The following is a 144,179-nucleotide window of genomic DNA, read 5'->3' as shown; positions in this document are numbered from 1 at the left end:
AACTATTAATCTTCATTTTGTTGGGTGCAGAAGCTTAATAGGATAAGTAGGAATGTGCATGAAATGTATGTTTTACAACTTAGGGAATTCGATTTTCAATCAAGGAATTAAACTTGGGTAATAGATTCTATGATTTGGGTTAGCATATTTAGGTGAATTCAACACCCTAGCATTTGTTTTAGAATTGTTTAATTAGTTAAGTTGTTGGGTTTTGCATTTGTATTTAGTTTGTTAATCTTCCATCAATCCAATTATGTTGCTTCAATTAGGACTTAAACTAGAAAAATCGGTAATTAGTAACACTATCCTCGTGGGAACGATACTCACTCATCACTTTATTACTTTTTGCGACTAGTATACTTGCTATTTTTGCATGTTGTAGTAAACATCCATCAAGTTTTTGGCGCCATTGCCGGGATAGTTGATTATTATATGATAGTATCTAGTGTAGTGCTAAATTGAAGCTTTTATTTCATTTTTGTAGTTAATTGTAAATATTGTATAGTTAAGTATGAGAATTGACATTACCTCTTTCGTGCAAGGCAACGATAATCACATATGAAGCTTGGGAGAGGTACACGGAGTTGTTAAGGAATTGTCCACGTAATGGTCTACCGTTTTGGAGACAAGTCCAAACATTTTACAAGGGTTCTACCAAATATTCAAATGATGGTAGATGTGCAGCAGGCGGAGCCTTAAATAACAAGACCCCAGAAGATGCTTATGAATTGCTTGAGTTGATGGCCAACAATAACTACCAAAGACCTAATGAGAGAGCAATGCCGAAACAAGGGGTCTACATGAAGTCGTGAGTTTGCCACATTATCTGCACAAGTTACATCACTTCAAAGCCAGTTGGGCGTATGAATGTAAATTCAATTCACTCACCTTTTATAACTTGTGAATTTTGTGCAGGAAACCATGAGAGTGTGGAAGCCAATATGGAAACCAGTTATTCTCTCAACAACCGAGCAATTGAATTACATGGTTAGTTCACAAAGGCTGCAAAGTGACTCCTTCTCCAATGCTTACAATCTTGGTTGGGGAATCACCTAAATTTGTCCTGGAGCGATCAAAGCAGTTCAATCAAATCAAATGACAAGCAAACCATCAACCAGTGGTGAATCATCAACCATGTGAGCAAAGATGTCGAAATTGGAGGATATATTTGGGGAATTCATGCAAGAAACCACAATTTTATGAATGAGACACACTCAACTTCATAAATCAAGGATGTCCATTCAAAATTTGGAGGTTCAAATGGGCAATTGGTTGAACAACTGACAGAGAGATCAAGGTTCTTTGCCAAGCACAATGGTCACAAATCCTGAAGAACAATTGAATGTCGTAACATTGAGGAGAGGTATAGTGTTGGAGCAACCTCACAATGAAGAAAAGTTGGAAGAACTTGAAGACAAGACCAATGAAGAGGAAATCTTCAAAGCGGAAAGGTGTGCAAAATACTTAGGGGAATTTCAACCAAGCAACTCACCTCACAAGAAACAATCTGAGGAATTTGGTTGTAATGCACACAAGTCAAAATTGGTGTTGGAAGAGACTCCAAACATTGGACTCAACCAATCACCATCTCATCTCAAGTATGCATAGACATATTTGAAGTTTCGAAAAGATGCTTATGAGAATGTCCGAAATCCAAAGGAAAGATCAAGAGGTGGCAATGGGAAGTGAAGCACCCCACAAGGATCCGATTGACGAAGGACCATGGGAAAGTCGAGCTTTCGACTATAAACAAGCGTTCTTGGGAGGCAACCCAAGTCTTTTCATTGTTTTTCATTTCATTGCTGTTGAATTTGTTTTAGTTTTCTTATGATTTTGAATTAGTTTTAATTTGTGTGTTTTTGGGTGTTTCAGGTGAAGTTTGAAGCTAAGGAAAAGGAAAGAAAATGCTCCAGACTTCGCCGCGGCGAAGTTTGTTCTTTGCCGGGCGAAGTACCCTAAAAATGTTGCAGCCCTATAATGTTTCGCCCGGCGAAGAATTTTTCGTCGCCGCGGCGAAGAATTTTTCGTCGCCCGCGCGACTGGGTTTGAATTTAGGGTTTTATCATGAAGAACTCCCCGCGGCGAAGTCTATTCCTCGCCGCGGCGAAGTCTGTTTCCTTTAATAGTCGCGTACCTTTCTTTTTGCGAAAATTTTCCTGAAGCACTTTTCTTTTTAGTTTTGTTTTTATTTCTTTATGTTTTGTAAGTAGGAATGATGTTGATTTCCTGGTTTTTGGCTCTTTATTTGTTTTTGTTTAGATTTTAGGTTTAATTCAATAAGGTTGAGATTAGGATGAATTCCTTCATATTAATTGGTGAGGGTATCTAACACATTTGGCACCAAAGACTTTCATTTGTTTGACAGATGATGAGTATGAGGAAGCCAAGGAATTGATGCTAGGATGTTGCACAAAAATCGGCCTTTACGGATTATTCGGGAGTATCTCGTAACCTTTACTTTGTTTTTCTATTCCTTGGATGTGCATGATGTGACATTGGGGACAATGTCATTTTAGTTTGGGGGTAGGAAATAGACATAAAGCTTGGTTTAAGGGTATACCCTAGAAACCAGAACCCGCCTTAAAAACTGCCTAGCAGTACTTGGCAACCTCTGGTATAACAACGCCACGTACACCTTAAAGAAAAAAAAAAAAAAAAAAAGAAGCCTTAGTTATTTTATTTAGTTTGATTGTTTTTGCCGATGATGAATTGCATATCTATGATGAAACTTGAATTGTTGGGATATTATTCTTGGAAAATGTTAAGCATTGCTTCAAGTTTAGGTTTATTGACTGAATTTTGATTGAAGTTTGTTGAGTGGTTCAACCACCATTTTCATTTTTTCGCATGTTTAGAAACATTTTATGTGGTTAAGTGAAGTTTGATAATGTTGGTGGACTCTAGAACCTAGTAGAGAAGTGCTTGAGGCGAAATTCTAGGATTAGACATTGTTGAGGAATGATTTAGGCATTTTTTGGAACGTTTGAGCCTTTCCAGCCGACCCATGAATGAATCTTTCCCTAGTCACCCATTTGAGCTTATGAGATTATCATTTCCTTATTTTCCTTGCAAACCAAAAATTGTCCAATCCCTATACCCTAAACACTTTATCATACCCTTTAGGAGAATTATGGACCTAATGTATGACACAAAAGAGCTTTGAGAGTGTGGTGAATAAGTGATGGACCAAAATTTTAAGTTTGGGGTTGCAAAAAGGGCACGAAGAAGGGGCAATAGACCTCAATGGTGTTGCAATAATTGTTATTGTAAAATATATATTGATAAAAAAAAAAAAAAGAAAGAAAGAAAGAAAGAGAAGAAGAAGAAGAAGAAGAAACCAGAAAAAAAAAAAAAAAAAAGAATTGCTTTAGTTCAATTCAAAATCAAAAATAAGAAATGCATAAGTTTGAGGGTTGTAAAATGGTTGACACTTTGATTGGTGGTTGAGAAAGAAAGTGGAGATTGATGTAGCTCTTAGTGTTGCATGAGGAAAACCGAGTTCTCTTACTTTTTTATCCTATCATTTTCCTGGAGCCCACCACTCGAGCCTAACGTTACAAGCTTGCAAAGACCTTTTGATCCTTAGCGATGTCTAGTCCACATTAGTGGAGAGTAGTTCGATACTTAGCTTAGGAGTCTGCCACCATTTGATAAACTTTACATTTTTGCATAAAATAATCCGGAAGTCGGAATGTTGACTAAAGTGGGGATCACCTACTCGGGGGATCAATAGAGAAAGATAGTCGATGCAACTTATAACTTCTTGAGTGTTGAACATTTTCTACATAATTTTTCAACAACCTTAGAGACTTGTATAATTCTAGGCAATTCTTGTGTTGAGTTTGAGCCTAATTTTTGTTTGCTCATTTTTAGTTTTGTTGTTTTGTTGTTTTGTGTTTTTGTTGTTTGTTGCTTTTCTTCCTTTGAGTTTTATTCCTTTTTGCTCGATGACGAGCAAATCTTAAGTTTGGGGGTAGTTGATAAGCGTATTTTACACTATGATTTTGCATTGAATTTTGATAGGATTTAGGATACTTTTCATACAATTTGGGCCATAATTGCTACCTAATTCTATTAATTGTCTTGTAGGCCTAAACGATGATTTTTAGCATAATGACAGTTTTGAGCGTAAATTTGATAACTGAGCTTGAAAACTCGGAATGACCTGAATTTAGAATCTTTGGAAAGCTAAGAAGAAGAGCTACAACGTTCATGTTTTGGGTTTTTCCTAATTCTGACTGGACAAAGGTGAAAACTTGGCTTGAAGTCGTGAAAAGGACGCTGGGAACTGAAGAAAAACGTCTTTGGACGTGCTTCAGTATTTCTGCCAAACTTTAGCTGAGACCTCGATTGTGCTGATTCTTAAACTACCAGAAACTAATTGAAGTGCTACAATTCATATGTTTAACACTTTTCCAGATTCGAACTCTATCATGCTCAAATTGGGCCTGTAATTCTTCGCCGCGGCGAGGAAAAATCTTCGCCGCGGCGACAACTGCAGCAGCTGTAAAAATAAAACGACACGTTTTGGCTTGCTAGGGCTTCGTCCTTAAGTGAGAGAGGTATAAATTAGAGCGAAAAGGAAAGAAAAGGGGGCTTGGTTCGTGATTTGGGAGGCAGCTCATGGAAGGAGAAGATTTTGAAGATTTGGGCTTCAAATTAGAGAAGATTTCTCCATCTTTTGCTTGCTTTTCAATGATGAATCTTGATTCAGTTGTTTTTGTTGTTTTATTTCGTTTTTGAGTATGAACTGAGTTGTTTAGCTAGGGTTTGATGTAATCTTGATACAATGATTCAAATTTATATGGATTGAATTACTTTGATTTAATTTCATGATTGAGTGTTTATCTCTTTGCTTAATGTCTTTTGGTGCTTGATCACCATTCAAATGGTGTTGTGTCACAATGAGACTGAGAAGTGATTTGTGATTGTGCCTTTTGGGATAAATGCCATAGATTAGCAAACGCTAGAGATAGGTTTAGCGATCTATGAAATCTAGATAGAATTTCACAAATCTTAAAATCCTTTGAACTATTAATCTTCATTTGTTGGGTGCAGAAGCTTAAAGGATAAGTAGGGAAATGTAGCATGAGAATGTATGTTTTACAACTTAGGGAATTCGATTTTCAATCAAGGAATTAGAACTTGGGTAATAGATTCTATGATTTGGGTTAGCGTATTTAGGTGAATTCAACACCCTAGCATTTGTTTTAGAATTGTTTAATTAGTTAAGTTGTTGGGTTTTGCATTGTATTTAGTTTGTTAATCTTCCATCAATCCAATTTATTGTTGCTTCAATTAGGACTTACTAAAAAAAATCGGTAATTAGTAACACTATCCGGTGGGAACGATACTCACTCCATCACTTTATTACCTTTTGCGACTAGTATACTTGCTATTTTTGCATGTTTAGTAAACATCCATCAAGTTTTTGGCGCCGTTGCCGGGATAGTTGATATTAATATTGATAGTATCTAGTGTAGTGCTAAATTGAAGCTTTTATTTCATTTTGTAGTTAATTGTAAATATTGTATAGTCTTAAGTATGAGAATTGACATTACCTCTTTCGTGCAAGGCAACGATGAATCACCTATATGAAGCTTGGGAGAGGTACACGGAGTTGTTAGGAATTGTCCACATAATGGTCTACCGTTTTGGAGACAAGTCCAAACATTTTACAATGGGTTGCTACCAAATATTCAAAGATGGTAGATGTGGCAGCAGGCGGAGCCTTAAATAACAAGACCCCAGAAAGAGCTTATGAATTGCTTGAGTTGATGGCCAACCAATATCCTCGTGGGAACGATACTCACTCATTACTTTATTACTTTTTGCGACTAGTATACTTGCTATTTTTGCATGTTGTAGTTTCAACGCATCAGTTGGGGAGGCGAAAGAAATCCCTTAAGGGAGGGGGGAGGAGATATTCCTTAGGGTCACAAAGAGTAGGATGAGTTCCCGGCCATGCCTCTGGTAAGATGGGGCTGTGACAAGGGAGGCCTCGGAATTAATAAAACTGTGAGATCTAATCTATTTTTCTTTAGTGTTCAATTTATGTTTTGAGTATTGGATGTTCTTCTATGCCTATTTTCATGATTGTTTCGTTTAAGTACGAGAAGGCCTACTAGTGTATTATTCATTGCAATCTACAGCTAAGTTAGATATCAAATCCGTAATTGTTTGATCCCTCTAACTTGTGAAGTAATTAAGGTTTAAGAATTTGATGCGTCAAGAATCATTAAATCTTAAGAAGAACATTCAACTAAATTAAATACAACCGCTTGTGCTTGTGTTGTTCAGCTTAATCGATTTCTCTAGCCCTTAAGGCTGCTACTAGATTAAACCTTTAGCGTTTGTCTAGGGTTGTTTAGTAGTAAGATTAATTAGATCGCTTGTTTCCTAATTAATTACAACTAAGGACAGATAGGAAAATAGTTCCAAAAGTGAATAATCAAAGTAAGAAATAATTTATATTTGCATCAATGATCAGTTGTAAGATTCCGATGGTGGATGTTGACTTAGACTAACGTTCGTTATTTTGATTGATTGCGATGGTTTAATTTGAATTGTTTTTTCTTGGAATTGTTTCTGTTTTATTCAAACCCCCCCCAGCCTTGTTCACATAACATGAAATTCAGTTAGACACTCTCCGTGGGAATAATCCTTAATCACACTACTACATGTGTTTTTAGGTTTTAATCTTGGTTGCCTACAACAGCACACCACATGTATAGTACAAGAATTCCTTAAGAGGCCTGTACATCAAAAGCCCAAATACATGGCCCCAAAGTTTTGAATGAGCATGTTACCTTAAAACGACCATAACATTTGTTCCAGGAGGAGTTATGGGGCCCTAAGTTGCCAACGGAAAGCTCGTTTCAAGCAAAAAAAGATGGTATGTCGAGCAGAAAAATTCCTAGAGAGAGCTACGCTGTAGAACCCAAAACGCAAGGACTGAAAGTCCTAAATGGGCATGTCAACTTAACACGACCATAACTTTTGATCCAAGTGGAGTTACGAGATCCGTAAGATATCAACGGAAAGCTCGTTTTGAGCCCAACAATGTGGCATGTCTATGATAAGAATTCCTTCAAAGGCCAATGGATTAGAAGCCTAGACGCATGGCCCAAAAGTTTTAAATTGGCATGTCACTTAAAACGGCCACAACATTTGATCTGAGAGGAGTTACAGGGCTTGTAAGAAGTCAATGGAAAGCTCATTTCAAGTCCAACAACATGACACATCTAGGAAAAGAATTTCGGAGAGTGCAGCATGTCAAAAGAACTAACAAAAGGCCCAAAAGTCTTAAATGGGCACATCAACTTAAAACGACCATAAGTTTTGATCTGGGAGGAGTTACGAGGCCCATAAAGGTATGTACGGAAAGCTCCTATTGAGCCCAATGCAGAACATCTAGCACATGAATTCTTAGAGAGCGCCACATGTCAAAAGCTAAAACGCAAGGCCTAGAAGTCTTAAATGTGCATGTCAACTTAAAACAACCATAACTTATGATCCGAGAGGAGTTACAAGGCCCATAAGATACCAACAGAAATCTCGATTCTAGCCCAACAATGAGGCATGTCTAGAACAAGAATTCCTAGAGAGAGATGCATGTTAGACCTCAAAATGCAAGGCTCAAAAGTCCTAAATAGGCATGTCAAATTAAAACATCCATAACTTTGAGGCCCGTAAGCTATCAACGGAAAGCTTGTTTTGAGTCTAACGTAGAACATCTAGTACAAGAATTCCTGGAGAGGGCTACATGTTAGAAGCCTAAACGTATGGCCCAAAAGTCCTCAAGGGGTATGTCAACTTAAAATGGCCATAACTTTTGATCCAAAAGGAGTTATGGAGCCCATAAGATATCAAAAGAAAGCTCGTTTTGAGCCCAAAAATGTGTTACATCTAGAACAAGAATTACCAGAGAAAGCGTGACTGCAAGGCCAAAAATTCTTAATGGGTATATCAACTAAAAGCAACCATAATGTAGGAGGTGTTACAGGGCCAGCAAGATATCAACGAAGATCTCGTTTCGAGCCCACAACATGGCACATCTAGTATAATAGTTCCTGTGAAAGGATGTGTGTCAGAAGCCCAAATGCAATGCCTAAAAGTCCTAAATGGGCATGTCAAATTAAAACGGCCATAACTTTTGATCCAAGAGAAGTTACGAGGCCAAAAAGATATCAATGGAAAGCTCATTTTGAGCTTGATGTAGAACGTCTAGCACAAGAATTCTTGGAGAGGGTTACATGTTAGATGCCCAAACACAAGGCCCAAAAGTCCTAAATGGGCATGTCAACTTAAAACGACCATAATTTTTTTCTGGAAAGAGTTATAGAGCCAATAGGATATCAATGGAAAGCTCCTTTTTAGCCCAACAACATGGCACATCTAGCACAAGAATTCTTGGAGAGTTTTACGTGTTAGAAGCCCAAATGCAAGGCCCAAAATTCCTAATTGGGTGTGTCAAATTTAAACGACCATAACTTTTGATCCAAGAAGAGTTACGGGGCTCGTAAGATATCAATGGAACACTCATTTTGAGGACAACAACATGGCACATCTAGCACAAGAATTTCTCAAGACAACTACGTGTTAGAAGCCCAAATGCAAGGGTTAAAAGTCTTAAACGGGCATGTCAACTTAAAACAGTCATAACTTTTTATCCAAGAGGAGTTACGGGGGTCATAAGGTATTAACGGAAAGCTCATTTTGAGGCCGACATACAAAATCTAGCATAAGATATCTTGGAGAGTGTTGCATGTCAGAAGCCCAAACACAAGGCCCAAAAGCCCTAAATGGGTATATCAACTTAAAATAGCCATAACTTTTGATTTGGGAGGAGTTACGGTGCCCTTAAGATATCAAAATAAAGCTTGTTTTTAGCAAAAAATGGTATGTTTGACACAAGAATTCCTTGAGAGGGCTATGCATCAGAAGCCCAAATGCAAGGCCCAAAAGTCCTAAATGGGAATGTAAACTTAAAACGACCGTAACTTTTAAACCAAGAGGAGGTACGAGACCGTTAGAATCAAGGGAAAGATCATTTCAAGACCAAACACGTGGTACCTCTAGTAGAGGAATTATTTGAGAGGGATGGATGTCAGAAGCCCAAATGGAAGGCCAAAATTCCTGAATGGGCATGTCAACTTAAAATAGCCATAATATCCAATCCAAGAATAGTTGTAGGGCCCGTAAGATGTCAATGGAAAGCTTTTTTTTTTTTAGCCCAACAATGTGGTATGTCTAGCACAAGAATTCCTTGAGAGGTCTATGCCTCAGAAGCCCAAACACATGGCCCAAAAGTCATAAATAGGAGTGCCAAATTAAAACAGACATAACATTTGATCCGAGGGGAGTTATTGGGGCTTGTAAGATATCAACGGATACTTGTTTTAAGACTAAAAATATGGTACATCTAGAGCAAGAATTCCTAGAGAGGTTTGCAAGTCGAAGCCCAAACGCAAGGCCTAAAAGTGCAAATGGGCAAGCCAACTTGAAACGGCAATACTTTTGATCAATGAGGAGTTATAGAGCCTGTGAGATATCAACAGAAAGCTCACTTTAAGCCAAAAAATGTGGCACATCTAGAAAAATAATTCCTATAGAGGGCTGCATGTTGGAAGCCCAAACGCAAGGCCAAAAAGTACTAAATGGGCATGTCAAATTAACATGACAATAACTTTTGATCCGGGAGGAGTTACAGGGCCCGTAAGATATCAAAAGAAAGATAATTTTCATCCCAAAAACATGGTACATCTATCAAAATAATTCTTGGAGAGGGCTGTGCATTATATTCCTGAACGTAAGGCCTAAAAGTGCAAATGGGCAAGTCAATTTAAAACGACCATAACCTTTTATCTATGAGGAGTTAAGCGGTCCATGAGATATCAAGGGAAAGTTAATTTTGAGCCAAGCAATGTTTCATGTCTAGTAAAATAATTTTTGGAGAGGGCTGCGTGTCAGAAGCCCAAACACGAGGCTTGAAAGTCCTAAATAAGCATGTCTAATTAACACGGCCATAACTTTTGATCTGGAGGAGTTACGGGGTGCATAAGATATCAATGAAACGTTTATTTTGAGCCCAAAAATGTGGTATGTCAGCACAAGAATTCCTAGAGAGGGCTGTGAGTCAGAAGCCCAAATAAAATGCCCAAAAGTCCAAAATGGGCATGTCAACTTAACACAACCATAACTTTTGATTCGAGAAAAGCTACGGGGTTTGTGAGATGTCAACATAAAGCTCATTTCAAGCCCAATAATTTGGATCTTCTAGCACAAGAATTACTTGAGAAATCTGTGCATCAATGGCCCAAACGCAAGGCCCAAAAATCCTAAATGGCTATGTCAACTTAGAACTGCCTTTACATTTCATCCGGGAGGAGTTATGGGGATCGTAAGATATCAACAAAAAGCTTGTTTCAAGTCCTACACTGTGGTATGTCTAGCACAAGAATTCCTGGAGAGAGCTATGTGTTAAAAGCCTAAACACAAGGCCCAAAAGTGTAAATGGGCAACTCAACTTAAAATAGCCATATCTTTTGATCTATGAAGAGTTATGGGGCTCATGAGATATCAACGAAAAGCTCATTTCCAGCCAAACAACATCGCATGCTGGGAAAAGAATTCCTAGATAGAGCTACACATTAAAAGCCTAAACACAAGGCCCAAAAGTGTAAATGGGAAACTCAAATTAAAACAGTTATATCTTTTGATCCAAGAGGAGTTATGGGCTCATGAGATATCAACTGAAAGCTTGTTTTGAGCCAAAAAAATGTGGCATGTCTAGCAAAAGAATGCCTAGAGAGGGTTATATTAGTCATTGGTGGGGTTTACGCATCGGAAAGTAAAAATAAATCCCTACACAACAACATAGATGCCAAAGAACTTATACCGGATTTACATTATTTGTAAAAGAAGTAAAAATCTGGAATTATAGCTACATTTTAGGCTCCTTCTTGCTATACAGATCGCTCCCACTCAAAGCCAAGAGTGCATTCTGGTATCCACACGAAGACAAGAGGGGTGATCACCTTGATGTCTCAAGTGTTAGCAAGAACATAAGAGAGAGAGAGGGGTGGTTATTGAGTGTTGGAAAAATGGATTTATTTAGTGATTTGGGGGTGAAACTATAATGAATTTAAGGTTTAATGCATGATTTATGAAGTGATTTCTTGCTTGTTTTGTTATCTCCCAGAATCATGGGTTTTGTTGTGTTTTCAGGTATTCAGGTGCAAAAAGATGGATTATTTGTGCATGTGTTAGTGTTCAGACATCCTAGACCCATCGAGTGCGGATAAATCAAGGCGAGTGGAAAAAAAGTGAAATTCAACATATGAGCCATGGTGCATTTTTCTGAGACACGACGAGAAGATGAAAAAACAAAAATTGAGCTGCAGCATATTTTTTAGCGCCATGGCGAAATCCAAATTAGCCGCAGCACAATTAATCAAGCCACGATGCAATTGCCTCATCAGACTTGACAATGGCATAAACGTGCAATTGGGCTGTGGTGCAATTTATCTGAGCCACGACACAATTTAATTAAGTCGTAGTGCAAAACTTTGAGCCACGACACAAATCACGTAGAATGTAAAAATGTCACATTTCCAACCCCAATTTCAACGACTAGTATTTACAAGCTTGCCATTTTGTCTAAACACTATATAAAGGCAACTTTATTCCATTTTTAGGGAGTTTTAGGTTTTACATACACATTTTAGGGAGAAAATACATTTGGGGCTTCTTGGAAAGGTGGAGCTTAGGGAGGAGAGGAGGTTATCTTTCTCTCCTCCTCATTTGTTCTTCATGATTATGGTTCCAGGTGTTGTTGTTTCTTTTCCTTTATGTCGTATTTTGTTTTCTAGGGATTTGATGTAATCTAATTGAAGGCTTGTGTTTTATTGTTAATCTATTTGTTTGATCCATTCTATTATGTTCTAGATTCATTCATTATGTTTAATTCAATCTTTAGTTGATGTTAAGGCCTGGTCAACCTTGATGTTAGTTGATTGATTGTTTAAGACAAGATTAGGTGTGGAATGATTGATTTGTAGCCTTGCTCGAGTATAGATTGGTTATTGTCTTTAAGATCGTCTTGTGCTTAATGGGTTTTCGTTACTAGCCTAGGCTACATGCCACTAGCTAGTTTAGTTGATGGAAACACTAGGTTATTTCGGATGGTCGTGGTAATACCTTAGAAATGAGAGACGCCATGCCTATCTTGACTAGCTCTATAAATGGATGATTTGTGTCCATGCGAATTGGTTCCTTTGTTGTTTAGACTAGGCTACACGCCACTAGCTAGTTTGAATGATGAAAGTACTAGGTTGAACCCGATGATGTACAAACCCTAGAATGGAGTGGAGAGAATAGTAGCTTGATGATGATCACGTGGCCCGATAATTATGATGGAGTTGGAGCCCTAGGATTCTTTTTAGATAGTTACATTTAGATTTACTTTAAAGTCGATTTTATGATTTCTTTAATTCAATTCTTGTTGCTTTCTTCAAAGCATAGTTTCTAGGATCACGAGAACACTTCCAGTCTCTATGGGATCGACCCGTACTCGTGCACTATGTTGCAATTGCGACTCATGCACTTGCGAAGGATTAAACTTTGTATATCTTGTCAAGTTTTTGGCACCATTGTCGAGGACTGTTAAGTTGGTTTGTGATTTCCAGTGACCTTGCCTTGACTTATGATGCTTTTCTGTGTTTAATTTTTGATGTTTTTGCTTGTTTAATTTTTGTTTTATGCATGTTGATGTTTGGCTTCTTTTCAGTGTGTTTTGCTTCATTTTTAGTATTTTATTTTGTGTGTTGTTTTATTTGCTTTTATTTTGTTTTTAGTTTGCCTAAACTTTATTTACTTTTATGTTGATTTCATTTTTTCTTATTTGTGTGTTTATTTTTATTTCTGCAAACTTTTTGATGACTAACTGACAACATTGATTCTATTCCAAGACACCATCTGTTCTTTCTTTTGTGTAGGTAGATTTCATGTTGACTACGAGATGCACATTCAATGGAGTTACTTCCAGTGCTTTACGATCTTTTAATCAAGGGGGGTAACTCGTTTCTTTCCCTTTTCACCTCTATTTTGTGTTGATAGCTACATTGGAGACAATGTAGGAATTTGGTTGGGGATGTGAAAGTACAAAATTTATGTTTATGAATTCATGTTTATGCATGCTTGTAAATTTTTTGTGAGTTTGTGGAATCTTTGTGTTTCCTGGATGATGTCAAATGTCTATGAGATAACATGATTGCATGACATGTAGTGAATAGGACAGGTTAATCTTTACCCTAGTCGAAGAACTGTTCTAGATGTTGGTTTTCTTGTAGTTTGAAACTCTCGGGAATGTGGTATGTTTGGTTGGTTGGTTCTAGCATTTAGAGATGTTTTGTGTGTAAACTTCCTATGATCTTTATGAGATCCCTAAAATTCTAGAACCTATTTGATGATCACTTGAGGCAAAATCCTAGACGACGCATGATTAAAGAAATGACTTAGGCCATCTTTGGACTGTTTGTGCCTTTCAAGCCAACCTTATATGTTATTATCCTTAGTCACCCCGTTCAGCTTTATTGCATATATTTAGCCTTGATTTCCTTTCTTTTAATCCACAATAACCTACTCACTTTAACCCTTAAACACATTTCCTACCTTTGATATTCTTTTAAGAGGATTTAATCTGAATTGATGAAAGTGAAAATGTGTGTGGTTTTGAACTTTGTTATAAAATCTTTTGAAGATGTGCGAAAGAATTGGTTGGGGGTTGTTGTCTGGGAAAAAGGGGAAATTTTTTGATATCATTGCTTCCTAAGTTATGTGTTTGAAAAGAAATAATTGAAAAAAAAAAAGAGAAATAAAAAAAGAAATAAAAAGAAAAGCAATATGGAAGCATGAAAAGGGTACATAGTCAATTGTGGTTGGGAGAGTGACGCACTTAAAAGAAAAAAAAAAAAGGGTTTTGAGTTTGAGCGAATAAGTTGTTTTGAGCGATTGTATTCTTTGAATTGTAAGATTATTCCTCTTAATTACTTGAATCCCTTATGTTCTTTCATAACCCATTACCTTAGCCTAACATTATAAGTTTAACGAAGTCCTAAGGATATGAAGTTTTGCGTTTGTTTTACATTAGTGAAGGGTGATCTAAAAAGTAGGCCTATGGAGTTGTGTTTTCAAAGTTTTCATATTTATGGGATCGAAATTTGTTTTCTCTTTGGAAGTTGCATATGAAACCTTCTCTAGGGCTAGATTGACGGTTTATGTATGACTATGTGGTTGAGAGTGGAGAATGAAGACGAATTGATGTTTAGGGTGTTCCTAGATGGGGATAATGATTGCTTATTCTTTTTGTTATATATGTATGTTTTGCATGAGACACATTTATTGATTAATCTAGGAAATCTTTGTTTTGTTTTTCTTTTTAAATATGTGTAAGGACTTGTAGGGTGTTTGTGGGTAACATCGCTGAAAACCCTCACAAGACTATAACTCGTCCACTAGAGGGACCTAAGTGTTTAAAGGCTTACGGCATATGCTAAATGCAATCGTGTCAACCTACGGAAGTGGTTTAGTTAGAATAGTTTACTTAGGTTAGATTTTATTTTTATATCTCTTTCATTGCTAGGAACTAGCGATAGGCTGGTCGGGGGTTGTGTTGAGTGTTGGAAAAGCATATTTATTTAGTGATTTGTGGGTGAAACTGTGAGGAATTTAAGATTTAATGCATGATTTATTGTAACGCCCACATTAAAGTACATAGCTTAGTTATGCCTTAATGCCCTTAGTTTTGTTTATTTCAAGGTGAAAGATTGAGAAATTATAAATTTCAAACTTCGCCGCAGCAAAGTATTTTTGCCGTCGCGGCATTGTCTAAATCAAGTTTTTGGAATTGCAGTCTTCGCCGCAGTAAGGAAAGAAGTTTGTCGGGCAATGTATGCTCTAGAATGTCTAGCCGAGGCAAAGAAAAAGCTTCGCCAAGGCAAAGAACTTGTTGACATATTTGAGAAAATTCTAGAAAACTTCCTTAAGGGCAAAATGGTCATTCCATCCATAATTAGTTGAAAATGTGGGGAGTGAAAAGTAGTGGAATTTCATGGAGAATCCAATGGAGATGATGGTAGTTTTGTAATTGACTAAAGGGCAAAGATGGAATTTTAGAGAAAGTACAAGGGCAAAATGGGAAAGTATAAATATTGGGTTCAAGAATGAAAACCCTACCATTCTCTACCCTTCACACATCACCTTCATCCCCAATTCTCTCAATTCTCTTCACCAATTTTCCAAGGAAATTTAGAGGATTTTGGTTAGATTTTGTTAGACTTTCAATCATAAGCATCCAAAGGTAAGAATTCTAGCAATAAGATGTGAGATTAATTTTTAAAGTGTTGAAGTCTTATAGTATATGCTTAGGGTATAAGAAAAAGAGGAAGTCTACCAGAGAGAGAGGTTCTAGTGTGGAACTACCCAAGATCAAGGTAAGTAAATCCAACCCTAGCCCTTGATTTGAGCCATACTTGAGTAGAGAATTTTCTTATTTGTATTTATATGCTTGAGTATTGAGAATTGTTGATGGAATTGATAATGATTCATAGTTAGAATTCCACCATGAGAAGTGATGATTGTGTTTATAGAAATTGATGGAAGTTTGTATGAGCTAAGAAAGAATTTGAGTAGAGTTATGGAGTGTATTTTTCTGGCCAGGTTTTGAAGTTGTTACTAGGGAGCTTTGCTCCAAAATTTTGGTGGTTAGAGATTGTTAAGGGAGTGTAATCACCTTAGAACTTTATTTATGCATATAAGGTGTTTGATAAAATTTCATAGAGAAGTGCATGTATGAGTATGTTGATTTATTATTTTGATATGAGTTTGTGGATGGTAAAGCAAATAGCGAATGACATGTTTACATGTCATATTACATCCTTGCATTAAATCATTTGAATTGAGAAAGAACAATAAGAAAAAGTTCATCTACATGCATACATGCGTATAAGCACACTAAAGAACAAAGAGGAAGAAAGAAAATAGAATATTAAAGAAAAGAAATTGAATACCAATTTCTAAAAGAAAGATAAGAGAAAAGAAGGTTGTTGCGAAAGGGAACCCGTGAGTGACAAGAAGAAGAATATCCTCACATGCATGCCGCCTTCAGTGAGCGGCCTAAGAATAAGAAGAAGAAGTTGTACAATCCACAAGAGCGCATCTGGATAAGGGCTGTACCCAGAAGAATATACCTACATGCACGTCGCCTTCCGTGAGCGGCCTAAGAATAAGAAGAAGAATTTGTACAGTTCGTAAGAGTGCATGTAGATGAGGACTATACTCACTCACATGGCCAAGGTTCCGAATCCATGCCTCAACCAAGTCCGATTAGCAAAGAATAAGAAAGAATAAGGAAGAAAAGAAGAGAGCAAGAAAAGAAAAGAAACGAATAGAAAGAAAAGAATAAAAAGAAAGAAGAGAAACATAGAAAAAGAGACAGACAAACAAAGAAGAGAAACATAGAAAAAGAGACAGACAAACAGAATAAGAAATAGAAAAGTAGAAAGAAGAATGCAGGTCCTATGCATTTGTGCATTTGCATCATTCCTATGCATGATACCATGATTACTATCATGAGTAGTGAGAAAGTAGAATAAAGAAAGAACAGGGAGAATTAGAAAGAAAGAGCAAAGAGAACTAGAAATAGAGAAAGAATAAAGAAAGAACAAAGAAAGAACCGAGAAGAAGAGAAAAGTGTGATGTAAGGAAAGAATTCAGAATATGAACAACGGAGATAGAAGAATAGCGTAGTGGATTTACTTATTGAGCAACTAGTGCTCACCCGTTGTTTTCAAATGTTTTTGCAGGAAATATGTGAGAAGCGATCGGATGGAACGTCAAGAACGGAGGAGAATGGCACCACTGTCCACCGTATTTTGAGATTATGGATATGATACTTTTGTTAATGTAAAGAAATTTTTGGGCCCACTATTTTGTACTTAAATACATACATATATTTTCTATGATATATTTAGTGGTTTTATATTATATTTCCCCAAATATACTTGCTAGAAAGAGTTACTACATTTATGATGTGTGATTTCTTGCTTGTTTATTATCTCCCAGAATCACGGGTTTTGTTGTGTTTTTAAGTATTCAGGTGCAAAAAGATGGATTATTCATGCTTGTGTTGGTGTTCGGACATCCTAAACCTATTGAGCGCGGATAAATCAAGGCGAGTGGAAAAAGAGTGAAATTCAGCATCTGAGCCGCGGCGTGAAGACGACGAAACAGAAATTGAGCCGCAGCACCTATTTCTACGCCATGGCATAAAGTCAACGAGATCCAAATTGAGTCGTGGCGCAATTAATCAGGCCACAACGCAATTGCGTCGTCAGACTTGACGATGGCACAAACGCGTAATTGGGCCACAGTGTAATTTATCTGAGCCACAATGCAATTTAATTGAGCTGTAACGCAAAACATTGAGCCATGACACAAATCTTGCAAAATGTAAAAATGCGCATTTCCAACCCTAATTTCGGCGACCAGTATTTACAAGTTTTCCATTTTGTCTAAACACTATATAAAGGCAACTTTAGTCCATTTTTAGGGAGTTTTAGGTTTTACATACACATTTTAGAGAAAGAATACATTTGGGGCTTCTTGGAAAGGTGGAGCTTGGAGAGGAGAAGAGGTTCTCTTCCTCTCCTTCTCCTTTATTCTTCATGATTATGGTTACAAATGTTGTTGTTTCTTTTCCTTTTTGTTGTATTTTGTTTTCTAGGGATTTGATGTAATCTAATTGCAGGCTTGTGTTTTATTGTTAATCTATTTGTTTGATCCATTCTATTATGTTCTAGATTCATTCATTGTGTTTAATTCAATTTTTAGTTGATGTTAAGGCCTGATCAACCATGATGTTAGTTGATTGATTGTATGAGACAAGATTAGGTATGGAATGACTAATTTGTAGCCTTGCCTGGGTATAGATTGTTTATTGTCTTTATGATCGTCTTGTACTTATTGGGTTTTCGTTACTAGACTCGGCTACATGCCACTAGCTAGTTTAGTTGATGGAAGCACTAGGTTATTCTGAATGGCCATGGTAATACCTTAGAAACGAGAGATGTCGTGCCTCTCTTGATTAGCTTTGTGAATGGATAATTTGTGTCTATGTGAATTTGTTCCTTTGTTGTTTAGACTAGGCTATACGCCACTAGCTAGTTTGAATGATGAAAGTACTAGGTTGAACCCGATGATGTACGAATCCTAGAATGGAGTGGAGAAAATAGTAGTTTGATGATGAACACGTAGCCCGATAATTATGATGGAGTTGGAGCCCTAGGATTCTTTGTAGATAGTTAGATTTAGATTTACTTTAATGTCGTTTATATGTTTTCTTTATTTCAATTCTTGTTGTTTTCATCAAGGCATAGTTTTTAGGATCACGAGAGCACTTCCAGTCTTTGTGGGATCAACCTTTACTCATGCACTATGCTGCAATTGCGACTCGTGCACTTGTGAAGGATTAAACTTTGCATGTCTGTCAGTGGCTAGGGTTTCTTTTATTTTCCAAAAGGTTATCTCATTTAATTCTTAGTTGCACTTAAATAGTGCACACTAAAAAACCTTATCTAATAAGGAATAGCAATCTATTTATTCCATATTAAGATTAGGAATATTCTAATACCAAACAAAGCATTTCAATTCAAATTTAAAAATTAAATTTGAATTCCATATTATCAAAACTAATATTAATAAATATTAATATTAAATTATATGCATTATGTTGAAATATATAAATATATACATTAATAAATATATATTTTTAAACTAAATATTTAAATATAGAATCTCACTAATTTAATTTCCATATGAAATTAAATATAGGCAACAACCTTAACAAATTTAATTGCACTGTGAGATTACCTAAATGCCCTTTCATCTTAAAGTCGAAAATACCCTTTCATCATAAATAACTAAAACACCCCTCTCACTTAGCCATCCTTAATTTGTCTTCTATGTGTGGGACCCAAAGGCTCCTCATCATATCGACAATGAGTAGTCTCGCGATTGACACCAATCAATTGTCTCACTAAACACAGACCCAAGATTGGCCTCTAGCAAGGCATCATGGCTACCCAATAGATTCAAATTCAGTGAAACAACTTACCTATCAATGATATGGTCACCATGCAATTAAATCATTTCATCATCCATTATCTCATCAAAGGCCGAGGCACATAAGTAGTGTCAACCTCGAATATCCTTAATATCTCGGTATTCAGTTAATGGTCCAACGATCGGAATAGATTAGATTGAGCTACAACTCAATCCCACTATAGCCACAGATTTAATGTCGTTGACATCTACCAAATTACTCAACGAGATAATTTCACCCATACTGGGAGTAATGAATCCTCTGTTAATCTACCATAGTCTTGATACACTTTTCGGTGTAGCCAATCACTATCGTTCTAATAGCTCTAGATAGAACTACGTTGCGCTAGTATCAAACTACACCAATTGGTGCACAAGGCGCTCCGGTGATCTCAAGTCTAAGGATCACATGCACCACTATTCGTTAAAGGATTTATTCAACATACATTGGGATTTATTCCACAAACACTAATGCTTGATACAAGTTGATCCTAAGCACTTAAAGGTGAGAATCCTTACTATAGATGTGAATTTTATTGTTGAAAGTGTAAGATCCTTATTGAGTTTGTGTTGAAGGTTTAAGAGAAAGTATCAAGCCATCAAGAGTAGAGAGCTTAAGTGGATTCTACTTGAGCCTAAGGTAAGTAAATCCACCTAAGTTGTGATTTGCATGATTGAATGAGGTGTACAGATTTATATATGATTAATGCTTGAATTTCTATATTTGAAATGAGTTGATGAATTCATGAATGATTTCAATGTTGTTTTATGAAGGAATTTCCACCATGAGAAGGGTGGATTGTGTTGATAAATTTTGGTAGAAGTAGGGATAGAATTAGAAGAATTTGAGAGGAATATTTGAAGTGTGTTTTCTTTGCAGGATGTGTGATGATTTAAAGGAGTTGAACTCCAATTTTGGATGATTAAGAAAGAAGTATAATTAAAGTTAGAATAGAGTTTATGTATGCACACATATTGTTTGATGAAATACCTAAAAGAAGCATGAGTAGAAGTAGATAACCTTACTTTATGCAACATGGCATATTTGCATTTCATGAATGTATATAAGAAAGATTTTAGGCATGAGCCATCCATATGCATATGTTTAATTGAGTAATCACATGAGAAAGAAATATGAGAAATGAGAAAGAAACACTCTAAGAATAGAGATAAAGAAAAGAACAAATTCTCTTAGAATAAAGAGAAAGAAAGAATTAGCACTAGAGAATAAAATGAATATTAAGTGCTACAGAAAAGAAAAGAAAATAGGTTGTGTGATGGGGAACCCGTGAGTGTAGAGTTATCCGCATGTAAACCGCCATGAGAGAGAGCGGTCTCCACCATGAGAGAGCGGGATGAGAATGAGAAAAAGAATTTGTATAGCCATGAGAATACATGCGGATGAGAGCTATACACGAGAGAGAGTACACTCACATGGTCAAGGGTTTCGAATCCATGCATCGACCAAGACCGACAAAGAATAAGAATAAGAAAAGAATAGAAAGAACAGAAAAGAAAGAAAATGCATTGTTATGCTTTAGTGTCTCGTCCATGCATGGTTATGATATTCTCCATGGATGATGAGAATAGAAAGAAAGAAAAGAATAGTGAGAATTAGAATTAGAGAAAGTGACAAGAGTACGAAAAGAATGGATGAGTAATGCACGGGGATTATAGAGTAGAAGATTTACTTACTGAACATCTTTGTGCTCACTTCGTTGTTTTCTATGTTGTACAGGACATAGGTGAGGACCTGGTCGGATAGACGTCGGCAAACAGGGAGACTTGGCTGCACTGTCCACTGTTTTTGAGAGTCTTTTTGTACAAATGATGTTATACTATGTAAAGAAAATTTTTGGGCCCAATCTTTTTTATAAATATACTTGTCTTTTTATTAATATATTTTACGAATATTATAGTAGAAAGAAGTTGTTACAATATATTATTATATAGTAATTGATTTTAATTATAATAATAATTAATTAATTAAAATACCATAAAGGGTGTGTTTGGTTGCAAGGGTAAACTAGGGTTGGAGCCCATGGCTATTCCTAAGTGGAATAAGGTTTTAATTGTTGTACTATAGAAGTGCAACTTAAAATTAAAACAAAGATAATTATTCATTCAATTAAAACCCTAGCCACCCAAAAGGTTCTCTCTCTCTCACGTTTTCTTCTTCAAGTGAAGAAGAAAATTTTTCAATTTTGACTGTTCTTGATTCGTGATGTTGGCAATTGTTCTAGCAAAACAATTGTCGGTTCTTCGCATTGTCTTCGTGTAGACTTCCATGAGTGCGATCCTACATTGGATCGATTAGCGAAGAATAACATGAACAGTAGGCTGGTGAACAGTAATCGATGAATAGTAACTAGTGAACTGTGTTTGTGTCCGAAATCAGAGATATTCGAAAGAGCCTCCAAACGTACGTAAGTATTCTAATCCTTGAATGGATTTATTTTATACAGATTTTGTTTATAAACATGTAAACGGTATAATCTATACTCGGATCTTGGCAAAAAGGTAATTGATTTACCGATTGAATTTTTGTTTTCTGCTACATTTGGTAGATCAATTACTTACATCTAGGGTACCTACTCTAACATGTTGTGCATCAGAAGCCCAAACGCAAGACCCAAAAGTCCTAAATGGGCATGTCAAATTAAAATGGCCATACTTTTGATCAGGGAAGAGTTACGAGGCTTGTAAGATATCAATGGAAAGCTCGTTTTGAGCCTAACATGGAATGTCTAGCACAATAATTCCTTGGGAAGGTTGCACATCAAAAGCCTAAACGCAAGGCCCAAAAGTCGTAAATGGGCATGTCAACTTAAAACGGCATAACCTTTGATCCGGGAGGAGTTACGGGGCCCGTAAGATATCAACGGAAAGCTATTTTTGAGACTACAACGTGGCACGTCTAACACAAGAATTCCTTGAGAGGATTGTGTGTTAGAACCCTAAACTCAAGGCCCAAAAGTACTAAATGGGTGCGTCAAATTAAAACGGCCATAATTTTTTATTCGGGAGAAGTTACAAGGCTCGTAAAATATCAACGAAAGCACGTTTAGAGCCCAACAATGTGGCATGTCTAGCACAAGAATTCTTGGAAAGGGAGGTTCATTAGAAGCCCAAACGCAAGGCCCAAAAGTCTTAAAAGCAAGTCAACTTAAAAAGCCATAACTTTTGATCAGGGAGGAGTTACGACGCCCATAAGATATCAACTAAAAGCTTGCTTCAAGCCCAACAACATGCCACTTTTAGCACAAGAATTCTTGGTGAGGGCTACGCGTTAGAGGACCAAATACAAGGCACAAAAGTCCTAAAATGGGCATGTCAACTTTAAAAAGCCACAACTTTTGATCTGGATGAGTTATGGACCCGTAAGATATCAATGGAAAGGTTGTTTTGAGCACAAAAACATTGCATGTCTAGCACAAGAATTTCTAGAGAAGCTGAGCATCAGAAGCCCAAACACAAGGCCCAAACCTCCAAAAAGTACAGGTCAACGTAAAATGGCCATAACTTTGGATTCGGGAGGAGTTACGGAGCCCATAAGATATCAACGGAAAGCTCGTTTTGTGCCAAACGTAGAAAGTCCAGCACATGAATTCCTAGAGAGGGTTGTATGTCAGAATCCCAAACGCAAGGCCAAAAGGTCCAAGATGGGCATTTCAACTTAAAACGGCCATAACATTTGATCTGGGAGCACTTAGGGGCCCGTAAGATATCAATTGAAAGATCATTTAGAGCTCAACAATGTGGCATGTCTAGCAAAGGAATTCCTTGAGAAGGCTACGCGTCATAAGCCCAAAGGAAAGGTCCAAAAGTACTAAATGGTCATGCAAACTTAAAATGGTCATAACTTTTGATCTAAGAGGAGTTATGGGCCCATAAGATATCAACAGAAAGTTTTTTTTGAGCCCAACGATGTAGCACATCTAGCATAAGAGTTCCTAGAGAGGGCTATTAGTCATAAGCCCAAACGGAAGGTCTGAAAGTCGTAAATAGGCATGTCAACTTAAAATGGCCATAACTTTTGATCCGAGAGGAGATAGGGGGCCGATAAGATATCAATAGAAAGCTTGTTTCCAGTTCAACAATGTGTTAAATTTAGAACATGATTTCCAGGAGAAGGTTGCATGTCAAAAGCCTAACTGTAAGGCCCAAAAGTCCTAAATGGGCATGTTAGCTTAAAACGGCCATAACGTTTCATTCGGGATGAGTTACGGGGCCCGTAAGACATCAATGAAAAGTTCATTTTGAGCCCAAAAACATGGTATGTCTAGTACAAGAATTCCTAGAGAAGGTTGCTCGCAAAAGCCCAAACGCAAGGCTCAAAAGTCATAAATGGGCTTGTCAACTTAAAATAGCCATAACTTTTGATTCTGGAGGAGTTCTGGGGCCCGTAAGATGTCAACGGAAACCTCATTTTCAACCTAACAATGTGGCATGTCTAGGACAAGAATTCAAAAAAGGGCTACGCGTTAGAAGCCCAACTGTATGGCCCAAAAGTCCTAAATGGGCATGTCAAATTAAAACAACCATAACTTTTGATCCAGGAGGAATTACGGGTCCCGTAAGATATCAACGGAAAGCTTGTTTTGAGCCTGTTATAGAAAGTTGTGCACAAGAATTCCTATATTTTGGTAATCTCACAATGCAATTAAATTTGCTGAGGTTGTTGCCTGTATTTAATTTTAATATTAAAATTAAATTAGTAAGATTATATTTAAATATATCTATGCATAAATTTAAATGAATTATTATTATTAATTGAATGTTAATATATTATTATATATTAATTGATTTTAATTATAATAATAATTAATTAATTAAAATACCATAAAGGGTGTGTTTGGTTGTAAGGGTGAACTAGGGTTGGAGCTCATGGCTATTCCTAAGTGGAATAGGGTTTTAATTGTTACACTATATAAGTACAACTTAAAATTAAAAGAGCAAGAGAATTTTTTATTCAATTAAAAACCCTAGCCACCCTATCTCTCTCTCTCTCTCAAGAAGAAAACTTTTCTTGTTCTTCTTTCTTGATTCTTGAAGCCCTTGATTGTTCAAGCAAAATAATCAAAGGTTCTTCGGATTATCTTCGTGTGGACTTCCGTGAGTGCGATCCTACTTTGGATCAATTGGCAAAAAATTACGTGAACAGAAGACAGTGAATAGTAACCTTGAACAGTACATGAACAATGTTCCTGTCCAAAATCAGAGATATTCGAAGAAGCCTCCAAACGTACGTAAGTATTCTAATCCTTGAATGGATTTATTTTATACAGATTTTTGTTTATGAACATGTAAACGGTATAACCTATACTCGGATCTAGGCAAAGAAAGGTAATTGATTTATCGATTGAATTTTTGTTTTTCCGCTGCGTATGGTAGATCAACTACTTACAATGTCAACTTAAAATGGCCATAAGTTATCAAAGGAAAGCTAGTTTCGAGCCCAACAATATGGACATCTAGAACAAGAATTCCTTGAGAGGGCTTCGCATTAGAAGCTCAAACAAAAGCCCCAAAAGTCTTAAATGGGCATGTTAACTTAAAATGACTGTAACTTTTGATCTGGAAGCAATTATGAGGCCCGTAAGATATCAATGGAAAGCTCCTTTCATGCCCAACAATGTTACATGTCTAGCGTGAGAATTCCTAGTGAACATTGTACGTCAAAAACCCAAATGCAAGGCCCAACAGTCGTAAATTAGAGTTCATATTTGAAACGGCCATAACTGTTGATCCGGAAGGATTTACAAGTCCTGTAAGACATCAATTGAAAGTTCATTTCAAGCCCAACGTAGAAAGTCTAGCACAAGAATTCCTGGATAGGGCTGTGCATCAGAAGCCCAGATGTAACGCTTGAAAGTCTTGAGTGGGCATGTACACTTAAAACAGCCATAACTTTTGATTCGGGACGAGATGCGAGCCCCGTAAGATATTAACTAAAAGCTCGTAATGATCCCAACAAATTTACATGTCTAGTACAAAAATTTCATGAGCAGGTTGTGCATCAGAAGTCCAAACAAAAGGCCAAAAAGTCCTAAATAGGCATGCCAACTTAAAACGGTCATAACTGTTGATCTCGGAGGATTTACGAGGCCCATAAGATATCAACAGAAAGCTCGTTTCAAGCCCAACAATGTGAAACATCTTCCACAAGAATTCCTAGAGACTGGAATGTGTCAGATGTCCAAACACAAGGCATAAAAGTCCTAACGGGCATGTTAACTTAAAACGACCATAACTTATAATCTGAAAGGAGTTACGGAGCCCGTAAGATATAAACAAAAAGCTCATTTTGAGCATGACATAGAACATTTAGGTTTTGAGCCCAACAACATGGCATGTGTAGCACAAGAATTCCTTAATAGGGTTGCACATCAAAAACCCAAACGCAAGGCCCAAAAGTCCTAAATGGGCATGTCAACTTAAAACGACCATAACATTTTATCCAAAAGAGTTTATGGGGCTCGTAAGATATCAACGGAAAGCTCATCTTAAGCTCCACATAAAACATCAACACAAGAATTTCTGGGGAGGGCTGCACGTCAGAAGCTTAAACGCAAGGCCCAAAACTCCTAAATGGGCATGTCAATTTAAAATTGCCATAACTTTTAATCCGGTAGGAGTTACGGGGCCTGTAAGATATCAACGGAAAGCTTGTTTCAAGCCAAATATTTTCTCACATCTAGCACAAGTATTTCTAGAGAGAGTTGTGCATTAGAGGCCCAAACACAGGGCCAAAAATACCTAAATGGGCATGTCAACTTAAAACGATCATAACTTTTGATCTAAGAGGAGTTACGAGGCCCGTAAGATATCACGGAAAACTCATTTCAAGCAAAAAAATATGGCACATCAAGCCCAAGAATTCCTAGCTCGGGCTGCACATCAAAGGCCTAAATGAAAGGCCCAACAATCTTAAATACACGTGCATACTTAAAACGACAATAACTTTTGATCCGAAAAGAGTTATAGAGCCTCTAAGATTTCAACAAAAAGCTCGTTTTAAGCTGATGTAGAATGTCTAGCACAATAATTTCTAGTCTGGGCTATGCGTAACAAGCCCAAATGCAAGGCCCAAAAGTCCTTAAGTCAACTTAAATGGCTGTTACCTTTGATCCATGATGAGTTATAAGGCCGTAAGATATCAACGAAAAGCTCATTTTGAGCCCAACAATGTGGCACATCTCGTACAAGAGTTCCTGGAGAGGGCTATGCCTCTGAAGCCTAAAGGGAAGGTCCAAAAGTCCTAAATGGGCATGTCAAGTTAAAATGACCATAACTTTTGATTCGAGAGGAGTTATGGGGCCTATAAGATATCAACAGAAAGCTCTTGTCATGCCCAACAATGTGACATGTCTTGCACGAGAATTCCTTGTGAGCACTACACGTTAGAAATCCAAACAGAAGGTCTAATAGTGGTAAATGAGAGTGCATATTTAAAACGGCCATAAATTCGGAAGGAGTTACGGGTCTCGTGACACATCAACGGAAAGTTCATTTTGAGCCCAATGTAGAAAGTCTAGCACAAGAATTTCGGGACATAGCTGTGCTTCAGAAGCCCAAACGTAAGACCTGAAAGTCCTAAATGGACATGTCAATTTAAAATGGCCATAACTTTTGACTCGGGACGAGTTACGGGGCTCGTAAGATATTAGCGGAAAGCTTGTATCGATCCCATTAAATTGACACATCTAGCACAAGAATTCCATGAAAAAGTTCTGAATGAGCATGCCAAATTTAAACGATCATAACTTTTGATCTAGGAGGATTTACTGGGCCCATAAGATATCAACGGAAAACTCGTTCCAAGCCCAACAAAAATCTTGGGGAGGGGAACATGTTAGAAGCCCAAACACTAGACACAAAAGTCCCAAATGGGCATGTTAACTTAAAACGACCATAACTTTTGATCCGAGAGGAGTTATAGGAACCGTAAGAGATCAACAAAATGCTCATTTTGACCCTGATGTAGAACATTTAGATTTCAAGCACAACAATGTGGCATGTCTAGTACAACAATTCCATGAGAGGGTTACGCATCAGAAGCCCAAATAGAAGGCCCAAAATACTTAAAACGGTCATTACCTTTGATCCAGGAAGAGTTATGGGGCCGTAAGATATCAACGAAAAGCTCGTCTTTAGCCTAAAAATGTGGTGCATATAGTATAAGAGTTCGTGGAGAGGGCTATGCGTCAAAAGCCCAAAGGGAAGGTCCAAAAGTCCTAAATGGGCATGTCAACTTAAAATGGCCATAACTTTTGATCCCGAAGTAGTTACGGGGCCTGTAAGATATCAAAGGAAACCTTGTTTTGAGCCTAACAATGTGGCATGTCTAGCACATGAATTCCAAAAAAGGCTGCGCGTCAGAAGCCCAAATGCAAGCCCCAAAAGTCCTAATTGGGCATGTCAACTTAAAATGACAATAACTTTTGATTTGGGAAGAATTACAAGTCCTGTAAGATATCAATGGAATGCTCGTTTCGAGCTTGTCATAGAAAGTCTAGCACATGAACTAGTGAGGGCTGTACATCAGAATCCAAACGCAAGGCCAAAAGGTCCCAAATGGGCATTTCAACTTAAAATGGCCATTTCAACTTAAAATGGCCATTACGTTTGATTTGGGAGGAGTTACGAGGCTCACTAGATATCAACAGAAAGCTTATTTTAAGCCCAATAATGTGACACACGTAGCATAAGAATTCTTGGAGAGGGCTATTGTAGTGACTCTTTCTCTATTATGATAAAAAAAACACTTATGCATATAAGTGAAAAATAATGAGCCCGAAAATTTTCTTTTCTTTATTTATTAAATTCTTTACATAACAAAAGTATCATATACATTAACGTAAAAACAGTGGACAATAATGCCATTTCTCTCCACTTCCCGACATCCATCCAATCGCTTCTCACCTATTTCTTGCAAAAACATTTAGAAACAACGGGGTGAGCACTAGTTGCTTAGTAAGTAAATCCGCTACTCTATTCTTCTATCTCCGTTGCTCATATTATGCATTTCTTTCCTTACATCACACTTTTTCTTCTTCTCGGTTCTCTCTATGTTCTTTCTCGATTCTTTCACTATTTCTAATTCTCACTGTTCTTCCTTTCTAGTTCTCTCTGTTCTTTCTTTATTCTAATTTCTCACTTCCCATGATAGTAATCATGGTATCATGCATCAGTATGATGCAAATGCACAAATGCATAGGAATGCATTTTCTTTCTATTTTTCTATTTCTTATTCTGTTTTCTTTCTCTTCTCTATGTTTCTTTCTTTCTATTTCTCTTCTTTCTTTCTGTTCTCTTCTTTCTTTTCTTTCTTCTTCTCTTCTTTTCTTTTCTTTCTTTTCTTATTCTTTCTTATTCTTTCTTACTCTTTCTTATTATTTGCCAATCGGACTCGATTGATGCATGGATTCAGAATCATGCCCGTGTGAGTGCGTACAGTCCTCATCTACATGCACTCTTACAGACTGTATGAATTCTTTTTCTTCTTAAGCCACTCATTAAAGACGGCGTGCATGTAGGTATATTCTTTTGGGTACAGCCCTCATCCACATGCACTCTTACGAGCTGTACAAATTCTTCTTCTTATTCTTAGGCCGCTCACTAAAGGTGGCGTGCATGTGGGGATATTCTTCTTCTTGTCACCCATGGGTTCCCCATCGCAACAACCTTTCTTTTCTTTTCTTTTCTTTTCTTTAGCACTTTTCTTTCTTTCTCTTTAGTGCTTTTCTTTCTTTCTTTTTGTTCTTTAGTGTGCTTATATGCATGTATGCATGTAGATGGATTCTTCTTATTATTCTTTCTCAATTCTTAATTAAATGCAAAGATGCAATATGACATGTAAACATGTCATTTTCTACTTTCTCTACCATCTACAAACTCATTTCAAACTATTATACTATCATAACCATACATGCACTTCACTTTGGAATTTCATCAAACAAGCGGTATACACAAATTAGACCCTTTCCTTTAATATTCTTTTCATTTGACTCTTCTTCTTGTTGTTCTCTTCAATACCCACAAACCCATTTTTGTTATACAAGAGTTTATGGAGCGACTACTACACCTGATACCCAAAATTGTAGAGCTAGCTTGATCAAGGCTTTAACTACTGGTTTAATCTTTGTTTGTTTATATAATTTATGGGTTTGTTTTTGTCTTTGTGAAATGGGTTCTTTTTTAATTTTAGTTTGGTAGGTTGTTTCTTGCATATGTTGAGACTTGAGAAGTTTTACTAGTAGTGGGATCCTGATGCATAAATGAACATAAACCCTTTTGTTTATATATTCTTTCTCTTTCTCTCAGTCTATCTCCTTTTAGTATTACACAAACAAATCTCAACCCAAAATTGTCTCCTACTTTCTGTTTCCCATCTTTTCTCTTCCGGGTTACTTTCAAAATTGTGTTTTTATAACCCAATTTTGTCAATTCAAACCCCCAAACAAAAACCCAAATTAAGGGACCCTTTCTTTTCATTTGACTTTTCTTCTTCTTGTTCTCTTCAATACCCGCATACCCATTTTTGTTACACGAGTGTTTATGGAGGGAATACCGCACCCAATACCCAAAATTATAGAGTAAGTCTTCGGCGACTTCAAGGGCAGACGAACTGGCTTGATCAAGGCCTTAACTACTGGTTTAATCTTTGTTTGTTTATATAATTTATGGGTTTGTTTATATAATTTATGGGTTTGTTTTTGTCTTTGTGAAATGGGTTCTTTTTTAATTTTAATTTTCTTGCAGGTGTTGAGAAGTTTTACCAACAGTGGGATCCTGGTGCACAAATAAACACGCACATTTATTTATATATTCTTTCTCTTTCTGTCAATCTCCTTTTAGTTTTACATAAACAAATCTCAACCCAAAATTGTGTCACACTTTCTCTTTACCATCTTTTCTCTTCCGGGTTCCTTTCAAAATTGTGTTTTTTTAACCCAATTTTGTCAATTCAAACCCCTTAACAGAAATCCTAATTCCCAAATTAAGCGTTTTTTAGACCTTTTCTTTTAAAATTCCTTTCAATCGGATCAGGTAGGCAAATTCAAACTCAACTTAATTTTAATCTACAATCCTCAACTCTCTGAACATGACAATACAATGCACATGTTGCACGAGAGGAAATAGCAAGATTCATAGTTACTACGGACTCTCCCATTTGTTTATCTGAACATCCTTATTTTATTCATATGATTAAAACTGCATTTTATCTAGCATATACCCCTGTTAGTAGAAGTACAAGTAGAAGAGATATACTAAAAACTTTATAACAAAATAAATAATAAACTTAAAAACGAATTTAAAAATTTTAGGAATATATGTATTGCACTTACAACAGACATATAGGTTTGTAGATCAAAAACAGATTTTTTAACTATCACAATACATTTCTTAGAACATAGTTGGGGTTTACAACAAAAATTGATGGGTTTTAAATCATTATATGAAAAACATTGTGCTAACACTATTTATTTTACAATTCTTGAAGTTTTGCAAGAATATCTATTAACTGATAGAGTTGTATCGCTAATGCTTGATAATGTAGCTACTAACACCGCGACAATCTCTTTATTTGAAAAGAGATTGGATTTGCGTGGTGAAGACAAATTTTTTTCACCAGAGATGTGCTTGCCACATCATCAATTTGATTGTTAAAGTAGGTTTAGATGCTATACATTTGAAGATGGAGAGGGTGCGAGCGGCTATCGAATTTATCGTCGACGGTAGCAACAAAAGATGGCAAGAGTACGTCAAATATTATAGGCAAGAGGGCCCACTGGTTCGACCTTTGAAGTTATGTATGGACATGCCTATCCGTTGGAACTCCACCTACTTGATGTTGGAAAAAGCTTTGCCAACCGCAAAACAAATTATAGATTTTGTCAACCAAAAGAACCATCTAAAGGACGTTGTCAGCTATGATGATTGGACTATTTGTTAACTTTTTTATTCATTTCTTAAATTTTTTTATGATTCCACTAATACATTAAGTGGTATTTATTATCCAACTACTAATTTAGTGTTAGATATTTTACTTCAAATTTCTAAAACTTTTGCTAAATATAGATATGATGACGTTTTCATGGAAATTGTTTTAAAGATAGAAGAAAAATATGAGAAATATTGGTTAGATATTCCATTCTTATATAGATTAGGCCTTGTTGTAGATCCTAGATTTAAATTATACGTAGTTAAATGTATAATTACTCTTATTTGACTGACTTTAAGCAAAAATTGGAAAACTTTTTTTTCTTTATAGCAAAACAGGTAGAATGGAAGTGGAAGTGGAACGTCCTGGAGAGATGATCAGAACCCTGATGAAGACCTCTATCAAGGATCGAGCATGTGGACGTATATGGAACATAGCGGAAGTAGGAGCTCTAGCTCGTACATATATGGACCAAATGAGTTGAATCGCTACCTACAAATGGACATGTCCTACATGACGAAGAAGGAGAAACGTGAGATGGATGTGCTTCAATGGTGGAACCAACATTAAAGTCGATTCCCCATTATAACTCAAATGACACGTGACATTTTATCTGTGTTGGTTTCTACAATTGCATTTGAGTAAGCATTTTCAACGAGTGGCCAAATTGTTGAAGACAGAAGATGTTCTTTAACCGATAAGATGATTGAAGTGATAATGTGTTTACGAGATTGGACTCATGCAGAGAGAAGACTACAATAGCACCCCGAAGATCTTGAACTACTTGAACTCTTTAGGAACACAGATTTTTAATTATTTAAATATTGTTGACGATGAAGATGAATAATTTAATAAAAAATTATTTAATTGCTTATTTGTGAAGCGTGAATGCGTGAATATTACATTTATGTTAAAATTAACCATTAATTTATTTATTATTTTTTAAAATTAATTAATCTTTTAAAAACTTACAAATCTACCCCTGAAAATTAATAAACCCCTTTACAGAATTTCATTTCGCTCTTAAAATATATATAAAAAAAAAGATAGGGGGAAAATGAAATTTTGTAAGCCCATAGGACGATCCTAAGACCGGTCCAGGTCCTAAAATTGCTTATGGGCTTAAGATCGATGATCCTAAAACCGATCCAGATCCTAAAATTGCTCATGGCCAGTCCCAAACAAATTGTTCTCTTCGGGTTTCTTTCAAAATGGTGTGTTTTTTAACCCGATTTTGTCAACTCAAACCCCCAAACAAAAACCCCAATGGGACCCTTTCCTTTAATATTCTTTTCATTTGACTCTTCTTTTTGTTGTAGTTCTCTTCAATACCGGCAAACCCATTTTTGTTATACAAGTGTTTATGGAGGGAATACCGCACCCGATACCCAGAACTGTAGAGCTAGCTTGATACTGGTTTAATCTTTGTTTGTTTATATAATTTATGGGTTTGTTTTTGTCTTTGTGAAATGGGTTCTTTTTTAATTTTAGTTCGGTGGGTTGTTTCTTGCAGAAGTTTTACCAGCAGTGGGATCCTGGTGCACAAATAAACATAAACCCTTTTGTTTATATATTCTTTCTCTTTCTCTCAGTCTATCTCCTTTTAGTTTTACACAAACAAATCTCAACCCAAAATTGTCTCCTACTTTCTCTTTCCCATCTTTTCTCTTCCGGGTTCCTTTCAAAATTGTGTTTTTATAACCCAATTTTGTCAATTCAAAATCCCAAACAAAAACCCATATTAAGAGACCCTTTCTTTTCATTTGACTTTTCTTCTTCTTGTTCTCTTCAATCCCGCAAACCCATTTTTGTTACACAAGTGTTTACGGAGGGAATATCGCACCCAATGCCCAGAACTGTAGAGGAAGTCTTCAAGGGCAGACGAACTGGCTTGATCAAGGCCTTAACTACTGGTTTAATCTTTGTTTGTTTATATAATTTATGGGTTCTTTTTTAATTTTAATTTTCTTGCAGAGGTTCGAGAAGTTTTACCAGCAGTGGGATCCTGGTGCACATTTATTTATATATTCTTTCTCTCAACCTATCTCTTTTTAGTTTTACACAAACAAATCTCAACCCAAAATTGTGTCATACTTTCTCTTTACCATCTTTTCTCTTCCGGGTTCCTTTCAAAATTGTGTTTTTTAACCCAATTTTGTCAATTCAAACAGAAATCCTAATTCCCAACTTAAGAGACCCTTTCTTTTAAAATTCTTTTCATTTGACTCTTCTTCTTCTTCTTCTTCTTGTTTTCTTCAATACCCGTAAACCCATTTTTGTTATACAAGTTTTTATGGAGGGAATATCGCACCCAATACCCAAAACTGTAGAGGAAGTCTTCGGCGACTTCAAGGGCATACGAGCTGGCTTGATCAAGGCTTTAACTACTGGTCTAATCTTTGTTTGTTTATATAATTTATGGGTTTGTTTTTGTCTTTGTGAAATGGGTTCTTTTTTAATTTTAATTCGGTGGGTTGTTTCTTGCAGATGTTGAGAAGTTTTACCAGCAGTCTGCGATCCTTGTGGGTTTATTTTTGTTTTTAATTTAATCTTTTTTCTTGTTCTTGTAATTTAGGGTGTTATGTTGATTAAAAAATTAATTGTTATGATGTTTTGTTTGTGTTGAGTTGACTCTTTTGTTGTTTGGATTATATCAGGTTTGTGTAAATAATTAGCTTATTAACGTGTTATGAATTGTTAAGTTCAAGGTTTGGTGGGTTTCTTTTAGCGTTTTTGATGATTTTATATATATATATATTTTTATTTTTTTGCAGTTCATGGTTTTTTGTTAAATGCAAGGAATGAATTCTTGTTTTGAAGACAGTTCTTTGTATGTTTTCTCAGAGTTTCTTCGTTTCTTACTTACATGCTCATTTTGTGATACAATTCTTGGGACAAACAAACAGCAATGTGATTTCTCTTCTTGTGAAAACTAGGCCGTTTATATAAACACAAAGAGCTACTTCTCTTTGTTGCACTCACAGAATTTTAATAACAATACTGCTTTATTTTGCTGTAGAAATTGGATGAGGCTGCTGTGCAGAAGGTATTCCTGAAGTCGCTTGATTGTATTTCTGATTTTCAGTAACATTAAATGGTATAGCTACTTGAATATTCAACCTTTTTGGAGCTGGTATGTATTTGTTAATGCTCTCCGTTTCTTTTTATGCTGTGCAGTAAGCTTTTTATTGTTAACGGCATATAAAAATTGTGGAGAAGCTTTTGGTTTCTTTGTTAGTCCTTTTTGTATCAACTGGTTTTGCCTTGTTTATGTTGCTATTAGAATTTCCTAATTAAACTTAATGCACAAATGGCAAGGGAAATGGATGAAATTTTAAGGTAGCCAGTTTTAGTTCGAGGAAGGTGTTTGTTTCCTTGGTCGAGTTATCACTCATCGGTTTAATGTCTCACTTTTTGATAAAAGCATTTTTCTCGCTTTTTTGACTTCTTTATTAGACTTAGGTTTAATGTCTTTTTTTGGTTTTTGGACTCTTTTTTGTTTGTTGATTCTGTAGACATTCTGGTTATGAAGTCTTTTGTATCTTTGAGCTGTAATCGAAGGCCATTTCATAAGTCTATTTGCTAGTTGATTTCATGATTTTTAATCAGTTCTTGAAATTACTGTATGTTTGTTGAAGGATGCTTCCAATGTCCTCCTTCATACGTTTGAGTGAAAAGTATTTGTTTATGATGGTCCAACCTTGAATCAAACATTTATCTTGTAAATGTACATATATCATTCTTGCCATTGTAATATGGTACAAGAATAGGATGTCTTCCAAGTTCTTCTTTGTTTTTTTCTGAAAAAATATCACCTTAGTCGATCCTGTTATTTTCTTTGCTGCTGTGTATATTTGCTATGGATTGTCATGCAATATTTCTATCTCATCCTTTTGTCATCTTTCGTTTTAATACCCAAAGTGGGAGCTTGCCTTGGACTTGAGCATGTGTAGAAAGGTGGGACTTTTATTGAGATGCTTGGTTCAAGCATTAGTAATGTTTAAGTTTTGGGACAGTGTAACTCTTGAGTTTAGTTTTAATTTATGAACCTATGAATTGTTTTTGTTAGGATTTAGTTTATATGATTATCAAGTTAGAGATCTGGATATCAAGGTTGCTAGTGGTTAAGTTGGAGTAGGTTCGATATAGGTGTGGAGAGTTGCAAATTTTTGGTGATGAGAAGTCAATTTACTCATGTGTTGTGTGAAAGATCGGTTTACTAGTTTACATTCACAAAAAATGAATTGGTAGTGGGTAGATCAGCTGGGGGGAATTAAACTGTCAAAGGCAGTGGCGGGTTAAGGAAATTGGACCAATGGATTCCTCTATGCTGGAATTTTCGGTGAGCTAATTAACTTTTTCCTTTATTTATCATTAACATTCTTTAACTCATCCTATTGAACAATACACCGAAGCATCCATTTATGATTGGTCGAAATCGAGAATTTCATCATCATATGTTAAACTGTCAAAGGCTGTGGCGTGTTAAGGAAATTGGGACCTGGAATTTTCGGTGAACTAAAGAACTTTTTCCTTTATTCATTCTAACATTCTTTTAACTCATTCATATGTAACATAATCGAAGCATCCATTTATGATTTCTCAGAATTGAAAATTTATCCATTATCACGTTAATTGCACAACTATACATAGACAAAGAGTGATGAAATAGCATCTTTTTTTCATTGATGTATCGTTTGCTTTGTTTGTCCAGATTTCTTCTGTTCTAACTCTAGAAAATCATTATTAGGAGTCCTTTGCGATTTTATGGTTGTGTGGTGATGATGATCTGGGCAATTGATTTTTTCTATAATTGAACAGAATAAATCAGTGAGGACTTCTTTTAATTCGGAAACTTAAAAGGTTTACAATGTGAATGCAATTATTATAGACTAGGGTGGATACATAGTGAATAAGATGAGAAAAGAAAAATAGTTTGTAAATTTATTTTGCCAGATGGTTTTTTGTTTAAAAACATGGGTTGGTGTAACTTTTTCAATTCAACAGGGTTTACCAATTTTAGCAAATTTCTTGGAGAATTTGGCCTTAGTGTGTTCTCATCATGTTATCCTAAATGGTTGTTTAACATAGTTTTACTCTCATCTAGTTAATGGACACATCGAAGTTTTGTTTTGAATTGGTATCTTCTGGGCAGCCTTTCAAATAGTATCAGGGACTGCAGTAACTGTTGAATGTGCAGCCAGTGGTCAAAAAGGAAACGCATGGTGACCATGTCTCTTTTTGAAAATGACCATATATCAGGGTGCAAGGGAGGGTCGATACTACTCTTTGACTGACAGATTTTAGAAAACGTTGAGATATCAAATAGGTATGCTATACCCATCAGTCTTTATCCACTAATTTTTTCTCCTCATATGATAATACAAAACTTTAGCTTCGAATTGAAAATTCAAATGTTTTCGTTTATAGATGTGAGTAACTGAGCAGAGCGTTTACCACCTCTACCGAAGGGTGCTATTCTTGTGGTTTACATTTTTCTATATCCCTCCTATAGTATGCATCCTCAAAGGGAGCCTAGTCTAGATAGCTTACAGTTGAAATCAAATACCTTTCATAACAACCTTGATGGGGAAGGTTAGGGCATGATCCATGGTTAAAAGAATATATGCTAGTGTATATACATGTCTGAGTCCTTGTACATTCCTAATCTTTAAATATACTGAAGCATTCTATGTCTTTTTTTATTTTTATTTTTGTTTTTGGTAGTGGATGGGAGCTCTACATTGTGGGAAAGAACTCCAATGGACAGGCTGGTCTTGGAAAAAGTAACAACTGAACCTCAACGTAATGTTATATGTCTGTCTTCTGTCTTATGTATTTATTCTTTGAGAATGTTTACTTATGTAGCATGTTTTTAACAGTGAAGAAATGACGTTCTAACTTATCTCAACTGATACTATATGGTACTGATACGATATGCAGAAGCGGCAAAAGTGTTCCTGCTCTGACAAAAATAGAGTGCTTGAGTGGAATCTGCAAAAACTTGTAAACTGCAGCCTGGGTTCGAGCACTCAGTTGCTGTTACAGGTTGGAAATGAAAAGAAATTCTATGTTGATGCTTGTTTGCTGCTTTTTAATTAAAAATGGGTGTAAACTTTGTTTGGGGCCTTTGATGTTTATTTTGACCAGATGGGAGGTTAGTGTGGGAGGGAGGAGGTCCGGAACGGGCCCTACGGTGCATGCGCGCGAAAGTAGACAAGCACATTGTTCGGTGTTCCTTACGCCGCTCCCGTTCATGCCTTATTCACGTTGTTACAAGTGCCGGACGACCATTCTCGTTTATTTATTTCCCCACCATCCATTCATCCTTCCCATTCCCCCTCTTGCCCTCTCTATGTTTTCCCTTCCCGTACCCACCACTCTCCCTTTCCGTGCTACTTTTCCCCCCCCTTCCATTAATCACGTTCCCCCTCTCTTTTCATTTCACTCCCTCGTCCCCTGTCCTGTTTTCCCCCGTCCTTTCTGCCTCTCGCCTTTCGCTTGCCCATTTATACCCACCCCCTTATTCTCTTACCCCACCCTCCCTCTTCCACCCATATACCACCACCCCAACATCCACCCATACCATACCATCGCCCTTTATGTTCCCGCCGGCTCGACTGAATTATCCCCAACCCCCCTTGCTTCAGTTCCTCCCCACACTTCCTGCCCTCACCCGATCCTTTTTCCAACCATCATTCCCCTCCCTCCCCCGGATATTTCTGTTGTCATACCTACCTCACCTTCCCCCCCCTTTTCTTGCAAATATTCCGGCCCTTTTGAGGGTGGCCGTTTTCTGTTTGTGCAGACTGCCTCAGCCTCCTACGGTGGCCTACTAATCGGCAACAACTAGCGACGACCGTACATTACTTTTGCCTATCCCACCTCTACTCTACTTACAGTGAGCTGGGCCCCGGACTCTTGTCCCTTCGTTCTGTGATATAAAATCGCTCACTATTGCACAACCGAGGAGCATATACCCACCCCGAACTTCTCACGCACCCTATGAGCCTGTCACGGTATCTTCTTATTTGGTGCTTCCCCACTTGGGATTGCTGTATTAATCACCGCACTGCCATGCCGTGTCCCCCTTGTGCCTTTGCCACATTATTGCCCTTGGCCCCCCCACCGCACCCACGTCCCCCCCCCACTCCTGAGTTCTGGCTTCGCCTCGCGGCCATGCAATACTCGACATCTTGCTCCCCTTTCCCCTGAGACCGACCCTCCACTCCCATGCAGATCACTACCTCAGCCTCCGGTCTCCCCCCTCCTCCTGAGCACAGATATCACCGCCCACAGGTTTGTTTTCTTAGGTAGAGCAAGAGCGCCAGCGCGTCCGCTGGTCTTTCCGCCTGGCATTCGAACCCACGTTTTTGAGTCCCCCACCCGCACAGATCCGGCCTTGGAGCGGCATTTTCGTCGCATTTATTACCCCGTCCCGCTTAATTCCTCTTCATGAGCCACTGAGTTTGTCAGTCCTTTACCGCTTTCCGAACCACTCAATTAGTTGTTCCTCTTTCCACAACCCCCCTGCATAAGCCCGTTCCCTCTTCCCCAGCTTCCGCACCTGTGACTTGGCTCCCCCGGGTGTTTTCTTTCCTCCCATCTTTCCTTCCTCTCGTCTCCCTCTTCTCCTTACCCACATGTTACGTCCTGGTTGCTTGCCTCGCGACTCTTTCCCGCGTGTTTCTTAGCCCCTGGCTTACGTGCTAGTTTTTTCCATCTTGCTGACCTTTTCAGTTCCCTTCCTACCTTCACTCCTTGAGCGCCTTTACCCCCCATTTTTTCCATACCCTTCGGCCGCACTACTGTTCCCGCTTGTGCCAAAATAAATCAACCAGTCCAAAACCAAGAGTCCAAACCGGTTATTGGCCAACTCATTTACAAGCGTTTTTCCTTTGCGTGTTCTACTATGCAATTATTGTCAAACTTAGCCCCTAGTCTGCGCGCAGTACATGCCAATTTGTTCTAATGCCCATGCTATACTGTCGGGCTCCTTTTTACTCATTGGTTTGGTCAGTTCCCTCCTCCCCCGCCTTAATTCTCTTTTCGCCAATTGCCCTCGCTTCTTTTTTTTTTATTTTCATAACCCTTCCCCTTAAACCTCACCCACCATGCTTAGACTCTTTGCACTTGTATGTTTGTTTGTTCTTCCGTGTTGAGCTAATCATTTGCAGTAGATATGTGTACTGCTGTACTGCGATTTTCAAATGTCTCTCGTTTTGCCCTTCTCCCTCCTCACTTCTCCGCTCCAAATCCCATCCCATCTCCTCCCACCTTTATGCCCCCCCCCCAACTCTCCTCCCCTCCCTTAGGCCTCCCCCCTCTCTCCCCTCTCCCCTTTCCCCCTTTCTACTTCCCCCCCCTTTCTGTCCTGATATTCGCAGCTAGAGGTACCCTTATACTCCCAACTCATGGTTCTCGACAGACCCACTGTTGACCACTTTCGACTTTCAACACCCCCACTTCTGTGTCCTTATATGTCACCCTATTAATTTTCATTCGTCTCCTTTCTCCGCACACTATGTGCCCATTCCTGCCTTTATTTATCAGTGACCACCCTGCAAAGCCCGTCGAATAGTGCTCCATCCTTATCCCAATACCCCACTCTCCCCCCTCACCTTCAACCCTACTTTCTCTTCCTCCAGTTTCATCTGCACAGCGGGCTTTGCGAATACCCCAGACAGTATTCCTGCGTCCTTCGGATTTTATGCGTCCCCCGCTCCCGTCCCCAGGTGATGTTTTTCCTCTGCACGTCCCCCTTCTAGTGTTGAATACATTATACCTCCTCTACACGCTCCTCGCGCTTGACTAATTACTTTCCATTCGCATCTCACATTACCTACTGTTCCCACCGTTCCACATTGTCGTATACGATTACATAGCGTTTGACCTGTCTGTAGGATTGTAGCCACTTGTTGTCGTGTAGATCAGTGCGAGCCCATGTTGGGAGGGACTTTCGTTAATGCTACCGATCTGACCTGGAGCTTCAAGTGACTTAACCCTCGTTCACATCAATGTCTTTTCGTCCCCACGTGTGCTCTGATCGCGCCATGGCGCTCTCTTGCAGTTCTTATTTCGTGTATCACTTCGTGACAATTGAAGTGATCTCGATTTTCTGCTATCGAGCCCTCCTCATGGTCCATTGTTTTAAATGCGCCCAGTCGTCCTTCATTTGACGAGTCATTTTTTCCAAACCTCAGTGTTCACTGATCTTCTTTTATTTTATTTTTTATTATACTTCTCCAATTTCTTAATGAGTTAAGCCTGAGTTTTATTTTTTTCAGGAACTTTTAAGTCTGACAAATATGGATAACCTTGCACCCAACTTGATTGATCTTTGATGATTATTTGTTTCAATGGTTTATTACTCATGTTCTCTGCTGATAATTAACTATGCTTAGTTGAAGCTTTGAATGATTTTAACATTTCCACTTTATATGTTTGTCATCTTTGTAATACGTGTAGTAATATGTAGCCAGGTCAAACACTTAATCAATAATTTTGCCAGTCCCAGTTTGTTAGAGCTCAGTTCTTTTTGATTTATTTCATGTGAATAAAGTATAATGGTGAACATTTTGTATATACTATGGCATACAGTGTTGAACTAATTTTTTTATATTTAGTTGCTATGAAAGCTTAAAGGTATGTACTTGAATATAGGTTTTATCCATGAAGAATGTCTTCTATGCTTGATATCAGTAATATTGGATGGTTGTAAAGAATCTTTGAATATTTGGTTGCCTAAAGAATTCTATTCTGATCCATTGAGGTTTATATTAGAGCATCCTCAGCGGTGCGGCCATTTCTATTAGGCTCAAAGGCTTCATGTGTTGGCCATTTACATCCTTCTTTTACTTACACAAGGAGACCTTACTTATCCTTTTCTTTCTACTGCCAAAAAATTATTTTTTTCGGGACTGCTATCTTTTAGGTCTGAGTCAGTGTGGATTCAGCATCCAATTTGATCTTTGGTTTCTTCATTTTAGTATTCTCACTCGGTCCATGGCATTCTATGGTTGTTAGTAGAAAAAGCTTAAAGGGCTCAAAGCTTTCCTTAATGATTGGAAAATAGGTAACTTTAGTATGTTCAGACAGCTATGATTCTGCTTTATTCATTTTTTCCAAATTTCTATTATTTCAATTCCAGTTTGCTTTTACTGTCTACAATTTTTCATTCTCAGGACTGCACCTTTTAAGTCTAAGTCAAAGTGAATCAGCACCCCCGCTATGTTTGGTGTCTCATTTTGAGGTTCTCATTCAATCCATGGCTTTCCATGTTTTTTTTTTTTTTTTTTTTTTTTTTTTTTACAAAGTGCAAAGGACTTGAAGCTTTCCTTATTGTTGGAACTTGAACATATTTGTTATGTTAAAAAATCAGAATTGCTATATCTCATGCTTCCAGATTCTATTATTTCAGACCCATGTTTCTTGTACTGCCAGCTATTTTCTTTATCAGTACTGCTACCTTTTAGGTCTCGGTCAACATGGATTCAGCAGCCAATTTTGATCTTGGTCTCATTTGGAGTTCTCACTTGAACTATGGTTGTCCAGTGTCAAAGCTTAAAGGCCAAAGCTATTTAATGTTGGATTATTATTAGCAATGAAATGCTTGTTTGGTTCTTCTATTTTTTTTTCCCTGTTTGCTTTTGGGAAATGCTCTATTTGTAAAAAAAAAAGTTTTTTATATAGTTTCTTTTGTGATTAGAGTTTGCTTTTGGTGAGGATTCAATTTTTACATTTTGTTAATTTAAATCCATTGAATGTTTGTGTAGCTTTCATGAAATAGGGAATGGAGATATACAACAATGTCATTGGTGGAAATGTTGGAAATAGTAAATATTCTATTTGAATTTGTATATTTGTCTAATTTTGACTAATTATATTAGATAATTCTGTCACCTAGTAGAGTGTAATATTGAGTTTAGACTTTTGCTGATCATTGAAGATTATGTTTGTTATAGCTTTAACGAAATTGGCTATGGGAATATAAAGAACAATTCACAGATGGTCTTAAATCTAGAAGATGATGTACCTCTTTAAGTGGGGGAACAATATTGACATATCTTCTTGTATTCCTCCGTAGGCATCTAGGCAGAATAGTGGGAGTTCCTTGAAAAAGCCCACAGCTTAAAGTCCTATTGCAATTGGTAGGAAAAAAATGTACTATGGGTTTCTAATTGTCCATTTCAATTACTGTACCCTCGGCTTGCTTTCTAGATTCTACTTTGGAATTTAGGTCTTTGCTAGAATTCATAATTTGTTCTTCAACTTGCTTTATTTGTATATATAGCACTTCCTAAAGGCATCTGGGCAATGAGAGAACTATTTGAAGTTTTTACTATATATTGTGGTAAGGATAATAGTGGGGATATTTGCTTGAAAAAGTCAGTAGCTTTAAATCCTAACTGCAATATGGCTGGAAAAATTTGTAATTTCAGTTTCGTACCTTGGCTTGCTTGCTATGATTTTGAACTTTGGGATTTCAGTTTTTGCTAGAATTATTTTTTGTCCAACTGCTTATTATTATATATCGCTTCATAAAGGCATCTAGGCAATGAGAGAATCATTTGAAGTTTTTTGTGAATATTGTGGTAAGGATAATAGTGGGAGTTGCTTGAAAAAGCCAGTGGCTTTAAAGTCCTACCGCAATATGGTAGGAAAAAATTGTAACTATGGGTTTTTTAATTGCTCCTTTCATTTTCTGTACCCTGGCTGGTTTCTTAGATTTTCTAGTTGGAATTTAAGTTTTTGCTAGAATTCATAATTTTTCTTCAACTTGCTTTATTTATAATATCAATTCATAAACCTAAGTGAGTTTGCTTCACTGTCTGAATTCTCTATATAAAAGGGACAGATTGTAGAGAAATTTTGTGAATGAATAAACACTATTTTCCACAGTTTAGTATCTTGATAGAGAAATGAGTTGCAGTGAATCGTGCAACGAGCAAAACAAACTAGAAATTTGATTTGATTTTTTGGTTTTTTTTGTGCACAGGTGCATAGTGGCAAGAAAATTGGGATAAAACATTTTTATTATTTGTTTTGACTTCTCTATTGACAAAAGATTAATTTCCTTTTCTTGTTATTGGACTTTTTATTATTGAAATCATATCTACTTTAGTTATCGGTCTTTGTCTTTTTGCAGGAATTGTTGGCCATATTAGTTTAATTGCTAGTTGATTTCTTTATTTTTTATCAGTTCTTGAAATTATATATGCTTGTAAACAATGCTTCCAAGCTGTCATGCATTCTAGTGAAAAGTATGTGTTAATTTTGTGACACAATGTCTTATGAATTGTTTTTTTTTTTTTTTTTTTTTTTTTTTTTTTTTTTAAAATTGATGGATTTAAGTTGTGCATGGTTCTAGAAGCAGCCCAAGCTTGTGATTAATGTGGGAGTATGGTTGATATATGGCTTCTATGTTGAGAGTCTAATGACTAGTATGTGTGGTGAAGATGGTTTACTAGTCTAGAAGTAGTTTATTTTTTATTTCATTAGTGTAGTGTCTGTTTATCTCATTGATTCTCTTCTTGTCAACTCTTTGAAATTGACTACTAAAAAATTATTATGGAGTCCTTATGTGACTTTTTCGGTGAATTTTTGTTGTTCTGTGATGATGAATTTGGGGAAACATTTTTCTACAAGCTAAATTGCGTATGGTTTCTCGTGTCTAGGGTTATTTTAAGTGGCAAGGTCATGATATTTATTAAATCATATATTATTTTTTTTGAAAAAATCTCTGGCCTACTAGAAATAGTGGGTATTTTTTTCTGTATGGATTCAAATGTTTCTGGTTGTGATTATTTACATGTACTATGGAGAAAATAGGTCAGTGTGCATCTTTTTTTTTTTCTTTTTTTTTTTTAAATGTTATTAGGTTTAGATTATTGTTGATGAAGGGAATGGTTAAATTATAAAATGGTGGGTTAGGCATGGTACCAAATTGGGTTTTTTATAAAACTTCTGGAAGAAGCGTTGAGACCTTAGGAGCAATAGTTTGTATATTCATTCTCTCTGGTTCTCCTATCCTTCGTGAGAAAACAGTGTGGAGTAGAAGTTTGAGTGGAATGATCAAATAATTACAAAAGGGGATATAATTAAGAGAATTATGGAGAAGATGGAGTCCAGTGAGCCGAAAAAGAGATTTGCGGCTTGTGGGGGAATGGAGATTACGGAAGATTAGGTTTAGGGAGCTGGAGTCTCAGTGGAGGCCTGTCCTGTTGTTGTGTGTGCCTTTGAGAATTATGCGTTAAAGCCATTGCTGTGGTGGGCCCATACCTCTCTAAATGTTATTGTCTTTCTAACTTCAATTACTAATATTATGAGTTTCAGCTCATAAATTAATAATTCTCTTGTCACAGATAATGGTCGCATTTATGCTACTGGTCTTAATGATTTTGGACAGCTCGGCATATTAGAAAATATAAGTTATTCTTTGGTATTATATTTCTAACTCCTTTTTTTTTCCATGAAGAGAGTGTCTATGTTGGACTGCTGATTCTAGATTGTTCACTTACTCATTCTCTTATTATCTTATTATTATTAACTGGTTGTGCACATCTCAACTGGTGTATTATCACTCTGCAGCCATTACAGGTGAGAGAACTGATGATGTTCAAAGAAATAATGTGGTAAATGCTAGAAATAATTTAATTCTTTATGTTCCTCATTTTCACATTAAGGCTTCTTGGACAAAGATTACACTATCAATAATTCTAAGCGGTATGAGACTGCGACATATGAGGTATCTCTAAAACCTGATTGTCATGAGAGGGCTTCCATGAGAATGGATTGAGATAACACTTGGTACTGAATCTAAAGCCAAGCGCGATCCATATTCACATTGATAAGTTGATATATAGTTTCACATGAAGGATACTATGGGGTAAATTTTATAAAAAACTGGTACTAAGTGAAATGTCAATATGCCAGAGTTTATCATTGGAAAGAGCGATGTTGTATTGTAGTGCCATGAGCATACTAAATATGAAATGTTTGAACAACTTCTTCCTAATTAAGTTGGTATGTTAAGTGATAAACTAATAAGAGCACTTTTAGACTCAAGACTTGACTATGAGTAAATGAATCTACTGTGCATGTGGAAGTCAAGAGATTGTGTCAGTGATTTTCTTTGTCATGTAGGTATGGACAATTTTTTTATGTGACTAAGTTAGGCATGACAGAAATATATGTTACCTATTGAAGAGAAATAATAAGATTCAAAATAGATTATATTGTTGTCAATGTGATTTAAGAGTATCTCGGTAAGTCTATTTATATTAGTAAATCTACAAGGCTATTGTAAGTTTGGCAGCATAAACTTCATTTTTTCTATATCTCTCTCCTATAATATGCATCCTCAAGGGGAGCCTAGTCTAGATAGCTTAATTAATGTATATACAATATCTTGTTAATTGGTGATGTTGAAGTTCTACTTCTATAATTTGTCACACATGTAGCGATTGATTTGTAACATTTTGGAATGAGTATGTGGATAACACCAGTAAAACTTGTGTGATGTGATAGCAAGATTAGTCAACAAATTCTTTTATTCATGAATTGTGTATGACTAGTATTTTGTTCGGATACAAATAAAGAATCCTTTTTTTTAATCTACTTCTGAGTTTTCTTGTTTATTTTTGCAATTTCTTCTCTTTCTGTAGCTTTTTTCTTCTTGAGTTGGAAATTTATTCTAAAATTTATAGAATGTGAACATTTAATTCAACTAAAATTTCAAGTATGTTCACATGCATTGGTTGTTAGGTTCGGTATTGCACAACCAATTTGTACATACTTGAAATTTTAGTAATGTCCAAGAATCATAACTTGGCCACAAGTGGTGGAAATTGTGGTCCTTGAGATATTGAGGTGATCATTATTATTCTATGGGGGAGAAACTTCCTCATTTCACTCGTCTTCTTTTGTTTTTTTCTTTGCCCAACTCTGACAAGGATTTTTTATTTAACAAATTTTCTTTCTTGGGACTGATACCTTTTTGGTCTAAGTCAATGCAGATTCCGCATCCCAATATTGATTTTTGGTTTCTTCATTTTGGAATTCTCACTCAATCCAAGGCGGTCCTATGTTTGTTTTTAGAAGAAAGCTTAAAGGGCTGAAAGCATTCTTTAATGATTGAAACTTGAATCACTTTGGTAATGTTGAGACAACAATAATTTACTTGATTTCCTATTGCTTTTGATCCATGTTTTGGTTTTTACTGCCTGTAATTTTTCATTCTCAAGACTCTATTACCTTCTTAGCTCTATGTCAATGATTCAGCACCCTGGTTTGATGTTTGATTTCTTCATTTTGTAGTTCTTAATCAATCCATGGCTTTCCAATGTTTGTTTTTACAAAAAAGTGTATGGGCTCAAAAGGTTTTCCTTGATGATTGGCACTTGAATAATATTGGTTATGCTNTTTTAATTCTGGAAACTTAAAAGGTTTACAATGTGAATGCAATTATTATAGACTAGAGTGGATAATTCATAGTGAATAAAGATGAGAAAAGAAAAATAGTTTTAGTAACTCTTTTATTTTGCCAGATGGTTTTTTGTTTAATAAACATTGGTTTCTGGTGTAACTTTTTCAATTCAACAGGGTTTAACCAATTTTAGCAAATTTCTTGGAGAATTTGGCCTTAGTGTGTTCTCATACCTTGTTATCCTAACTGGTTGTTTAACCATAGTTTTTACTTTCATCTAGTTAATGGACACATCGAAGTTTTGTTTTGAATTGGCTCATCTTCTTGGGCAGCCTTTCAAATATTGTATCAGGGACTGCAGTAACTGTTTGAATGTGCAGCCAGTCTTGGTTCAAAAAGGAAACGCATGGTGACCATGTCTCTTTTTAGCTAAAATGACCATATAATCAGGGTGCAAGGGAGGGCTCGATACTACTCTTTGCATGACAGATTTTAGCAAAACGTTGAGATATCAAATAGGTATGCTATACCCATCGGTTCTTTATCCACTAATTTTTTTCCTTCATTATGATAATACAATCTTTTAGCGCTTCGAATTGAAAAATTCAACTGTTTTATCGTTTATAGATGTGAGTAACTTGAGCAGAGACGTTTACCACATCTACCGAAGGTGCTATTTCTTGTGGTTTACATTTTTTTCTATATCTCTCTCCTATAGTATGCATCCTCAAAGGGAGCCTAGTCTAGATAGCTTACAGTTGAAATCAAATACCTTTCATAACAACCTTGCATGGGGAAGGTTAGGGCATGATCCATGGTTAAAAGAATATATGCTAGTGTATATACATGTCTATGATGTCCTTGTACATTCCTAATCTTTTCTAATATATTTACTGAAGCATTCTATTGCTTTTTTTATTTTTTATTTTTTTGTTTTTTGGTAGTGGATGGGGAGCTCTACATTTGGGGAAAGAACTCCAATGGACAGCTTGGTCTTGGAAAAAGTAACAACTGAACCTCAACGTAATGTTATATGTTTCTATGTCTGCTGTCATTTTATGTATTTTTCTATTGAGAATGTTTTACTTACTGTAGCATTAGTTTTCTAGACAGTGAAGAAATGACGTTCTAACTTATTCTCAAACTGATACTATATGGTACTGAATACGATATGCAGAAGCGGCAAAAGTAGTTCCTGCTCTGACAAAAATAGAGTGCTTGAGTGGAATCTGCATAAAACTTGTAAAACTTGCAGCCTTGGGTTCTGAGCACTCAGTTGCTGTTACAGGTTGGAACTGAAAAGACATTCTATGTTTGATGCTAGTTAGTTGCTGCTTTTATTAATTAAAAAATGCTAGGGTGTAAACTTTGTTTGGCCTTGATTGTTTATATTTTGATCCAGATGGAGAGGTTTTAAGTTGGGGAGGAGGAGGGTCCGGAAGACTTGGTGATGGCTATGAATCAAGCATTTTAGGGTTCTTAAGCAGCTCCAGGTTCATTTGTTGATTTTATAATCTTTAGTGGTTTAAAGTGAAAAAGAAAATTTTTCGCTTATTTTTATTTGCAAAATTAGAACTTTTCACAATTCCACTGCTTGAAAATCTGACGATCTGTTTCTCTTAATTAAAGTACATACAATATCTTGTTAATTGGTGATGTTNGCCTTCATTTTCTTTTTCCAACTGCCGAAGTCGATCTTCCCATCATATTGGGATATCTCCATTCGGGTGGTGCTCATTTTCCTGTAATGACAAAGAAAGAAACACAAAGAAAAGAAAGTCTAAGGCGTACTTGGCGTTGTTACACAAGAAGTTGCCAATTACTGCCAGACAGTTTTTAAGGCGGTCACTGGTATTCCAGCCGATATACCCTTACACTTTATCAAGATTTGACTCTCTAGAACCAATTCTAGACTCAAGAAAATAATCGAATCAAAAAACCCCCAATTTCCGAAACCCTAATTTTGTGAAACCCTAATTTCTGTTTCTTTAACAAAAATTCCCAAATTCACAAAACCCTAATTTCGTAAGAGAAAGATTTACTCTCTAGGACTTAATTTCGAGACTCCCAAGGAAAACCCCAATTTTTCAGAAAGGAGCCCTAATTTAAGAAACCCTAATTTTGCAGAACACGAACTTCACTTTTAAGAAAATGGCTCTGATACCACTGTTATACTTTAATAGCAAAAACTGATCTAACAACGCACCACAATCAAACCAAGAAACACAAGAATACCACAAAGATCAAACACACAGAACAAGCCACGATTTACCGTGGTTCACTTATCCTTTTATGGATAAGCTACATCCAAGTTGAGCTCAAGAACGGTATGAGCTCGCTGCACTTCGATTACCAGAAAACCATCAAGATTACACAGATTCAACACTCACCAGATCTACCCGTTTACAACAGCAATCAGCCTTATAAGATACCCTCTGAATATCCCAAACCCGAGAGAACAACACTCTCACCTGAATGATTAAAGCCCCTAATCACTCGACTGATACTCACAATCTAGAATGTAGAATCTCAACCCTAACACAGAGAAAAATAACCGACTCAAATAACCCTAGCCACTGTCGTTTTCTCTCTCTATCAAAACTGAATGAACATACGCTTATATATGGTTTGACTCTGTGAGTGATCCTGGCCGTTCAATCTGAAACGCATCCTGTGGTCTGAATTTTTCCCAAGTTAATATGCCTAAAACGACGTCGTATTAGTGTTACTTAAACGACGCTGTTTCAGGCTTCCATATTTAACATCTAACATAACTTATTCTCAAACTGATACTATATGGTACTGAATACGATATGCAGAAGCGGCATAAGTAGTTCCTGTTCTGACGAAAATAGAGTGCTTGAGTGGTATCTGCATAAAACTTGCAGCTTTGGGTTCTGAGCACTCAGTTGCTGTTACTGGTTGGAACTGAAAAGACAGATTCTATGTTTGATGCTAGTTAGTTGCCGATTTTGTTAATTAAAAAATGCTAAGGTGTAAACTTTGTTTGGCCTTGATTGTTTATATTTTGATCCAGATGAAGGAGAGGTTTTAAGTTGGGGAGGAGGAGGGTCTAGAAGACTTGGTCATGGCCATGAATCAAGCATTTTCGGGTTCTTAAGAAGCTCCAGGTTCATTTGTTGATTTTATAATCTTTAGCGGTTTAACTTGAAAAAGAAAATTTTTCGTTTATTTTTATTTGCAAAATTAGAACTTTTCACATTTCCACTGCTTGAAAATCTGTCAATCTGTTTCTCTTAATTAAAGTACATACAATATCTTGTTAATTGGTGATGTTGAAGTTGTACTTCTATAATTTGTCACACATGTTGCGGTTGATTTGTGATATTTTGGAATGAGTATGTGGATAACACCAGTAAAACTTGTATGATGTGATAGCAAAGATTAGTCAACAAATTCTTTTATTCATGAATTGTGCATGACTAGTATTTTGTTTGGATACAAATAAAGAGTCCTTTTTTTTAATCTGCTTCTGAGTTTTCTTGTTTATTGTTACATTTATCATTTTATCATTTTATTTTTCTGGTATTTATTAGTGTGTATCACAATCTGGCTACCGAGGCGAGTTAGTAAAAATTTGGAAAGAACAATGAACTCTAGCTATGATATCAACTTAATGCAACCATAGACAGGGACCTCTTGAAGTTTCACTTCACATCTATTATGTAACTTTATTATGTTTAAGGTTAATGGAATCTTAAGTCTCCAGGAAATTTCAGGGTGGAAGTTTTATTTTTTGAATGAGATATAAGCTACTAGGTGGAAAATCTCGTCTTCCTAGAGACAGCATTTTACTTCATTTGTCTTCTCTACTTATTTCCTCCGTGGATGGACAGGACTCTTTGTTCCCTTTTAGTTATGAATTAATAGATACTTTTTGCACAGTGAATACACACCAAGACTTATCAAGGAACTTGAGAAAGTCAAGGTATTTTATTTGTGTTGATTCAACTGGTGATTGATGTTGTCAGCACTGAAATGAATGTGTCATTTATTATGGCCTTTTGACCTCATCGCAGGGTCAAAAATGCACCTTTTGACCTCATCGCAGGGTCAAAAAAGCGGCTGCTGGGCTTCTGCATTCGACATGCATTGATGGTATTTCATCAACTTTTCTTGTGCCTAATCTTCTCCATGATGTCTCTTATCTGACTAAGGTTAAACAATCATGACTTCTGAAATTCCAGGAAAGGGCTGTGTCTTTATTTTTGTTGAGAAAGCAGCAGATAAGATGGTGAGTTCTAGAATTTGTAATTTGATAGGTTTTGGCAACCACAGTTCAGGTCAATTGTGTAGGCTCTTCTTGTAGCGTTTATTTACCTTGTCAAATGATAATATTATTAATGAAATGAATGTAGGTCTTTCAAAACAGAAAAAATGCAACAACGCCATCCATGAATAGCAAGCTACCATATTCAGATGAAGTTGCATGTGGTGGTTATCACACGTGTGTTGTGACAAGTTCTTATATCGATTTTCTCCTCCTTTCTTTTATTTTAAAGTTCTTTCATATATGTAAGAGGGATTTTCTGAGAATATCTAATCCTTAGACCATTGTGATTTTTCATCATGATTTCTTGCTAGATTGTTCATCACGTGATTTGCACAACAAGAAATCGCAAGTCTCTTGACAGTGTGGGTTTTTTTTTTTTTTTTTTTTTTTTTTTTTTACTCTCAAGAATCAGTTTCTTGAGGGAGAAACAAGTATAACATCTCATGTGGACAAAGAGAATGATTTTAGCTGTAAATGAGTTATTTCTTTATTCAAATTTGCACTTCTTAAAGTAAATATACTATTGTTTATTGTATATGTTTGTCATGAGATTTTCTCATCCTATTTTTTGTCCTGTATTGGTGGAGTCTTGCCCAATTGGACTTGAGCATGTTGGAAAGGAGGAGTCTAATTGAAATGCTTGGTTCAAGGTTTACTATATTGTTCAAGAAATACTGGTTAATGCTAATTGGTGGTGTATGGTCTGATGTATTACTTCTACTTGGTGCAAGTTTTAATTTTAATTTGCTTCTTATTCAGGTTGTTTCATAATGGGGTTGGCAGTTTTAGTGTGGAAGTAAAAATTTTGCAGTAGTCTCGCTATCTTTCTTTTTATTTTATTTTTTATTATACTTCTCCAATTTCTTAATGAGCTAAGTCTGAGTTTTAGGGAACTTTCAAAGTTCGTGACGAATATGGATAACCATGCAGCACCCAACTTGATTGATCTTTGATGATTATTTGTTTATTGTATATGTTTGTCATGAGATTTTCTCATCCTATTTTTTGTCCTGTATTGGTGGAGTCTTGCGCACTTGGACTTGAGCATGTCGAAAAGGAGGAATCTAATTGAAATGCTTGGTTCAAGGTTTACTACATTGTTCAAGAAATACTGGTTAGTGCTAATTGGTGGTGTATGGTCTGATGTATTACTTCTACTTGGAGCAAGTTTTAAGTTTAATTTGCTTCTTATTTAGGTTGTGTCATAATGGGGTTGGCAGTTTTAGTGTGGAAGTAAGTAAAAATTCTGCAGTAGTCTCACTACCTTTCTTTTTATTTTATTTTTTATTTTACTTCTCCAATTTCGTAATGAGCTAAGCCTGAGTTTTATTTTTTCAGGAACTTCCAAAGTTCTTGACGAATATGGATAACCTTGCACCCAACTTGATTGATCTTTGATGATTATTTGTTTCCAATGGTTTATGACTCATTGTTCGGTGCTGATAATTAACTATTTTTAATTGAAGCTTTGAATGATTTAAACATTCCCACTTTTATAATGTTTGTCATCTTTGTAATCACGTGTTAGTAATATGTACCCAGGTCAACACTTAATCAATAAATTTCAGCCAGGTCCCAGTTTGTTATAGCTCAATTCTCTTTGATTTATTTCTATGTGAATCATATTATAATGGTGAACATTTTGTTATTACTATGGCATACAGTTGTTGAACTATTTTTGTATATTTAGTTGCTATGAAAGCTTAAAGGGTATGTCAGTTTAATATATAGGTTTTTATCCATGAAGAATGTTCTCTATGCTTGATATTGGAATATATTGGATGGTTGAGTATAAAATCTTTGAATTATTTGGCTGCCTAATGAATTCCTATTCTTGATCCATTGAGGTTTATATTAGAGCATCGTCAGAACTCAGAGGTGCGACCATTTCTATTAGGCAGGTCAAGGCTTCATGTGTTGGCCATTTACTTATCATTTTCTTTTTACTTACACAAGGAGACCCTTTTACTTAGCCTTTTCTTTTTACTGCCAAAAAATTTTCTTTCTCAGGATTGCTGTATTTTAGGTATGAGTCAATGTGGATTCAACACCCCAATTGTGATATTTGGTTTCTTCATTTTAGTATTCTCACTCGATCCATGGTGGTCTATGTTTGTTTTTAGAAGAAAGCTTAAAGGGCTCAAAGCTTTCCTTAATGATTGGAAATTGGGTAACTTTGGTGATGTTCAGATAGCTATAGGTGCGTTTGGTTTATTATTTTGGATAGGATTTTGGGAATAATATTGGGTAATTGAATGGGGGAGTATTACGAGGTAAAATTTAAAAATTTATAAAAAAGCTCCTAGGGTTTACTAATTTAATTAAATACCCCAACATATAAAATGACAAAAATACCCCCACCACTTGTAGTGCTAGATTGCGGCCACCATCGTCGGAATCTGGTCGGAAAATTGCGTTACGACACAGACCAGTCGGATCTGTGTCATAACACGTCGTTATGGCATTTTTCGACCAGATCTGTGGTGGATCTGGCCGGAAAATGCCAGATCTACAGCTTGTTGTGGCCGTCGATGGCTGAAAAAGGCTAAAACGATGGCTAGATCTGGTCTTTTCTAGCCAAATCCACTGTAAATCTGGCCAGAAAAGGCCAGATCAGTGAACTACAGGCCAGTGGCCGTCGTGGTATAGGCCATTGTACAGATTCCGGCTATCACCAACGGTGGTTGTCGGAATCTGGCAAGTATGGGTTGATATGGGTGTTTTTGTTAGTTTTTAAACTTTTTTGGAGGGGTATTTAATGAAATTAATAAACTTAAGGGGTCTAAAAGTAATTAAAAAATATAGTAATATTTATGGAATAATGTGCCAAATAATATTTGGAGAATAGGATTGGGAATATGGGTAGAAATATTAAATCAAATGCATCCTATGATTCTGCTTTATTTCTTTTTTCCAAATTTTCTATTATTTCAATTCCATGTCTTACATTTTGCTGCCAACAATTTTTCATTCTCAGTATTGTTACCTTTTCAGTTTACGTCAAAGTGAATTCAGCACCCCTGGTATGGTTGGTGTCTTCATTTTGAAGTTCTCACTCAATCCATGGCTTTCCAATGTCTTTTTTTTTTTTTTTTTTTTTTTTTTTTTTTTTTTTTAACAAAGTGCCAAGGACTTAAGGCTTTCCTTATTGTTTGGAACTTGAATCATATTAATTATGTTTAAAAAAATCAATGAATTGTTATATCTCATACTTCCAGATTTCTATTATTTCAGACCCATGTTTTTCTTGTTACTGCCAGCTATTTTTCTTTATCAAGACTGCTACCTTTTAGGTCTCGGTCAACGTGGATTCAATACCCCGATTTTGATCTGTGGTTTCTTCATTTTGGAGTTCTCACTTGAACTATGGTTGTTTAGTGTCAAAGCTTAAAAGGCTCAAAGCTATTTTTAATGATTGGAACTTTGATTATTAAAGCAATGAAATGCTATGTTTGATACTTGTATTTATTTTATTTCAAATCCCTGTTTTTCTTGTTGGGAAAAATGCTCTATTTGTTAAAGAGAAAAGGTTTTTATATAGTTTCTTCGTGATTAGAGTTTGCTTTTTGGTGAGGATTCAATTTTTAAATATTTTGTTAATTTAAAATCCATTTAATCTTTGTTGTAGTTTCCATGAAATAGGGAATGGAGATATACAACAATGTCATGGTGGTGGAAATGTTGGAAATAGTAAATAGTTTAGGCTTTGTTTGGTTCACTATTCTGATGTTTTTTAGAATAGTATTTTGGAAAAAGTAAAATTGAGTTGGGTTGAGTTGAGTTATTTTTACGAGAAATGTAATTATTGATGTTTTGAGTTGAATAAAATAGAATGAGATTTTGAGAATATTAAAACAAATACATTTTTGGGTGTTTGAATAGAATAGTGGAATAGGATCGGGTAAAAATAGTGAATTAAAGGAGCCCATATATTTTGAATTTGTATTAGTTGTCTAATTTTGACTAATTAACTATTTAGATATTTTTTGTCAACTCTAGTAAAGTGTAATGTTGAGTTGAGATTTTTGCTATATCTATTGAAGATCATGTTTGTTATAGCTTTAATGAAATTGGCTATGGGAATATAAAGAACAATATCACAGTTGGTCTCAAATCTAGAAATGATGATGTACCTCTTTATGTGAGGGCAGAATATTGACAATATCTTCTTGTTATTCCTCTTGTAGGCATCTAAGCATCTAGGCAGAATAGTGGGAGTTGCTTGAAAAAGCCAACAACTTTAAAGTCCCTACTGCAATATGGTAGGAAAAAATTATAATATGGGTTTTAAATTGTTTTATTTTCAATTTTTGTACCCTCAGCTTGCTTTCTTAGATTTTCTACTCTGAAATTTAAGTTTATGCTAGAATTTATAATTTTGTTCTTCAACTTGCTTTACTTGTTATATATAGCACTTCATAAAGGCATCTGGGCAATGAGAGAACTCATTTGAAGTTTTTTACTGTATATTGTGGTAAGGATAATAGTGGGAATTTGCTTGAAAAAACCAGTAGCTTTAAAGTCCTAACTGCAATATGGTTGGAAAAACTTTGTACTATGGGGTTTTAATTGTTCCATTTTCAGTTTCTGTTTTGTTCTTTAACTTGCTTTATTTATTATATATCGCTTCATAAAGGCATCTAGGCAATGGGAGAACTCATTTGAAGTTTTTTACTGAATATTGTGGTAAGGATAATAGTGGGAGTTGCTTGAAAAAGCCAGTGGTTTTAAAGTCCTATTGCAATATGGTACGAAAAAAATTGTACCAATGGGTTTTTTAATTGTTCCATTTTCATTTTCTGTACCCTTGGCCTGCTTTCTTAGATTTTCTAGTTTGGAATTTAAGTTTTTGCTAGAATTCATAATTTTGTTCTTCAACTTGCTTTATTTATTATATATTACTTCATAAACCTAAGTGAGTTTGCTTCACTGTTTGAATTCTCTATATAAAAGGGGCAGGTTGTAGAGAAATTATGTGAATGACTAAACACTATTTACCTCAAGTTTTATTATCTTGATAGAGAAATGAGTTGTAGTGAATCGTACAACGAGCAACAACAATCTAGAAATTAATTTGATTTTTTTCTTTTTGTGCACAGTTGTGTAGTGGCATGAAAATTGGGATAAAATATTTTTTTTTTTTTTTGACTTCTTTGTTAGACAAAAGATTAATTTCTTTTTCTGGTTATTGGACTTTTTTTATTTATTGAAATCATATCTACTTTTAGTTATTAGGTCTTTTGTCTTTTCGCAGTAATTGTTGGTCATTTTATAAGTTTAATTGCTAGTTGATTTCTTGATTTTTTATCAGTTCTTGAAAAGATTATATTCTTGTTAAATGATGCTTCCAATGCTCTCCATGCATTTTTGTGAGACCATGGGCTATCCCTCAACTACCCTGCCCTTGGGCCGTCGGGCAAGGGGCTTTCCCATGCGGCCCACTCATAGGAATATCCCCACCCCTGCAAGTGGGTTTCTTTCGCCTTCCCCACCTCTCGAACACAAGACCTGTAGGCTAAGTACTTGTGACAAGAGAGGTGAGTAAGCTAGCCTGATGGTACTCACCTCTCTTGTCACAAGTACTTAGCCTGCAGGTCTTGTGTTCGAGAGGTGGGGAAGTTGAAAGAAACCCACTTGCAGGGGTGGGGATATCCAAGTGAGTGAGGCCTATGGTACTCACCTCTCTTGTCACAAGTACTTAGCCTGCAGGTCTTGTGTTCGAGAGGTGGGGAAGTTGAAAGAAACCCACTTGCAGGGGTGGGGATATTCCTATGAGTGGGCCACATGGGAAAGCCCCTTGCCCGACGGCCCAAGGGGGGGTAGTTGAGGGATAGCCCATGGTCTCACAAAAAAAGGCTACTTTTTATTGTGAGGACCCGGATTCGGCTCATGGGCTATCCCAATCTTGGGCTCTTTCCCTCATGGGCTTTCCCAATCTTGCCCCGACAGCCCCACTCATAGGAATATCCCCACCCCTGCAAGTGGGTTTCTTTCGCCTTCCCCACCTCTCGAACACAAGACCTGCAGGCTAAGTACTTGTGACAAGAGAGGTGAGTACCATAGGCCTCACTCACTTGGATATCCCCACCCCTGCAAGTGGGTTTCTTTCGCCTTCCCCACCTCTCGAACACAAGACCTGCAGGCTAAGTACTTGTGACAAGAGAGGTGAGTACCATCAGGCCAGCTAGCCTGATGGTACTCACCTTTCTTTTCACAAGTACTTAGCCTACAGGTCTTGTGTTCGAGAGGTGGGGAAGGCAAAAGAAACCCACTTGCAGGGGTGGGGATATTCCTATGAGTGAGGCCGCCGGGGCAAGATTGGGAAAGCCCATGAGGGAAAGAGCCCAAGATTGGGATAGCTCATGAGCCGAATCCGGGTCCTCACAATAAAAAGTAGCTGGCCTGATGGTACTCACCATGCTTCCCAATTGACTATAGTCCCTTGGTCTTGGGTTCGAGTGGTAGGGAAGGCAAAAGAAATCCCTTAAGGGGGGGAGATAGTCCTAGTGAGTGGGGCCGCCGGGGCAAGATTGGGAAAGCCCATGAGGGAAAGAGCCCAAGATTGGGATAGCCCATGAGCCGAATCTGGGTCCTCACAATTTTAGTGAAAAGTATGTGTTAATGATGGTCCAACTTAAATTAAATATTGATCTTGTAATTGAACATATATCTTCCCCACCATTATAATGGTACAATGTCTGCTAATTATTATTAGTTCTTTTATGAAAAATATTAAACCCGATTGATGTGTTGTCCTTGTTTTCTTTTGCTGCTGTTGTTTATTGCATATTTATGTCATGATATTTTCTCATCCTATTTTTGTCATTTATCATTGTATATCTATGGTGGAGTCTTGTACTTGGGCTTGTGCTTGTCAGAAAGGTGGAATCTAATTTAAATGCTTGGTTCAAGTATTTCGTAATTTGTTAAAGCTTTTGGAGAGACTTGAATTTAAATTTAATTCTGTGACACAATGTCTTATGAATTGTTCTTCTCATTTTTTTCAAAAAAAATAAAAATAAAAATTTATGGATTTAAGTTTGTGCATGGTTCTAGAAGCTGCCGAAGCTTGTGATTAATGTTGGAGTATGGTTTGATATATGGCTTCTATGTTGAGAGTCTAATGATCTACTTATTGTTCTTGTGTGAAGATTGGTTTTACCAGTTTAGAAGTAGATTATTGTTTTTATTTCATTCAGTGTAGTGTCTGTTTATTTCATTGATTCTCTTCTCTGTCAATTCTTTTGTTAAATTGACTCTAAAAAATTATTATTAGAGTCCTTACGGGCTTTTACGGTGCATTTTATGTTGTTCTTGTGATGATGAATCTGGGGAAACATTTTTCTACAAGCTAATTTTGTTTATGGTTTTTGTGTCTAGGGTTATTTTAAAGTGGTAAGGTCATGATATTTATTTAATCATATTTTGTATTCCTTTGAAAACATCTGTGACCTTCCTAGAAACCGTGGTTGTATTTTTTTTTTCTGTATGGATTCAAATGTTTTTGGTTGTGATTTTTTACATATACTATTGGCAAAAATGGTTTAGTGTGCATCCTTTTTTTTTTTTTTTTTTTTTTTTTATGTTTAGTAGGTTTAGATTACTATTGATGAAGGGAAATTTATTCTAAAAATTATAGAATGAGAATTTTTAACTCAACAAAAATTTCAAGTATGTACACATACATTCGTCGTTAGGTTCGGTATTGCACAACCAATTTGTACGTACTTGAAATTTTAGTTATGTCCAAGAATCATAACTTGGCCACAAGCGGTGGAAATTGTGGTCCTAGAGATATTGAGGTAGATATTGAGGTGATCATTATTATTCTATGGGGGAGAAACTTCCTCATTTCACTGTGTCTTTTTTTTTTTTTTTTGCCTAACTCTGACAAGGATTTTTAATTTTAACAAATTTGTTTTCTCAGGATTGATACCTTTTTGGTCTAAGTCAATGTGGATTCAGCATCCCAATATTTATTTTTGGCTTCTTGATTTTGGAGTTCTCACTCGATACAAGGTGGAAAGATACAGATATGAAGAGAACAATCTAGAAAGAAAATGCAGAAAAACAGAGCAAGAAACATGTGAATTCTGGAAAATGGGAATCTGTTATTTCTTCTAACTGGCTGAACTAACAAAGAGAAGGAAGGCTGACTTTATATATACCCCCATCAGTTATCAAACGCAGCGTTTTATAACATTTGTGTATAAAAACGATGCGAATTAGTTACACTTAAAATATTAAAGTATTAAACTAAGCTTCTTCTTGATTTGCATAAGCCGAATCCCAACCAAGTCCTACAGTCTTCTTCTTCTTCTTTTATCAACATCTTCCCTTAATTCAAACCTCTTTCGTATTTCCATTCTTCTCAACATGGTCCTATGTTTTTAGAAGAAAGCTTAAAGGGCTCAAAGCATTCCTTAATGATTGGAACTTGAGTCACTTTGGTAATGTTTAGACAACAATGATTTCCTTTATTTCCTATTACTTTTGATCCATGTTTTGGTTTTTACTGCCTGCAATTTTTCATTCTCAGGACTCTGTTACCTTAGCACCCTGGTTTGATGTTTGGTTTCTTCATTTTGTAGTTCTCAATCAATCCATGGCTTTCCAATGTTCGTTTTTACAAAAAAGTGTATGGGCTCACAAGGTTTTCCTTAATGATTGGCACTTGAATAATATTGGTTATGCTTAAAAAAGGCAATGAATAATATTGGTTATACTTCCAGATTTTCTATTATTTCAAATCCATGTTTTGCTTTTTACTACTGCCAACTATTTTTCTTTATCAGGATTCTTACCTTTTAGACTAAGTTAGTGGATTCAGCACCCCGATTTTGATTTTTGGTTTCTCATTTCAAAATTCTCGCTTGAACCATGGCTGTCCAGTGTAGCTTAAAGGGCTTCAGGCTATCCTTAACGATTGGAACATGAATTATTTTGGTAATGTTCAGAAAGAAATGAATTCCCATGTTACTTCTATCTTTTCTATGCATGTTTTGCTTTGTCTTAAAGCTGCTCTGTTTGTTAAAAAGAAAGTTTTTATATATTTTCTTTGTGATTAAGTGTCTGCTTTTGGTGACTATGTAGAATTAATTTTCAGATATTTTGTTAATTTTAAATCTATTGAATCTTTGTTGTCGCTTCCATGAAATGGGGAATTGGATATATAACAATGTCATGGTGATAGAAATTTAGGAAATAATAAATACTTTCTATTTGTCCAATGTTGACTAATTTACTGTTTAGATATTTCATGCTAACCCTAGTAGAATGTCATACGATATCTAGTTGAGATTTTTGCTGCATCTATTGAAGATCATGTTTGTTATAGCTTTCATGAAATAGGCGATGCAAATATATAGCACAATGTCGAGCTGGTATTAAATCTACGACTGATGATGCACCTCTTTAAGTGAGAGTAGAATATAGATAATATCATCTTATTATTTTGCCTTTGACAAGTTTAACATGATAATGAGGATGAAATTCTCAATTTCGATAAATCATAAATGGATGCTTCGATGTATTGTTACATAGGAATAAGTTAAAAGAATGTTAATGATGAATAAAGGAAAAAGTTAATTAGTTCATTGGAAGTTCCTGCACGAAGGATATCCAATTTCCTTAACCCGCCACTGCCTTTGACAAGTTTATATTCTCCCCAACTGATCTACTCTACTACCAATTCATCTTTTTGGAATCTAAACTAGTAAAACCATCTTCACACAACAACAATCAGTAAATTAGACTTAGAACTCATATCAAATAATTATGCAACTCTCCACACCCATATGTCGAACCATACTCCAATATTAACCACTAGGTAACCTTGATATCTAGATCTCTAACTTGATAACATCATATGAACTTAAATCAATTAAAAAAAACTAAACAATTCATAAGGCGCCATAAAATTAAAATTAAAATTAAAATTAAGAGTTACACTGTCCCAAAACTTTAACAAATTACTAAGTACTTGAACCAAGCATTTCAATAAAAGTCCCACCTTTCCAACATGCTAAAGTCTAAGTGCAAGTCTTCACATTTGGATACTAAAACAAAAGATGACAAAAATAGGATGAGAAAATATCATGACATACATATGCAAAATACAGCAGCAGCAAAAGAAAAGGGCCCAATGGGATTTTCCTCATGCTGGAATTTTCAGTGAACTAATGAACTTTTTTCTTTATTCATCATTAACATTTTTTTTTAACTCATTCCTATGTAACAATACATCAAAGCATCCATTTATCATTTTTCGAAATTAAAAATTTCGTCCTTATTATCACTTTAATTACACAATTATATAAAGACAGAGTGTTATGATAATAGCATTTTTTTTTTTTTATTGAATGTAATCTGTATTTGTTTCACAGATTTCTTTTTCTGTTCTAATTCTAGAAAATCATTATTATGGAGTCCTTTTGCGACTTTTATGGTTTGTTGTCATGATGATGATTTGGGCAATCAATTTTTTTTATAATTGAACGTAATATAATCATTGAGAACTTCTTTTTAATCTGGAAACTTAAAAGGTTTACAATGTGAATGCAATTATTATAGACTAGAGTAGATAATTCATAGTGAATAAAGATGAGAAAAGAAAAATAGTTTTAGTAACTCTATTTTATTTTGCCAGATGGTTTTTTGTTTAATAAATATTGGTTTCTGGTGTAACGTTTTCAATGCAACCGGGTTTTACCAGTTTTAGCAAATTTCGTGGAGAATTTGGCCTTAGTGTGTTCTCATATCTTGTTCTCCTAACTGCTTGTTTAACCATAGTTTCTACTTCATCAAGTTAATAGACACATCAAGGTTTTGTTTTGCATTGGTTTTTTGTTTAATAAATATTGGTTTCTGGTGTCACTTTTTCAATGCAACAGGCTTTTACCAATTTTGGTAAATTTCATGGAGAATTTGGCCTTAGTATTAAAGATTTTAGTAAATTTCAATGTAACAGGTATTAAAATTTTAAAGATTTGTTTATACATGTAACATTAATTTTTATTAATTCACACAAAAAAGAAATAATTTTTTAATATAATTTATCTATAAAAAATAGTTAAAAAAAAAAAAACAGTAATATAAAACAGGAATTTAATGGAGCTAAAGTAGAGGACTAGCAGGTGGAGGAGACAAATTACGGTCATACCGACCTCATTTTCCTTGCCAATTTCCTGAAATAATAATATGGAAAAAAAAAATTCCTTCTTGAATCAAAGAAATCAAATATAATCAATGAGTGATGAGTGGCATTGAATTAAAATAGAAATATATGTACTCCAATAATCTCAAAAGGGTTTTTACTTGCTGTGGTCTCAAGTGCCTTTATAGGATCCTGTTTTATCATCAAGAAGAAAGGCCTTAGGAAGGCCGGTGTCAACGGTCCTAGTGCTAGTAATATTTTTTTTTTTTTTTTTTGTTTGTTTAATTTTCATATATGTATTGCTTTTACCATTTCTTGTTAGATTGATTTAATTTTTTTATTTTATTTAATTTTTTTTTAAATTAAGGTTCTGGAGATATGGTTATCTGTTAGACCACTATGGTGGATCGGCATGGTTACTAGTAAGTTTTTATTTTTTTAATTAGTTTTGATTGTCGCCTTTTTATTAATTTTTATTTATTATCATTATTATTTGTTTTTGTAGTGATTGCAAATTTTGTAGCTTATATTTATGCGCCTGCAGCGCTAGTTACTCCACTTGGTGCACTAAGTATCATTGTTAGGTGATTTGAGTTTATGAAGTTTTGTTCTTATTTTGTGGTGTTGTTTTCTTTACCCTAAGTTGTGGTGTCTGAAAATTATTTGCAAATGGGCAGTGCTGTTTTAGCGCATTTCTTATTGAAGGAGAAATTACAGAAGATGGGAATGTTGGGTTGTCTTTTATGTGTAGTGGGTTCTGTAGTGATTGTGCTTCATGCTCCACAAGAGGAATCTATTGATTCAGTTGAGGAAATCTGGGAACTAGCTACACAATCTGGTATGCTGCCCATCTTTCTTATTTCTTGGTTGTCGAATGTTCATCATCTATGATTCTAACTCATCTCCTGACTGGTTTATCTGTTCTTTTTTCCAGCATTTCTTTTGTATGTGGGCTCAGTAGTAGCTGTAGCATTGGTATTGATCTTGTATTGTGCTCCTCAATATGGCCAAACCAACATAATGATCTATATAGGAATTTTCTCTGTAATTGGATCGTTGACGGTTAGTATTTGTGGCTCCTCACATTTTTGGATCATCCCAATGCGCTTAAAGAACCATGGTTTAATGTTTTTTTTTTTTTCTTTGTGGCGCAGGTTATGAGTGTTAAAGCCATTGGTATTGCAATAAAGTTAACATTAGAGGGAATAAACCAAGCCAAATATTTTCAGATATGGATTTTTGCAAGGATTGCAATTACCTGTATCATCACACAATTGAACTATCTAAACATGGTCAGTATCTTATTTATTGTAAGAGTAATATTTAGGGTCATTGTTATTGCTAGCAGCTAAAGTTCTTATTAGAAGAGGTAGCTGTTCTATTATTGTGCTGACTGATTTGCTCTCTAAACCGATGGATTAGTGCTAGTGAACAGATGATATCAACTTTGAATGGTGTCTTTTAGGTTGTCATGTGGGACTCCATTAGGCAGAATGAAGACCTGATTTCTTGTACATTTCTCAAAAAATTTAAATCCTAGTATCTTCCATGATGGTTATGCTCATACTCTCTGGCCTGTGATAACATGATAACATTATCTTAAAGCTTGAATGGTTTGACCCTTGGTTTCCACCTAAGAAGTCAGAGGGTTTAGATATCTTTAAGACCAAGTAATTGGGGATATCATATCTCAAAAGTTTCCTAGTTTCAAGTTTAGAATAACTATTCTCACTACAAAACCTAGACCATTTTTGGCAATTCTGAAGTAATCTTATTCCTCTTTCTTGGCCTTCAGTAGTCTATATTTTTATAACCTGAAGTCCTTTTGATTCCCGTAGTAAATATAAATTTAGAAATAATCTAAGGACATTATTTGGAAATATTCTCTGTTTAAAATGTCAATTAATTGGAGAGAGCAACTAGAAAAATGTTGAATCATAAAAGTGGAGTGGGCTAAAAGACATGTTTTGACATGTCTCAACTTTTAGCTCTTTCATTTTGTTGTCTTATAAAGACACAAGTCCTCCTTATGGTGTGTGGTTATAAGGAGTAAATATGGCGTTCGAGTACATAAGGCGTTCATGTAAATGGTTGGGATTCTAAGATGGTGGCTAATGGATTCCCTTGAAGCCCTTGGAATCTATATCAAAATACTACTCTGTATTTCTTTCTGATTTTATGCTAGAAGCAGCGAATTGGGATATAATTTGCCATTTGGAATATGCTTGGCAGTAGGATAATCCTTTTTGTTGCATGTTCTTATTATCTTATGGATGTTCGAGATCTCATAATGTCTCTTATCAAATCTAGAGTGGTTTACGTGGTTGCCCTTTCCACAATTGAAGTTTAATTTTGACCTTTTTAGGAATTTGAATGAGATAATGTATCTATTAATGAGCTTAAAGAGGATCAGAGAGATTTGAAGTTGGATTCACCTTGTTTTTTTATGTAAATCTTATTTCTCTTGGTTGATTAATGATCCCTCCTACTCATCTTTTTTGTTGGATAGAATAATTTGAAAGGCCAAAGTCCCTTGTAAGGCTCAAATTTTTGCTCACAATAGAATCAATACAGTTGGAGTTTTTCACTGAAGATTCCTTAATATGTTCTTGACTCCCTCTTGGTGTGTTATTTAAAAGAAGCAAAACAAAGACTGTTTATTCCGTCATTGTCCCTTGCTATTGGTTTTTGGTTTAAACTGATTTAAATAGCTAAAATTTCTTGGGTCATTCCAGCCTCTGATAAATTCTTTTTCTCAAAGTTCTTGGACTCTTTTGGCAGGATTAATAAAGCTAAAGTTGTGGAAATGTGTTGTTTTGTCATTGTTTTGGGTAATTTGGATTGAGGAATTGAAGGTTTTCTTTATATTAACAGAGAGGAAGACATCCCTTCTTTGTGGGATAGAGTTTGACATTTAGCTTCCTGAGTGTCATTGACAATAATTTAGAGAATCTTCTTTCATTTATAATTTATTTAAACTGGGAGACAGTTTTATGGCATGATTACTATTTTGATTGCTGGTAGCTTTTGGTTTATTTTTGGTCATCTTTTTATGATTGTCATCTGTTTATTTTTGGTCACCTTTTTATGATTGTCATCTTTGGGCTGTCTGGTATACGTTGTGTATACATTTTTTCTTGTTTTCTCAAGCTTCTCTTTCTTTAGAGGATTGCTTATTCACTTTTGTTAGATCTTTTCTATAATACATGTTTCGTAGTTTCTTATCCAATAAAAAAAAATCAGGGTGTTCTTCCCTCAAATTAATAATTATGTTCACTTAAGCCGTTATTATGTGCAGAAGCTATTTTGCCCCTGGACATGTTATTTTTCATTTTTTTAATAAACTAATCAAAGTCACATGGTTATTTTGCTATAAAGTTTTGAATGTATTCTTAGGGATTATGTGTCATTGTTTTGGATAATAAGAATGGAGAGAAAATAAAGGAATTAGAGGAAGAAACGTATTATAGGGGGAGAGATCAAATATTTGTATTCAACAATCCATCAAAGTCTTACATACAACTATAATCTAAGTCCTTATTTATATGATGGCTGGTCCTAAACAAAATAGGAAATATAAATATACTTGCAATAGCTCGTTCAGTCTGACCTAAATAAAAAATTCAATTGTAGGGAATCAAATCTAAATATAACAAGTAGTAAATATCTTATTTCCCTAAATTACTAGATCATACGTTCTCCATGATTCTCTCCTGTTAAGTAAAACTTGACTGCTGAAGCGTTGATTGGTAGAGAGGCACTATGCGTAAACTGAATGTAACTGATAGACTTGAAAACGCCAAATTTGATCTTACACTAGACACATGAAAGAGATCAACCAAAATATAGGCATAATAATCCAGTCGCTTAGATAGAGGGGATCAGATCTCAGTGTGGCATCAACTTGATCAAGCTATAGTAAATAATCCAAAAAACTCCGTAGAAGAAACTACTAGAGGCTCAAAAATGCCTTGGTGAGTATAAATTGTTTTACAATTGATTACTAGATTGTAAGTTAATCTTGAAGACAAATTAGTGAACATCCAATTAATAAGAGGCTCAACCAATGAAATCAATATTAATTTCTAGTTTAGGATCAATTATAGCATGAGGTGATTTACTAATTTTAATATGGTCTTCAGTTTTAGCATCATATTCACCATCATGTTTAACCTTGCTTCAAGCATCATTCTCACTCATAAGACCAGTTTGACTCTTAGGATTCATTTTACGAGTAATTGGCAGACAAGATGGGTAAAATTTTGGAAAGGTGTCTGGGAAAAGAAGAAATCAAGCCATTCTTGGATTAGGCTAAGTGGTATTTCAGTTGGTGGTAAAATTCTGACGTAACTAGTTTTGAGGGGTGAACAACTAGCTAAAGATGTTTGAATAACTGGGAAAACCTGTTGTAACAGCTCTAAAAAATTATCCATTTTAGTTTATAGTTTAGTTAAGTTGTCAATGAGGGAATTGAAATGGAAAATTAATATAATATGCTTTAATTTCATCCATAGTAAAGTTAGTATAGATCAGAAAAACAAAAAACAAGTATGTATGGTGACAAAATGTGACCTGGATTGGCAAGGTGTGGTCAGTGGTGAGGTATGACGTATTGGGTTGTCGCTTGTCTCTATGTTTTCATCACCATTTTCAAGTTTTTGTGACATTTTTTTTTTTTTGGGTAGTAAGTGCTTATGAGGGAGGTTGACACAAGAATAAATTGATCAGAAAGTAGATTTATTCATTGTAAGATAGATGTATAATCTTGGACCATTTATTCTAGCAAATCAAATTCATCTGATTCTATAACGTGATTTGACTGCTTAATGCCTTTAATCTACGCTTTTTTTTTTTTTTTTTTTTTAATATAGAAATATTGTATTATAAAGAAGAAAGAAAGAACAAAGGTGGACCAGCTGTCCGCTGTAAAGGGGCTATTTCCTAGGAAGGGTTAAAAAACTATACAAAAGGCTAAAAAATGTGTGAATATAATCTGTGCAATAAAAAGAAAAAATGCACTATGTTACTATTGTTCGGAATATATCTCTTTTCTGCTAGGGTGTAATTCACTGGTTATCTTTTAACAAGGTGTATGTGATATTGTTGAAAATGAGATTTAGATACTTTAATACTTGCCCAAATAGACTTTTAATGCATCTCTTAAGTGTGTTTGCAATAGTTTTCCATAATTGGAAGCATAATTGAATTTCCCGGAATTATTTAAGGTACTTCATGAACGGCAGAACACTCTTTTACACTATTTATTACTCTCATTCTCGTTGTGTGTGTACAAAAGACAAAAAAAATGAGAAATAAATGGTTACTTTCTTAGTCATTGTATTTTTCTTTTTGTACATGTGGCAGAATAGAGAGTTAAAAGAGTGTTTTTAGCATTCCTCAAGATACTTTATTAATCAGCATTCATTCTTGTTTCTCTAGGAAATCAATATATCTGATGTTTCTTAGAAGTTATGGATCAATTGGTGAACATATGATGATTTCGCTTTCACCTTTTTATTTCGAACTTATATAATGTCTACTTATGATGATTTGGCTTTCATCTTTTCAGTGCCAACTTTCTATAATATCTTATTTTGGCATGGTTGCAGGCATTGGATACTTTCAACACAACAGTTGTTTCTCTTATATATTACGCTATGTTCACATCTTTTACAATATTCGTCAGTGCAATAATGTTTAAGGTAAAGCTCAGTCATTGCATACACTGCCATAGATAGGCATATTTAGGCAAGTCTTATGTATCATAATGTCTCTATTGTCTGTCTGTCTGCCTGCTCTAGGATTATTCTGGTCAAAGTGAAAGTAGCATAGCATCAGAGCTTTGTGGGTTTATCCTTGTGTTATCGGGAACTACTGTATTGCATAGCACAAGAGAGCTAGATCCACCTTTTATTACAGGTACATGTCTCATGCATATCAGTGGGCAAACCTTTTATGTCTATTGTAAATATATAATTTAGCAACCTGAGCACATTATATTTAAGTAATGCCCGATACATATGCCATCTTTATATACTGTTTCTATAAGCTTAAATATAAATGTAATGAAATTCTGGATGTACTAGTGGAAGTATAATTGAACTACATGAAAGAAAAAATTGTTGGCGTGAGTGGTATATTAAAGGAATTAGAGTAGTTATAGGAAGTTGGATGGAAAGAAATTATCTCCTTCATACGGTTAGCGTAATTATAGGAGAAAAATCTGTATAGAAAATATATCCTGATATGTACTTATAAAGTAGAATTGTAACAGGAATAAAAATATTGATTGAGAACTTTTTGACATGGTATCAGAGCCTAACCCTAGTACCCACCTACCCTAAACTTCCTATCCCTCACCTTGCTCACCATGTCGTCAAACTCTGATACAGAACCCCCGACTGGTGAGTCTCATTCCGATTCTCTCTTCTCTGACTTCACGGCTAAGATGACCGAAGCTCTCACCAAAGTCCAAACCCCAACCATGACCACCAAACCCTCTGCTGCTCCAATCGGCATCAAGTTGAATGAAACCAACTATGCTCTCTAGTCCCAAGTTGTCGAGATGTATATCTCTGGCAAAGACAAGTTGGGATATATCAATGGTGATATTCCACAGCCATCTTCGACAGATCCAACATTTCGCAAATGGCGTACGGACAATGCCATTGTCAAAGGTTGGTTGATAAACTCCATGGATCCCTCCTTGATAAGGAATTTCATTTGGTTTCCTATGGCTAAGTTGGTGTGGGATTCCATTGCTACCACTTACTTCGATGGTAGTGACATGTCTCAGGTCTATGATCTTTGACGTCGAGTGACACGGTTGAAACAAACTGGAGGCTCCCTTGAGAAATACTACAATGACCTCCAAGGCTTATGGCGTGAGATTGACTTCCGGCGGCCTAATCCTATTGCCGTTGATATCCAACGTTATAATCTTATCCTTCAAGAAGACAGAGTATATGTTTTCTTGGATGGTCTGGATGATCGACTCGATAAGATCTGGGGCAACGTGTTACAGTTTCGCCCATTCCCTACCGTGGAGCAAGCGTATGCCCATGTTCGCCGTGAAGCCCTCTATCAATCTGTTGATCACTGGCAGTGCAGATGGTGTATCTGGTGCTGTTCTTGCCACCAAAGGACTCAGACTTGGTTCCTCTGCCCACCCTCCTACCATGCACAATGGCAAGCATAAATCTCGTGCATCTTCTGACGGTTTAAAGTGCTCTCATTGTGGCAATTCAAGACACACTCGTGACACTTGCTTTAAACTGCACGGGTATCCTGATTGGTGGAATGATCTCTAGGCTAAGAAGGGTTGTGACCTTGGCACTAAAGATGCAGGCTCTGGTCAAGCAACCGTGGTTACTGCCGAACCTCAACTCTCCTTCACACCACAGATGGCACTGGTACCAGACTCAGGTAACTCTTGTTGTGCTTGTTATACTTCGACTAATAAAGCTAACAGTGGTGCATGGCTCCTGGACTCCGACGCCACTGACCATACAACGTTTTCTACTATGGATTTCATCACGACTTCCCTACCGAAACGTACGAATATTGCCAATGCTAATGGCGTTACCTCTCCAGTCACTGGAGCAGGCACTGTGGCCTTATCTCCTATGTTACAGCTGCATAACACTTTACTTGTTCCATCTTTATCTCATAAGCTTCTCTCCGTGAGCCAACTAACCTCTGATCTTAACTGCATGGTGTTAATGTATCCTACTTTCTGTCTTCTCCAGGACATTCTAACGAAGAAGATCATCGGGCGTGGTACTAAGAGGGGGGGACTCTACTATATGGAAGACGTGAGTGTGGGCCAAGCACATCATACGCATTATTCTCTTGGTGTCAAAGAAAAGGAACTTTGGCTTTGGCACCATCGGTTAGGACATCCGTCCTTCACCTATATGAAACATTTGTTCCCAGATTTATTTTCTCAGTTGAATAATTTTGATTTTCAATGTGAAACTTGCATATTGGCAAAAAGTCATAGGGCTTCTTTTCCATTAAGTTTGAATAAAAAGGATATTCCATTTGCTTTAATCCACTCTGATGTGTGGGGTCCTTCCCTAATTACTACTGTATCTAGCTTCAGATGGTTTGTGTTGTTTGTTGATGATTGCACTCACATGACTTGGCTATATTTGCTCAAACATAAAGATGAAGTACTCGGTGTGTTTAAATCATTTCATGCTATGGTGCAAACATAATTTTCTGCTAAGGTTCAGGTCCTTCGATCGGATAATGGTGGTGAATATGTCAATCACCAATTTCGTGAGTACTTTCAACAACATGGCATTATTCACGAGACTTCATGCCCCCAAACCCTTCAACAAAACGGCATTGCTGAGCAAAAAAACCACCATGTTCCTGAAACCGCTCGAACTCTCTTAATTGGTGCCCATGCTCCTAATTGGCTTTGGGCTGACGCCGTCACCACTGCCGTTCATTTGCTCAACCGGATGTGTTGGATTTTAGAACTCCATTACAAGCCCTCTCGAGCTACACTCTGGTGCTTGCAGTCTTGAGGCATCCTCCACGTATATTTGGGTGCGTAGCGTATGTCCATCTCCATAAAAACCAGCGGACTAAGCTGGACCCTTATGCTCGTCGATGTTTATTTCTAGGCTATGCTTTTCATCAAAAAGGTTATAGATGCTATGATTCTACTTCTGGTCGCACCTATATTACTATGGATGTCACCTTCATGGAAACCGAAACATTTTTTCCACCCACTTCTCCTCTTCAGGGGGAGACTAGACAAGAAGAGTAAAATTGGATGGAATTAAATTAGCCGAACTTATTTGAAACACATGTGGAACTAAGGCGAACAGAACATATCTCTTCGGCTAATGAAAACTTATCTGAAACGCATGTGGAACCAAGGCGAACAGAACATATCTCTTCGAGGTGAACAGAACATATCTCTTCGGCTAATGAAAACTTATCTGAAACGCATGTGGAACCAAGGCAAACAGAACATATCTCTTCGGCTACTGAACACCATGAAAATGATCACGAAGTGCATGTTTCTTCCCCTTCTGTAGTACCCGAAGACCCAACTCTTGAGAATGATCTTGAGGTAAGCCCCTTTAACACAAATATTGTGACATCTCCTGTTAGATATGTGTTACCTAATAGGCAAAATCGTGGCAAGCCCCCAAGCCGTTACTCACCAGACATTGAGGAAAGAAGATCAGGATACCCTATTGCCAATTATGTGTCCACAAATGAGCTAAATGATCATCTCAAGACATTTGTGCATAGCCTGTCTGTGTGTCATGTTCCAACAAGGGTGGAGGAAGCCTTAGAAGACCAGAAGTGGACTCAGGCAATCAAAGATGAAATGGAGACACTAATGAAGAACAAGACATGGAACCTAGTGCCACTACTGGAAGGAAAAAGAGCAGTAGGGTGCAAGTGGGTGTTTTCCATCAAACACAAAGCTGACGGATCTATAGAAAGATATAAGGCAAGACTCGTGGCAAAAGGGTACACTCAAACATATGGTATAGACTATCAAGATACTTTCTCACTAGTAGCAAAATTAAATATTGTTAGAGTGTTGCTATCTCTTACAGCAAATTTAGGATGGCCACTACATCAGTTGGACGTGAAAAATGTCTTTCTTCATGGTGAGCTTGAAGAAGAGGTTTATATGGACATCCCTCCAGGCTACTCAGTGACCACAGGAACTAATGAGGTGTGTAAGTTACAACGAGCCTTGTATGGGTTAAAACAATCACCACGGACTTGGTTCGGGCGATTTAGCTTGGCAATGAAGAAGTACGGTTTCCAACAGAGCAACGCAGACCACACCTTGTTTCTCAAAAAATAGCAAGGCAAAGTTACGGCTTTTATTGTTTATGTCAACGATATGATCATTACGGGAGATGATATTGAAGAAATCTCACAGCTCCAACGGCAGTTGGCTAGCGAATTCGAAATGAAGAATCTAGGTGGGCTCAAGTATTTCCTTGGGATAGAAGTTGCTAGATCACCCCAAGGCATATTTTTATCCCAAAGAAAACATATCCTAGATTTATTATCTGAAGTTGGATTGTTGGAATGCAAACCAGTGGATACCCCAATTGTCCAAAATCATAAACTTGGGGTATATCCAAACCAGAAACCAACTGACAAGGGAAGATATCAACGATTATCTCTCTCATACTCGTCCAAATATTGCTTATGTTGTGAGTGTAGTGAGTCAATTTATGCATTGTCCAAGTGAAGAACACGTGGAGGCTGTAATTCAGATACTAAAGTACTTGAAGGCTTCTCCAGGAAAATGGCTCATGTTTTCTAAGAATGATCATGTGGAAGTTGATGGCTATACCGATGCAGATTGGGCCGGGAACATCTTTGATAGGAAGTCAACGTTAGGGTATTTCACATTTGTAGGTGGAAACCTTGTGACATGGAGAAGCAAGAAACAAAAGGTGGTGGCACTCTCTAGTGCAGAGGCAAAGTTTCGTGGAATGGTCAAAGGGTTGTGTGAGCTCCTTTGGCTGAAAAGACTACTATCCAAGATTGGTTTTGCTCCCAAGTCTGAAATGAACCTCTTCTATGACAATAAAGCTGCTATAGACATTTCACACAATCCGGTTCAGCATGATCGAACCAAGCACGTAGAGGTTGATCGACACCTCATCAAACAAAACCTAGAGAATAATACAATCCAGTTCCCATTTGTCAAATCTGAGGACCAGCTTGCAGACATACTTACCAAAGCCGTGTCCAGCAAAGACTTCCACAGCTCACTGATCAAGTTGCGCATGAAGGATCCGTATGCATCAACCTGAGGGGGAGTGTTGGCGTGAGTGGCATATTAAAGGAATTAGAGTAGTTATAGGAAGTTGGATGGAAAGAAATTATCTCCTTCATATGGTTAGCGTAATTATAGGAGAAAAATCTGTATAGAAAATATATCCTGATTTGTACTTATAAAACAGAATTGTAACAGGAATAAAAATATTGATTGAGAAATTTTTGACAAAAATTGTATTGCGTAAATGATGAACGTTTCTACACATTATTTTAAAAACCGGACCGGAAGGCAAACCGCTTTGATGGTCGAGTCACGGTTCAACCGGTCCAACCGGTTGGACTGGTGACACCATCACACATCATAATGATGTCAGCACATTTAAAAAAAAAAAAAACAGTTTTTTTAGATTTCTATTTTTCAATAAGACAATAACAACTTAATTACTGTCCAACATGATTCAAAGTTCAAATTCAACAACAATCCTAACATAATTTAAGTATTTAACAACAATTCAAAGTCCAAATCCAAACATGATGTTGTATTTACTTATCAAATGACAAAATACATAATAATTAATAACAAAACATTTGATGCAAGTGTTTTTTCTTTGATCCGTCTCTATGTTGATTGAGCTTCACACACTAGTATCAAAATTCATCACCATCATCATCATCATAACCATCACCACCATCTGCGCAAAAATAACAGGAAAAAAAAATCAGAAAAAAAAAATCAAGAATAGAACATGGCAATGGAATCACAGAGATTTCAATTCAGAATCCAAGATGAATAATTAAAGTTTCAGCAGCACATAAAAAGGAAGACTCACCAAAAGAGAAGAAAGACAAACAAATACCGTATAATCCATTGTCACATAGAGATATACCTACAAGAAGCTTTCAAGGTTTTGGAAAGAACAGCATACTCCACATTAAATTTGTCAACACAAGCACATTTCAAAAACGCAATGGAACACATTGGGCAGTGACCACAAAAAAGAGGGACCTTCAGCTGTTTAATCCAGACTGTGTGCTCAATCCAATGAAGATGGTCCAATGGATATCAGATCCCACCCCAATTTGAGTAATACTAAAAACAAAAGTGATAAGTTTGAATGCTGCCTATAATGTTTCTCACATTCATAATAATAAATCAAATCATTAGTTGTAGTTGGTAGCATCCCCACATGCCATAGATTGAACATCCAAATTTATGAGGATTAATTTAAGATTGAGGTAGAGTCAGGAAAGGCATTAAGCTTATCCACAACCAGCTTTGTTTTTAACTTCCTTTTCCATCATAATATGGAATTCCAACACATAAATCAATCCAACACGTAACCAATTTATTTAACTTTTATTTTTAATTAACCTGTCAATCCAACACATAAATCAATCCAACACAAACAAGATTCAAATAAATCAAACACCAAGAATTACACACTCAATCTACCGAATCAGAGCAATGATTTAACCCAAGCCTAATCACTCAATAACTCTCTATAACCTGCAAGAAATCCGAGACCTATCCTAGCCTCAAGAAGGAAACGCAACCCTCTCACGAATCTGCCCAGATTACAACGAGAAAGACCCCAGCAAAAAGCCCCAAATCAATTGCTCATTCAACACACAAGAACCCTAACAATTTCAGACTAAAAAACCCGATAGCTGTACACCTTCTAGCTATGGTTTGCCTTTAGATTGAAAAATGTAAAGGGTGTTAACTTAAATGTAAAGGAGCGAGGAATGACGTACTGGATCGAAGAATGGAGCTATTGTCAACGAATGAAGCTATCGCCGTCGATTTCCAGCGAGGAACGGAGCTGTCGTCGTCGATTTCTGGAGAGGGAGGAAGACGTCGTCGATTTCAGAGAGTTCAAATGCGATTTGGGTGGGATTTCAGAGAGAACGGAAGACAGAGCAGAAACCGTGACAATTTTCGTAGAGAACAGAGTGTTTGCTTAGAAATTTTCATGAGAAAAGAAAGATTGAAAGAGAAGAACTGAAGATTGAAGAAGACGAGAAAGGGGCGTGAGAATGACTGCGTCGCGCTTAGGATTTAGGGATTGTTAATATGGACCGGTTTTTCTGCCGGTCCATTTACTAATATTATCCGGTTTTTAACCGGTTTAAAACGGTTCAATGCTTATAATGGTTTTGAGAGTGAACCAAACCGGATACGTGACCGGTTCACAGTCCAACCGGTTGGACCGGCCGGTCCGGTCCGGTTTTTAAAACAGTGTTTCTACATGTAAAATTAGCTTACAAAAGAAGTGTTATTAATTTAAGAATTTGCTGGTTTTTGCAGAAATGGCGAAGCTGTTTACTCATGAACACTCTAATTTACTTTCTTTTTATTTTGGTTTGATTTTCAGATAAGAATCATAAAAGAAAGAAAAAGAATAATGATAGCTGAAACATAAAATAATAAAATAAGAGGAAGAATAATGGAAAAAGAGAAGATGAAGAGATGAAATTTTAAGAAAATGAAAAAGTCGTCTTTCATGACCTACTACTCTATATATACATGTACATATTCATAAACTTTGACGGATAGTAAAACTAATAAAATATAGCATTTTCATTTAACCCAATAAACCCAAACCCATAAACTATAAAAGTCATTGATAATAAATAAGAATTTGAAAAAAGTTCATTAGTAGTCCATCAATTAAAAAAAATGGTTTTTATGGGAGCAAGGGTGCGGGGTATTCAATCTGTGTTAGGAAAATCAAGTTGGGAGGAGGAATTCATAGTATAAAAAAATTCTATTTTTCTTTTTCTCGCCAGAAAAAAAAAAAAATTAATGGATCTCGTTCCGCATGAAGCTCATTTTATGTTGAACTCAGGATATAATGTGAAACATAGACTGGATAAATATTCAAACTGAAGCTAATTTGCCTTGCAACTCTAAGATGGTGCCCATTTCCTTTCAAATTAGAAGCTTTATTCTATAAAATTGACCCTGAAGAAGCTTATGACCATGTATATTGGAATTACTTGGACTTTGTCTGGGAAGCTGAAGGTTTTTGGTAGTAAATGGAGAAGGTGTATTATAAAATACTTGTGTCTACGAATTTTTCTGTCTTTTATAATGGCTTTCGTAATATAATTTGGGGCTTTAAGGTTATTCAAAAGGCTTGACACGTTATCTTGGTCAACACTTGGTTGTAAAAATACGGTAGGGAGGGATCGAATTATCCTGCCTCATTTCAATGTTTTGATGTTACTATTCTTTTCTTTTGGGAAGGACTTTACTGTGTCTAGTTTCTTTGATTGTTGGAGTAGTTAGATTGGTTTTGGGCCTAAAGTTTTTAAGTTGTCCAAGAGTGTTATTACTGGTGTTAATCTGCAAGATCAGGAAGCTGTTTCTTTGGCAAAGAGATTGGGTTGTGGTGTTGGTGAGTGGTTGCTGCACAAAGATGTTCATTTGGGAAATAGATCAGGATGTAGTGTTGGTGAGTGCATGTAAACTACTGGAGTCTTCTTTTCATAGATAACCCTAGAAGGGTAAGCTATAAAACCCCATTCTCAAAAAATTGAAGAAAAAGATTGTATAGATGGAGCGTAGAGCATTTTTATGTAAAATGGGCTTTCAGTTTATTCGGTGTTTTTAGTCTTATTTATATCTTATCTTTAAAAAGAAAATTATTATTTAATATTATCATTATCATTATATTATAGGTTATAGAATTAAACAGTTTGGGAGGCTACAAGGGCTACAATTAGGCTCAATTTGGAATGCTCAAGTAAGAGGCTTTCTGAGAATGAATTATGTAATCATCCCATGCCTTTAGCCTCCCTTATAGTGAAGCAGAAAGAGTTAATGTTTTTGGAGAATAATTCTCTTTGGAGAGTAGGAATTTGCGTAGGATGAGGAGAATGAATAGTTTAGGAGAGTTGAGGATCTAATTCCTTCTTGGAACGAATCTCATATAAATTCAATTCCTCCTCCTTGATTCTTCTTTTAACTTGGATTCTACTTCTTTAAGAATATATCACATAGATGTAGAAGTAAGATCCTTACTATATTTACATAATTAGCCCTTTCTTGATGTAGAAGTAAGATCCTTACGATATTTACATAATTGGCCCTTACAAAATTCAGGCACTACATATACCATATATTCTTAACTTTTATATCATACACTAATTTTTTTCCATTTTTTATTTTATTTCATCAAACTACTACCAAAATTCAACTAAAATCTTGTTAAAGAGCTTTAACTGCCGTGCCCATAGTCATAATTTAATTTTCATTTTTATTTTATTTTTTATCATGATTTTATTTCGTACACCAAATCATTAAAGGGATGTTATCATCTACTTCCTGAAGGACGAGCTAATTTTAATACCTCCACAATTTTCATAAAGTATTAAATAACCCTCTGAAGTTAAAATGACGTCTAATAAAGTCAATAAAAGCCAAATGGCTCAAGAGTATCTAGAGAATTATACAAATTACAATAAAAAGGTCAATTGGATCAAAGGTTTTTTAGGTAGTTAATCAAATAAGGAGGGGATTTTAGGTAATTTTTGGGCTCATGAGTTAGGCCTTGCCACTTTTTTATTTTTTATTTTGATGTTCATGAGTTAAGCGGATGGAAGAGTAAAGATTTCAATTGGGTTTGTCCAATTTAATAAAGGTTAATTAAATTATATTATTTATATATAGACTAATTTTACAAAATATTTAAATTCGATCAATCATCAGTAATTAAAGCAAATTTAATCTGATTTGTTTGCAACATGGCGTGGCGATGCCACCTCATCTGCCACGTCAGATAAGTCTAAAATAAAAATAAAAAAAATCAAATCTAAAATCTCATTTTAGCAAATGAAATTTTGCCTACCTTAATCCCAAATTTCAAAACCTAAATTTTGAGGAGTAATGCTACAGTTACTGAAGGATGTGCACCGAATTCGTGCACCAAATGACGTGACGTAATCTTGACCGTCAATTAATTATGAATTAATATTAATCGACGGTCAGGATTTTACCACGTCATTCGGTGCACGAATTCGGTGTGCATCCTTCGGTAACTATATTATTTTCCAATTTTGAGTTCTCTTGCAAATAATATCAATCCCTAAACCCAAATTATAAACTCTAAATTTTGAATTCTCTTCCATATGCTTACTACCGAGTCTTCAAAACTGTTCATAGCAAATCTCTGACATTTAGATGAAAATATTTTATTTCTCATTGCCCAAGCTACACCCCTTTGTCTCTTTCGTTCCCCCTTGGAGTCACTGAATCGAATCAGAAATTGATTTTTGTGATTGGGAAATATGAGTTCAGAATCACAATCACAATCACAATCACCATCTCCTCCTCCTCGGCGACGGTCATCATGCATAAAGTGTTTCGATTCTCTTGCGTTTTGTTATTCACCTATTGATCAGATGCTGCTCTTGTAGACTTTTTAATTTCTGAAAACCAAACACACTTCTTGCGTTGAGATAATCAATTATTATCCTTTTCCATCCCCATTTTCATTTATGATGGATTTGGTTCATGGGGTTATGGGATGAGGAAGAAAAAAATTACTTATTTGGAGGATGTCTTCTGATAATTGTTTTCTTGCTTTTATCATATACAACACATGTTTGCTTGAGAGGCATGCAATTGGTGACCAGAGTTTGTCATCGATCCTCTCTGCTCCGCTTTTCTTGGTTATTGGTATGATCTTTAGAGGAAATTATGAGGGTGGATGACATATACATAATTGGACTAGCTCCTGATGAGTTGAAGTGGCCTATTTTGATTTACTGGTGTGAGGTTGTTGCTGAGTTGTCCTCTGCAAAGCGCTGTCTGTTGTGCTTGTTCTGCAGGAGCTGTTCTTGAATTATGTTGGTTCTTGGTTGTTGTTTCTTCTAGCTTATGGAATTGAGTTAGGCTCGGCTGAGGGCAAGTGTCCAGCGGTGAAGGTTGTATCTGGCAGTTTAATCTTCTTGTTGTTTGGGGGCCCTCCTTTGCATAGAAAGTCTTGCTTCTGTTGCACAATTCTTTTATTTTTTATTTATTTATTTATTTATTTATTTTGTTTTTGTTCTCTTAAGAAGTTTGGATGGTGGCATCTAACCTGCTGCTTTTTGTTTTGCTGGTCTTTTTGCCTTGTGGATAGCTGATGTTTTTAGGTAGGATGGTTTTTATGTATAACACATTTATATTGTATATGCTTTGTGATTAATGCATTTACCGTAATTGAAATGTGCTTCTAGACTTGCGTTTATGAGTAGTGAGATGTGAAATGATGTTTTATTTATTTAGTCCTTGAATATTCATCCACTTGACTTTGTGATTGCTTAATTATGGTCTGCTATTTATTTATCTATCTCCTTTGCAATTTAGTATAACAAAATTGATGCATGTAGTTGACGGTGAAGTTTAGGCTGTGCTTTGGCCATCATAAATGCTCATATAGTCAATGTGTATTGGCTTTTGTGCAGATTCTTCCAAAGAGACATAACTATACATTTCTTAATATATTATCCACATATTCGCTTTGCACTAATTACATTGTAATTAACACAAATATTTCAGCACCATTTCCATTCTAAGAGATTTACACAGTTCAATTTTTTTCAAATTTAATGGGGAGACAAATGAAAGAGAAACGGCAGTTAAGCTTATCAGCCTATGCCACTTCCTCAAGCCAACATAGAAATGAACTACCTAGGTGTCAACCAGAAGTAATCAAACTAATAGTGGCAGTTTCAAATACAATCAAATTGAATAACAGCAAAAGTTTTTGCCTAGACTTGCAATTCATCTTCAAACCAGCTGCTCCACTTGTTTGCTGAGGAGATTTCAGTTCAGGATGGAACTCTCACAAAAAGGATAGGTCATAAGCTTTCAATTTCTTCCGTCAAAAACAAGCATCCAGAATTTCATCATTCGTTCATTTTATTTCATCTAAATGTCCAAGCAGCCTTTTCCAGTTCAATATGGCTTCTTCTGGCATCCGAAATGTCCACATGTAGGGCTTCTCCTTCTCAAATGCTTCCAGAATTTCCTGCAACCAGAGGTTCTATTTTTGTTACTTGGAGTTCATAGCCAAAAAGGAAAGGTAGCCAAAGACATTACCAAAAGTCATAATTTGAGTCAAAGATATTTGTTAATTGTAAAATGGAACTAAAGCAGTTGATATGAAGATAGATTTTTGTTCACGCAAACACCATGTGAAAAACATGAATAATAGCAGCATTTTATCCAGGAAGGATTGAACTTCACAATTTTCCCATCCTGAAGAGGTTTGTGATAATCAATACACAGTCCCTCAAACACCACAGTTCATCAACAAAGTAAAGATACACAATCCACCGACAAAACATTGAAAATGCAAATTCTTTTTCTCACAATAATACAAGTACCAATAAAACATTGAAAATGCAAAATCTTTTACTCAACAATAATACACCAATAAAAGATGGAGTTCAAAACTTGTAACAACTTTAGATCCTACGATGAACACCCAAAAGGAAAAATAAAAAATAAAAAATAATATAAGGGATGCTCAAGTTGAAATTGAAGAAAATAAATCACAAGCAAGATAAAATGTGAATTGGTTGTGAAAAAATTAAAGTCCAAAAAGTATATTGATTTGGAAGTAAGTTTTTCCCTAGAGATTGAATATAATTTAAAACAAGCGATGCAATAAAAATAGAGTAAAAGAAGAATGGATCCCAAAAACAAATACAAAGTAAACAGCTTAATAAATAGAAGATGAACCAGGGCGGCCATCAAAAGTATGTAGAAATTATTTAAAGTAAATGAAAATGGGGATGGAAAAGGAGAATAATTGATTATCTCAGAGCAAGAAGTGGGTTTGGTTTTGAGAATTAAAAAGTCTACAAGAGCAACATCTGATCAACAGGTGAATAGCAGAACCCAAGAGCGTCGAAACACTTTATGCACGATAACCATCGCTGAGGAGGAGGAGATGGTGATTGTCATTGTCATTGTGATTGTGATTCTAAACTCATATTTGCCTAATCACAAAAATCCATTTCTGATTCGATTCAGTGACTCCAAGGGGGAACGAAAGAGAAAAAGGGGTGCAGTTAGGGCAATGAGAAATAAAATATTTTCGTCTAAATGTCAGAGATTTGCTATGAACAGTTTTGAAGACTGGGTAGTAAGCATATATGGAAGAGAATTCAAAATTTAGGGTTTACAATTTGGGTTTAAGGATTGATATTATTTGGGAGAGAACTCAAAATTTAGGTTTCGAAATTTGGGATTAGGGTGGGCAAAATTTCGTTTGCTAAAATGGGAATTTACATTTGATTTTTTTTACTTTTATTTTGGACTTATTTGGCATGGTAAGTGATTGACGTGACAGATGAGATGGCATCGCCCCGTCATATGTCACGTCATGTTGTAAACTGGTTAGTAAGAACCAATCGTATATATAGCATTATTGATGGTAATTTTGTATTTTGCATCATTTCAATTGCTAAAACTATCCCATCACTATTATTAATATTAAAGAAAAGAAAACATTTTTACCAATGCCTACATGACCTCACATCACTTCTAGGGATATTTTAGACATTATAAATCATTTACTTCATCAATAGAAATCATAAAGACATTCAAGTCATTTTCTTCGACAGAGTCAACTTGGGGTCATGGGGTTAAAACGTTGTACTTTATGAAAATCATAGGGGTGTTTAAGTTAGCTCATCTCTTAGGGGGTGGATGATAATAACCCAACCAATAAGCTACGTAGATTTATTGATAACATCTTGCAACATAATATTTATAAATTATAAACATAATAAAATATGATAACAAAATTATATTTAAAATTTCTATAAATATATTTGATATTTAAAATTATTAAATCTAATATGCTAAAAAAAATCTTAAATATATTTGATAATTATTGATACTAAATTAATATATGAAAAGTAGAATTTGAAATTTCAAACTTAAAATTTATAATTCTCAAAATATCTCAAACTTAATATATTTATATATAATACATGAGATCGGGTTGGCAATATGATAAAATAGATAGTGGGTACCATCTCCAACTTTTATTTCAAATTTTTTATTTATCTTTTATTAAAACAATATTAAATGTTTTGAAAAGATTTAGCAAAATTTAATAGTATTGTAAATTAATTTTTTTTAAAATTTATATTTTTAGAGGTAAAAGTTGATATTCTTTTTTACAAAAACTCAAATATATATTTGTCAAAATTTTAATATGCTAAATTCAATAATTTTACCTAGTTTACTTATGTTGGGTAAATTCTAAATAAATAATGCATGTAACTTGGAGGTAAAATATATTGGATTTCATTGCAAGGGGTTAGGAGTTTGAGTTGTTTGTTTATCTTTTATTTTTTATTTTTTTATTTTTCCTTACAAAATGGAATCTTATGGGACAAAAATTGTCAATTAATCAAAAGTATGGGTATAAGAGTGAAGTCACTAATAACTCTATCCTACTGTTTAGTCAGGTTAGGTTTTAGTTATTTATGCCGAACCCTAATGGCAATCATGGTAAATCTAAGAAAAAAATGAAAATAGGAGAAGAAAGAAAGGGAGGAAGAGAAGGGGAAAAAAAGGAAGAAAATGAAGGAAGCAATGTTTTGAAACCCGAACCGGACCGGGCAGTCGAACCAATCTGATCGGGTTTCGCTCATATTTCCGGTTTGAAGAGAGCAAATAACCGGGATTTTCAGTCAAACCGTTTCAAACTGCGGTTGGACCATCTCACTGTAGCAAACCGACGGTCCAACCGGTATTAAAAAGATTTCCGGTCCACACCCAATCCGGTTTAATCACATGAAATAAAATAAAAAATTAAAAAGTAAAAACCACAGTCGCACAAACACAAAGTCAAACTATCAGAGTGTCAAACCAAACCCCCAAAATTTTTAATACATTTTCAAGTTGCTTTTGAGCTGTGAGCTACTAAGCCGTCTGCCCCTTTTTCAGTTTTTCATCTTGGTTTGCTACTGCCATTCGCGATCTCCACTCTCCAGTCTAGTCCTCCTCTTCCTGTCCTCTATTCGCGATCTCAAAAGTCAGACCTCCTTCAAGCTTTCAGCTAAGCTTCAGCGATTCAGCCTCACGTCTTCACTCTTCAGTCTTCAAGTCTTCGGTCTGCTCTACTCTGCTTCAGTGCTTCTTCCTTGCCGTGGTTGGTCTGCTGCCTACAACTCTTCATTCTTCAACTTCCAATCTTCAACATGAACTCTTCAATCATCACCATCGCCATCTAAAAGCCTGCTTCTTGTTTGCCATTGCTGATCTGCCGGATTAGTCACTTTAGCTTAGATTTCAGCCTTCACATCTACCGCCGTCTGCTGCCATCTGCGAGTTGCTGTTTGCCGTGACCAAGTAACAATATACAAATTCCTATCTTTCTCTATCTTCTATGTCATATCATGATTCATAATATTGTATTGATGGCTTTATGTACAGATTTATGAACCATGTTAGTGGCTGGCTTTTGAATTTATGATGTGTAGAATCTGTAGATTTAATTATTTCTTGTTGTCTGTCTAGGTGGCTTGCTTGTTTTATAATGCTAGTGCCTCGTAATTTTGCTTAGAATTTTTAGAGAGTTGGTTCTGTTTTTTTGTTTGTTCATGTGGCCAGCCTACGTGTTTTACAATTTACACTTGTAGATTGTGTAAAATGTAAATTCGCCCCTTATTTTTTGTTTTGAAATTTGAATTGATTCATGATATTGTATTATTGACTTATTGTAATGTGATTTAAAATTGTGAAATGTGAATCAGTGAATCTAGCAATTTCTCTTGGGAAATTAGAAATTGATGGTGAAACTGTGATTTGTGGAAGTTGTTGACGTCACCGGCCCGACCGACCGGTCGGACCGGTCAAACCGTTTGAACTGGGAACTAGCCATTTGGCCGGGTCGACTTCCGGTCCGGTTTTCAGAACATTGGAAGGAAGGATGCAAACTGGAGAAGAAAGAAAGCTAAAAAAGGAGATGGGATAAAGGAGAAGGGGGAAAAGAAAGAAGGAAAAAATTAGAGGAGAAAGAAAACGTAAGTTACAATTGGTAATTAGGTGTACAAATTAAATTGAGTCAATTACTATTTTATCCTTATGTACCATATTGATTGTCAAAATTAAGAAAAAACCTCTTTATATCAAATTGACAATTTTACCCTTTAAAATTGATATGATCACGTGCCTATGTTGGTAACAATGATAAATTTAATGTTAAACTTATGTAATGACTATTTTAGACTTAGAAGCTGAATAAGTTATATTTTGTTTGTTACTCTTGGATTGTTTAGTTTATAATTTATATTAAATTAAGAAAGTTGAAAGTCCATTTTATTGTCCATTTGGAATTTGGAAATTTTCATTCAACTTTCTTGGGAAAATCGTCTCTTAAAATTTTCTATTCAATTCCTCATAACTATATTTTCCAAACCCGTTTTCTTATTAATCATAATACTAATCAGCAAACAACAAAACACAAACCCAATTTCTTTGAGACAAAAAAGCACATATTTCAAATACAAACTCAATCGAACAAAATTATTTTACGTTTACATAAACTAAAAACTCAATCAAAAAATATTATTTTATATAAACATCTGCAAAACCATTATGCAAGGCACTAAACCACTTACTAGAAAGGATTCAAGAAAAACAATGACATAAACCTTTTCAATCTAACGAGTCAACAAATACAAATCCATTAAACTCCCTATCACAATTAATCAACAAAAGTTTCATCTAATTAAAAAAAAAAAATTGAAATCAAAGAAGCTTCTACCATCATTGATCCCAAAAATGAAGCCCACTCTTCAAACATGAAGAATTTTTTTTGCCTAAAGCTCCAGTCAAAAAATGGGGCTTGCATTTTTTAAATAAGTAATATTATTTAAACCTCACTAAATTTCTATTAATAATTAATTTTATTTAAAACATCATTATTTTCTTAAATCCTCATTTCAAATTCTCTCTCTCACTAAACAACCGTTAGAGAGAAAGAAATACTCCACTCCTCAACGGCATGATACATACCCCAAGTGCTGGATTCAGATGTACCTGGGTTGGCTGAGCGCCCCGTCAACATCTTCCTCCCTAGATGTTGACGGGGCGCATATTCAATCACCGCATATTCAACAAATCTTGTTCCTCTCTCTCTCTCTCTCTCTCTCTCTCTCTCTCTCTCTATATATATATATATTATTTTATTTTTCCATTGATGGCCATCTCCTTAACAGGTCTGCATACTGTGATGCTCAATTACCACCTGAAAACCTAAAAGAATTCTTGCCACGTCTACTTCCGGTATAGTTAATGTTTGTTTAATTTCCTTTTCTTCTAGTTACTTTTTTCCCAGAGTAATTTTCCATGATTTTACTCATGTCTAAAACAACTTTTGTAGGTTTTGCTTTCAAATATGTTTTATGCTGATGATGATGAGTCACTTCTGGAAGCCGAGGTTGACTTTTCTGTTCAATTTGTCTTTGAATGATTTTGAATATTGTATTGCATAATTTATGTGGATCAATTTATTGTTGCAGGAGGATGAGTCTCTCCCAAATAGGGACTAGGTTTATACTTTATAATTTTTGTTTTTGAATACATATGCGTTCATATATTGTTTGTTCTGAAATCATGTTGTCTTGCTTGATATATTTTATTGAGTTTATCTATGTACACCATAGGATATAAACCTCGTTTTCATTCATCACGGTTTCACGGATCAGAAAACTTGGAAGATGATGTAAGTCGTTGCATCATCTTATTTATGTTAGCAGTTTTAAATTGCTTGGTTAAGCAATCACTCAATGAATATATGGAATTTACAGAAGTTGTGATTTAGTTAATATAATAGAGGATGTCATTTAGTTTTCTAAATGAACTGTTTGGTTTGCAGGACGATGACATAGTTAATGTATGGAATTTGCGAAAGTGTAGGGCAACGGCGCTTGATGTTCTCTCAAACGTGTTTGGGGATGAGATTCTTCCAACTTTGATGTCTATTATTGAGGTAACATCAATTAATTTAGTTCACATAGCTGCTAAGATTTAATTTCGATGAAACTAAAATTTTCTGCTAGTAGCTCTTCTTTCAATTACATGTTTTAGTTCTCAAGAATTTTTGCAGGCTAAGTTGGCAACTAGGGGCGATGCAGCCTGGAAAGACAGGAAGCAGCTGTTTTGGCTCTTGGTGCCGTAGCAAGGTTGGATTAATAGCCTTTACCCTCATTTATCTGAGGTAATCTTTTGTTGGGTGATCTTGATTTTTGAATCTGATTACAATTGGCTTGTGCCTAATTGGTGTGAATACAATGCTTAAATCTTTTTTTTTTTTTAAAAGAAAAAAAGAAAATTAGAGCTATGCTTAACACCAGTTTGTTACATTCATATTCCCCTTTAGACATTGCTTCTGCATTATTCCTTAATTTTTTTCGTCTTTTTAATCCATAATTCCTCTTGAAGAAGCCTTTATGTAAAATTTTGTCTCTTTCCAGGGGTGTTTATTTCTCTATTTACTCATGATTAAATCTGCATATTTGAATTACAATATATGCTGCACTGCTAATTATAAACTATTCATATTTTCTTAGTTTCTCTCCACCCTTTAATGAGTGGTGAGTATTACCTTTGTGCACAAATTGTCCCACATAATGAAGAGTTTTTATTTTCTGGGTCTACCTACTCATTCACTGACTTAGAATGTTTAGTTCATCAAAAGCAATACATAGATAGTGTAAAATCAGGAGCGGCCGTTGCTTTTTTGGGTGAGAAGAAGAAGTTTGTATCGTTAGCTGGAGAGAAAAACAGTGTGGAGCGGCTAAGTTTTTAACAAAATGAGAAAGATGAGTTTATATATGAAAGGATGAAGGGCCAAGATTCAATTCTTTCATCCAATGGCCAGAAATTGACTTATCAATTGTAAGGTCCTCATGCTGCCACGTCATACACAGGGTCAAACCAGTCAACTTGGGCTAATAGGCCCAATTGGTCAAATGGGTCCAATGGTTCAAATTGGTCTAATGAGTCTAAATCTTCCAAAACAGGTAAACCAAAATTGTTTTGAATATCGTGAAAGGCAAAATCACGCTCGGGATCATTGCTAGAAATTACATAGGAGTCCTAATTCAGACAAAAGTGGAAATTCAACCGTTCATCAAGTTATCACCATTCATGCTGGAAATCAAGTTCAATCACCACTGATTAGTACATAACAATATAATCAACTCCTTTAGATGATGAATCAGATCTCATCCACATCTACCGCATCCTACACATGTGCATTTTTTTTACTTGAATTTTATTAAAGATAATGTTTGGATTATTGATTTAGGGGCTAGTGATCATATTATTTGCAATCCAAAATTTTTCTCTCATAAAAACCATTGCATCATCTATATTCGTTTGTATGCCAAACAGGAATATCACCCCAGCCACCCACCCACATAGGAACAATTCCTCCCACCGAAAAATTAATTCTTAATAATGTTCTTTTTGTCCCTGCCTTCCATTTTAATTTTATCTCTCCAAAATTTTCACTGATAATAGTTGCTTTTTAAAATTCCTTCCTGACATGTGAATTTCAAAACCTTTTGACTAGGACACTGATGGGCTTTGATAGAGTCAATAATGGTTTATACTACTGGACTCCTGATGATTTTTCCAATAAATTTCAAAGTTTGTCATCTTGTATTACAGATAAATCTTTTCATTGTAATACAAATATCAATAAAAAAACTTTCATTCTCCATCAAAGACTGGGTCATAGTGCGTCAATCCCTCAACATAAATGTCCAATATGCCCTTTAGCAAAACAATCTCGTATAACATTTCCACACAACACATCCACTACTACACAACTTTTTTTTCTCTAATCCACCTAGACATTTGGGGTCCTGACCACACTCCTAACCATGATGGATCCAAATTTTTTTCTCACAACAGTAGATGATTTCTCTTGTGGCACATGGATCTTTCTTATGTAGTCAAAAGCCCAAACTTTCACCCATATTAAAAATTTCTTAACTATAGTCACCAATCAGTTCCATTCATCTGTCCAGCATGTCCAGACAGATAATGCTGGTGACTTCTTTAACCATCAATGCTCAACTCTTTTTTCCTCTCTTGGAATTCTTCACGAGAGTTCTTGCACATGTGCATCTCAACAAAATGAGGTAGTTGAGAGAAAACACTAACACCTATTAGAAGTAGCCCATGCCTTTAAACACTAAGCCAACATTCCTGTTAAATTTTGGAGTGAATGTATGATCACAACTACTTACTTGATCAATCGCATGCCAACCCGGATACACTCCTCAAAGTGCTAGCTTCTAGCTAGTTGGGGTGCAACTCGTCGAAAGGAATGGCAGAGGAAGGTCTGGCCCAGTCAAGGCAGGCCAATCGAGAGGTAGCCTTGTCGTTGCAGCCTAAAATTCAATGGGAAGTCACAACCCACACTTCACTTGATGAAGGTACCGACAACAGTTGGCGAGGGCTGTCACTGCTATAGTTTATGTCTCCTCCCTAAGAAAGGAAATGTCAGATGATGACATCTGCAAAGAAGGGAGAAAAGTTCCAGTAAAAAACACTCCAATATTATGACAACAAAATGGAAAATAAAACCAAGTGAAGGAGGAAGACAAACCTTGCACAATAGAAGGTAAAGCCTCAGTGGAAAATGGCGAAACAGAAGAAACTGCAAAAAACCTCTTTCTAAATGCGCAAGAATGAAAGCAATGGTGGATGACAGCCCAAGCCAAGGTGGCTATATATATAGGCAGGAAGGGATGCCAACCATTCATCATTCTCGAAACTGCCATCATTGTTGACGTTTCATTGCGTCTGAAGAAGAGGTACGGACGTCGGTTCACCATTCCCAATTGCCATCATTTCCAACGCACCTGTACGCCTGGGGAACGGGAACACGCGCATCTCAATTTATTGCGTCGTCAAGAGGTCAAGCGAATAGACCTCGGATGTGACTAAGCAACGTAGGCTAAAAGGTGTCAGGCGTGATGTATCGTTGGAAGATGTCAGGTTTGACAAGATAGCCCAAGCTCGCCCTAACGGCCAGGTGTCATGGCTTGTACTTCATCTATCGTGCAAATTGCTAGAGGAATGTTTTTGAAGCCTGACTTTGACTTCCAAAAACTAAGGGGTTAACGTTGTGCATAATTTTCTAACTGCCAAATTCATGCCACCTGTTTATAAACCATACAAAGATCTAGCGGTCAGAATCATCCCACGTGTTGCTCCCACAATAGATGACTGCTTAAACAAGCTCATTAGTATTAAGCATGGGTGATTAGACTTAAGCATGGGTGGAAACTGACTTAGATACGAATTTTGAGGGATTATGTATGTAATCTAGCCTGTAATACCAACCCCTAACCACCGTCAGATGGTTTGTATAAAAGGAAGGTCTCATCTCTGTTTTAGAGGATCGACCAATTATTATTCATACAAGCACAAGAAATCACTTAGAGAGAGTCTTAGCTCGCTATTACGTGTTTCCTCCTTGTAATCACTCTGTGTATACAACAAACATAAGCAATAATATAACAATAGACGTAGGCTAGGTTCTAACTCGTTGAACCGCTTTAAAAGTCTCGTGTTCTTGCATTACGAACACTCAAGTCTGTTCCTACCTGTTTATTTATAATCACACACACATCCTACCTATTTCCGCCGTGGTCGATTAGATATCTCTAATTGTTGTGAGTTTTCGTAACAACATATACAATAGGAACAAACTGGGCTTGTTTTTATTGGTGCACATTTCATTTGATAAGCAATTAAATGCTAGGTAAATGATTTATTTTTGGAATAACAACCTTGGAACAATATTCAAAATTTCAAGTGATAATTTTCTTTGTATTATACTTTAATCCATAATGATAAAAAGGTTAAATGATAAAAAACATCCATATTTGAAAATTAACCACACAAACGCAATAGTTATACTTACGTTAATTCTAACAATTAATGTTTATAAGTAACAATTAGTAAAGCCATACAAAGGAAGTCAAATCAAGAAACCATTCAAACATGCAAGAAGTGAACTAAATTTACAAACTCATTCTATGAGTAAATTTAAGCACACGTGTTGTAATTAAACCACCTGAGTAGCACCAGTTGAAGTAGTCTTTGGATGCAATGTATCATCAGAGTGCATGCCATGCTTTGTTGAATCATAAATCTCTCCATCACCCCACAGAGCATAAGCCTCTTCACCATGCACAGCATCATCTCCAATCAACAATTGCTCCTCGGCCATTCGCAATGGAATGACTAAGTTTATGAGCACACAAATAATAGATGTAACAACAACATTCCAACCGATGATAAAGGCAGCTCCTGCTAGTTGTTTGAGGAATTGGATTCCTCCCGAGCCTCCATAGACGGCGCCTCTTGAGTTTGAAACCGGTAAAAAGAGAGAGCATAGTGTTGGTTCAGCAAAGAGGCCGGTTAACAAGCCACCAAGAAGGCCAGCAACGGCGTGGGTATGGAAAACACCAAGTGTGTCGTCAATCTTCTGATGAAGTGTCCATCTTTTGTGTATTATCATCATGGTGAACCAAGGCACACTTCCTGACAATATTCCCATTACTATAGCTGCCCATCCTTGAACAAGACCTAATTCAAACAATTAACTACCCAATTATATCGTTTTCATTTATCTTTAACAACTTAATCATGATTATCTATTCATTAACTCTGTAAATCATTGGGGGTTGGGATATTGTAACTCAATATTATGACATAATATTTCACTAATTCTTATGAGTCGTTGATCCACTGGTGATAAGATAAAGGTTTACTGCAGTTACATTTACTTTCAACTCCACATCGCTGGATTAAAAAACATCAATAACTCAGAAAGTGTCAAAAAAATAAGTTAGTATCCTGACCTATTATAATAGATATACTAATTTACATTATAAAAGTGAATGATGGCTATAATAATTGATAATTTCAACTAATTTTAATTTTATAAAAGAAAAAAATAAAAATAAAAATAAAAAAAAAAAAAAAAAAAAAAACAAAGGATAGAGTAGTTATTTTACATAAATTTTGAATAATTTTTATCTATTTATATAACTCAGTTATAAACAAAATATTATTGATTATAAAGTAATTAAAGTTACACAATTCTTAATATATGTAACTTTCTTCCATTATTCATTGAACTACCTTAAATCAATTCCAAAGGGAATAAAACTAAGAAAGAGGTCTGTTTGATTTGCAACCTGAAAACAAATTTCTAAATTTAAAATATAATTATAATTGTAAATTGTATCTTAATATTTTAAGATGTGCATGAAGTAATATTTAAAAGTTGTTTTCATATTAAATATAATATTTTCTTTTTTAATTTTACGCTAATTTTTAGATCAAGATGCTTTTGAAAATATTAAGTATCCTTTTTTTTTAAAATAATAAATAAAAATTATATAATGCAATAATTCACCCAATCTTATAAGTGAAGACGTTCCAACAGGTTTTAGGTAATAAATTGTAGTCATTTGATTCATGTAAACGAAATACACAAGCTGAACAAGTCTAAAAAAACAGTCGAGTAAAATGGAAGAAGTTAGTTCATTTTGTGTCACTTTTAAACTATTAGATTTCAACAAGTCACTGACTATAATTTCTTACAACAAATTTATAGATCTGATTTAAAGAAATTGAATGGCACGAAGAAGGGCTTTTTGAGAAGTCCAAAAAATAATAAAAAAGGGAGTGGTCAACTAAATAATAAGAAATACCTGCACCAGGTGTAATACAAACGAGGCCAGTGATCATGCCCTGAACGGCACCAATAACAGAAGGTTGCTTGAAGAAAATGACATCAAGCCAAGTCCACACAAGAAGACTTGTTGCTGCGCATATGTTGGTGTTTAGGACGGCCAAAGATGAGTCAATATTGGCTGAGTATGGATCTCCGCCGTTGAATCCTGCCCATCCCATCCATAGCAACCCCGCCCCCGCTAACACCAATAGTACACTGTTTGGTAGAAATCTTTCCCTGTCCTTGGTTGATCTCGGACCCACCTGCATGTAAAAAATCAAACATACAATTGTTAACCACTGGAAAATGGCCCTAATTAGAAATTAAATAAAAAAAAAAAAAAACATTTTTTCTTTTGTAACCGTCTAAATATTTCATGAAAATAGTTTTAGAAGACAAGGCAAGGGGTATTAAAGATTACCCAGAAAGCAGTTGTTATGCCAGCAACTCCTGAAGAAAGATGAATAACATAACCACCAGAATAATCCATCACACCCCAATGAAACAAGAACCCGCCCCCCCAAAGACTGAACGCCCCAACCGTGAAAGAAAACGTTAGCCAAAGCGGCACAAAAGCCATCCATGCCTTTATATTCATCCGCCCAAGCACCGATCCCGCCAATAAAATCAACGTAATGGCAGCAAACACACACTGAAACCAAACCATTGAAGCCATCGGATAAAACGGTGTGGCCATGGCCGTTTCAACTGAACCATCATCGTGATACTGAGTAGTCTCAGGCAAAGCGGCTTGTTTGATGAGAAACTTTTGTCCCAAGGCAGGACCTGCTTTGCCCCAGAACGGCAAGAGCTTATCGCCAAAGGACATTTTGTAAGCCCAAATCACCCAACAAAGAACGACGGCGGCGAAGGCATAAAGGGCCATGAAAGCTGAATTCACTGCCCATTTTTTCTTTACAATGCTTCCATAAAGGATTACGAGGCCAGGGACGCTTTGGAGGCCGACGAGAGTGGCGGAGATCATTTGCCATGCGTTGTCACCTTTGTTTAACCAGTCGGGAACGGCGGCGGAGGTGTAAGCTTGGTAGGCGATTGGGACGGAGTTCGGGGGAGGAGTGGCCATGGTTATGGTGGTTAATGGAGTTGATTTTGTAGTGTAAATGTAATTAAAGAGTGAGAGAGAGATTGAGTATAATCTAATTTTGTAAAGGAAATAGTATGAGTTGAATGGTTAAAGGCGGTTTTTGGTCTTACTGACAACTGCCTTCTCGTGAATCTTTTTGATTCCTTAATTAGAATCTCTTTCCCTTATCATACAAATACAATGTTCCAATAACCTTACTGGGCTTAGGAGACCACTGGATAGAGATAATTAACTCCCTTAATATGAATAAATGATTGTGTTGGAAGTCAAGAGACTGAAGCAAGAGATGTTGGAGAACAGAAGTTGATAAACATTCAGCTGTGTTAATTATCTTTAGTTTACATGAAATATCATCTATATAGGGGAAGGGAGATTTATTTTCTCCATCATTTTCTACTCGGTTTTCTTTCTCTCTTGCAACATCGAAAGAAAGTGACAAATTTCAAACATTTTAAAGTTCTATTTATTTTTATATTAGATTTTGTTATCTCCATGATGGACGGCTATAATGGTTCCAAATGGAAGTGACATTCTGTGTTAATTATCATTTTCTTTTGGAACCTATTGTTAAATTTTTTATATTTTATTTAATTATGAACGTTTTGATGATCATATCAATAATTAACATTGTCATGCCTCCTTGTCATTTGTATGTATTAAATAAATATTCTTTTTCTTTTTATTTTATTTTATTTTATTATCGCTTGCAAAGGAAAGTTTTGCCACAAAACAAAATTATTTTTCTAAACAAATCTACTGAATTATTGGTATTATAGTCTCAAAAAATTAAGTCTTGAGGGTTTCTGTCTGGTTAAGTAAACGACCTCAAGATGAGGAATGGTCTATGAATAATCTTTAAAAATAATTAAAACAAATTCTCTGCAACTCCATAAACTACAAATCACTTCCCCTCTGTCTATTTTAGCTGTTAATTCTAACGGGATGATTAAAAGAGAAAAGTAATATATTTTAAAAAAAAAAAAATTAACAAATTAAAAAACGGAATAATCTGAAAAAATCTAGAAAAATAAAAAAACTTAAAACTCTAAAAAACTATAAATAAATAAAAAATGAAAATTGGAAAATTACATAAGACAAACCCTAAACTTAACAAAAGAATATTTAAATACAAAAGACGAAGAAAAAACTTTATAAAAATTAAAAAAAAAAAATTGCCAGCTCCAACTTGCCCAAGTTTGGTCGATGTCGACATAGCTTTTAGGTCATGCCATGTGTGTTACCGTGGGGTGACCTGACCAGGAATGGCCAAATCTGTGTTGTGCCTAGCACAGCTAGTTTGAATTAACATAGATTGGGCCACGCCATACCAGATTTCTCCTAATGTCAACTAGATCCAAGTTGACGTCTACCTGATCGAGGCCAACACCGACCAGGTCAAGCTCGATTTGTCCAACTTCAGCCAGATCTAGGCCATACACTAGTCACGGTTGGTTGTTGTGTTTTAAAATTTGGTTCGACCTGGCTGGTTGAAACAGTTCAACCAGGACATGGGGCCTTCACCAAGCTGGGTTACCAATTTTACTAGTTCATGGCAAACCCTAGAAATTAGGATGACGATCAGTGAACAATTGGTGGCTGAGATGTTGGGGGTTTTGAAGAGGAAGGGTTAGTGAGTCGAAAGGTAACGACAGAGGTGATTTTCGGCGAGTGCAAAGATCGAAAATCACAAAAATAAATCAATGGCAACAGCAAGTTGTTGCTAGCGATTGGCGCGCGAACAAAGGTGCGGTGAGAAAGGTTTTAGTTAGGAGGCTCAGGAGAGAGTTTTCGCGGTGATGGGGTGTGTTGTCGACGCTGGAAACACGCCTTATTGGACTTGGGTTGTCGACGTTGCTGATGTAATTTGGGGTGTTTTTGCAAGATTTAAAACCTATATTGACTTATGTGTAATTTTTAGGTTTTTTTTTTTTTTTTTTTTTTGTTGGATTTCAAACCTTTTGACATGCTAATGTCATCAGTTTGACTTGTCGATCAAACTGATTCAACCGATCAACTCGGGACCCAGCCACTTGACTAGGTTTCACCCTGGGTCGGTTATTAAAACAGTGGTTGGTTGTTGGCTAAATTATGCAACTTTTAATTTTTTTTAAAAGTTTTTTGATTTCTATATTAGTTTACTTTTCAAGTTTTTAGAGTTTTTTTTTTTTTAATTTTTTGGTTTTTAGAATTTTTTTAATTCTTTAACTTCTATATTGTTTTACTTTTAAATTTTGTAGACTTTTAAGTTTTTTTTTTTTTTTGTTATTATTATTTGTTAATTTTTTTTATTTATGTTTCCTTGTTAAAATTTTGTAAGTTTGAAAAGTTATTTTTATATTTGTAATGTGGAAACATGTCTTATTTGTGGCTTTCACCTCCCTTTCCTTAGCCCTTAAGATTTGTATTAATTAAGCCAAACAAATTGCATTAGTTGATTATAAATGATAAAAGTAGAGATGGGCAAGGCCCAATCCTGTCCGAACCTGAGACTGGGCCCAATAGGATTGGTCTCAAATTGGGACCGATCCCAGACCCATGAGAAATATTAGGGCCCGAATTGTTCCCTAGGAACAGTTCTAGGTCCTATGGGCATGGAAAATTATTTTACCCCCCTAATTTGCAAAATTTCAGTTTAGACCTTATATTTATTGTCAATTTAATATATAACAAGGTGGTTATTGATATTTCCCGAGGGTGTATGGGAAATTAAGGGTGGGGGTTTGGGCCCAGCCTTGGCACTGGTCCTAGGCTTGGGCCTTGGATGAGGGACCAACCCAAGGATTGATCCCAAGCCCGGGCCCTGGAGGAGGGACCAACCCAAGGACCGGTCCCTCCTCATGGGCCTAGTCCGGGTCTGGGCCTGAGCCCTATAGGACCTGTCCTCCCAAGGACCAGTCCTAGGTCCCCTTTTTTGGGCAATCCCATTGGGCCCAAACTAAATTCCCACCTCTAGATAAAAGGGACAAGTTTGTCCCAAGCAAAGTTTATTTAACGTTGAAGGGCGGTTAAGAGATACTGTAAATACCTATTTGTATTGATTATTTGTGAGAGAAACAAAGAGTTTTAAGTTTATTTGTAAGACTAAAGAAAGTAACTATTATATTAGTCCCGTATCTCTTAATTCTCTCATTTTGGCCCTTTTTTCTTTTATTTGTTAAATTAATCTCTTGCCTTGAGTTAATTATTATAAAACAATTTGGTTATTTTACTTTTTATAAGTTTGGTATTTTAGAGCTTTGTTTGAGTTTGTATAAAAAATTTATATTTTATATTATTATTATTATTATCATTATTATTTTTGATATTATCTACACTGATGTCAACGCAATCTTAGTGCACAATCACTATAATCATGGGATTGCATGCTGAATCTGATCGCAATCACGGATTTACCTCACTTTCCTTTGCAAAAATTATGTATAAATACCCCCTAAAACAATGAGAGAGGGGTTACCAAATTATTCTAGGTAAAATACACATTTTTTGTAAGCTCTCAAAAACAATAAGATAATAGTGGACATAGGCTAAAGTATCAACTTGTCGAACCACTTTAAAAATCGTCTTGTGTTCTTATTTTATTACTCATCTATTATTCATTGCTAATTTTCATTTAATCACACACATATCTATTCTGATTCCACCAAGGTCGATCGAATTTCTCCGGTTGGTGCGAATTTTCGTATCAACATTTTTGCGCTAGAAGGAGGGTCCCCCCGACAAGCTCTTTTATTCCCAACAGGAAGCAATTCCCATAACACTTTCGATCACTGGAAAAGTCGTTATGGCCTATACTAGATCATCTACAGTATTAAGAACAACAATCGAAAACCACGATAATATGGAAACAACTCATCAGGAAGTCAATTAGACCGCTGCTCAAAGTCACTTACCACTAGTACCACCCCAACATGTCGCCAATCAGTTAGGGGCAAGAACTTCCAACCCGAAAAATGGGCAACTGATGGACATGATAAGGTCGCTACTTGTACAAGTGGTGCAACAAAATGTGGCACAGTTGAGAGAGGAACAACAGACCAATCAGGAACTTGACCAGTTACTCTTCACCGAGCCTACCCCCAACAGGTAGAATAGGCCAGTTGGCGAACAATTTGGTTTATCAGCGGCGAGAAGTGACCGTCAACCCCAACGGGAGAGGACACACATCACTCACGAACATGAGACCCAGGAACAGATTAATCTTGGAAGGCGACCGGGCAAGGAGCCCATGGGGGAAAAGGAAAATAATGGTCGCTGTGGAGATTCTTGTCTTAAATGACGAAATGCCTAGCACCAGCATGCTAGTTTTAGCCCACGCCAAAGGCAAGCTCATACCTTGTAGGCACGCGATATTAGTCATGCATGCCAATCTAGCAATAACAATTTATGTTTCGATTTTAACTAACGTCACGGGCAAGAAGCTAAGGAGTACAACAGTACGTATTACCCCAGCTCTCATGATTCTACTTCGCTTATGCGTGCAAATGCAACACCTAATTTTACCTCACTAAATTCTAAAGCAAAGTCATGTTGTAGAAAAGAGCAAGGGTCTTTCCCACAGAGGATTTGTGAACTTAATTAATTATCTACTTCTAATGGGTTTGTCATGAATTATGAAAACTCAACAAAAACTAGCAAACTAAAATTAAACAAAGTAAAACAAGCAAACAATCACGAAAGAGATGAATAAGAGAAGTGAGATTGAAGGTTTATTCGCCACCACTAGACATGAATTAAATATAATAAAAGCATTCTTTAACTTTCTACCCTCTTGATCACATTAGCTCAGAAAATACCAAACGTTGATAAGTCCCGCATCTCTCCATATTGAGTCATTAGACTAGACACGGTCATAACCCAATTCCCAATTCCCTATTTATTAAATAACCTAGGATACGATCTCTAGATTCAAAGTAATAAAAGCATTAAGTTGCGAGAGACCTACTGAATCAAGGCTAAACTCATATGGTTAGTTTAGTTATCTTGAGTGATTACCCCCCATGTATGCAAGCATATACTTTACCACTAGTTATTTAGGTTAATAAAGCGATTCCATACTAAGCAACCTAAATTGGCATTAATAGATTAATCCTAACAATTTAATTGCGCACTTAAACTATTGAGACAATCTATCTAAACCCTATTCACAGAGAGATATTCACATAACTAAGAGGGATCAAAAGATAAATAGATGCATATTTTATTAATTTCAAGACATGTCTAGGGTTTTGAAATGACCCTCAATCACAAAAAATTAATTACTCATGGACAAGAATAAAAAACATAATCATATCAATGAATAACAAAATAACAATAAGAGATAAGAAAAACTTAGGGAATCTTGGTAATGGAGATCGAGGTGCTGACCAAGTTGATGTTCCCAAATATTCTCAAGATCCTTTGCAACGAATTGGCGGTCCAATGACTATGGCAAAGACAAAGAGGATGAAAGAGGCTTTGCAAGGCTTGATCATGGAAGTGCAATACAAAGAAGTTATACTAGAAGACTCTAAGACTAAATTCGAAGATTTCAAAGCTTCAACAAGGATGACCTATTATCTTTTTATGCAAGGGGTAGATTCGGAAGATCAAGTTGGATGCAAGGATTAATTTAGGAATTAATTTTCGTTTATTTAATCTTAGGCTTTTTTTTATGTTTTAATTATCATTAGATTATTTAGTCTTTTATTTATTTAAAGTTTATTTAGGCCCAATTCGCTTGTACTTAGGCCCAACCCATTTTTCAATTAGCTAGGGTTTGTTGCTTATAAAAAGGGGCAGCCATGTTATTTTTGGGGGATAGATTATTATCAATTGAAGTTTATTTCAGAAAGCTACTTGCTTTGCCTTCTTGTGTTCTTGATTGAATGCTTGAATCTTGACTTATCAAAGGGAGTGATCAACCTTCGTGGCGTCTCAAGATTGGGGTTTTAAGGACTTAGTTTCCTTAGGGTTCTAATTTGATCATCGTCAACATGTTCCTAGCAAACCAACTTGTTCCTATTCTATCATTTCGTATTAGAGCTTTGGTTGCTGGAAACAAGTTATTTATCTCCAACACTCTTTGTTTGCATTCTTGATTCAAAAAAAAAAAAAAAAAAAAATTGAATTCGTCTTTTCATAGTTCTTCTACGTAAAAAAAGAAGCAGCAAAAAAAGAAAAAAAAATAGAAGAACAAAGTGGCAATTTCGAGTTGTTAAGTTTCCAATTCTTGTTTTTCTTGCTTGAGTTTCTTATTCTTGTTGAATTAGTTCCCTTTATTCTATTCTAGTTTCCTTTTTATTTTTTTCTAGTTTCCCTTTATTTTTGTTCTAGTGATTGTTTCAAGCATATGCAAGGTTGTTTTGTGTCTTTTGCCTTCTTAATCATTTAACGTCAATTCCAGTGATTTCTTTCATATGTCTTTTGCTTCCTTTTAGAGTTTTCTTATTTTTCTTGGTTCTTTAGAGTCATCTTGGGTCTTTCTTTCAATTCACCGTTTGCCTCAACTAAGTTTTTAAAGTTCTGATTTTTGAGATTGTCACCATCTAGCTGATTGCTTCTTGAGATTTGTTGAATTCTTTGATCCTGTTAAGAACATAAAAGGGCCTGGCTTTGCTTTGAGTGTTAAAAGGCAAGAGAGATCATCATCAAGAAAAAGCCAACATAGTGTGAAACACGAGTGATAACAATCTGATTTGAGAGCAAACACGTGAGGGAGTGTGTGAGGAACAACACCTTTTATTTTATTTAATTTTACAGGTTGAAACCATGAGTAAGGAATGAGGAGAACCACAAGAGGTCGACATGAAATTCTTCATCAAGGCTGTTAATGATCAATTTAAATTGCTGAATGCGAGATTGAATGATTTGGAGTCCTCTTCCAGTTCTAAATCACATAGAAGACATGAGTTCGACGAAGAAGACGAAGCTAATTCCGAAGTGGAGAGAAAAAGTTATAAACGGGCCAAGAAGGTTGACTCCAAAGGAGATAACAATATAGGCAGTATAAAGATTGCAATTCTGACTTTTCAAGGAAAGAATGATCCTGAGCCATACTTGGAGTGGGAAAGAAAGGTTGAGCACGTATTTGATTGTCATAATTACTTCGAGGAGAAGAAAGTAAAGCTAGCAGCCGTGGAGTTTACAGCTTATGCAGGTATATGGTGGGATCAATTGGGGATCAATAGGCACAGGAATGGTGAGAGGCCTATTCAGTCATGGGAAGAGATGAAGTTGGTGATGCGCAAGAGATTTATACTTAGCCATTACTATAGAGATTTGTATAGGAAGTTGCAAGGATTGGTTCAAGGTTCCGTGAGTGTAGAGGATTATTATAAGGAGATTGAAATCGCCATGATTAGAGCAAACATAGAGGAAGACAGAGAAGCAACAATGGCTAGATTCATTGCCGAATTGAACAAGGAGATTGTTGACGTGGTTGAGTTGCAACATTACGTAGAGATGGAGGAGCTACTGCACAAAGCCGTTAAAGTGGAGAAGCAAATCAAGTCCAAGAGGTTTAGATTTGGTTCGTCCTCTAGCTCTCCTTGGAGAACAAATTAGAAGGACAACAAAGTTGCCTTCAGAACAAAAGAAGAAGCAAAGTCAAAGAATTCGGTTGCTGTTCCTAAAGGTGAACCCGAAACTAAAACTCTTAATTAGTCATGTGATATTAAGTGTTTTAGGTGTTAAGGATTCAGACATATTGCTTACGAATGCCTAAACAAAAAGGTTATGGTTGTACGGCCAAATGGAGAAGTCGAAAGTGCTAGCTCAACTGACGATGAGATGCCACCATTGGAGGATTGTTCTGATGTTGAAGTGGAAGAACCTATGCATAGTGATTTACTTGTTACAAGGAGAGCCCTAAGTATACAACTTAAGGATGAAGGAGATGAGGAGCAACGTGAGTATATTTTTCAAACAAGAATAGGAAACTCAAGCAAAAAACAAGAATTGGAAATTTAATTCAACAAAAATAGGATACTTAGCAAAGAGGACAAGAATGGGAAATTTAACAACTCGAAATTGCCACTTAGTTCTTTTTTTTTTGGCACAGAAAAATAAAGCACAATTTTTTTTTTTTTTTTTGAATCAAGAATGCAAACAAAGTGTGATGGAGATAAATAACCTGTTTCCATCAACCAAAGCTCTGATACCAAATGATGTAGACTCTCTAGGCGAATTACCCTAGGAACCCACGAACTCAATGGAATAGGAACAAGTTAGTTTCCTAGGACCGTGTTAAGGATGATCGAATTAGAACCCTAAGAAAACTAAATCCTTAAAACCCTAATTTTGAGACGTCATAGAGGTTAATCACTCTCTTTGATAAGTCGAGATTCAAGCATTCATTCAAGAACACAAGAAGGCAAGCAAATAGCTTTCTGAAAATAAACTTCGATTGATAATAATATGTCCCCCAAAAATAACATGGCTACCCCTTTTTATAAGCAGCAAACCTTTAAAAAAAAAAAAAAAAAAAAAAAAAAAAAACTAGCTAATTGAAAAATGGGTTGGGCTTTAGTACAAGCGAATTGGGCCTAAATAAACCTTAAATAAATAAAAGACTAAAGAATCTAATGATAATTGAAACATAAAAAAAAGCCTAAGATTAAAAGAACAAAAATTAAGTCCTAAATTAATCCTCGCATCCAACTTGATCTTCCAAATCTACCCCTTGCGTAAAAAGATAATAGATCATCCTGGGTAAAGCTTTGAAATCTTTGAATTTAGTCTTAGAGTCTTCTAGTACAACCTCTTTGTATTGCACTTCCAAGATCAAGCCTTGAAAAGCCTCTTTCATCCTCTTTGTCTTTGCCCTAGTCATTGGACCGCCAATTCCTTGCAAAGGATCTTGGGAATATTTGGGAACATCAACTTGGTCAGCACCTCGATCTCCATTACTAATGCACCTTTGATAGAATGTGTTTGCCTAACTTTGATAAAGCTTTTGAGATAGAATGTGATGCATCTAGGATTGGAATAGGAGCTGTTTTGATGCAGTATTCCAAACTAATTGCTTATTTTAGTGAAAAGCTAAGTGGGGCAGCGTTGAATTATCCTACTTATGACAAGGAGCTTTATGCATTAGTGGGAACTCTTAAAACATGGCAACATTACTTGTGTCATCATTCATTCCAATCATGAGAGCTTAAAATTCTTGAAGACCCAAGGCAAGCTTAATAAAAGACATGCTAAGTGGTTGGAGTTCATAGAAACGTTTCCTTATGTAATCAAATACAAACATGGGAAGGAAAATGTTGTGGCTGATGCATTGTCTAGGAGGTACGTATTACTTACTTCATTGAAAACTAAATTACTTGGTTTTGAATTGCTTAAGGATTTGTATGCCAATGATTCTAATTTCATCCAAGTATGGAATGCATGTGATAAGTGTGCATTTGGTGATTTTTATAGGCATGAATGATTTCTATTCAAGAATGATAAATTATGTGTGTCTATTTGTTATGTTCGTGAGTTGCTTATTAGGGAAAGTCATGGGGGAGGTTTGATGGGTCACTTTGGTGTTCTAAAGACTTTAGATATATTACGTGACCATTTTTATTGGCCTAATATGAAGTATGATTTGCAATCTGTTTGTGATAAGTCATTACATGTAGGCAAGCAAAATCTAAAGTTAGACCGCATGGCTTGTATACCCCTTTACCTGTACCTAATCAACCTTGGATTGATATATCTATGGATTTATTTTTAGGATTACCAAGGACTAAAAGTGGTAAGGATAGCATATTTGTTGTTGTTGATAGGTTTAGTAAAATGGCTTATTTTATTGCATATTCTAAAACAAACGACGCAACACATATTGCTGATTTGTTCTTTAAAGAAGTGGTTCGTTTGCATGGGTTGCCTAAGACAATTGTTAGTGATAGAGATGTTAAGTTCCTAAGTCATTTTTGGCACACTTTATGGAATAAATTAGGAACCAAACTGTTATTTTCTACAGTTGCACATCCTCAAACGGATGGTCAAACTGAAGTAGTTAATAGGACACTGACTACTTTGTTGCGTGCTATCATTCAAAAGAACTTAAGGTAGTGGGAGAAGTGTTTGCCACATATTGAGTTTGCATATAATAGGACTGTTCATTCTACTTCTTGATTTCTCCTTTGAAATTGTTTGTGGCTTTAATCCTTTAACACCTTTGGATATTTTACCTTTGCCTACTAATGAGCATGCTAATCTTGATGGTAAGAAAAAGGCAGATTTTGTGAAGGATTTACATGCCAAAGCTTAGGCCGACATTGAAAGGAAGAATGAGCAATATGCTAAGCAAGCCAATAAGGGGCGTTTTAAGGTTGTCTTCCAACCTGGAGATTGGGTTTGGGTGCACTTGCGTAAGAAGAGGTTTCCCACACAAAGGAAATCAAAATTGCAGCCTCGAGGAGATGGACCTTTTCAAGTCTAGGAGCAAATCAATGATAATGCCTACAAGCTAGATTTGCCAAGCGACTATGGTAATGTTAGTGCAACTTTTAATGTTGCTGATATATCTTTGTTTGATGTAAGAGATTCGAGGACAAATTCTTTCGAATAGGAGGGGAATAATGGAGATCGAGGTGCTGACCAAGTTGATGTTTCCAAATATTCTCAAGATCCTTTGCAACGAATTGGCGGTCCAATGACTAGGGCAAAGACAAAGAGGATGAAAGAGGTTTTGCAAGGCTTGATCATGGAAGTGCAATACAAAGAGGCTACACTAGAAGACTCTAAGACTAAATTCAAAGATTTCAAAGCTTCACAAGGGATGGCCTATTATCTTTTTATGCAAGGGGTAGATTCTAAAGATCAAGTTGCATGCAAGGATTAATTTAGGAATTAATTTTCGTTTATTTAATCTTGGGCTTTTTTTTATGTTTTAATTATCATTAGATTCTTTAGTCATTTATTTATTTAAAGTTTATTTACGTCCAATTTGCTTGTACTTAGGCCCAACGCGTTTTTCGATTAGCTAGGTTTTTCTTTCAGGGTTTGGTGCTTATAAAAAGGGGCAGCCATGTTATTTTTGGGGGACAGATTATTTATCAATTAAAGTTTATTTTAGAAAGTTATTTGCTTTGCCTTCTTGTGTTCTTGATTGAATGCTTGAATCTCAACTTATCAAAGGGAGTGATCAACCTATGTGGCGTCTCAAGATTGGGGTTTTAAGGACTTAGTTTCCTTAGGCAAATTCGATCATCCTCAACACGTTCCTAGCAAACCAACTTGTTCATATTCTATCACTTGGGTAGAACAATGGAGTTGATGATGATCTTCCCTAATTCTTCTGTCCAAGCCTCTTTCAATCTCTCTTAATCTCTACATTATTGAGTATTTTGTTCTCTATATTATCCATCCTCTCTAAAGAAATCCCCAAAATAATACTAAAAGACTTTTATTTATATCCCACAAGGGTTAGGGTTTTGTTTTCCTTAATTCTATCTAGTTTAAAACTCTTAAACCCTATTTACCTAGTAAAAAATGAAAGAGATATTTCCAGCTGCAACATGGTTTATTCTAGACTAAGTGTGCTGCGGCATAGTCCAATTCCTCTTCTAACCTTGCATCATTCTTTAGCACTTCAGAGATGGTGATTTTTTAGCATGATAACGATGGAATCTGGAAAAGTGGCAAACATATGAAATGTAGCCCTTTAAATCAGGTTTCCAATAGCTCAAGAATCATCTTGATACAACATCTACAGTTCAATTTATTGTTGAATCACTGAAGCATGTTCAAAACTGAAGCGTTTTCTAAGATTTTTACTTCAACTGCAAATCGCCATAACTTCTTCAATTCAACTCCGATTCTCAACCCGTTTGTTTCCAGTCATCACAAATTCTCTCACCAACATCATCTCTGATCCGAATATTATTTTTAAGCTTTATTCCCTAAAAACGCAACAAAAATACCCGTGATCCCGAAAAGTGTATTTATGAAACAATTAAGTTAATTCATGCAAATTAATCCTAATTTCCCACAAATACTCGCAATAAACCACTAAGTATAAGTGCATTTTCAAGCACTTATCATTCGTGCACAAGCGCAAAGGATAGATTGGGGTCGCAAACAATCGACCTTAGGGCTTATTTGCTCGAAATGAGAATAAATAGAGCCCGCATACAGAATACTCCAGGAAATGCTAAGTTGGATCATATGTAGAGAATGCTCAATGATCTGAGAGCCTGTCAGAATACCTGAGTGAAGGGAATAGTAAGTTCTCAATTCTCAGAGGAGGTTCGGCAAGCGCCGCTTCCTTAGGGATTTTGAGTGTTAAACATTAATTATGATGGGAAAGGAGATCCCAAAGATCATCTGGATACTTTCAACGATCTGATGCAGCTACATCAGGTCTTGTTGATTGTTGGAAATCCAGATTTATATAGTGATTTGGGGGTGAAGCTGTTATCAATTTAAGGTTTAATGCATGATTTATGATGTGAATTCTTGAATGTTTCGTGATCTTTCGGAATCATAGGTTGTGTTTTTTTTTCAAGTTTTTAGGTGCAAAAGAATGGATTATTCGTGCTTGTTTTGTGTTCGGACAACTTAGACTCACTTGGGTTCGGATAAATCAAGGCGAGAAGTAAAAGTGTGAAATTTCGACTTTGCGCCGCGGCTCAATTAAACTGAGTTGCGGCATAAACACTTCAGGGCACAATTCAAACAAGTCGGGGCACAATCAAAATGAGACACGGCACAAACAAATTGCGTTGCGGCGCAAATCACGCAGAATGTAAAAATGTCGCATTTCCAACCCCAATTTCGGTGACCAGTATTTACAAGTTTTCCATTTTTTCTAAAAAAGTATATAAAGACAGCTTTTTAGAGGGTTTTAGGTTTTAGATACACATTTTAGGGAGAGAATACATTTGGGGCTTCTTGGAAAGGTGGAGATTGGAGAGGACAGCTTAAAGTGTTGTTGTTTTTTTTCCTTTATGTTGTATTTTGTTTTCTAGGGATCTGATGTACTATAATTGAAGGCTTGTGTTTTATTGTTAATCTATTTCTTTGATCCATTCTATCATGTTCTAGATTCATTTATTGCATTTAATTCAATCTTTAGTTGATATTAGGGTCTGATCAACCTTGATGTTAGTTAATTGATTGTTTGAGACAAGATTGTGTGTGGAATGACTGATTTGTAGCTTTTCTCGGGTATAGATTGGTTATTGTCTTTAAGATCGTCTTGTGCTTAATGGGTTATCGTTACCAGACTAGGCTACATGCCACTAGCTAGTTTAGTTAATGGAAACATTAGGTTATTCCAAATGGCTGCGGTAATACCTTAGGAACGAGAGACGTCGTGCCTATCTTGATTAGCTCTATGAATGGATGACTTGTGTCTATGCAAAATGGTTCCTTTGTTGTTCAGACTAGGCTATACGCCACTAGCTAGTTTGAATGATGAAAGTACTAGGTTGAACCCGATAATATACGAACCCTAGAATGGAGTGGGAAAAACTATAGTTCAATGATAAACACATAGCCTGATAATTATGATGGAGTTAGAGCCTTAGGACTCTTTGTAGATAGTTAGATTTAGATTTACTTTAATCTCGTTTATATGTTTTAGATACACATTTATGGTTCAATTCTTGTTGTTTTGATTCAGCAAGGCATAGTTACTAGGATCATGAGAGCATCTTCAGTCTCTGTGGGATCGGCCTTTACTCATGCATTATGTTGCGCTTGCAACTCGTGCACTTGCGAAGGATTAAACTTTGTATGTAGGTCAGGTCATTGATTTGGCAAAGTGCCATTGCTTCATGGTGACTTTAGTGAGGGATGCCAAGAAGTGGGACAAGAGACTCAAGGTGAACTCAATAATCATGGCAACAATTTTCCTCACTGTATCTTCAACAGCTCTTAGCAAGGAGACAGTTCGCTATGCCACTTTGCTATCTAAACAACATCTGCTAAGAGGAGAAAGAATCTCTGACTTCTTATCTAACAAGGTTACAAAACAGGCAATCCAAGGTTGTGGATGCACCAGAAGAATCAATCCAGACGTTATTGATTGTCGAACTAAGGTCGTAGACAAAGCTATGGAAAGATCTCTAAAGTGCAAATCATGTGAGTTTGGCCAAATTCTATCAAATGGCAGCAAAACATCGGCGAGTTGAGAGTTCATTGGCAGTCTTAGCCAGTAGTTTCTCAAAAAAAAGCCTCCGACCAGCAACAACATTGATCAACAGATAAAAAGAGAGGCCAAGATCGAGGTGAAAGGGACCAGAATAGATTCCAAAAGAGGCAACGAATAGATTTTCGCCGCAAAAAAGAGCATATTCCTTATTATGCAGACTATACTCCTTTGGTGGAGGATATGGCTCAAATTTATGAGATCTCTCACGAGGCTAGAAGGTTGCCTCCCCTAGAGAAAATGAGGGGAGTGCCAAACAGAATGATGCAGAAATATTACAGATTCCACAAAGATCTTGGACATGACGCAAATGATAGCCGAGCCCTAAAAGACACAATCGAAGACCTGATAAGGAGAAATCATCTGAAAGAGTTTGTCAAGGGAAACCAAGCTCGCGATAAGTAGGATGACCAGGGCAATCCACACCAGTAGTCCTCGCAACCTGACAACTCATGGTAAGAGTGATTTATGGGGGACCTAACATTACAAGAAACTCTAGACATGCTTGTGAACAATATGCGTGAGAAGCTAGAATAGACTCAGTTCCCTAAATCATGAGCTTCAAAGCAAGATTGCTAAAGCGGCCTAGAATTGAAAGTGAAGTGATAGGCTTCACTAAAGAAAAAGGCAACCTCGTACCTTGCCCTAGTCGTGATGCACTCGTAATCATGACAAGGATTGGCAATAGTCGGGTGCTCCGGATAATGGTTAACAATGGCAATGTGGTCAACATCATCTACTTATACGCCTTCCAAGAAATAAGGTTCACTAAGCGAGACTTAATGCCATGCCCGACACCACTGTACGAGTTTACCAGAGACAACCTGGTCAAGCCCACCAGTAACTCTTGGGGAAAAGCCCCAGATAAGGACAGTAATGACATAGTTCTTGGTGGTTGACTGCCCAACCAATTATAATGTCGTGCTAGAGAGGTCACTCCTAGATAACCTAGATGTCGTCACTTCAGTTTGCTGCCAAGCAATGAAATTCCCTACCCCAAATGGAATTGGACTGGATCAAAGCTCACAAAAAGATTCTAGGGAATGCTATAACAAGGAAATAACTGCAGCTAAGAAATGGCCACACCCAAAAATAATGGTGCTCGCAGAAATTGCACCACAACCGGACCTCTTGAAGATACAATAGACCCTTGTATTCATAAAGAGAAACCATCAGCCGGGCCAACAGAGGAGCTACACGAGATTCTTGTCAGTGAAGAAGACTCAACTTACGTCCTAAGAATCGGGAGTAGTTTGAATAGCGAGTTGACAAAGAAATTGGTGTCTTGGACATGGTGGGACTTAATCCCAAGGTGATGTGCCACAAGCTGAACATCAATCCTGAAGCCTGGCCCATTAAGCAAAAGAGAAGATCGATGGATGCTGAGCAATCTCAAGCACTCAAAGATGAAGTTGATAAGCTGCTAAATATCAACTTCAAAAGAGACAACCCGGTCTTGGTGAAAAAATCGAATGGCAAGTGGCAAACTTGTGTCAATTTTACTGACCTCAACAAAGTGTATCCCAAGACATCTTTCCACTAACCCAGATAGATCAGCTAGTAGATGCAATAGCCAGGAACGCACTACTAAGCTTCCTAGATGCATACTCGGGATATAACCAAATCCCAATGTATTAGCCTAACGAGGAAAACACCTTCTTTATTATTGACAGGGGTATTTATTGTTACAAGGTGGTGCCGTTTGGATTAAAGAATGTTGGAGCAACCTACTAGCGTTTAGTTAACAAAATATTTTCTGAATAGATAGGCAAAATCATGGAGGTGCACATTGACGATATGGTCGTTAAGTCAAAGGTCACACAAAGCAACATTGATTACTTGAAGTGTGCCTTTAGAGTAAGCTCGGGAAAATTCTTGGAAATCTTGGTGAACCAACAAGGTGTTGAGGCCAACCCAGATAAAATCCAGGCCTTACTGAACATGCAAATCTTGATTAAGATAAAGCAGGTTTAGAGCCTAACAGAGAAAGTTGCTACACTGAGTAGGTTCGTCTCTCGAGCAACCGATAAATGCCTTCCATTCTTTACTTTGAAGGGTAACAAAGGGTTTAAATGGATCAAGGAATGCGAGAAAGCTTTCCAAGAAATAAAGAAGCACCTCGGCAGCCTCCGCTACTATCAAAGTTCATTTTGGATAAGCCTCTTCTCTTATGCCTATCAGTTTCATTGTTCGCGATTAGCGCTGTACTGGTACGCAAAGAAGGATTTTAATGGCCCGTTTACTATATGAGTAAATGTTTGGTCGATGCTCATACCAGATATTCGGAGATGCAGAAGCTAGCTCTAGCATTGGTGATGGCATCTAAGAAATTGCGGCCATATTTCCAAGCACACATTATACATGTGCTCACAAACTTTCCACTTAAGAAAGTAATGCAGAAGCCCAAGGCATCGAGAAGATTAATCCAATGGACACTAGAATCGAGCCAGCATGATATCAAGTATCTTCCGAGAACGGCTATCGAACCGAAGGGAATTGTGCTCGCCTAAAGTGAGCACTTCCAACAAAATCAATTCGATGGAAAAAGCACTCGAGGATTAATCTTGTATGTCGATGGTTCATCAAATGAAAAAGGAGTGGGGGAAGGAATCTTGCTCAAAGGTCCTGAAGGGGATCCAATACAGCCTATAGTATGAGGCCATGCTTGCAGGAATCCGCTTACCTAAAGAAATGGGGGTAGAATCAATCAAAATCTACAGCAATTCTAAACTCTTCTTACATCAGATCATTGGAAAATATCAAGCTAAAGAAGAGAGAATGGAACCTTATCTCCAGAAGGTAAACTTAGAGCTCGAATCATTCATGAACTACACAGTACGACAAATCCCTGGAGAGCAAAACTTAATGGTGGAAGCTGTAGCTCGCCTAGCTTCAGCAATGAGTAAAGAAGCTATGAGCTCAATCCTTGTTAAACTTTTGCAAAGCCCTAGCATCCTCGCATAAGAAAAAGCAGTAATGGTAACAGGGTAGCAGTATAGCTGGATGAATCCAATAGCAACCTACTTGAAAGATGGAATAATACCTAGAGACTGATATTGTTAGAGTAGATGCCCTAGAGCCAATCAATTATTGTAGAATTGACTCTTTGTAATAATGTTCATTAATCAATAATAAAAGGCATTTTATTCTATATCGCGTAAATCATTATTATTGCGATATGTATTTATATATGTCCTTAGAATGGTAGAACCGTGACGAGGGTATCAAGTGTTTCAAATCTTGATAGTGAGAACCCTGTGAGCACATATGGTGGCCATTCTAGAAACGTCTATAGCCCCAGTATTATTCTGAAGTAAGGGCACAGATAATACGGTAAGGCCATCATAGCGTTGAACAACCCTGTCGAAAGGCAGTGACTGATCTCACTTATCAAAGTTGTTTGGTGACAAGCTAGTGCAACACATGGGTGCTTGTTGTAGGCGGATATACCGCAACAAGTTCACTGGACTGACCCACCAAAGGATTCCATATGGATGGTAACCCCAATGTCTATGGAACAAATCCTCTAACGAATGGTGGTGCATGTGATCCTTAGACTTGAGATCATCGAAGTGTCTTGTGCACCGATTAGTGCAGTTTGACACTAGCCTAACGCAGTTCTTTTCAGAGCTGTCAATATGGTGGTGATTGGCTACATTAAGGAGTGTATCAAGACTATGGTGGATAAATAGAGGATTCATCACTCCCGAGTACGGGAGAAGTTATCTCACAGCGCAATTCAGTATATGGCAATGACACTAAAACTGTGGCCATAGTGGGATTGAGTTGTTGCTCTATCCGGATTATAATATAGGTCATTGGTCTATAAACTGAATACATAATATCGAGAGTAACCGGAGGTTGACACTATTTCTATGCCTTCGTCTCGTCGAGATAACGTATGATGAAAGGATCAAATTGTACGGTAACCATATCGTTGACAAGTAGCTGCTTTGCTAAATCCGAATCTATCGGGTGGCCATGATGCCTTGCCAGGGGCCAATCTTGGTCTGTGTATTAGTGAGATGATTAATTGGTGTTAATCGCGATACTATACACTGCCGGTATGATGAGGAGCCTATGGATCACACACATAGAAGATAATTTAAGAGCCAAGAAGAAGGAAAGGCGTTTTCATCTTTTTAGGCAAAAGGGTATTTTGGTAATTTCACAGTGCAATTAAATTTGCTGGGGTCGTAGCCTTTATTTAATTTGCTAGAAAATTAAATAAGTGAAATTGCGATTAAATGTGTGTTCGCACATATTTAATTAAATCATCATTATTGTTAAATGTTAATTAAATATTAATTGAAGATAATGATGAATTAAATAAATATCTAATTGGGAGTGTTTGGCAACATGGGGTGTTTGGTTTGTAGCCCAAGCCTATTCCATATGGGAATAGGTTAACTAAAATAACATTATAAAAGAAAAGCTTTAGTTGAAAAATTGCTAAGAGTTTTCATTATTTCATTTTGATTAAAAGAGAAAAATACAGCACCCCAAATACTCTCTCATGCCAGTTTGGTTGTTGCCAAAATCAAATACTTTTTGTTCTTCTTGATTTCTTAAGGCCAAGAGGATCTAGCAAATCCCTCATTGGTTCTTGGTGATTGTCTTCATGTGGACTTCTTGGTTCGATCCTACACTTGGATCAGTAGCAAACATATTCAGAGACAATATTGGTGGAGCCTTCAACGTGGGTATGAATCTAAACTTTAGATTTAATTTTTATGCAGATTCTTGATGAAATACATAAACTGTAAAATTTGTGCCTTGATTTTGGGCTTTAAGGAACGATCTATGGTTGTATAAATTTTTGTTTTCCGCTGCACAACTGGGTCGTTTCCTAACAGAAATGAAGCTAGAACCCTCTATGCCACGTTCGCTCGTTTCACCCAGACAGTCGAGAAACTCTAGAAGAGAAGATAGAACACCCTGCTGTTGAGATGTGTTGATCATGAGGAAGCAGACTATATCCTCAGGGAAATCCACGAAGGGATATGTGGAAACCATGTTGGAGGCGATCTTTGGCATATAAAGTACTCCGATAGGGATATTATTGGCCAACTGCTCATGAGGATGCAATCAAATTTGTCTAAAATGTGGCAAATGCCAGTTTTTTGCAAATATTCTGCGAGCCCCATCTTAGGAACTCACAACACTGACTAGCCCCTAGCCATTTGTGATTTGGGGGATTGATTTGATAGGCCTACTCCCTCAAGGATAATGGGGGATAAAGTTTGCAGTTGACTACTTCACTAGGTAGGCAAAAGTCGAGCCTTTAGCAACAGTAATGGTGAACAAACTTAAGGACTTTGTCTAGAAGAACATCATATGTAGATTCGAAATCCCACATAAAATCATCACCGAATGTGGGAAACAGTTTGACTATGAGGATTTCATGTCATTTTGTGGAAAGCTCGACATAAAGAAAAGTTTTTCAACTATTTATCGACGTCAAGCTAATAGTCAGATCGAAGCGATAAACAAAGTAATCAAGCACACAATGAAAAAGAAGTTGGATTCCCCCAAAAAAAGATGGGCAAACGAGCTGCCTGATGTGTTGTGGTCGTTTTGAACCATAGCTAGAAGATTGAAAGGAGAGACCTGTTTCTCACTCGCTTATGGATGCGAGGCAATGGCCCCACTGGAAGTTGGAATTGGCTCGTTCGTTGAGAAGTTTTTGATAAAGATATTTCAACTCAAAAGTAAGAAACCATGATTTTGAGCAAAGGACCTCATTCTTTAGGAAAATTTTGCCCAGATCTAGATATGCAAGATTGGGGGCACTTGGGGCCAAATGGGAAGGTCCATTCAGAATTTCAGAAAAGCTCACACTAGAAACTTTTCACCTAGAACATTTAAATGACACAGCAGTTTTGTGAGCATAGAATGCCTAGCATCTTTGAAGCTATTACCAATAATCAACTCGGGTCTAGTTTTTAATTTCTTATTCTATGTTTTTTCGTTATTACAAATTGTAAAGCCTTTTAGGGTCAACATTTCATCAATATAAAGCAAGTATTATTCTTCAAATTTGTGTCTGAAAGTCTATTGAGGTCGCAGTCAAAGCAAATATTACGAAAGGAACTCGAAGTCAAAAACTTGTAAAGGCACCCTAACTGTAGAGCCATGCCATAATTCAGCTAAAAAAGGTGACCCCATGACTGGAGAAAGCAATAACTTGGGAAATAACTGAGAAAAGCATGTCAAGGAGAAGTCAATTATGACTCAGTGACTAAGACTCTTGACGAGCAACTAACCCTAAGTCGATGTCGTCGCAAGAAAAGACTCTCATTGTTTTTCAAAAAGCTCTTAAGAAAGTGGACAATGCATAGCTTCGAGCAAATTTTGATATTATTAGTTAGTTCGGTTAGACGGACTATAATGACATCGTAGAAGAAATACAAAACATAGCAATAAAGGTAGAAGTTATACTTATTAAAATTTCCATTTTATTAATTGTTCGATTCATGTTACAAAAAACAAAAGGGCGAGCACAATCTATCCTAGTCTAATGCTAGAGTTGAGCAAGGGTCCTCTGTTGGCTCATCTGAGACAGGAGCGTCTCGAGAACTTCAGTTGGGACCAAGGTTGAAGCAAATGAGCTAATGTCTTCTTGCTTAACTTCGTCGACCGGAACATCACCACTTGGATCCCCATTGGACTCAAAGTCTTCTAAATAGACAAATGCCAAGCCCGTGGCCTCAACTATCAGGGAGGAATGAGAAGTGACACGAGGGATCATTTTTCCACATGAGCCTCACCAAATTCACTGACATCAAGAATGTAGTGAGGGAGAGAGCTATGAATCTTGGTAAGATCATAAAGAATACCTACAATAGAAGACTTGCCGAGAAATGGGGTTTCCCCATATCTATTTCTAAAACATCCATGGGAGCTAATTGTGTGGTTTTTTGTTATGTGATGGGTTTTTGTCATGTAAGGAGATTTGGTTATATGAAATCTCGGCGGGTGATTGTGCTAAAAGAGGCTACTCTGGCAATTGGAAGACTTGGGGTGTTGATCTAGTGCTTTGTCTTTATGTCATTAACGGGCCCTACCTTGATAATGTCCATATTTATGGAATTCTTGTTAATGCTTATGCATATGGGTTTTGTATTCTGATACTTTTGAACCTAACCCAAGGCATGTCCTGTAGTAGGTGGGATTCATTGTATTCTTTAATCTCTACTTGTTTCCATTCCTTTGACAAGAGGAATGGGAAAAAGGGAAGATTAGGGGTAGACTTAGATAGTATCATTCATTTGCTCCTAACCCAGGGCTTGTCATAAGGTAGGTTAGCCGACTTTTAGGCCTTTTGTACGTTCATTCCCCTTTCTATAAAAGCTTACTTACCTAGAAAGAAAAGGAAAGTGAGGTAAATCTAGGATTGAGATCAGATTTGATGGTTTTTGCTGGTTTTTTTTTTTTTTTCTTTTATGATTTTGGTTTGGTGCCATCTGTTACTTGTGGCTGGGTCTGGTCTTGTCCATCATCTGCTCTTCTCTAGGTCATTGTGTGTGTCAGAGGCAAGTTCAAAGAAATAGAATTTCACTTTCATTACCGCGTCATGAATGCATTTTCATTTTAATCAGTCTTTTTTATTATGATTAGGATTAATTTTTTTAACTCTCCAATTCTTGTTTCATTTGGTTTAATTAATTGGAGTTGAAGGCTTCCCTCCATTATTATAATAACAAATCACGAAATATGGAACATGTTTGCTAAGAAGTAATTAATTTAAGAAAAGCAGCAACTATGAAGCCAATTTTGAGCATTTGCATATATGCACATAATGATTCTATACATGTGTGCTAACTTCATTCCTAATAAAGATTGTTTAATATACACCCTATTTCAGTTTCACACGCTAAACAAAGAAAAACAATGTGGTATATTAATTAAATGAAGAATTTGTAATAGTTGATTATGAGGGTGTGATTGTAAAAATTGAAAATTGCAAGAATTTTAGGGGTGTAACGTCGAAATTCAAAATTTGAGTGAACAGTATGGGACCTACGGGTCCACCTGTACCCACATAGGGTAGTGTCAGGGTCCAATATTTAGACTTGTTTATGATCGACCTATTTAGGGCTGGTACCTATTGGACCCGTACCTATATCAGCGCACTCGCTCGTTTTGCTAGGTCTACACCTAAGCAGACTTGGCAAAATAGGTCTGGACCTGTGGGTCGGCCTGTACCTAAATAACAATATAGGGTATGGGTTTGCATAATTGGGCCCCTTTTTTTACCCATAATTGGACCAAGTACAGCCGTGGGTACCTGTTTGTAAATTTACAAAACCCAAATCCAATTTTAGGCTACAAATCCCTAACTCCTCACAATTGAATTTACCTTCTCTCTCACTCACATTACAAACGCAACTCCATCTCGACTCGACCTTCGACACTTTTCCAGTTCTCCTGTTCCATCACCGCCGACCGCCGGTTCAGGTAAGTAAAACTTCGCATTCCTTTCTCTTTCCTTCCTTGTGTTTATTTTAATCTTGATCTGAAAATTGATAAATGAAACTTGTGCGGTTGCTTCGAAGCTGGTTGGTTTCTGAAAGCAGAAACTTGAAGTGAAAAAGCATTTCAACCGCTTAATAAAAAACCATGTAAAAGTATTTGGGTTTGTTTCTTTTTAGTATTTTAGTGTTTACCTTTTATCTCCTGAAGTTTACTTTTTTTTTTTTTTTTTTTGGTCACTTGTGTGTGTTTGGCTGGTGGGAAAGTGAGAGAAAGTGTGGGTTGTGGGTTGTTTTTGGAGTTTTTTGGTTTTCTATAATTTGATTAAACAAATTTAATCAAATCAAAATTGATTAATGGACGCTTTGCGAAAATTTGAGAGACAATGATGATGGTTTTCTAGTTCACAAACCAAACATGACACCGAAGTTAGCACTTTATTTTAAAAAATATATATATATATAATAAACATTTCTGTTTATGGACAATGGAGATAAAATAAAAAAATAAAAAAAGTATAATACTAAGAAACATTCAAAAATTATAGGAACATTTACCATTCTAATGCATATCACCAGGAGCTACCATACTACCAAGATATAAATTCCTACAACTTTTCGAAACAACGAGCTTTCATAATATATGATATGAAAGTAACCAAAAAAAAATTAATAGGAATTGCAATTTTACAACTCTCACAATTATAACGTATTGAATTCGTATCATAATATGATTCTAATATAGGACATACCCCAGTTGAGAAAGAAATAGCTTGATAACATACAAGTCACAATTGGATGACTTTCTTCATTTTCGGGAACCAGTCTCACCTTAACAGAGATCTTATCAATCAATACCAAATTTACCAAAAAGATATAGTATTTTACCAATTCCTTCTAGATGAGATGCAAAAAAAGAAATTACAAACACTGACCTACATGGATTAGTGTATTCTAAGCCTGCACTTTGTTTCTACAAAGAAATAAGATGTAGCTATAAGTCGCAAAAACAGAGTGTCAAGAGGTGTTAAAAAATAAAATGAAAATTATTGTGCTGAACAAATAACTCACTATAGCTACACGACTTTGCACCAAATGACTTAGATAATTTGATCTGACACGATGATGAAAAGGAAGAAGGATAAGAAAAATTGTGGAAAAAATATTACCACATATTCCACCTGCACAATCATAAAAGAATTCTCCAGCTTTATTTTCATGGGTCCAAGCACAAAATTTTCATGTCCCATGCAGTGTTCTGAAAACCGGACTGGACTGGGAATCGGCATAATCTCTGATCCGGTGTCCTCTGATAACTGTATTCTTAATCAAACCAGATTGAGTCGCTGTTGGACCCAGGCCTAACTTCAAAAGAATCACCTAGGTACAAGGCTAGGCTGGTTGCAAAAGGATTCACACAAGTGGAGGGCATAGATTATAATGAAATATTATCCCCAGTTGTAAAGCATGCATCAATCAGAATTCTGATTTCTCTGGCTGTATAGTTCAATCTGGAACTGGGGCAACTGGATGTAAAAACAACATTTTTACATGGTGACTTGGAAAAGAATATCTGATGACAACCAGAGGGATATTCAGGACCAACAGGTAAAGTGTGTCTTCTAAGAAAAATCACTTTATGGTCTAAAACAATCACCACGACAGTGGTACAAGAAATTTGATTCTTTTATGATTGAAATTGGCTTTAATAGATGTCAGTTTGATAGCTGTTTTTATTTTAAAAGAAATTCTGATTTGACTACTTTTTACTTGTTGCTTTATGTGGATGACATGTTGGTTGCCTGCTATGACAAAACTGAGCTTACTCGATTGAAGAAAATCCTCAATACCAAGTTTGAAATGAAGGAGCTGGGTCAGGCTCAAAAGATCCTTGGTATTACCATTATAAGAGACAGAATGCAGGGAAGCTTGAAGTTGGTTCAAGAAGATTATACAGAAAAGATCCTACAGAATTTCAACATGCAGAATGCTAAGGCTGTCTAAACTCCCCTAGGGCAGCACATCAAATTATCACATGATCAGTGCCCACAAACAAAAGAAGAGCAAAAGGAAATGTCTACTATTCCATATGCAAATGCCTTGGACAGCTTGAAGTACTTAATGGTTTGCACCATTCCAGATCTAGCATATTTTGTGAGCTTAGTAAGCATATTCTGTGAGCTTAGTAAGCAGGTTCAAGAGCAATCCAGGAAGACTACACCGGTCTGCTCTCAAATGGATTGTAAGATACTTACAGGGATCCAAAAGTTGGCATTGTATTCAGTAAGAACAAAGAAGAAGACTACTGCATTAGAGGGTTTGTTAATGCCGATTATGCAGGGGACATTGATAAAAGAAAGTCCACTTCGTGTAAGGGGATTTGGTTATATGACATCCCGGTGGGTGATTGTGCTAGAAAAGGTTACTTTGGCAATTGGAAGACTTGGGGTGTTGATCTAGTGCTTTGTCTTTGTGTCATTAACAGAGCCTACCTTGTTAATGTTCACGTTCATGGAATTCTTCTTCTTAATGCTTATGCATATAGGTTTTGTACTCTGATACTTTTGAACCTAACCCAGGGCATGTCCTGTGGTAGGTGGGATTGATTTTATTCTTTAATCTCCGCTTGGTTCCATTCCTTTGACAAGAGAAATGAGAAAAAGAGAAGATTAGGGGTAGACTTAGATAGTATCATTCCTTTGCTCCTAAGCCAGGGCTTGTCCTGAGGTAGGTTGGGCAACTTTTAGGCCTTTTGTACATTCTTTCCCCTTTCTATAAAAGCTTATTTACCCACAAAAAAACAAAAAAACAAAAAAACAAAAGAAAAAGAAAGTCCACTTCAGGCTTTGTTTTTACGTTATGGGGGAATGTGATTAGCTGGAAATCAAAACTTTAGCATATTGTTACACTCTCCTCAACATAATTTGAGTATATAGCTCTGACAGAAGCAACAAAGAAGACTATATGGCTCAAGGGTTTTGTTAATGAACTGCAGCTGGAACAGAAGACTGTGGTGATCAACAGTGACAGTTAGAGTGCAATCCATCTATCCAAAAACTAAGTCTTCCACGAGAGGACTAAGCACATTGACGTCAGGCTCCACTTCATCAGAGAAATGGTTGAAAAAGGAAAAGTCAAGATTGAGAAGATAAAAGGAACACACAATCCTGCAAACATGCTCACCAAACCAGTAACTACAAATAAGCATAGGCTTTGTATAAGCCTACTCCAAGTTCAAGAATAGTCCATTTTTGCCAAGGCCACTTAGGGTGTCAATTCACAAGCCAAGGTGAAGAATTATGATGACATGGCTTGCAAATTGCCACGTTGCAGTCAAAAGAAGTCAAAGCTTTTTTTGAAGAATTGTTTCTACTAGCTTATGCGATGTCGTTTTGGTTTTTAGCTTAAGTGCCCTATCGTGGCACTTGATCCTTATTTCACTATAACAACCTTACCCCTTCACAGCTCACTTCTCTCTCGATTTTTTTTCAACCCTAGGTCTCGATTATGGAAGAAGATTTTAGTGCATTATTCATCAAACAGTTATCAAAACTTGTTGTACAGTTGGTGATTGATCAACGGAGTCTATCTATGTATAAATCCAGACCGATATGTTTGAGAATGAGGAGGAGTGTGAGATTTATCAAGTGTGTTCCTTCCTGTAGTTGTTTGTCTTTAATTTCTTAGTAATCTTGTTCTTATGATGAATGAAATACCCTAATGTGTGCCTTGAAGAGTGGATGTAGGCTGCCTTAGAGTGGATGTAGGCTGCCTTAGCCGAACCACTGTAAATATCCCTGTGTCAATTTTTCATTCAGCTCTATCCTGTTTTAATTCATCTTTGAGTTGATTGCTTATTAATTTGTATAAGTTGATTGTTGAGTTTGCTCATTCATTACTTTGATTGAAATCAGCTTCGTTAATAACCCTATTTGTTACTACATAGTATAATGGTGAACATTTTGTTATTACTATGGCATACAGTTGTTGAACTATTTTTTGTATATTTAGTTGCTATGAAAGCTTAAAGGGTATGTTAGTTTGATATATAGGTTTTTATCCATGAAGAATGTCTTTAATGCTTGATATTAGAATGTATTGGATGATTGAGTATAAAATCTTTGAATTATTTTGTTGCCCAGTGAATTCCTATTCTTGATCCATTGAGGTTAATATTAAAGCCTCCTCAGAGGTGCGACCATTTCTATTAAGGAGGTCAAGGCTTCATGTGTGTGTGTTTTTTTTTTTTTTTTTTTGGGGGGGGGGGGGGGGGGGGGGGGGGGTGTAAGTAAGCTTTTATAAAAAGGGGAAATATACAAAAGGCCTAAAAGTCGGCCAATCTACCTCAGGACAAGCCCTAGGTTAGGAGCAAAGGAATGATACTATCTAAGTCTACCCCTAATCTTCTCTTTTTCTCATTCCTCTTGTCAAAGGAATGGAACCAAGCAGAGATTAAAGAATACAATGAATCCCACCTACCATAGGACATGCCCTGGGTTAGGTTCAAAAGTATCAGAATACAAAACCCATATGCATAAGCATTAACAAAAATAATTCCATAAACATGGACATTAACAAGGTAGGGCCCATTAATGACACAAAGACAGAGCCCTAGATCAACACCGCAAGTCTTCCAATTGCCAAAGTAGCCTTTTCTAGCACAATCACCTGTCGGGATGTCATATAACCAAATCCCCTTACACGACAAAAAACCCATCACATAACAACCCATATAATTAGCTCCCATGGGATGTTTTAAAAATAGACATGGGGAGACCCCATTTCTCGGCAAGTCTTCTATTGTAAGTATTCTTTATGATCTTGCAAAAGTCCATAGCTCTCTCCCTCACCACATTATTGATGGAGTTGCAGAGAGTATGTGCATCTTTGCATTCCCCACCAAAAATCTGGCTATTTCTCTCTCTCCAAATAGAGTAAACGGTGGCTCCCAAACTTAGCTTCCCTATAGAGTACTTTAGCTTATTCTTCCTCCACCTAATCAAAGTGGCATGGTTATTTTGTTGTAAAGTTTTGAATGTATTCTTAGGGATTATGTGTCATTGTTTTGGATAATGAGAATGGAGAGAAAACAAAGGAATTAGAGGAAGAAACAAATTATAGGGGGATAGATCAAATATTTGTATTCAACAATCCATCAAAGTCTTACATGCAATTATAATCTAGGTCCTCATTTATATGATAGCCAGTCCTAAGCAAAATAGGAAATATAAATATACTTGTAATAGCTTGTTCAGTCTGACCTAAATAAAAAATTCAACTATAGGGAATCAAATCTAAATAAAACAAGTAGTAAATATCTTATTTCCCTCAATTACTAGATCATACATTCTCTATTATTCTCCCCTATTAAGTAAAACTTGACTGCTGAAGTGTTGATCGATAAAGAGGCACCATGTATAAACTGAATGTTATCAATAGACTTCAAAATGCCAAAGTTGATTGTTAAATGGTGAAGTCTGCGATGCCCTTTTTGAAGTCAAGTGATGCGCTGCTGTTTTGAGGAGCTTCAATAAATCTTGGCCCTTCGATGGATGCATGATCTAATGGCTCAAAACCCACCCAGTAGGTCAGACCTTTTGCATTTGTGAGCTATCTCGATCTTTCTCTCTATGAGTTGCGATTGTAACCTGGTGTGTTAGAGGTTTTTCATTCAAGTTGTTCTCCTTGTGTAAATCTATCTAGAGTCTTGTTGAGGGTTTCTGTTCCTTCAAGGGTATAGATAATGGAGATCGAGGTGCTGACCAAGTTGATGTTCCCAAATATTCCTAAGATCCTTTGCAAGGAATTGGCGGCCCAATGACTAGGGCAAAGACAAAGAGGATGAAAGAGGTTTTTCAAGGCTTGATCGTGGAAGTGCAATACAAAGAGGTTGTACTAGAAGACTCTAAGACTAAATTCGAAGATTTCAAAGCTTCAACAATCATGATCTATTATCTTTTTATGCAAGGGGTAGATTTGGAAGATCAAGTTAGATGCGAGGATTAATTTAGGACTTAATTTTCGTTTTTTTAATCTTGGGCTTTTTTTTATGTTTTAATTATCATTAGATTCTTTAGTCTTTTATTTATTTAAGGTTTATTTAGGTCCAAGTTGCTTGTACTTAAGCCCAACCAATTTTTTTCAATTAGCTAGGGTTTTTCTTAGGGTTTGCTGCTTATAAAAAGGGGCAGCTATGTTATTTTTTAGGGATTATGATTATCAATTGAAGTTTATTTTCAGAAAGCTATTGCTTGCCTTCTAGTGTTCTTGAATGAATGCTTGAATCTCGACTTATCAAAGGGAGTGATCAACCTTTGTGGCGTCTCAAAATTAGGGTTTTAAGGACTTAGTTTCCTTAGGTTCTAATTCGATCATCCTCAACACGTTCCTAGCAACTAACTTGTTCCTATTCCATTGAGTTTGTGGGTTCCTAGGGTAATTCACCTAGAGGGTCTACATCAAGAGAGTTCTCTAGGGATTTCAGGTTTGCGGTGCCAAAAAAGGCAAAGGTGAGTGAGCGGTTGAGGTGAATCTTGAGAGTGAGATGTGCTTGTAATCGATAATCTTGAGGGTTTAATCATAGTGCAGCGAGTCTCCATATTCTGAAGCTCAACGTGGATGTAGCTTGTTTGATCTTGAACAAGTGAACCACAATATATTGTTTTGTGTGTGTGTGTGTGTGTGTTTTTTTTTTTTTTTTTTTGGGTAAGTAAACTTTTATAGAAAGGGGAAAGAATGTACAAAAGGCCTAAAAGTTAGCCAACCTACCTCAGCCAAACTATCTAAGTCTACCCCTAATCTTCTCTTTTTCCCATTCCTCTTGTCAAAGGAATGGAACCAAGCAGAGATTAAAAATACAATGAATCCCACCTACCACAGGACATATCCTGGGTGTGGTTCAAAAGTATTAGAATACAAAACTCGTATGCATAAGCATTAATAAGAAGAACTCCATAAACATGGACATTAACAAGGTAGGGCCCGTTAATGACACAATGACAAAGCACTAAATCAACACCCCAAGTCTTCCAATTGCCATAGTAGCCTCTTCTAGCACAATCACCCGTCGGGACATCACATAACCAAATCCCCTTACATGACAAAAAACCCATCAGATAACAAAAAAATCATATAATTAGCTCCCATGGGATGTTTTAAAAATAGACATGGGGAGACCTCATTTCTCAACAAGTCTTTTATTGTAGGTATTCTTTATGATGTTGCTAAGGTCCATAGCTCTCTCCGTCACCACATTCTTGATGGAGTTGTAGAGAGGATGTGCATCCTTGCATTCCCCACCAAAAATCCGGCTATTCCTTTCTCTCCAAATATAGTAAACGGTGGCTCCCAAACTTAGCTTCCCTATAGAGTACTTTAGCTTATTCTTCCTCCACCTACTAGATATGTGCTCAACATAATCGTTCCAAGGTCGGGTGACATACCCAAGAGAAGAGAGCTCAAGGATTTGGTTCCAAATCCTTTGGGTGAAAGTACAAGCAAAAAAGAGATGATCGATCGTTTCTTGCCCATGATTACAAAAACAATACACATTGCTAGAAGCTATTTCATACCTCATCAGTTTGTCCCTGGTCTGAAGCCAATCCTTACATGCCATCCACATGATAATGGAGTGTCGTGGAATAGCTTTTAGGAACCATACAAGGTGATGCCATTCCACTCGGTGTTGGTGCACACGAGCAACCCACCAAGCTGATTTTATAGAAAACTTACTGAATGCATTAGGATTCCAAACAACCACGTCCTCGCCCTCCTTTGGATCAAAGTCAATAGAATCCTTCATGTCCATCAAAGCCCAAGAATTAGTCGTTGGCCATCTCCACCTTGTCCCATCCCAATCCCTCATCAGTATATTGTTGTGTGGTTCTTGATTCCTTACTTTTAGTTTGTGTTTGAGTAATTAGTGTTTAGGATTGTTCAATTAGACCTTGTTTACAATAGTGGTATCAGAGCCAATACCCTAGGGTTCATCTATTCTTGAAATCGATCCGAAAATTGGCAGAGTCACGATTTAGGGGTTTTTTTCAAATTTGGGTGTTTTCAATTTAAGGAAGTTCTTGACCTCTAGGGTCCTGAATCTTGAGTCTTTTGTTCAATCCTTGAACACCAGAGATCAATTTCGGTCTCAAAGGGTCAAATCAAAGAAGTCAATCAAGATCAGGTAGTGAACCTTTAGGGTTTGTTTCTGAACCAAAATCTGAGCACTACCACACGTGTAGAAATCTCCCAGTATGATGGGAAGATGGATTTCAACACTTGGATGAAGAAGATGAAGGCTCTTCTATCCCACAATAAGGTGGGAATAGCACTAGAGAAGTATGTTACGAAGTGGTCTGAAGAAAAGTTGAAAAAGAAGGCAAAGATAAACAAAGAAGCCTACAACTTGATCATTATGAATTTATCTGACAACGTGCTGCGAAAAGTGGATGGTTTGGACACACTGATCGAACTTTGGGGTAAGCTCAAAACTTTATATGCATTTCAGTCTGGTCCTAATTTATCATTTTTAAAAGGTGCATTGTTTTCTTATGAAATGGATATTTCTAAGTCACTAGAAGAAAACCTAGATGAATTCCTAAAAATGACATTGATACCAAAAGGAACTGATCACGAATTAGGGGATTTGAGTCTTGCAATGATCTTAGTAAATTCGTTACCTGATGAATACTTTGTGGTAAAGAACGCATTACAGTACACTGGAACTGTTCCCAGTGTTGACTTCGTAATAGCTGGGTTGAAATCTGGAGAACCTGAGTTGAAAATCTAAAAAAGAAATAGGAATAACTTTTTTATAAAGGGCAGACTTGATGCTAGACATTTAGGATATTTAAAGAATAAGAATAAGAGAAAGGCTAATAATGTAACACCTCCTCTCTACTACTATTCTTATAATACATACTATGTAAATTATAGATATACATAGCGTATGAAAGATAGTGGGCTCAAATTTTTCTTTACTCATAAAATATAATTCTTTACAAATACAAAATACTATGTATGAAAAACTTTCTACTTAATACAAAACATCATAGCTGATGGACAGTGGTGCCAATACTCTCCGCTCCTCGACGTCCATCCGACCGCTGCTCTTATTCCTGCAACAGGGAAGAACAATGGGGTGAGCCCAACAAGGCTCAGTAAGTAAATCCTCTACTACCTATCCCCGCAACTCACTTTTTGGTTCTTCCTTACTCTATCGTTCTTCTATTTCTAATTCTCACTGTTTTTCTCTTTCTTTCTAATACTTTTATTCTCCTTTAACTCTGTTCTGCTCTTTTTATTCTTTCTTTCTCTCTATTCTTATTCTCTGTTCTTTTTCTCTTATTCTTACTCACCATGAAGGAAAATCATGGTTCTCTCTCTTATTCTCGTCATACTCACCATAAAGAAAAATCATGGTTCTCTCTTATTCTCATCATACTCTCACTAACCATGGAAGAAATCATGGTGCATGCATGTATGAGATGTACATGCAATTAATGCAAAAGAACTGAATGTTTCTTTCTTCTACTCTCAATTCTTACTAGCTCAAATTCTCTCATTCTTTCTCGTACTCTCTCAATCTATCTCATTCTTTCTCAAGCTTTCTCATCCTTTAATTCTCTCTATTATCTCATTTTCATTTCTCATAATTTATTTCGACTAACTCGCTCTTTGAATGTGTAACGCCCCACCTGAGGTACGTAGTTATTGTTTCTTCTTTCGCTCTTATTTGAGTTGGTTTTTGGTAATATTGTTTGATTGAGTGTTGTGTTGAATGCTTGCCCTGAAATTGGTTGAAAATAGAAGAAGTTCAGTGTGCCAAGCTTCGCCGGGGCGAAGAAGAATCTTCGCCGCGGCGAAGAGGTGTTGAAACCACGGGGATAAGAAGCAGGAAAAGTGGGGAGTAAAATGTAAGGATTTTTCATGGAGAATATGTTGATATGGGGGTGTGTTTGTAATGAATCAAAGGATATAGATAGAATTCCCAAAGAAGAGTAAGGGCAAAATGGGAATGCTTGGGTATAAATTTCATTAAAAGGAATTAAGAGTTAGCAAACCCCTCATTCTTCTTCTCACACGCAACTCTCCACTCTTGTTTCCTCTCAACTTCTCTTTCTTTTGATCAGGGAGTTCCAAGGGGTTTTTGAAGTGATTTGGGGTAGAAAATCAACCTAAGGCTTCCTAAGGTAAGGATTCTTACTTTGGTTGTGAACCTTTGTGAGTTTTAGCATATATTGAAGTTTGAGGGTTTTTGTTCTTTTGGTTAAGAGTAGAGAAAAAGTCAAGCAAACCAAGTGAAAGGAGGAGTTGGTGAAGTCTCTCCATAACAAGGTAAGTAAATCCCAACCTAAGTTGAGATTTAAGAATTTTCTTGATTAGGGTTTTGATAGAAATGATGTATGTATGTGATATACATGTGATATGCCATGTATGGAGGCCTAAATAGAGATTTCTATGCCTTGTGATTGTTTATACCTTTCAAATATAAGAAATGAGTTGTGAGTTGGAAAGGTAGTTTGAGATGGAATTGACGGGGTATTGTGGAACCCTTTTTGGAAGTGTTTTTATTAGGCAGGTTTTGTGGCTATGTGAGGGGGTTTCTCCCCATTTTGGATGGTTAGAGAAAGATTTAGAATCATTGCTATAGTAGAGTTTTATGATACACTTGAGTTGTTTGATGAAATGCCTAGTAGGGGTTTGAGTATGAGTAGTGAACCTTAATTCTTGCAACATTGCATGTTGGCATTTCATAAGTGCATTAGTGGAAATGAACCATCCATAGGCACTAATTGTGCATTGAAAAGTGACCTAAGAAAGAGTAGGAAACTTTGTGTATGCAATTACTCTATGAGTAGAGAACTTGGTGGATGCAACTACTCTAAGGGTAGAGAGAATGAAAAATGCTAGAATAGAGTGAATTAGAAGAGTAGTATAGATGGGTTGATGCTTTGTGATCATCACCCGACAGTTATGGGAATCGGGTTGATGCTTTGTGATCACCACCCGAATAGCCATTAGAGATGGGTTGATGCTTTGTGATCGTCACCCGATAAGTATTAGAAACGGGTGGATGCTTTGTGACCACCACCCGGTTAGTTATTAGATAAGTGGGTTGATGCTTTGTGATCATCATCCGACATTTAGTAGAAGTGGGTTGATGCTTTGTGATCATCACCCGACAGTGATTAGAGACGGGTTAATGCTTGGTGATCGTTACCCAAAAGTCATGAGAAACGGGTAGGTGCTAGGTGGTCTCCACCCGATAGTTAGGAAAACCGAGTAGGTGCTTTGTGATCCCCACTCGGTAGTCACTAAGAACGGGTTGGTACTGTGTGAATTCCACCCGATAGTCATGGAGAGTGAGATGGTGCTGTGTGAACGCCATCCGGCCGTACCTCCGGTAAGATGAGGCCATGATGTTTAGTAGAAACAGAAATAGAAACAGAAATAGTATAAGGAAAGAATTAAGAGTTATACATACGGGGACAGACAGATAGAGGGTTTTACTTACTGAGCATTATTTTGTGCTCACCCCGTTATTTTCCTTTGTGGATGCAGGATCTAGGTGTTGATGCAGTCGGAGGGGCGTCGGCAAGCGAGGAGCAATAGCTACACTGTTTCCCCTGTTTTGTCTTTTAAAATGAATTTTTGTAAACAATACTCTTTGTGTATAAAAGACATATGACTTATAATGAAAAGAAAGTTTTGGGCCCAATTTTCTATTGTTATTATGCATGCATTGTACTAGTTTTCAGCAGTTGTTACAGAATGTCACGGCCCCATCTTACCGGAGGCACAGCCGGGACTTCTCCCACTCTATGTGACTTCTACTCATTCTCTCCTGTCTCTCTTTCTCATAACTCTTTTGTGTTAACTTTCTGTTGTAGGTCACGGCCTCATCTTACCAGAGGCACGGCTAGGTACTCATCCCACTCTTCGTAACCCTACTCATTGTCTCTCTTTATTCTTTCTCATGTTTGCTCATTCTTCCTCACTTGCATGTCACGGCCTTATCTTACTGGAGGCATGACTGGGTGGAGATCACAAAGCACCAACCCACTCTTCGTGACTTCTACTCATTCTTTGCCGATCGGACTCGGTCATGCATGGATTCGGAACCCTTAGCCACGTGAGTGTCTTCTCTCTCTCTCTCTGAATGTCACGGCCCCATCTTACTGGAAGCACGGCTGGAACCTCATGTTCCACTCTTCGTGACGGTCACGGCCCCATCTTATTGGAGGCACGACTGGGGATCACAAAGGACCCACTCTCGTGACTTTACTCATCACTCACAGGTTCTCCATCGTACAACCTATTCTATTCTCTTCTTTTGCTCTTAGAGTAGTGTATTCACAAAGCTCTCTACTCTTGCTCAAACTAATACTCATCTCTTTCTCAAGCTAGTATTCATGGTATAGTTTAACTCTTAGAGTAGTCTATTCACAAAGTTTTCTACTCTTTCTCAAGCTATTACTAGCTTATACTCAAAATTCTCTACTCTTTCTCAAGCTACTTCTCAAATGCACAACTAATGCATCTGGATGGTTTATGCTCATTAATGCACTTATGAAATACCAATATGCAATGTAGCAAGAATTAAGGTTCACTATTCATACTCATGCTTCTCTTAGGCATTTCATCAAACAACTCATGTGCATACAAAAACTCTTCTCTAACTACAACTCTACTTCTCTTTTTAACCATCCAAAATGGGAGGAAACTCCCTTCTATGGACACGGTTCCTATAATAGAAGAACACTCCCAAAATATCTACTCAATCTCCTCCAACTTCATCTCAATCTCATCACACATCAACACTTCCCATAAAGGAAATATCCAACAAACATAATATGAATACTCTTCTCAACTCAATTTCTCAACAAGTAGACATATATCTCAACTCAATTTCTCAACAAGCATCATATATACATGCATAAAGAAATCTCTACTCAAGAATTTCTTAAACTTTAGCTTAAGTTGGATTTACTTACCTCATACTTGAGTAGTCTTCACTAAAACTCTCTACTCTTGTTGGACCTTAGCTTTCCCTTATTTCCTAAGCATAAACTTAGTAAATTCTTTGTCAAATTCCAACTCAAAACTCTCAAAAATCCCTTGGAAGATTGAGTGAGGAATTGAGAGAAAATGAGAGATGAAGAGGCAGTTGGAAATGGGTGAAATGAAGGGGTTTAGAGAACTCAACCCTTATTAGCTCATATAATATACACTCTTTCCCATTTTGCCCTTACTCTTTCTTGAAAATTTCACCTTTATCCTTTAATTCTTTACAAACTCACCCCCATTTTACACTATTCTCAATGAAATTTCCTTGCATTTTACTCCCCACTTTTCCTTCTAATTAGGGGTAAAATGGTCATTTTGCCCTTAGTAAAGAATTCTCTAGTAAACTAAAACAAAACTCAGCCGGCCCTTCGCAGCGGCGAAGGATTCTCTGTCACCCCGGCGAAGAATTACATAAGCAACATTGCAAATTCAGAGCCGACGTCGCCACAGCGAAGCTTCTTCCTCGCCCCGGCGAAGGCTGCAACTCCAAAATCCGCCAAGTCTTGATCAATTCCAGGGTAAACACTCAACCAAACCCAAAACATAAACTCAACCAAGGGCCAACCAAACAACATGAACAATATACAAACTCATTTAGGAGCAATTCAGTAACCCTTTAGGCTATACCATAAACAATGGCTACGTATCTCAAGTGGGGCGTTACAAATAATAATAAACCTAAATCAGAGACGAGAAAATGTTTTTATTGTAAGAAGCCTAGACACATTAAAAAGAACTGTTATGATTGGATTAAGAAGCAAAAACAGCCTAATCCTGAGAGTAACATAGCATCCTCTAGTAATAGCACTAAAATCACTGAAGCACTCACTGTATCAAGCTCTAAAATTGCTAATGAATGGGTGTTAGACTCAGGGTGTTCCTTCCATATGAGTCCAAATAAAACTTCTGATATGAACTCCACCAACAATTGTGATGAAACCCGATAACAATGATGGTTTGGAACCCTAGGATCGTGTAGACAAGATTTGTTGAGCCTTGACCCGTCACCTAATAAGATGAAAACCAAGACTACGAAGGACTGAAACGCCACACCAAGAAACCTTAGAATCTCTTAAGAATCAAGGTGATAAGTTTGGTTATTTGAACGCCACAAGATTAACTTGATAAGTTCAAGAGTTCTTTCAAGAACAGAGAGGAACACAAGACCTCACAATGATAATAATTTTCTGAAAATCCAATCTATCTATTAAAATTCGTAATGCCCATCTATATACTTGGAACAACCCTCCAAGAATAGGAAAAGTCATAACTACATCTTTAAAAGGAACACAAACATCAACATAAACAAGTCCCCACATTTTTAGGCCTCTTGGACTTCTAAAGGCAACCAAAAAATAACTAAATGACTAAATTCAATGTATTTAACATAACCAGCCAAGACCATCAACATTCCCCTATTTAATATCCTTGAAACTCAATAAATTCACGCCCTCTAATGGTCAAACCATACTGGTCACGTTTTTGCATGCTAATTAGCCTCTTCAATTGCTTTGATGACATGGACTAAGCCTTGATTATTATTTGAGCCCATCTTGGTCTTTTTAGAATCAGCCCAATTCTCTTGGATTAGCCCATTTAGTGCTTCCTTGAAACATTTGGCTCTAAGTCTTGTAATTGGGCCATTAGGAAGTGACAAAGGGTCTTGTGCAAATTCAGCTCCATTGCCATGTGTATGATTAGCTTGTCCAGCTCCTTGGTTTGCATCAAGTTGGTTTCAAAATTTGATAAATGGTGAACCTGAAACTATTTTTATGGGAAATAACCACTCCTGTAGGGTTCAAGGCGTAGGAAATATCACCATTAGACTAACTAGTGGTAAATTCATAATGTTAACAAAAGTGAGATATATACCTGAGCTTAAGCGTAACCTGATTTCAGTGGGCACGCTAGATGAAGCTGGGTATAGCTATAGGGCTAAAAATGGTTGCATTTCTGTTTACAAGAATCATCAAATATTGCTTGAAGGGGTTAAGAGGCATGGTTTGTATATTTTGTGTGGTCAGTATTATCCAATAGCGGTGAATTCTGCTTTTATACCTACTAACATCTCTCCTGCAGTTATAAATTCCCTTAAATAGCAAGGGTACTTCGGCAATGATAATGTGTCAAATCTTAGTTTCTGTGAAACATATGTCATGTGTAAATGACACAAGCTGAGTTTCCCAAAAGGAACTCACCTGGCTGTAAATTGTCTAGAATATTTAGATGCTGATCTATGGGGCCCAGAGAGAGTTAAATCACATGGAGGGAATGGATATTTCCTATCCATTGTGGATGATTATAGTAGGAAGGTATGGGTATACCTTCTTAGATCTAAGGATGAGGCCCTAAGTAAATTCAAGTGCTGGAAAACTTTGGCAGAAAACCAAGTGGAGAAAAGTGTAAAAGCTCTTAGAACAGATAATGGCTTGGAGCTCTATAACACTAAGTTTCATACATACTATAGAGACCAGGGAATTTTAAGACAAGGACAGTTAGGACTCCCCAGCAAAATATAGTTGCTGAGAGGATGAATAAGACCTTGTTAGAGAAGGTCAGGTGTCTTTTATTCACTATTGGTCTGCCTAAGTCATTTTGGGGGGAGACTTTAACCACTGCTGCTTATTTAGTAAATAGCTCTCCTTCTAGTGTAATAGGTTTCAAATGCCCTAATGGAGATCGAGGTGCCGACCAAGTTGATGTTCCCAAATATTCTTAAGACCCTTTGCAAGGAATTGGTGGTCCAATAACTAGGGCAAAGACAAAGAGGATGAAAGAGGCTTTGCAAGGCTTGATCATGGAAGTGCAATACAAAGAGGTTGTACTAGAAGACTCTAAGACTAAATTTGAAGATTTCAAAACTTCACCAAGGATGGCCTATTATCTTTTTATGCAAGGGGTAGATTTGGAAGATCAAGTTGGATGTGAGGATTAATTTAGGAATTAAATTTCGTTTATTTAATCTTGGGCTTTTTTCGATGTTTTAATTATCATTAGATTCTTTAGTCTTTTATTTATTTAAGGTTTATTTAGGCCCAATTCACTTGTACTTAGGCCCAACTCGTTTTTCAACTAGCTAGAGTTTTCTTTTAGGGTTTGCTGCTTATAAAAAGGGGCAGCCATGTTATTTTTGAAGGACACATTATTATCAATTCAAGTTTATTTTTCAGGAAGTTATTTGCTTGCCTTCTTGTGTTCTTGAATAAATGCTTAAATCTCGACTTATCAAAGGGAGTGATCAACCTTTATGGCGTCTCAAAATTAGGGTTTTAAGGACTTAGTTTCCTTAGGGTTCTAATTCGATCATCCTCAACACGTTCCTAGCAAACTAGCTTGTTCCTATTCCATTGAGTTCGTGGGTTCTTAGGGTAATTCGCCTAGAGGTTCTACATCATGCCTTAAAGAAAAATGGTCAGGGAGAAAACCATCCCTAAACCATCTAAGAGTCTTCGGATATGCAACTTATGCACACACCACATATGGGAAATTGGAACCTAGTCCCTCAAATGTGTGTTTTTAGGGTATCAAGATGGGACCAAGGGATATAGGTTGTGGGAGACAGATGCTCAAGGGATCAAGGTCATCGTCGGTAGGGATGTGGTCTTTAATGAGTGTGTGTTTCCTTGTAGGGTTACTTACACTAATGCAGGTACCTCAAACCACCAATTGGAAAACTCTTATCAAACCGAGGGTACTTAGTTTGAGGTGGAGTCAACCAACCAATAGGAACAAAAGACCACTATTGATGGACCAAAACCTGAATCTGAACCTGAACCTGAACCTGAACCTGAACCTGAGGACACACCCATTGATATTGACCATGATGGTGAAGGTAAGCATGTGGATAATATTGAGCATGCCCAACAAAAGGACTTGGCACAATACCAACTAGCTAGAGACAAAGCAAGGAGGGAAATAAGACCCCCTACAAGGTTCAGCTATGCTGATCTCATCTACACAGCGCTGCTTGCTGGTGTAGAGATTTAAAGGACTGAACCTGACTCTTATGAGGATGCCATCAACTCAAAGGACAACAAGAAATGGCTTAGTGCCATGAATGAGGAGATGGATTCCCTAAGGTAGAACAAGACATGGACTTTGGTCCCAAAACCCAAAGAGAAGAAGCTGGTGGAATGTAAATGGCTTTATAAGTTGAAGGAGGGCATCAACAAGTCCAACCCGATAAGATACAAGGTCAAGTTAGTGGCCAAAGGCTATACACAAAGGGCATGTATCGATTTTACTGAAATTTTATCACCTGTAGTTAAATTTAAAACTATAAGGCTGATGTTATCTATAGTAGCACATTATGATTTAGAGTTAGAGCAGTTAGATGTAAAAATTGCATATTTGCGTGGGGAATTAGAAGAGCATAAAAAAGAAGTGTTTTTAATTTAAGAATTTTCTAGTTTTGTAGAAATGGCGAAGCTGTTTAATCATGAACACTCTAATTTTCTTTCCCTTTATTTTGGTTTTATTTTCAAACAAGAATCATAATAGAAAGAAAAAGGATAATGCTAGTTGAAACATAAAATAATAAAATAAAAGGAAGAATAATGGAAAAAGATAAGATGAAGAGATGAAATTTTAAGAAAATGAAGCATTTTTGTAGTATAAAACTTTTTTTTTTTTTTTTATAGACTTATCGTTGATTCACCATTGTATCTCTTTTAGTTGGCTTCAATGATGTAAGCCAGTTGTGTCTGAAGTTCAATTTTTTATTTTTACTTTTTGTGTTTACTCCATGGGGGGATTAATAATTATGATGTTTTTCAAAGACAATGGCCCAAGGTTTGATTATCCTTTAACTGATGTTTTACATGTAAAGTGAGGCTGAAAGTATTTGATCATTCGTTCCTTCAGTGCCTAATCATTTTATATTTTTTGTTTAAGCTATATAACAAAGGTAGATTTTCTTCAGGTTTTTCGAACACTGAATTCTCATGTCTTTGTTGAGGACCATTGAGCTTTTTGTAGTATATATAAATAGAACTATCACTTCTGTTGTTGAAATCCTACTGAGATTGCTATTTTTGATACTGGGCTAGATGAAAGAATGGGAAAATGAGACTCAACATATAATAGCTTAAACATTTATTTGATAATCCTGAACATGTAGATCTTTATACTCCATTATCTTTGAAACTATCATGGTATATCCAAGGCAATGGGAAGTCTGTAAGCAGAAGGATGAAGATGGGTCGCCTCCTAGTTGTGTCCCAATTCTCCGGCAAGACTATTTCAAGTAAAAGAAATATGCGTGGGACCAATGTTTCGAAAACCTGACTGCGCCTTGACCCGTTCAAGGGTCCGGTTTTTGGTTTGACTGGTTGGATTGGTCGGTTGGACAGTATTCTATAAAATTATTTTAGTCTCTAAATGTTTGAAATTCATAAAAAACAACCCTAAATAATTACGCATGACTCCCTTAAGGTTTGAATTCTCTCCAAAACACCCTTGTTGCGTGAAGAGACTGGTGAGTGGTGGCAGCAGTGACGATTGATGGCCAATCGAAGTTTGAAATCATAGGGTTTTTAATGTATAGGTGCCGGCAAATCTTATGGTGATGTTAGAGAGTTCTACCAACATCAGAATTTTTTGGAACCAAGAAAAGAGGTCGACGGTTTCGTGAACAATGGTGGACGGCGATCGACGGTCAATCGAAGTTTGGAATGATAGGGATTTTGATGTAGAGGTGTCGACGAATCTTATGGTGGTGTCAGGGAGTTATAACGGCGTCAGAATTTTTCGGAATCAAGAAATAATGTCGGCAGTTTCGTGAACGATTTGTGGACGGCAGGTGACGAAACGCTAGATGGCGGCCGTTGAAAATGGATGGGTTTTTTCAAGTCTTATGGCGGTGTTATCTCCCTCGAACGATGTCAGAATCCAATAGGATTGAGTCATAGTGTGACCTTGATTGGACCGTGATTCGGCACTATGCACTTAACCACCCTGCAGTCTTCTGGTTTGTCAACTAAGATCCAGGTATTGTTTTTCATTAAGGAACTGAATTCCTCCTCGATTGCGTTCTTCCACTCTGATTTTTCAGGTCCTAATATAGCTTCCTAAAAGGTTTTAGGCTCATCATTCATCTCTTCTTCTACCTGAAGAGCATAAGCTACTAGGTCTACATATCCTAGTCTATTGGGAGGTTTATTGACTCTTCTAGTTCTATCCTAGATAGCTGATAGTTTGCCAAATATGACTCTTGTTCCCCTCGCTCACTAGGTTCATTTGTATCATGGTTTTTAGGATTCTCCATAATCTCTGCTACTCCACCTTGATGGTTAGAAATTGCATCCTGAATTTCCAACTCTAAGTGATCTAATCTTGAGGCAAAGTCAATTGGTTTTCCAGGTTCATTTTCCAGTCTAAGAAGGACCTCTTCCCTAAAAACCACATCTCTACTGATTATACATTTCTTAGTTTCTAGATTCCAGAACTTATAACCATTTACTCCCACTGGATATGCAAGAAACAGGCATTCAATGGCTCTAGGTTTCAATTTATCTTCCTTTACATGGACATAAGATAGGCACCCAAAAACTCCTAAGTTTTCCAGTTTTATAGGGTGTCCAGTCCATTTTTCTAAAGACACCTTCAAATCTATGGCAGATAAGGGGGTTCTATTGATGAAATACACCATAGTATGTGCAGCTTCTACCCAGAATTTTACAGGAAGTTTAGAGTTTAACAAGATGCTTCTTACTTTGTCTAGGATTGTCCTATTCATTCTTTCACAGAGGCCATTTTGTTGTGGCATATTTCTGAAAGTTTTGTGCCTAACAATTCCATGGTTTTTACAGAAACTACTGAATTCATCATTCACAAACTCAAGACCATTATTCCCCCCCCCCCCCCCCCCCCCCCCCCCTCTCTTTTTCTTTTTTTTTGGGTAAGTAAGCTTTTATAGAAAGGGGAAAGAATGTACTCAAGACCATTATTTTTCCTAAGCCTTTTAAGTTTCTTCCCAAATTGAGTTTCAACCATTGTTTTACATTCTTTAAACCTAAGAAATGCCTCATCTTTAGTCTTGGGGAAGTATGTCCAGACATGCCTTGAATAATCATCTACAAAACTGATGAAGTACCTGTAACACCCTAGTGAGTTATGTCTAGTTGGTCCCCATACATCTGAGTGAACATACTCAAGTGGTGAGCTTGAGTAATGTTTACTAAATTCAAATTTGACTTTGCACATTTTGCCAAAGATACAGTGTTCACAAAAGGTTAAACTTCCAATCTTGTCCCCTCCTAACAAATTATGCTTACTCAACTCATCTAACCCTTTTTCACTGACATGTGTCAACCTTTGATGCCACAATAAGGTTTTGTCTTGTGTTACTGCAGACCCTACAGCAGCTATGTCATACTCTGTCCTACCTTTTAACATATAAAGGTCATTTATCTTTTCACCTTTCATCACTACTAATGATCTTTTCATCACACTAAGGCTTCCATTTCAGCCCTTGTAACTCAGTCCTATTGAGTCTAAAGTGCCTAGTGATATTAGATTCCTTTTGAGGTCAGGAATATATCTCACATCTTTGGGGGTTTTGGTTAGGCCATTGTCAAGGCTTAGTTTAACAGTGCCTATACCCTTAATGCAACATACTGCATTATTTCCCATCATACTTTCCCATCACTAGAGTTTGAAAAGAACTAAACCACCCCCTATTAGGTGTCATGTGATAGATACATCCTGTGTCTAATATCCATTCCTCACTATTTCTGCCTTCAGAGATGACTAACACATCTGAACTTTCATAACCCTCAGACACAACACCAGCATTGCCTCCCTCTTCCTCCTTTTCATACTTCTTCTTACCTTTTCTCTCAGGACAATCTCTCCTAAGATGGCCTTCCTTGTGACAGAAGAAGCATTTCCATTTCCCAGTTTTGGACTTGCATCTATTCCTATTGTGTCCCCCTTTTTTCTAGTTCCTCTTCTCTAATTTACCCCTTACCATGAGACCTTCCCCATCACTGCCTAATTTCAATCTATTCTCACTATCCTTAGCTGTAATGGCTTCTATAACTTCTTCTAATTTTAGAGTCTGCCTACCTTATTTTAAGGTTTCTACAAAATTAGAGTAGGGTTTTGGTAGGGAATTTATAAGGATTACAGCCTGGTCTTCATCATCAATCTCTATTGATATGCTTTATAAATCCTGTATAATTTTCAGAAATTCATCCTTGTTGTCTTTTAAAGTTTTTTGCTCATCCATTTTAAATCCAAACAATCTTTGTTTTAAAAATAGTCTATTAGGGAAACCTTAAGATCGATATAGAGTGTCTAACTTGTTCCAGGTCTCAACAGCAGCTTTCTCCTTCTTCACTTCTCGAAGGACTTTGTCACCTAGTCCTAAGATCAAGGAGCTTTTAGCTTTTTTGAGAACATCCTGCTTCTCAACTTCAGTCATGGTGTCAGGCAATCTAGATTCCCCTTTCAATGCTAATGCTAGTCCTTCTTTAATCAGCACAGCTTCCATTTTCATCTTCCAGAGTCCAAAATCATTGTCCCCTGTAAACTTTTCGAGGTCAAATATAATAGACATTTTTTTGGTACAAAATTTGTAACGGCAGAAACAAAGAAATCAAAGATAACCCTAATTAGGTCTTGAACCAAGCTCTAATACCAATTTGTAGTAACAAATAGGGTTAGTAACGAAGCTGATTTCAATCAAAGTAATGAATGAGCAAACTCAACAATCAACTTATACAAATTAATAAGCAATAAACTTAGAGATGAATTAAAACAGGATAAAGCGGAATGAAAAATTGACACAAAGAGATTTATAGTGGTTCAGCTAAGGCAGCCTACATCCACTCTTCAAGGCACACATTAGGATATTTCATTCATCATAAGAACAAGATTACAGAGAAATTAAAGACAAGCAACTACATGAAGGAACACACTCGATAAACCTCACACTCCTCCTCCTTCTCACACATATCAGTCTGGATTTATACACAGATAGACTCTGTTGATCAATCACCAGCTGTACAACAAGATTTGATAACCGTTTGATGAATAATGCACTAGAATCTTCTTCCATAATCGAGACCTAGGGCTGAAACAATCGAGAGAGAAGTGAGAAGTGAATGGGAAAGGTTGTTACAGTGAAATAAGGATCAAGTGCCACGATAGGGCACTTCAGCTAAAAACCAAAACGACATCGCATAGGCTAGTAGAAACAATTCTTCAAAAAAAGCTTTGACTCCTTTTGACTCCAGCGTGGCAATTTGCAAGCCATGTCATCACATACTATTGATTAAGTGTTTGACCTAGGTACATATTACTAACACGTGATTACAAAGATGACAAACATTATAAAAGTGGAAATGTTTAAATCATTCAAAGCTTCAATTAAAACATAGTTAATTATCAGCACCAAATAACGAGTCATAAACCATTGAAAACAATTAATCATCAAAGATCAATCAAGTTGGGTGCCAGGTTATCCATATTCGTCAAGAACTTTGAAAGTTCTTGAAAAAATAAAACTTGGGGTTAGCTCATTAAGAAATTGAAGTATAATAAAAAAATAAAATAAAAAGAAAGATAGTGAGACTACTGCAGAATTTTTACTTACTTCCACACTAAAACTGCCAACCCCATTATGACACAACCTGAACAAGAAGCAAATTAAACTTAAAACTTGCTCCAAGTAGAAGTAATACATCAGACCATACACCACCAATTAGCACTAACCAGTATTTCTTGAACAATGTAGTAAACCTTAAACCAAGCATTTCAATTAGACCCCTTTCCAACATGCTCAAGTCCAAGTGTGCAAGACTCCACCAGTACAGGACAAAAAATAGGATGAGAAAATCTCATGACAAATATATACAATAAACAACAATATATTTACTTTAAGAAGTGCAAATTTGAATAAAGAAATAACTCATTTACAGCTAAAATCATTCTCTTTGTCCACATGAGATGTTAGACTCGTTTCTCCCTGAAGAAACAGATTCTTGAGAGTAAAGAAAAAAAAAAAAAAACCACATTGTTAACAGACTTGCAATTTCTTGTTGTGCAAATCACATGATGAACAATCTAGCAAGAAATCATGATGAAAAATCACAATGGTCTAGGGATTAGATATTCTCAGAATATCCCTCTGACATATATGTGAATGTGAAAACGACTAACATGAATCTATATATCTTTTAATTAGACATTTGAATGCCCAATATATGTTATTAATACTAATAAATAACAATTCTAGAGCTGTAACTGAAATCCTACGATCAATGGAATCCTACATGGCGATCTTATAGAGAGTTTTTGAAATCCTATATGGCGATTAATAGCAATGGTGTGCTTCAAAATTATATAGATATATAGATGGTGCCAGAAGCATGGCGTTGAGCTGCCAAAAGCCATTCACGATATTGATGAGGATTTCGTTACCGATGTTGACAGAAGCTATTTAAATTCACTGCTTGAGAATATGTCCTCTTATCTTTCTGATCAGAAAGAAGCAGCAGGTTTTGTTCAGAAACAAGCCCTTTTAATTCAGAAACAAGCCCAACATTCCTCCTGTAAATGCTCTTGTTTTTTCCCCCAATATACACATTGATTTGAGTTCAGTTCTATAAGAAGTTAACATATATGTACACAGTTCCTATACTCAAGCAAGTCTTGATCAATCTCATGCTTATAGATCAGCAAAGGAATCGTATATTCACCTTCAATAGTCATGAATGAATACTTTGGTGGATTTTGGGTGGGGAATGCAAGGATGCACATACTCTCTACAACTCCATCAAGAATGTGGTGAGGGAAAGAGCTATGGACCTTAGTAAGATCATAAAGAATACCTACAATAGAAGACTTGCCGAGAAATGGGGTCTCCCCATGCCTATTTTTAAAACATCCTATGGGAGCTAATTATATGGTTTGTTGTTATGTGATGGGTTTTTTTGTCGTGTAAGGGAATTTGGTTATATGACATCCTGGTAGGTGATTGTGCTAGAAGAGGCTACTTTGGCAATTGGAAGACTTGGGGTGTTGATCTAGTGCTTTGTCTTTGTGTCATTAATGGGCCCTACCTTGTTAATGTCCATGTTTATGGAATTCTTCTTGTTAATGCTTAGGCATATGGGTTTTATATTCTGATACTTTTGACCCTAACCTAGGGCATGTCCTATGGTGGGTGGGATTCATTGTATTCTTTAATCTCTGCTTGGTTCCATTCCTTTGACAAGAGGAATGAGAAAAATAGAAGATTAGGGGTAGACTTAGATAGTATCATTCCATTGCTCCTAACCCAGGGCTTGTCCTAAGGTAGGTTGGCTGACTTTTAGGTATTTTGTACATTCTTTCCCCTTTCTATAAAAGATTACTTACCAAAAAACAAAAAAAAATTGAATGAATACTTTGGTTTTTCTGTAAGTTTAACTTTGGACCTTATTTCCAAGCTTACGAATTCTCATAATATTTAACATTGTTGCCAACAAACAAGAGGGCCTAGCCGCCTTTGCAATGAAAGTGATTCAGGTGGATAGGCAGTTGGATGACTGGAGTTGTAGGGCCTCCATTGTTCCTGTCACCAACCTTCTAGAGTATCAATAGCATTATACTAAATCTGCGTTAAATACAAACGTTTAACAAGTTGATTGATTTTTAGTATAATGTTTATGATACCGACATATTTGGTTGCACTCAACAGTTAGCTATAGCTAGAAGAAAATATTAAGCAAATGGGTATAATTAGAAGCAGTTGATGTTGAAATTCTGTGTTAAAATGTGATGCGCTAACTGGTTTTTCCATCACTTGCAACTGGATTGCTTATAACACACATGCAATTGCAATTGCATTTGCAGCACCAAATTGAACCCAGTCTTTCAAAATCTGGCTCACACCAAATTGCTTTTGCACCAAAAATATTTTCGATTCAAAATTTTCTAGAAATGACTGCCCCAAATGAGGCAGTACATCTAAGTATTCTTTAGTACATCTAGGTTGTTACAATTACATATCCATAAAATAAAATAAAAATTAACATATAGATCCCATAAAATAAATATTTAAGTGGTTAAGTTATACTGATATAGATGTACAAATACATGCCACTGGGCATTCTACGGTACATTTGGCTTGTTACAATTACATCTCCATTTATGAACCTCATACGCTTATGATTTAACGTCTCCTAATAATCAACTTGAATTTAATAGTCGAACTTGAACGCAAACTAAGCGAGAGACTTTTTCCCCATAATCGTCTACATTGTTATCGATACCAATTGTGATCTTTAGAATCTTATCAACTAATTCTCTAGTTAATCCTTTTGAGCAACTGGTGTCAAAGATGTTAGACATGTCCTCAAAGCGCACTTCAACCCAGTGAAATTCTACCAGAAGTTGATACAAAGAGCATATGAAATTTGTATTTCAAATAATTGTTAATCAAACAAAACATTATGACTTTTAAATAATTTTAAAAAATCAAGCTCAATATCACATTTTATAATCTAAATGAATACCTCTTTAAAATCTTTAAAAGAAAATTTATCTACCATATCTTTAAAATCCAGGAACGAGAACTATAAGATGTACATTTATGAGAAATTAAGGTTTCGAATGACTAAAAGTAAGATAATTTCGCCATATTAGGGCCATTTGGATCGAGGGTAAATAAGATAAACGAGGGTAATCTTCGTTTATTTTGCAAGAATTCTGTGTTTAGTTTGCAAATAATAAAATATTACGAGAATCTTTTATTGCAAATAGTTGTTACTGTTGGTAATGTGGGAGATAATCTTATTACCTTACTAGAGGGTGTTATCAAAACATTACTAGGGTAATATGATTTTTCTACCTATTTTGCCCTTAATTAAAAACAATTTCGGACACAATTGCATTCAAATGTCTACCAAATAACAATTACCCAACCCCCCTACATTTGAGAAATTAGCTAAAACACTCCAAGCATGAAAAAGTTTAAAAGTTAACAAAATACCCCCAACCACCCAAGACCACCGCCGACCAACCATATATGGCTAGTCGTGCGCCATTTCGTTGATTGTCAGCTGATATCGGTGGTGGTGGCTAGTTGCCGGCAGTGGCTTGGGGTGAGTGGGGATGATTTTGCTATAAATTAAAGTTTTATATGGCTATGGTATTTTAACAAAATTTCAAATGTTAGGGATTAAAAGTGACTAAAAATAAAAATAAAAAAATAAAATATTAATATTTAAAAAAGAGGGCAATTTAATAATCTATATAACATATCCATCTATTTATTCTCTCAACCAAACATGTTATTTACTAATTTATTCGAATCAACCAAACACATTTTCTAAACATTCCTAGTAATCTTCAAGGTGATATTTCTTTTCGTTAATATAATATACTTCTATAATAAAACATTATATGATCCAAACAGCCCCATTAAGGTAACCTTGTGTCACGGGCTGGGAGTTTCACACCCAAAAGGCTAACCTATTAGGTGGAGGGACTCCCCCCATTTATAAGCCCAAGACCTCCCCAATACGCTTTCAATGTGGGATTTGTTACATTCTCCCCCACCCAATCCTGTGACGCCCTCGTCACAGGTGGGGCCCCCTGCCTACCCATCCACCTCACTCTCGTGTGGACCCACAATCACACGTGGACACCCCTGCGTGGGGGCTTGACGGGACATCAAAAGACGGATTGGGTCTGCTCTGATACCACTTGTCACGGGCTGGGAGTTTCACACCCAAAAGGCTAACCTATTAGGTGGAGGGACTCCCCCCATTTATAAGCCCAAGACCTCCCCAATACGCTTTCAATGTGGGATTTGTTACACTTGGCATGCATCAAGCAGTACTGCAAACTCTCTAACACTTCGCTCATCCTTGCTTTTTGCAATCTCAATCCAAGCAAATCCCAACAATCATAATTGTAACAACTTTGAATTGTAGGCTGGAATCAATTATGATAAATGTCAAAATATTCATAATAAAATCAATGAGCTTGGATCTAATGCCGCTTTAATAGATCAAATACAAATGTGTCGTTAGTTAAATTAACAACCCCAATTACAACAAAATTTAACTCATCTATCTAAATTTGTTATAATAATAGGACCCTGATGAACCAAAATAGGCTCTCAAATAAATCTTAAGCAAGTAAAAAACTATGAATCATATATTGGACGTCCAATAAGTCACCAGTTCAACGGTCAATCTCAAAAGCCCAACGGTTGTTTAAGGCATTTTATTTGATCAAATAAAGTTGAAACAGCTGAGATCACACCCTTGACATTAAAACAAATAAAGCAACGATCTACAAAAGTAACAATTGAAGAACTAGAAAACATTACAAAAATTTTTAATCAAAAACTCAACTTGAACAGTAAAACTAGAAAGACGAGAAGATGGTAAAAAAAAAGTTATGAATGAACAAAACAAGATCTACATGAAAGAAAATATGGAAATAAAAACAGAAATGTGCGAGATTCACATTAAAACACAAAAACAACAACAATAATCAATGAATATAAACTTAGAAAATAACAATTACCCAGATGCTAAATTGAGATGTAGAATTTGTGGAAACAGAAACTTAAAAGGGTACTTACTGACATGCACAACTGAGATGTTAGTACAGAATAGAAACGATCAGACACAAAAACTTGTCCGCCATTGAGATCCAAAAGAGTGAAGAGAGAATTGTTTTTGCTACTTGGGTAGGATTAAAATTATACTTGATATTTCTGCTTCTATATTTACAACTTCTCTCTCACAGCAAAAATCTAACCAGAAGTTTTCATTTTTCCTGTTAGTTTATAATTCAACAAAGGATAGGTGGTGGCTAGGGTTTTACAAAATTGAAATTGGGTTTGGAAAAATTCTAGGGTTCAAATGGTTTTGGGGAAGAAGAGATTTCAAATTTTAAGGTTTTGAAATTATGGGGGAAGTAGATTTAATATTGGGTTCGGCTAGTACAGCAATGCTACAGACACCGGTGTTTTTACACCGAAATTTTGTACCGGCTGACGTGTGTGCTGACTCAACCATCCAAATCATCCCACGTGTTTTGACGTTATTGAATTTGATCTAATGAACGGCCGTCCATAACATATGGACGGCCGTTCACTGATATGGACCCCCGTCCATATTATATGGACGGGGTCCATTTAATATGGACGAGCGTCCTTATTTAGAGGACGCCCGTCCATTGCTAAATAAAAATTAAAAATATTAAAAAAAATTAGGGACGGCCGTTCACAGGTCATGAACGGCCGTCCATAAACATTGGACGGGCGTTCATATGTTAATGGACGGCCGTCCTTTAATTTTGGACGGTTTTTAAAATATAAAAAATTAAAAAAAATCTGGGACGCTCGTCCACAAATTGTGGACGGGCGTCCCTAATTTTTGGACGGCCGTCCGTATAAATGGACGCCCGTCCATAATTTTGTTTAAAAATTTATAAAAAAATATTTGGACGGTCGTCCCATTCCTTAGGGACGGGCATCCCTTAATTATGGACGGCCGTCCATAATTAAGGGACGCCCGTCCACTCCTTAGGGACGGGAGTCCCTAAGGAATAGGACGACCGTCCCACCTCTAATTAAAATAAAAAAAAGAAATTAAAAACTTTAGGTTTATTAAAACTTTTAAAAAAAAATAGAATTAAAAACGTTTTAGGTTTATTTTGCACTTTTTGGGAAATCGTTTGAAAAAAAAGGGCGGCGGTCTTCTTCTTCTTTCTTCATTGAGCTCTGGTTCGTCGGTTCTTCCCCATCTGCGCGCTCTGGTTCATGGTCTTCTTCATCTCAAAAAAACTAATCAGCCGCGGTAATAAGATACTTCTGGTCTCAAATTTTATTTTTTTTTTTTTTTGTTGGATGAATGTG

The 144,179-nt window shown here is 36.4% G+C and overlaps 2 protein-coding genes, 2 long non-coding RNA genes and 1 pseudogene across 10 annotated transcripts; 4 read left to right on the top strand and 1 right to left on the bottom strand.

Annotated features, from left to right (window-relative positions):
* Positions 1-32,465: 32,465 nt before the first annotated feature.
* Positions 32,466-34,106, top strand: LOC116144692. The gene is made up of 3 exons (XR_004130298.1): positions 32,466-33,498; positions 33,596-33,630; positions 33,883-34,106. It is a non-coding gene; the product is annotated as an uncharacterized LOC116144692 (long non-coding RNA).
* Positions 34,107-46,537: 12,431 nt separating this feature from the next.
* On the top strand, positions 46,538-51,194 carry LOC116144691 (ultraviolet-B receptor UVR8-like). 6 transcript variants are annotated; one of them, XM_031430139.1, is made up of 9 exons: positions 46,538-47,054; positions 47,480-47,539; positions 47,713-47,823; positions 47,938-48,028; positions 49,661-49,666; positions 50,442-50,484; positions 50,576-50,654; positions 50,744-50,790; positions 50,915-51,194. In XM_031430139.1, the coding sequence occupies exons 1-7, from the start codon at positions 47,018-47,020 to the stop codon at positions 50,594-50,596; spliced, it is 369 nt and encodes a 122-aa protein (XP_031285999.1). In that variant the 5' UTR covers positions 46,538-47,017; the 3' UTR covers positions 50,597-50,654; positions 50,744-50,790; positions 50,915-51,194. The 6 variants fall into 6 exon arrangements, 4 of the variants coding, with proteins under 4 accessions (XP_031285999.1, XP_031286002.1, XP_031286001.1 ...); XM_031430142.1 differs by having other exon boundaries at positions 47,480-47,558; XR_004130297.1 differs by lacking the exons at positions 47,713-47,823; positions 47,938-48,028 and adding an exon at positions 47,163-47,205 and having other exon boundaries at positions 49,573-49,666.
* Positions 51,195-62,113: 10,919 nt separating this feature from the next.
* On the top strand, positions 62,114-133,563 carry LOC116144695 (annotated as a pseudogene).
* Positions 84,958-86,197, top strand: LOC116144697. Of its 2 annotated transcripts, XR_004130299.1 has the most exons (6): positions 84,958-85,064; positions 85,162-85,218; positions 85,301-85,330; positions 85,445-85,503; positions 85,657-85,770; positions 85,888-86,197. It is a non-coding gene; the product is annotated as an uncharacterized LOC116144697 (long non-coding RNA). The 2 variants fall into 2 exon arrangements; XR_004130300.1 differs by lacking the exon at positions 85,301-85,330.
* LOC116144694 (ammonium transporter 3 member 1-like) lies at positions 89,773-92,849 on the bottom strand. The gene is made up of 3 exons (XM_031430145.1): positions 91,970-92,849; positions 91,526-91,811; positions 89,773-90,392 (listed from the first exon to the last, which is right to left on the bottom strand). Exons 1-3 carry the CDS (start codon positions 92,630-92,632, stop codon positions 89,869-89,871), a joined length of 1,473 nt encoding a protein of 490 aa, XP_031286005.1. The 5' UTR covers positions 92,633-92,849; the 3' UTR covers positions 89,773-89,868.
* Positions 133,564-144,179: the final 10,616 nt, after the last annotated feature.

The sequence above is a fragment of the Pistacia vera genome, unplaced genomic scaffold (assembly GCF_008641045.1).
Source record: "Pistacia vera cultivar Batoury unplaced genomic scaffold, PisVer_v2 Contig451, whole genome shotgun sequence".
NCBI lineage: Eukaryota > Viridiplantae > Streptophyta > Magnoliopsida > Sapindales > Anacardiaceae > Pistacia > Pistacia vera.
The sequence above is the reverse complement of the archived record's forward strand: the minus strand, read 5'-3'. Positions and strand labels throughout refer to the sequence as shown.

Coding starts and splice junctions, on each gene's coding strand:
- LOC116144691 (XM_031430139.1), top strand. CDS start 47,018: ATGACAGATTTTAGCAAAACGTTGAGATATCAAATAG. Junction 47,540..47,712: donor ACAGCTTGGTCTTGGAAAAA/GTAACAACTGAA, acceptor TACGATATGCAG/AAGCGGCAAAAGTAGTTCCT. Junction 50,485..50,575: donor AGGAACTTGAGAAAGTCAAG/GTATTTTATTTG, acceptor ACCTCATCGCAG/GGTCAAAAATGCACCTTTTG.
- LOC116144694 (XM_031430145.1), bottom strand. CDS start 92,632: ATGGCCACTCCTCCCCCGAACTCCGTCCCAATCGCCTACCAAGCTTAC. Junction 91,812..91,969: donor GCATAACAACTGCTTTCTGG/GTAATCTTTAAT, acceptor TTTTACATGCAG/GTGGGTCCGAGATCAACCAA. Junction 90,393..91,525: donor TTGTATTACACCTGGTGCAG/GTATTTCTTATT, acceptor TGTTTGAATTAG/GTCTTGTTCAAGGATGGGCA.